The sequence below is a fragment of the Schistocerca gregaria genome, chromosome 2, assembly GCF_023897955.1.
Source record: "Schistocerca gregaria isolate iqSchGreg1 chromosome 2, iqSchGreg1.2, whole genome shotgun sequence".
Classification (NCBI taxonomy): Eukaryota; Metazoa; Arthropoda; class Insecta; order Orthoptera; family Acrididae; genus Schistocerca; species Schistocerca gregaria.
The window spans coordinates 287,731,370-287,875,548 of NC_064921.1; the positions used below are offsets into that span (position 1 = coordinate 287,731,370).

The 144,179-nt window shown below is 42.7% G+C and overlaps 1 protein-coding gene across 1 annotated transcript; it reads left to right on the forward strand.

Moving 5' to 3' along the window:
- The first annotated feature begins 16,854 nt into the window (after nt 1-16,854).
- On the forward strand, nt 16,855-53,619 carry LOC126336886 (glutathione S-transferase D6-like). Its single transcript, XM_050000997.1, has 6 exons — nt 16,855-16,913; nt 23,623-23,775; nt 42,658-42,716; nt 46,609-46,747; nt 49,120-49,281; nt 53,405-53,619. Exons 2-6 carry the CDS (start codon nt 23,632-23,634, stop codon nt 53,549-53,551), a joined length of 651 nt encoding a protein of 216 aa, XP_049856954.1. The 5' UTR covers nt 16,855-16,913; nt 23,623-23,631; the 3' UTR covers nt 53,552-53,619.
- The last annotated feature ends 90,560 nt before the right edge of the window (nt 53,620-144,179 follow it).

Here is a 144,179-nt window from a genome sequence, read left to right on the forward strand (position 1 = left end):
CCCGATACTTTTGATCACATAGTGTACATCCACAAGCGACAACATCGGAAAGTTCCTTTAAGTCAGCAACATTGACTGCTACAAGGCCAGTAGTACAGAGAACACGACAAGCTCACACACTAACGCACTAACTAACCGCCAACACTGTCATACTCTGAATCCGATGTATGAACTATCGGAGACTAAACGATGACGAACCTGTCACAGGTACGCTGACGTTAACAGAAAAGCCAACATCGACACCCAGCAGCAGCCACTGAGTAACAAACACCACCGCGCATCTCCACGTTACCAACTACTAACAAAGCCTGTCCTTGCATGACCTGTCGCAGACAGCAATAAAACCGCTGCTGCTCCTACAATCTTACTGCTCATACCATCGCAGAGGTTTTTTCTCCCTTGACTCATGGCACTTTTTTCCCCTCTGCCCTTCAAGCCGCTAGCCTACTTTCAACTGTCGACCCAATCTATCTCCAGATGAGCGCGTATTAATGGTTAACCTTTACCAGACATTCGCAAACATCGCAGTACCCACGTCCTGCGAGACCTCACTTTAGTGAAAAGTAACCCTTACACCGAGAAGGATGGCAGATCTTTTGTGTTGGCTAGCATGGCGGTGTGGACGCAGAGGGGCTCCATCTTTTTTTTTTTTTAATTTTATATAACCTATAGCCTGAGGATGACATGGTGGTCGCTCAGTACCGTTGGGATCTTTCGAGATGTCCCAAAAATCAATAACGATGATACATTACAGTTGCCTGATGTATGTTATGGCGCAGAAGGTGGGGAAGAGCGACGGTTTAAGCATTGGTGCGCTCTTGGCGAGGCCTCACAACAGGACCTTAAGGGTACAGGGTACTTTTCCGGCTCAACAGTATGTAAAAATGAACACCTGTTTCTTTCACGCACTGTTTATAATGTATATGTTTTACAGATTTTTTTGTTGATATCAGGTAACGCAGCACACTTTCTAAACAAATTAAAAGTATTTTGAATATTTTTGAACCTGCTCAAGCTTACCAAAAATATTACAAGAAAGCTGATGCAATTATTTTTCCAAAATGCTTCCTCAAATTGAAGTACCATTTAACCCAATGTTATACATTTGAAGGAGACCAAATTTTTACCAGATATGCATAACATGTTGGCTGAGGTTCTAGACCTGTTTAATTCCACCTATTACGTATATTAAAAGGATAAAAAAATACCTCACATTACATTTAAATTTTATAATTTTTATCTTAATAAAAATGCTATTTTATCTATAATTTAGTGGATTTTGCAATAAAGCATAGATCTACTACAAAATTATGGACTATTGCAAGTTGCAGAAAAAAATTATAGCAATGCTTTGTAGGTTTTAGGAAATATTTGTACCTGACTTCTGAAAAATACAGCTGGTGGGAAATTGCGAATGAAGATATGAGTCCAGTTAAACTGTGCCTCAGAACGTTCCTGAAGCATAGTCTTCTTAGTGCACCATTTATTCCTCTTCAAGCTTCCTCTTGACATTTCTTTTACCACTTCTTGATTCTCTGGTAACTTGAAGAGAGAATCTTTCGGCTTCATGCATCCGTTGTCTGTAACACGCAAGCAATTGATCTCCCATATTAGAGCCACATTTTATGCCTATATTTCTCAGGACTTCCAACCTTCCTATCACTCCCTCACTGAAACATATCACTGCATTAGTGCACCAACTTTTAACGTATTTAGTCCTAGAAAAACATTCTTGGGTAATCTTTCCCATATGGGATGGTTGAAACTTTCATTTATATTTTCAGTGCCTCCATGAAGACATTTACTAAGCTAAACAGGGTCACTCAGTTATCTAAAATTGGTTTTAATCCATTCATAACAGCTTCCGGTAGAGAATGTTTATGGTGGTATATTTGACCACTTTCTCTTGCTTTTTGGTAACCACACCAAGAATCGTCTCTCTTAGGGCAGAACCCGTGAACAGGGTGGTCATCTGTGAGCAACTTATGAAAGTAGGTGGCCTATGCAGATTTTCTCATTGCTGCAACATCATTCAGAGGTGCAGCTCGTCTAATGGTCAGTACACAATTACTCTGAAGAAGACTATTTCAGTTTATGTCGATCTGCCTCGTCCAGACAGAGATTTTCCATCAGATAGCAACTTTCCTTTCATTTCTCTTCGTAGATTCCTCAATCTAGCACCCATCAGCCTTTGCACATGCGTACAACACTTCACTTTTGTTGCAAAGGTATCACCATAAACATTGAAGACATCAATTGTATTGAAAACTTTAGAGTCCCTATCGCCTAGGTACTTCGTTTATCTAACGTTACAAGTGGGCACCGGCCTCTGAAATAATTTTAGAGCTCCATCACACTCCATACCTACACTGTAACCATCATAATTATTAATACACTGATGTTCAATTTGTTCTTCAGTGTTACCATGGCAGGAGTGGAAGTACATAGATAAGCACTCAACATCAACAACTTTACCATTCTCCAGAGAAGTAGCACTTACAACACCATTCAAGGAACAATGTCCTCGACATTGCCATGTCCCATCAAGTGCAGCAGCAATGTCCCTGGTTCCACTAATATTTACAGGTTCTTCTACTGCATGTTTCATAGATGCTTTAGACACAACCGTCAAGGCACCTAAAAGTGATTTTATGTACTTGCTGAACCTACTGGGAGGAAGAGGAAGGTTCATCGAATTACAAAACGTTTGAGCAGCCTTTTTTCCTTTTCCTAGTGGACGCATTGCACACACTAAATTCAAATTCACATCATATGAATTATGCACACTGTTCTAAGTCATTTTTGAGGTAGATTTATTGCAGGATCTACACAGAACAATTAATTTTGACGCTAAAGCCTTCCTGCTACTTTCTTGTTCAGTTATTTCCAGACAGCCTACACCATTGTTTACATTTCGCCACTTCCTTTATAAAAGAAGATAAGATTCCCACATCAACAATAACAACAAATCCACTGCAAACAGGGTCATTGTTAACACAAAAATTTGAATCACCATGAGGCGTGCCATTAGGGAGTTTCTTCCGTGAAGAACGGATACATAGGTTACATTCAACAGTGTGGCTTGCTTTAATTGTAAACTGGTTACCACGGAATTTCCTTTTATTGCAATTCTTGATGCGTGGCATAGTTCGTATTTATTACACCTTAAAGGATATGTACTTCCACAAATATGTAGCACTTGGGCAACTAACATTCAGTAACAGGTGAACAAACTGCGTCAGTGAAATAAAAGTAAATACAAGCAAAGATAACCATTTACAGACAACAGACACTAGAAACCTACACTGTTCCCAACATATACAATATATCATCATAGGTATAATCTCTGGAAACAGAAAGTTCACAGTTCTTTTCGAAATAATACTGGTTTCTGTAACAGAAATAAAGTGGGCGTAACTTTAAAATTTTGTATATATAGGTCATTTTTCATTTGAAACCCTGTAATGTATATATGAATGTAATCAGGAAAGACTACAGAATTTAATAAAATCACAAAAAATTAGATTTTTCCGCCATTTATAAGTACCCTGTTTCCTTAATGGAGTAAGGTCGCGTATATTACTCCGCAAGGACGCTAGTCTATGTGTTAACAAAGTACTTACATAAGCATTAAGGCTTTTTCGACGCGTTACGAGTGTTCGAAGTAGCTTCATAATAGATAGATATAGCTATTTTCTAGAAGTTACACGATATTAATCTGTCGTATAGACAGTGACGTCTGAATTCTTTTTTTGCAAATTAATTTTTATTGTGAAGTTATCTACAGCGATGGTAGGTCCGCGTTCTCTAGCCAAGATCCTGGTACATGGTAATGGGTAAGTGATTATGACACATTTTCATATTTGCTTCATTCTTCGCTCACGCCTATGACCAAATGTTCACGTGAGAAAGTATTCAGTCCCGACCCTCTGTCCAGTTTTAGAATCTTCAGTTGAGCAAGAGTTTCGTTTTGAAGCTTTGATTAACAATCCGTGCGGCAGTGCGATTTTCCATTTAATACTATCGTTCAGTTTTATACCTTTTAAGATCACAGTTCTTATAGTAGAACTCTTTAAGTCAAATTCTGGCTAACATATGGATAGTTTCTTCCTAGTGAGTATATGCCTGATAATTTCTGCTGTTTTTGCTTCTTTTTCTTTCCTTGAGGGGCGGCGCGTGAAAATAAAAAAAAAATTATTGCTATTATTTGTTGCCATTCTCAAAACAGGCTCTCTAACTACCAAGTTGGCAACCAGAAAATGATTATCAAATACGTGATGCCTGTAATTAGAATTCATTGTACCCACTCTGACGGAGGAAAACAAGTTATTGATTATTGAAAGTCATTATTCTGAGGATTTAGGATGATGTCTGGGATTCATAGAAAATGATGTTTAATAAAATAATTTTCACTATATACTGAAAACGATAAAGCGTAATATTCCAGACAAATGATTACTCATAACAGCTATTGTACTATCAGAGGTGTTCAGAGTCTATTGCGCGGATCCTATGATACCTAGATAACGAAACTGTTCAATAATCGTTATCGATCTAAATGTTTAAAGTGAATGCTCGTCAAAATTTGATGTTAATATTCATCAAACGCCACGCTAGTAACGGTAGAAAGTCTGTCCTGCAGCGACACGTGAAAATACGACATACGTAAACTGAGAATAAATCACTGTAGTCATTCCGAAATTAACTCTTTACCCCAATGCGAACTCATTGTTACGTGCATACCGAGTTACATAAAAGAACATCCAGCCGACAACATTTGCCTTACTGACTAGCCGCTGGGCTAGCAAAACACCACTTCAATTTACTAAATAATTAATTGCTTCATTTGCTGAAGGCCAATTAAGCTCTCAATTTAATTTGCAATCAGCACACAGGAAAGTATCTATAATAAAATTCTAATGTGGCTAGGTTAAATACTTAGGGCGAGAGAATTATTTTAGTTGTACTAAACGCAATAGCTGAGCTTTCAACTTACCCTTTGGAGAGACGCTACAGCTATAGTTTTATAGCTACCTTTTTAAAACTTCTCACATATTTGTTATTATAGCGTGTCTCCATTCTACCTAAATCTAAACATCCTAGCTTTATCTAATTAAGATAGTAATAGACACTTACTTAATCTATCTTGCTTGTAAACTTTTAGGACACAAAACATAAAATCATGAATTTTAACCAAAATATTAATTTTTGAGATCCAGCATGCCGTTTCCATTAAATTACAATGAAAAAGGAATCCGAATATAAATTTTGAAGTTTCTAGCTACTTCCTGTTGCGCCGATGATTTTCAAAACTAGCGCGACACTTCACCAGGGAGAAAATATACACCCCAACGCTGCTTCAAGGGCCTGACGGACCTACATACTCAGCGGAAGAGAAAGCAGAACTAATGGCCCGCACACTCGCAGCGTCGTCCACACCGAAACTGGTACCATCAGATCCAGTGTTCACACTTGCTATTGACCAAGAGGTTACACGTATTCTAGCCCAACAATCGCGCGACGACATTCGACATGCTAGCACAGCCGAAGTCTCCTGGGCTATAATGCATTCCGCTGCTAGGAAAGCCCCTGGTCATGATGGCATTAAAAACCGTGTCCTCCAGGAGTTCACAGATAAAGCAACTGAGTACCTAACACACATAACGAATGCCATAACAAAACACCAACACTTCCCCGCCTTTTGGAAGACGGCTAAGGTCCTGATGTTCAGGGAGCCGGGGAAATACCATAGCCTCCCTCAAAGTTACCGACCCATCAGCCTTCTGAGCTCGCTCAGTAAGATTGTTGAGAAGGTGATTCTCAAACGCATCACTAGGCACTGCATAATAAATGATATCCTGAGACCGGAGCAATTCGGCTTCAGGAATCATCACTCCACAACACAACTCTTACGGGTCGTTGAACATATAACATATGGCTTCAACATGAACAAAGCTACAGGGGCGGTGTTCCTGAGCATCGAAAAGGCTTTCGACAGTCTATGGCACAACGGCCTCATCCGCAAACTCAGCGGCGCGGGATTCCCCGACGGGCTGCTGCGTCTAATACACTCATACCTCACAGACAGGAGTTTCAACACTGATGTGCAGGGAAAACAATCAACACGACACGGTATACACGACACGACCCCAGGGAAGCATCCTAGAGCCTCTACTGTTTAACCTCTACATAAACGATCTCCCAACCACACACAACGATGGCAATCTACGCGGATGACACAGCCATCCTCGCGCAAGATTGAAAACCATCAAACATTACGTCACGCCTACAGACTGCACTCAGAGTGGCTGAACCTTGGTTGGAGAAATGGCGTGTCAGAGTAAACGTCGACAAGTGCGAAGCCGTTCTGTTCACTAGAAGACCGAGGTAACTGCGCAAAAACACCGATGCTGCAGACCAATAACTCTACATGCACGCCCAGTAAGTTTCCGCGAGAAAGTCAAATACCTCGGTGCCTGGCTGGACCGGAAATTACTCTGGGGGGACCACATACAACACATGACCAACCGAGCTAGCGCGAGGCTCAGACAGCTCTATCCTATGCTCAACAGGCGTAGCACACTGAACAGAAGGGTGTCGACATCCATGTACATGACACTTGTCCGACCCCTGATGACGTACGCAGCTCCTGTCTTGGGATAAGCTGCGCCTAAACGCCTGCGCCGACTGCAGCTCATACAAAACAAAGTACTCAAAATCATAAGCAATGCTCCACGATACACACGCATCGCGGATCGACTTGAGACTCTCACGGAGGTAATCCACAAGCTCACCACAAGACTATACAGAAACTCCAGAAATTCGCAAAACCCGTAAATTTTGAATCTGGGGAACTACCACCACAACCATAGATGGAAACATAAAAGACCAAAAGACATACTTGTAAGGACCTAACATCTATGGCCATTACTGGATATCCAGCTGGAATACACTGCACCACGCAGGGAAGCCGTACCGTACACTGCATGCAGACAAGCTTCACACAGTGAGATGATCTATGGCCGATCTCCCACTAATGTATAACGATCTTGATTGTTCCAGGAATGTAGCGGCAGCAGCAACTGGGATACATCGCCATCGCTTGCTCCGGTAATGATGCATGATACCCTTACTAACAAATCCAACCTTGCATGAACTATCGCAGCTAGTAAGCCACTACTGATCTTACTACCATTCCCACTGTCGCAGAGGTTTTTTTCACACGGCACGAGCCATGGCACTTTCTTCCCTCTGCTCTTCAAATCGCTACCCTCACTCGCGTTTCGTCCACTATCTATCACCTGATGGACCGTGTTAATGTGTAGTCTTACACAGATGCACGGACAACATCACAGTCCAGCAGCCTGTGATCCACTTACTAGATAACTAACATGTTTACGGAGGTGACAGAACAACTTTTGGTTTGGTCACCACGTTGGTTCGGGCGTGGAGGGGCCCCATCTCTATAAAAAATGTAAAGCATCCAAATTTCGAAAACTGTTAAAGTTACTAGACTGAAGTTTAACACATTATTATTTTAGCATCACTCCTGACATGCTATTAACTTTTTAGATTATTTACTTTACTTTTAAGATATTGTGCAACATTCGTGACGTCATAGCTAGTTACAGCAGACTAGGCTGACACACAATGGAAAGCATATGAATTTTGTATGGCATGAGTAGGCTGATTCCCAACAATATTGCATCAAGGGTACATTACATAGATTGAGCAGCAGTGGTGTTAATGGTAATATAATTTACATAAAGTACAGATAAAATAAATTATATTCATTCCTAATTAGGAAAGTCTTAGATTAAGTCGATAAGACAGTATTATCCATGTGAATACAATAAATTAAAAAAAACATTTGGATGAATTACACATAAAAAAGTTAATTTTTATAAACACAATAGATAATCTAAGTTTAAGACAGTAATAGACAGGAAAGTTCTTTAAACATTTGCAGGGAATTTATTATGTAGGTAGATCCATTCAGGAGCCTGCATCCTCAGATACCTCATTTATGCTGAACTGGGTTCCAGCATATTTCCTCAGAGAACATTCTGTGACTACGTGGTATATTGTTCGTCGCCGTGTCCGCAGTCACATTTGGACTTTCAACGATTCCTCACTTGTGCTTCAAATTCTGGCACCTGCCGTGCTCGGTTTTGTATGCGATTTAGAGTCTTCCACAACCTCCTAGGTAGTTGGAATACAGGCTTGTGTAGTGTCGACAATGTGATCTTCACACTGAGGATTGGCTGCGAACCACAAATCCCGCCCACAGTGTTTCTGGCTGAACCCCTTCCGAAGTGAGGCTTTTGTCAAGTCTCCAGAAAGGCTTCCTACACTCAAGTCGTTGCCTCTTAGTGGCATCACAGGCTTGGTGTAGCAGCAGCTCCGTATTTCTGGAACATTTCCCCCACTCCCTTTTCAATGCAGTTTGACGTCGTATCTGCAGTGGTTCGATATTAGGCAGAACTGGTGGCCGTTCAGTGGGTAGAGATTTTATTTAGCAGATATACTTCTCAAGGCCATATTTAGTTGCGTATTAAACATGTCTGTATGAGCACTATTCAACAATACTGGGCAGCGAAGTTCACCAACTGATTACACAAGTGAGAGGGCAGGTGTTAACAGAACCGACGTCTTAGCTCCCTACCTTGTTGCAGACAATTTGTGTAATATGTTGTTTCTGGTTCTTATTTTTGAGGCTGTTTCAGTTAGGTCTTTTCTATATGTTAGGGGACTAACCAGGCTCACAGGGTTTTGGAAACGGGTTATGTGACAGCAACTGATTTCTGAATATAATTTGCGGTTTATAGTCAGCATGCCTGTTACTCAAATGGAAGGTGGAAGCTGTAGTATTTGTTCATCTACTTTGAATCACCATGCATTTTAAGTTGTATTATCGTGTGGCTAGCCACCTCCCTCTCTAAGCTGTTAAGAGTTTACGCCGTGTAGTAGCAGCAGGCCTACAGTATCCTTAGGTGCTAAGACAACCATACGCACTGCTATATCAGTGGTTGAGGCGCTCATAGAAACTACGAAGCGCAGAAGTTTTGTTGGCACGTCACTTTCACCCACTATCGATTAGCAAGCGTCGAAGCAAACAAATAATTGGACACTGACATCAAGACGATGCAGATACTGTTCCCTTTAAGTGTACTTTATACTGGAGGATGAGCGTTCATCAATTTATAGAGGTACTAGGGGGGGATTACAATTTAACTCTCACCAAGCCTGCTAACTTCTGTACTAATATCAAACACTGTTCGCTTAAACTCCAGGATTGCCCTGCTATTGCCCAAACACACGTATAAACATCACATTGACACAAAGGATAATAAGTGAAAAGCCATCAATGTCGAATAAAAAATTATTTGCAGAGGACTGTTAAAGAATGGAGGGTCAGATTTGACAGCTGTATAAACGTGGGAATTTCACAGTATGAGCCATAGAAGAAAAAAACTAGGAACGAATTCACTAGGATGAGCTCCTTATTGACATATTGTGAACATAGCAACTGTACGTATAAAATAATAGCAGCAACGAACACACTTGATGTTAACACACGCTTCTCGATGTTGATTATTGGACACAGCACCGCTGGAACAAGGTGGTTTATTCATAAACAGCTCAGTGGAGCGCTTCCTTCCTCAGCCAGGCCGTTATCTCTTGTTGCTGTCGCTAGGCCGACACACACTGCTGTGTCATGCTGTGCTGCGTAATCCATGCTCTCCGAGATTCACTGTGATTGCAGACAGTTCATCACGCACAGCACATGTTCTCACCGATTCCGTAAAGAAATTGTCTGTCACTATCACTATTTAACAAGCTTATCGTGGCCTAAATGCTGCTGTGAACGCTTCTGTTAATAACCAGGACGGCTGTGAGACTTGATACACGAGTAAAATGTTGCAGTGGTGCAATCGTTACCCACTGTAACGTAAGTAATGACACTGGGCCGCACTGCATACAATGTACGTCTTCCTGCAATGTCCGGCGTGAGTCGGGGCGTGACGTAATTTTCGAAGACAAAAACCTAATGAAACGTGACTCCACAGCAGAGTTTACATCGGAATGAAATTTCGTAGCAAAATAAAGATATGACTCGTAATCCAATCTTAACCATTCCGTTTTACAGATACTATCACTCCTGGAACGGAAAGATCCAATTTCTGGACGCAATCTAGTAAATATTTTAGGCGACTATGCAGCAGCATTATAGAAACATACTAAATACTTTTGTAGATGAAATACATTATATTCGTAGAGAAGTATTTAGTCTTTGCTACTATTTTTTTTAGTTTAGTTAGTTTTGCTGTATTCGCAAATACAGGCTGTTTATAAATGAATATTGGGGTTTTAACGCTTTATAATATTTATTATATTAAACTTACAGTTATAAATGATATGGAAAATGAAAGAGCAATTGAAACATTCGTGTTTGGCACCAGTGCGCATGCGCAGCACGCAATGTATGCGCCGCAGCCCTCTAGACAGCGATAGTAGCGAAGATGGCGATTAGTGAACAGAAAGCGTTTTGTGTTTTGCACTTTGCAAAGACCAAATCTGTAGTTCCTGTGCAACGTGCGTTCCAGCTGAAATTCGTTTGTGATCCACCAAGTGATAATAACATTCGTAGGTCGTTTCATCAATTTGAAGATGCTGGCTGCCTTTGTACATGGTAGAGCACAGGACGACCAAGAGTTAGCTAAGAGACTGTTCAGCGAGTGAGAGAGTTCTTAGCTCTTAGCCCAAAGAATCAGTCGGGAAGGCTAGTCATTAATTATAATTTCTTGTGTCGACTGTTTGGAAACTTTTAAGAAAACAGGGCATATAAGAGGCGATCCAAAAGTTTTCGTTCGATGTTCAGAATCGGTATCCCATTTAGGCAATATCACCATGAGGATTGAGGCAATCATCCCACCTACATCCCAGGTTGAAGACAGCCATTTGGTAAAACACCTCGTCTGACGGGAATCGTCGACCCTTCAAGGCCCCTTTTAAGGAGCCAAAGGCGTGATCATCATGTCAGGAGACGTTAGGACCGAGTGGGTGGTCGAGTGGACCCCACCTGAGTTGCTCTGCAACGGATCAGGTAGACTCCGCATATCGACCGGCATCTTGTGTCCAGTCACGACCAACACAGAACTTGGCGCACCATTCCACAGTGATGGTTTTTGACGGACATGGTGACACCTGTATATGACCCATATACGTTCTTCCTTCTCCGATGGATGTCTACTGGTGGTTGTTCTTCAGCAACCAAGAAAAGACTAGCGACACGTTGGTCCTGTCTGGGTGCATTTGGTAATAACGATGCCATAGTTCACGTCTCAGTGCTTACCGCACGCCCCTCAGAAAGACGCAAAAACTCTTACTACACTAATCCCTTGCCTGCCTGTCGGTGCTTATATAACCGCGTCGCAGTCGTGCTACGATACGTATACGCCCCAGCAACGCCCTTCAAACGGAAACTTTTTGATCGCCCCTTATAGCTTACCAATTTTGTGTTCGGCCCTGACGAAGCTCTAAATGTCTACTGGTAGTGGTGCCATCATCTGCCATTGGTGTCATTTGGATGCGATATGGTGTGTGATCAGCAGAACGCTCGCCCAGCTGTTTGTCGGTTTCTCAGTCCTTGGAGCCGCCACTCCTCATTCAACTAATTTCTCAGATAGTCTGCCGAGACTGAGGACAACACTTCACAGACCTTCCGTCAAAAACAAACCTCCGACAGTACCTGGAATTGTACCCCGGTCCTCACTATGGCAGCCATATCCGCTGACACTATTTTTTCTGTACATCTGTTGCTTCGTCGTTTTGTTTCCACTCAGGTAGGGAGGGGTACAACAGAATCTTGTGACAGATATATACAATCAATAACGCATCTTAAAATCAGCTGAAAGATTCACTAATCAACGTCCCAAATCTGTCTATGCAGCAATGACAGCATATCGCAATATTCGGAAAAGCGATCCGTCTCACATGTTGATGTTGGGTATTATTAACTGATAACGTTTATACTCTTGCACGAAACTGTTCAGTGGCTTATGTTCAATTGTTCATGTGAATCATTGGTCATAAATATATGTATAACAAAGCTACAAGATGTTCTGGCTAGCCGGCCGCGGTGGTCTCGCGGTTCTAGGCGTGCAGTCCGGAACCGGGCGACTGCTACGGTGGCAGGTTCGAATCCTGCCTCGGGCATGGATGTTTGTGATGTCCTTAGGTTAGTTAGGCTTAAGTAGTTCTAAGTTCTAGTGGACTGATGACCACAGCAGTTGAGTCCCATAGTGCTCAGACCCATTTGAACCATTTGTTCTGGCTAAAAGAATGTTGCAGATCATTTTACAGATACATTTGCTTCACTGAATGTCGCACATAAACATAAAATAAAGACAGACCAGCTGTCGTACAGTGCCTCGAATGTAACTACAAACACTACCAACTTACATTGTAAATCCAAGGTACATAAAACCTCCACACAGTTGTTTTCATACACTCCTGGAAATGGAAAAAAGAACACATTGACACCGGTGTGTCAGACCCACCATACTTGCTCTGGACACTGCGAGAGGGCTGTACAAGCAATGATCACACACACGGCACAGCGGACACACCAGGAACCGTGATGTTGGCCGTCGAATGGCGCTAGCTGCGCAGCATTTGTGCACCGCCGCCGTCAGTGTCAGCCAGTTTGCCGTGGCATACGGAGCTCCATCGCAGTCTTTAACACTGGTAGCATGCCGCGACAGCGTGGACGTGAACCGTATGTGCAGTTGACGGACTTTGAGCGAGGGCGTATAGTGGGCATGCGGGAGGCCGGGTGGACGTACCGCCGAATTGCTCAACACGTGGGGCGCGAGGTCTCCACAGTACATCGATGTTGTCGCCAGTGGTCGGCGGAAGGTGCACGTGCCCGTCGACCTGGGACCGGACCGCAGCTATGCACGGATGCACGCCAAGACCATAGGATCCTACGCAGTGCCGTAGGGGACCGCACCGCCACTTCCCAGCAAATTAGGGACACTGTTGCTCCTGGGGTATCGGCGAGGACCATTCGCAACCGTCTCCATGAAGCTGGGCTACGGTCCCGCACACCGTTAGGCCGTCTTCCGGTCACGCCCCAACATCGTGCAGCCCGCCTCCAGTAGTGTCGCGACAGGCGTGAATGGAGGGACGAATGGAGACGTGTCGTCTTCAGCGATGAGAGTCGCTTCTGCCTTGGTGCCAATGATGGTCGTATGCGTGTTTGGCGCCGTGCAGGTGAGCGCCACAATCAGGACTGCATACGACCGAGGCACACAGGGCCACCACCCGGCATCATGGTGTGGGGAGCGATCTCCTACAGTGGCCGTACACCTCTGGTGATCGTCGAGGGGACACTGAATAGTTCACGGTACATCCAAACCGTCATCGAACCCATCGTTCTACCATTCCTAGACCGGCAAGGGAACTTGCTGATCCAACAGGACAATGCACTTCCGCATGTATCCCGTGCCACCCAACGTGCTCTAGAAGGTGTAAGTCAACTACCCTGTCCAGCAAGATCTCCGGATCTGTCCCCCATTGAGCATGTTTGGGACTGGATGAAGCGTCGTCTCACGCGGTCTGCACGTCCAGCACGAATGCTGGTCCAACTGAGGCGCCAGGTGGAAATGGCATGGCAAGCCGTTCCACAGGACTACATCCAGCATCTCTACGATCGTCTCCATGGAAGAATAGCAGCTTGCATTGCTGCGAAAGGTGGATATACATTGTACTAGTGCCGACTTTGTGCATGCTCTGTTGCCTGTGTCTATGTGCCTGTGGTTCTGTCAGTGTGATCATGTGATGTATCTGACCCCAGGAATGTGTCAATAAAGTTTCCTCTTCCTGGGGCAATGAATTCACGGTGTTCTTATTTAAATTTCCAGGAGAGTATTTAGAACTTTCTCATATGAACATAGCTTTATTAAAAATAGCTTTTTACACATAGATGTAACCATTTGAGAGTTATTTGCTTCAATTAACTGGATATTTTTTCTTAATGTAAATAATTGAGGAGGAGATGGGAGTAAAAGTAATTTATTGTCTGTCGCCTAACATGGTCGAGAAGTTTCTAACATTCGCCACCATATCATAGTGTGTAATTTTATGAAGATTTCTGGTACAAATCTGTGTGCCGGGCCAGGACGCGAATCTGGAGCTATATGAATAGCGGGCAATGCTCTTACCGGATGAAGTACCCAGGCAAGCCTCACGAAACACCCTCTCATATGTTCTCCTGCATACCTAAATGGAAGTAGGATATAACAAATGAAAGGACTCATCAAAGCCTGGGATCCCTTTCCAGTACAAACTTGTCATTCTTAAAGAAGAAAGCAAGATGCATGCGTGATGTTAGGAAAGCAGAACAGAAGTAAGGGCAGAAGTGAAGGGATAAGTAAACATATTCATTCTGGTAGACCTTACTGAGAGATATTAAACTAAATAATATTCCAGGCGCTCTAAATAAAGATAAGTATATATACACAATTAACATATTTTGCCATAACTTTACAACGTGAAAAACCAAATAAAGTTGTAGAAGAGAATAAAAGCAATAAGTCAAAAGGATTATAAATTAGGAGGTCTCCCTGGCAAGATAGTATTTGCATGCGTGTCAGGAACAGCCACTTATACAAAACTTTAGACATTAGTAGGCTTTTGCATACAATGAAGATATAACATAACTGCTTAGCACCTCACTGCTGTTCATACACTTCATAAATTACGATATAGAAACATTCGGAAGGTAAAAGATTTGAAACACCTGTTACAAAAAGGAGGCAAATAATAACGTGGTTATTCGTTTCAGTGTCGATAACCTGAAGAAGTCCGGTTAAGGAAACGGCTTGTGCTTCACTACCTATAATGACATCTTATGATGTTTCTTTCGTGGGGCGCTCAACAGCTAGGTCTTCAGTACCAGTACAAAGTCCCTAGTTTTACACAGTCCAGCTTTTTTCACATAATCCAATGTAGCCACTGTCTCAATTGATGATGATGAAATGATTATAACAACAGAAACCGCCAATTCCTGGCCAGAGAAAAACTCCATCCCGGCAGGGAATCGAACCCGGGACTCCGTGGTCCAGAGGCAGCAACGCTAGCCACTAGACCACGAGCTGCGGACAATTTCATTTGAGGTGAATCCTTTTCCACGACAAATATGCAAGAAAGTAGCACATGAAAAGATAACATTAATACATAAGTGGACACGTAAGTTCCCAGAACTGTGATTGCCTATCGAGTATACGTTAACTTCGAACAGTTTGAGACATATCTGTGCTTTTCCGTAATCCTGCACTTCAAAGAATTCTTACACGCCCGTTATATTACGACACTTCCTTATTGTGTCGTTACTCTACGGAAAGTGTCAGGAGTACCTGTCAAGCAAGTGCAATCAGTCTTTGAACACAGATTCAACAGATTTCCAGATACCTTTGCAAACAGTTTACTAAACGGAGAATTCATTTTCTTACAGTTTTCGGAGATACGTTTGCTACTATAATCCTTAAGATGCATTAAGTAAATAATTCGTCGATTAAAATTATGTGACGCCGTCAGATTCAAACCCTTTCGGGAGAAACAGATCAAAGTTCTCTGCTCGAGGCCAGGTCAGATACAAGCACTAAAGTGCTACGAAGTTTCTTTATAGTGTGTAGTAAGAACCAAAGTCAAATGTGTATGAAGCACTTTTCATTAGTGTTTTTTTATATAGTGATCGTATCTATACGTCAGTAAATGGAATAATGTGAATTGGGTTCTTTTAGATATTGTTTACCATCAAATTATCTTTTTTATTCTATATGGTTCAGCCTGAAGCACCTTCGTGTATGCCTATGTACGTAACAATACAACAAATATAATTTTGACCTCAGGAATTTATCACAGATGAAAAGCATGTCTCGTTGTGAATACTGTATGCAACTGTTAATTTCTTTGTTTAGTCTTCTATGTCTTTAATTCTTGAAACGCTATTAGTAAAACGTTGGCTGATAAGCGGCTTAAAGAAATCTTGAAAAGCATGAGAAATTAATTATCGTGGAGTCTCGTTGTAAATACTGTATGCAACTGTTAATTTCTTTGTTTAGTCTTCTTTATCTTTAATTCTTGAAACTCTATTAGTAAAACGTTGGCTGATAAGAGGCTTAAAGAAATCACTGAACTGTAATCCTGGCTGAATTTCTTAGTTTCTTTAAAACAATTGTTATTGCTATATTTGAAATTTATTGGCGGAGTACGTATATGTCGTACTCGCAGCCGTATCTTGTGCCCGAAGCTATAAAGTGATTTTACAGGAAGGTTCGCTGCTACAGTTACATGACGACAAAATTGCAAAATGCCTCTTTAGATTACTAATTATTATTCATAGTTGTAATTATTAATATTTATATAAACCAAGAGTCTTTTAATTGACATTTCAGGAGCACACGGTATAACTTTCTTGAACTTAGAGATGCGAAATCACAGACTGTTCGAAAGGAAATAGAAATTATAGGTGTTGCGGATGCCTTAGAATCATCATTTACGTCAATTGGTGTGACTAGAGAACAGATGTTTGGCATCTTACTTCAAAAAAAGTTCGGGATTTTACTAATACGAGTTTAACACAATTCAGTGGGTGCTAAATTAGAAACAGAGAGCATGTCACGAGCTGTTTCTTTTTGAAATCACAATGGCACTCCGCAATGAAGTTTATGAGTATGTGTGATGCAGTCTGGCTTAGCGTAACAGTCCTTTCTGACTTATCTGTCATTCTGCGAGCTATCTACTGCAGACAAGATAAGGACTGCTAGCTGAAATGCGCATAAACATATCGCGTCGCCGTAACTGTTCAGTGTTGTTGTCTCCAAAGGGCGTCGCTTATATGTACGGTATGTTCCTGTTTCCTACTGGTATCTTGACGTCGCGTAAATGGTTATTTTGATGTTAAATGCCTTATTATCTCGTGGCCAGCAGAATTTCTAGCACCAGAAAACTAATGGAATCCAACAAAACAATTAGCTCTGTATCAGATCGATTCGTTATTAAAAATCGTCAGCTTCTGTGTTGGTAACGACTGAAAACTGCGCTGGTCGGGTTGTTTCTTTGATTCCCAGGGGAATGTGTTCTCGGTTTTTCACTGACGAGTATGTGATTCAGAGCGTAACCAGTAATTTAAACTGATAGTGTGGCCATGATACGTCATTCCTAACTACCCAAAGCATATTGACCCGCATCTAACTTCACTGGGTTTTGAATCTTTTACTTGTAGAGCTCCTGTTAGCATCCCTTCTTCTCAACTTCTTTTCTCTGGCCTTACTCCGTATCGTCAAAGAATCGAGCCTAGATTTGGCAATGTTTGTAGCCGATGGTGCCTGGATATCTTTCCTGGTGACACACCTTTCCTCCTAGGGAAGGTCTAGTGTTGTCTAACGTGAATGTGTGTCGTTTTCGAAGCGTTTGCGGATCATGTAACTGTGGAGGGATGTGGTTACTAAGCTGGTATTCACCTAGTCGGATGTGGGAACCCGCCCAGAAACAACACCCAGTCTCACTGGTACATGGGCCTTCGTCATTAACCGGTCAGGCGTATTCTATCCGAGGCTGACACACATCCCCGATCCCTGAAAAGGTTAGCTAATGCGCGCGGCTATCTCTTTTCATGTCCGATTATTATCTTGAAATGTTCATGTCGTTATGTGTAAGAACGAGGGCTATTCCGATCGGTCGAGAAATGGAAACCTCAATGAAAACCAAAAATGTTTTGTTTGCAACTGATACTTGCAGCTACTTTTTTACATAGCCCACGCCAGGGCTGAGACAATTGTCCTAACATTGTACTAACTTCCGGGCACCCTCCTGTTCTTTCTGCCAAGTCTCTGCGTTGATCTGCAGCTTGGTATTTGTGTCAAAACGTTGTTTTCATAGCGAGCATTTCATGTGAGGAGCGATGAATATCAAAGGGAGCTAAGTCCTGGTTGTATTAGGGTTGATCAAACACTTTCCTTCGGAAACGCTGCAGGAGCGATCTCACTGCTCCTACAGTTTTCGGCCGAGAACTATCATGAAGAAGGAAACACATACTTGTAGTATCCATGCAAGCACGCGAAATCTGTCACAGGCGTCATCTACGGGGGAGATGCTGTTTTCCAGGCATCTTTACACGCCCATTGTGCGCTTAGAACTGAAAAGAGCGACGTGACCCGATCGACGAACATACTAAAGACATTGCCCAGCACATCAATGCGAAGCTTCATCGAACATTCACTGTGGTTTCCATTTCGAGATCTATCCGACCGTTGTTACCAAATAGCCCTCGTATATTTAAGCAGTATGCAATTCTTACATTGTACTTTACTAAATAACAAAACATGGACTGGAGAACATTCAATTTCTTTGTGGAATGAACAGACAAAATGTAGGGCAATGGTATTTTTGGTATTGTTTAAGTCCTCTTGTAGCATTATACAGGCTTTTAGGAACTGTAAAAAAGAGGAAAAACAAAAAGAGCGATTTAACATTCAGAAACGAGTGAATTCATTTGGCTTACACTCAGTCACAAAAGGGCTCCTGCAATTCACTGCGATAGTTTAGAGAAAGACGGCCTGTATTTCACATATTCACTTCCACTTCTCCCGGTGTATAACACATACCATTTGAGCATCATCCTTATCATTATGGGTGACGATGTCATTACTTTCGGAATTCGGCATTATCTGTGGGTGCACGGTTCGTCTGCCCAGTAAACAATGTTTTGATCCCCAGCCTTTTGGTGCAGCTCATGAAATTCTTTGACATACAACACAGAGGTTGACGTGATTTCATCGTGCTTCTATTCCCACTTGACGTTTTGCGTCTCGTTAACTCCTTCGCTTCTTCTGTTTTGATCAAGGTACTGTTGCTGGTTTGTACTTTCGCAATGAAGATTTTAAAGACTGTCGCAGTGGAGAAAAGGTTTTGGTATCGCATCTATTTTCCACTGATGTTGCCAGCGTTATGTCTTCATCGGTCGTAGATTCGTCGTTGGTTTGTTTTCTGCGAGTTTAAAGTAGCTATTTTCACTGTTTTTGAATTGTTCTTTGGCAGTTGATTGCTGTCATATTTACATCTCTTTCCACTTCCACAGGCGCACTGTAGAGTAACATTTGTGTCACAGTGAAGCTGACAGCAGCTTTGTCGGTTGATTTACTTGTATTAGTTTTATTACTGTCCATTCGGTTGTCTCGCTGCTCGGAAATGGACTCTGTAGCTTCCTCATTCACATTCCTCCTATAGCTAGGCACCCATGTACGCACAGAGGGGTTATACAACCCTGAGAGAACAGCTACATATATTTCGTTGCTGCTACTTGACTCTTTCAATAAGGAATTGTACAGGGCGTCTACAGTCACACCTGAAACTAACGCCCTCGGATTTCGCTAACACCATCGAGCGGTACTTCTATTTTGTAACATGGTCCATGAGTCCAGTTCCAGGTTTCGACACCTACAACGAGGTTCGGGAGAGGAGACGTCTTGCTTTCATCTCCAACAATGACGAGACCTATAATCTCCCATTCTCCATGTGGGAATTGGACACAGCATTGGCTGCAGCTCGCGAGAGCGGTCCCACGCCAGACTTTATATACGTTGTGGTATGCTAGGGCATGTTAACGCTGCATCTAAAGAAACCTTATTTGCTCTCTTTAATAAGATATGGAGAGATGGGGAATATTCTGTCCCTTGGAGGGAATCCATGTTGGCCCCCAATCTTAAACCAGGGAAGAACCGCTGATTCCCAGGTAGCTATCGGAGTGTCGTCACTCTTGCCAGCCTCGTAGGAAAGAAGCTGCAGCGGCGCTCTTGCCTAATCTGTGCTCTGGAATCACGAACTCTCCTCAGTCGTTACCAGCGCGTATTTAGAACATAACCTTAATACTCTCACCCTACTGTAGGCGGCCATATATGAGGCATTCCTACGGAAACATCATTTAATATCCATCTTTTCTGACACTGAAAAGGAATACGACACTACGTAGAGAGACAACATACTTGATCAGCTACATGTATGGGGCTTTCGTGGCCACCTCCCCATTTTCCTGCGATCCTTTCTTGCTGAACGTTGTTTCCGGTACAGAGTCATGAATTCACTTCCGATAGATTTCCTCAAGTTCATGGTATCCTAGAGGGGTGCGTTTTAAACGGGACTTTGTTCGCAGTTGTGATCGGTGGCTTATCGTCTGCAATGAGGAGTCCCAAGCAGTGCTCATTGTTTGTGGATGATTTTTTTTTATTTTCTGTTTCACTTATACTCCCATATATTCCGCTCGTTAGTTACAGTTGATACTTAGGCGACTGAAAGAATGTTCTGCTCGGACAGGTTTTAATTTCCCCCTAGAGAAAACAGTATGCATTGACATTAATCGTGTTCGGTCTCTTTTTACACCTCCGGAACTAAGAGTGTGAGATACTGTTTTTAATTTTAGGGAGACGGTGTGGTTTTTAGGTCTCTTATTTGATAGCCAACTTACATGGCTGTCAAATGTCAAGGTAGTTAAAATACGGGCCCTTAAAGCGCTGGATATCATGAAGTGTCTGAATGGGAAGAACTGGGCTGCAGATACATCCCGCTTGCTGCAGTTCTTTAAGAGTTTCGTGCGATCGCGTCTTCATTGTGGTTGTAAGGTCTGTGGCTCGATACGACCAACATATTTAAAGGCGCTGGACTCCATACACAGCGAGTGTATCACGTTGGCCACAGGAGCCTACAGGACGAGCCCTACACCGATCATGTGTGCAGAGGCAGGGCAGCCGCCATTAGTTGCACGGCGGCGATTCCTTGTGGATAAATAGGAGCGTTCGGTATACGGGCAAAGCAGATCTGGGAGTGTCTCCGCCAAACATTCCGCGGGAGGACTGGTGCAAGGCTCCGTCCTGGTTGTTATTGAAACCTAGAAAGATTTTAGATTTGACAGAGTGCAATAAATTGTTCAGACAACGTTTTTAAGCATAAATTAATTACGATTTTAAATGAGCACCAGGTCTGCAACGTGGTGTAGACAGATGGACCCAAAGAGGCGGGTGCTGTCGGTTGTTCTGTAATTTTTCCTATTTCTGTCTTTAGGTCCCGTCTGCCTTGTGCTTCTATTTCTGACGCCGAACTTTATGCTGTTTTTAAAGCTCTTGATCAGATGAAATGTGAACGTGTATCCCAATTCCTCATCTGCTCTGCCTCGTTTAGTGCGCAGCAGATAATCCAGCCTATGTACCTAACAGACAGAACTGTCTAGAGCATACAGATGTCACCCTTTATCGTCAAAGACAAGGAAAGGAAGTCTCACTCTGCTGGGTTCCCGGTCACATGTCTACCCGTGGCAATGAGTCAGCCGATACTGCGGCTATGGAGTCATGTACCCTTCCCAACGTAAATGACTGCCCTATCCTTCTGCGTGCCCCGCCGTCTTTGCTGCGAAGGTCTATCATTCGTCTTCGGGAGGAAGAGTGGCTGGTCGTGACGCAAAATAAGCTGCGATCAATAACAGTGACTGTGAGGTCATGGTGCACCTCCTTCCAGCCAGTTCGCATTGGTGAAGTCTGTTTAACGCGACTTCGGATTGGACACAGTCCCCTGACCCACGACTTCCTCCTCAGACGTGAAGAACCGCCTGTTTGTGGTGAGTGTGGTGTACTGGTTACGGTTCGCCACGTACTAACCGACTGTATTTTATGTAATGACGAGACGGATCAAGCTGGTTTACTGACAGACCTGTCCTCAGTTTTAGGTCATAATGACCTGAATGTGGCACTTGTTTTACGATTTTGTGTTTTGTCTTCACTTCTACCTAAGCTCTTATGTCGGCGCTTTTAATATGTTCGAGAACGACTGGCTCATACAGTTGCTATTTTTATGATCCACCGATCTTCTTCTCTGGACTTGCCTCTTAGCAGCAGTCCAGATCAGATGTCATTGTTCGTAATGGTCTGCCTTGATTCGCTTGCTCCATTGTACCGATCAAAGCAGTCACACGTGTTCACGTAAAAAAAAGGTGCAAGCTAGCGTATGTGGTCTTATGTTGCTTTTTAGGCTGTCCTCATTTTGTGTGCTATAGTCCCATTCATCGCACACAGCCAGCGTACGGGCACTGATGATCGGGGCACTGAGCGCCCTCCAGATGCAGCCACGTACACACACAACACACTCGAATATTAACTCGGGAAGTGCCACGCAGCACGTACTGGTAAAACAATAAATACAAGCACCGGCTCCTAGCGGTGTTAGAAAAATTTTGTGAAATATGTCCGCTCAATCTCGAATGCGCTGCAATGACACCCTGTAACTATTTACTAACAAGCAGTCTAAGGAAATACAATCAAATGCAAGTCCTTTCAAAGGATTTTCTTGTATGTTAATCGACCCGCCCCTCACTCATAGTAGTAAAACCGACGGACTTATATAAGATGAAATTACGACTACGTATCATCAGCGCACTAGACTTAATAAGTGCCAGGCTAATCGACGCATCACTGAAAAACAAGTATAAAAAGAAATAGAGAGATGCTAATCACAGCTTAAGAAATGTCAAACGAATTTCTGTCGGTGAAAAGTACGCAGGCACAACAACGTATCACCAGAAGTGATAAATGCTTCGTACCTGCTCGTATTCCCTTAATAAAACTGAAGCAGGAAGCTAATCGAAGCAATTAACCATCTCTAATTACACAATTCTTCAAAGGTCATCTACCAAAAATTGGAAATATATAAAAGCTACTCGTAGCAACTCTCAACGACAGCAAGTGTCGATGGTCAAAGGCACACACCACCGACAAGGCTCCATCCGCCTGCCTCTCGGCGCTACTCTGTCTAACGCTGGAGAGCATTGGCCGCTTACGCGGTACTCAACAGTTTGAAGCAGCAGGTGTTTAACATAACTTTGCAGCCCACCACGGCCGACGGCGACAGGAACACTCGCTGGAAGTGCCAAAAGGCACACGGCATACGTAAATATAGGAATACTGTCAGAATACCTTACAGTGACACATTTCCGAGAGAACAAAGCTACGCGTAGGCAAAAGGAAGTCCTACTTCATCACAGAAACAGAGATCCTACGGCAGACCCAAAGGCGTTACTTTCTGCCCAGTCAAAGACAAATAAAGCGACAGGACAGTCCAACAGTATACTCCCAGTTCGCGATGTCAAATGGGCATAATAGTTCGGCGGGCAACCTTCTCGCCATAATTTGGTAGAAGCTAAAAATACTATTCAGAAATATCATGCTTCCTGATACGAGTCCTTAATGACGAATACATCCGTAAAATATAGCACGTTTACAGAGCAGACGCACTTTACTGCTGAAAAACGAGATTTGGTATAAGAATTATATGTCTAAACATAGGAAGGAAATATCCTATTCACCACAAAGATGATTCATTAAATATTCTTCATATATATTCATTATATATTCTTTAGTTCTTTTCCCAGTTTCATATCCCAAACCGTAGGCACACTTTAATAAAGTAGTGACGTATTGATGCAGAGATGTATATCTCAAATAAGTCACATATTTCGTCAACACCAGTTGCCCTTCGCTGTTACCGAGTTTAAGCACTGACTATCTGTTCCAGAAAGCACCGATGGCACCAATAATTCTGTATGATTACGATAACAGCCCTCCGTGCACCCTTGTGCGGATTGTAGCTCGCCTGGTAGGTGTGGAGCACAAGAAAATAAAGCTGAAGAGTATTACGAAAGAAATGGCTTCTCCGGAGATGACACAGGTAAGTTAAGCATGATTTATTCTTTGAAACCGAAGAAAATCAAGTTTATAGAGTAGCACCTGTATTTCAAACTATTCACTGATATAGACATAAGAACGATTCCTTGTGGGAGGCAGAGGTGGAACCACACCAGATCTCCTGAGTGCACAGTAAGTTTGTGTACAGATAAACTTCAATGATGTTTTTTGTAATGTTGTGCAATTTGAAGTATACCCTTTCTCATTTCCGATTTCTAGTTACAGTAAATACCTTTAGCTAATTATGGAAGAAAGACACCGCTTAGAACAAATTACTGTACATGATATGTTACTTACAGCATAGGCGAAGAAAATGAACGAAATATGGTGCTATTCTCCTCTGAAGAAGCGAAGTGTTACGGTTTCCATAAAAAAAAAAAACCGCTTGTAGAACGGCTAAATCCTGCCACAGTTTATTTTCGCCGACTTTGACTCCATACAGAACCATCGTGCACAGCGACTATATATTAATATAAGGCAGGATAAGAATACTTCAGTCAGTGGCAATTCTATTGCATTTTTATTATTCTTGGAAGTCTAGATTTCAGCTATAAGTAGCCGTATTCAGAAATCAGAAATGACTTACATCCAACAATAAGTAAAACACCACGTTACCCACTAGAAATCATCCATTTAAGTCAACGTACCATTTGAATGAGCTATAACCCAGCAAACTCCCAGCAGTTAATGTCTCCACATGACTTTATTGGCGTAGAGGCAGGATGACAGTGACATTGTTGTTTAAAACAAGTACAGCAGCCTCAGTTTGCGTCACGTAGTATAAGTAACGACCTCCATGCTCCAAAAACCAGCTAACGCAGTTCCTGTCCAATATAGCAATTTAAAACGGATCAAATCAGTAAGTATATTTGCGTATCGCCTTTAACATACGGCAAGACGCGCCGATTTACAGTTCGTTTATTCATATGTTACTGGTGAAACGATCCATCAAATCTTATGTAAAAGATCGTTAATTGGTCACGCAACTGTGCCTTACAGAACTGCTTCATCAAATTCAACATAAATATTAAAGAAAGTTTTGAAGATGTTCTCGATAAAGTACAGTCACCAGATGGATTCGTCAAAATCTAAAACCAAGCGTAGTCGTTAGTGTCATAATGGTTAAGTGATCAAGTAAATAGTTAATTATAGAAAATATAAAAGTTCATACAAATGTTTTTTAAATCTGTTACCATTACTGTAAAATACTGGAGATGATCATAAAAGGACTATTTATGCAGGTACAGGCAATAAGAAAATACTGACGCCCTGCGCTGTAAATTTTTTACATAATGTATAGTGTTGATGTAGCTCCTACGAAGATAATTGTGAAGAGTACCCAGTTTTGGGAACTCTTCAACAACCTTCAATTCAGTGCAGAAGAAACTGTTGTGAAAGTGTAGGCCTGCGTTATGTATGACAACACTAAGAACAGTAGAATGTGAGAACATATTATTATCAGTGGATTGGCTTATTTCCCATTTTGTTGGCACTAGGCAATGCTACATCGGTCTTACTATCAAACAAATAAAAAAATTGAACAATTAGCCTTAGGGACAATGTTTTATATCGTTCTTTGCAAGAAGCGCACCATAATTGTAGTTACAGCAACACCATAAGATACGTTGGAAATTTACGTCAACAGGGAGCGTTAGTATGTTTCTATTAATTGTATCTGATTAAAATAGCTTTTTCATGTTGATCTTCGGTACTTTACTAAGATGGTGACGGCTTTTTAGAGAAATGATTTGTGTGAACATTCGTATATCCTTTAAATTAGGCGGTGTGGGCGACCGGTTCTAGGGGCTTCAATCTGGAACCGCGCGACTGCTACGGTCGCAGCTTCGAATCCTGCCTCAGGCATGGATGTGTGTAATGTCCTTATGTTAGTTAGGTTTAAGTAGTTCTAAGTTCTAGGGGACTGATGGCCTCAGATGTTAAGTCCCGTAGTGCTCAGAGCCATTTGAACCATTTGAACCTTTAAATTAATTTTTAGCGGATCATTTAACCACTAAGTAACTAGAGACTAGGTTTTAGCTTTTGATGTATTCCAGTTGGCAATTATATTTTATCAAGATGATCTTCCAAAGTCTTTTAATTTTTACTTCGAATGCGGTGTACCAATTTTGTATGAAACAACTAATGAAATTTGCATAAGGTTTGGTGTATCGTTTCAGCAGTAATATCTGAATAAACAAATTGTAAATCGGCGTATTCAGGTATATTTTAGAGGTCATATGCAAATATACTTGCTGATTTTATTTATTTGATAAAAAGGGCTTTTAAACTGTTGTAATGGAAAGGAATTGGGTTAGCTAGTTTTTGGAATATAGAGGGCGTTGCTTATCCTACATGACACAAATTTGGGCTGTTGTACTCTTTGTAAACAACAGTGTGAATTTCATTCTTCCTCCATATCATCAAAGTCTTACGGTGACACATATTGCTGGGAGTTTGTTCGATTACAGCCCACTGAAATGGTGTGTTGACTAAAATTGGATAACGTGGTGATTTGTTTATTGTTTTACGTAAATCAGTTCTGATTCTGTAATTCGTTCTATTTTAGTTCTGCATACGGCTATTACTATCTGAAATATAGACGTGCAAGTACCATAAAAAACCAGTGGAATTGCGACTGATTGATGTATTCCTATCCTTCCTTTCAGTTTATCTTATTCGCTTCACAACATACAATTAAAAGCAGTTTAAGTATGGCACACAAATAAAACTGTTGAAAATTTTTCGCTTACATCCAAACCTCCAGATGTCAGACTCTCAGATCGGTACCAAACGTTGTTCGTCGACATAGTATCAACCAGAACACCGATTTAGTTCGTGCTGTGTGCTGTCATCCACTAGAAGATGCTAAACGGTAATTAAAAGCAACACCAGAAGTACGGAGTATTGGCAAATCGTATAGATGAGGCGACCAAGTATCAGTCTGCCTTCGGCCGGTGAGCGGCGAGGACGTTTTGTTTACGTCCCGTCCACAGAGTCGCGAGCGCGTAGTTTATTTCCTCGCCGCAGCTAATACTCGCGTCCGTTGACACTGAGTCGCCATGGCTCATTCGTACAGAAAAGCTACCGTCAAGATCAGCTTCCAGCCCGACTACGCACGACCACGAGCCTTTGAAGTTGAACGATTCATCCGTGACGAAGTTCAAAAACCAACACATCACATAATTGGTATCCACCTATCCATCACAAGTAGCGTCGTTTACGTTAAGATGGTCGATGACGAGTTATGTCAAGCAGTTGTGAACAGATGCGCGAACACTACGAAGTTCAAACACTCCGGTGGTCACATCGGAGAGGCTACTGTTGACCATGCTGGACTAGGATTACGCACACTAAGAGTGTTCGAACTCCCTTTCGAAGTGCCACCGGACGTAGTTACCTCATCTTTCCGCCCTTATGGGACGGTAATTAGCCACGTGGCCGAAAAATGGAACACCTTCGAGACGTACCAGCTCCTCAAAGGCGTTCGACAAGTGAAAGTTGAATTAAAGAAACACGTGCCATTCTACTTAGTCATAGGTGGCTGAAGTGCAATAGTAATGTACGACAGACAACCTCGTAACCGAGCGAGGTGGCGCAGTGGTTAGACACTGGACTCGTATTCGGGAGGACAACGGTTCAATCCCGCCTCCGGCCATCCTGATTTAGGTTTTCCGTGATTTCCCTAAATCGCTCCAGGCAAATGCGGGGATGGTTCCTTTCAAAGGGCACCGCCGACTTCCTTCTCCGTCCTTCCCTAATCCGATGAGACCGATGACCTCGCTGTCTGGTCTCATTCCCCAAAACAACCAACCAACCAACAATCTCGTACTTGTTCTGGTTGCGGCCAGGGGCTCATGTGCGCTCGGCGTATGTTCAACGTCGGCTTACAGAAATTCCATTACATGGCACAGCACCACCTCCTACGCTCACGGCCCTCCCCCTCCTTCACGCAGGGGTGACACGATTGACCGACATGACAGACGACAAACCACTTAGAATGCACACCTGTCGCTACTCCTGGATTGATCAACAACATTACGGTGTCCGCAGAGATTGAAGAACGCCGCCCATCGACTCCACATGAAGATTCGGACGAGAGAATGGAACTCGACGCTAGGGTTGTACCGACCTCTGCCATTCTCCCTGAGAGGGATACGATACGGGAACCACAAACCCTTTCGGACACAGAAACCCACGACCGCAAAGAAAGGTCACTGAGAAAACATAAAAAGCGACGTCGTACCCCCTCAGACGATTGCCTCCAGCGGACGTCTTCTCCCGTTGACACCCGGACGGCCGACGACACTACGAGGAAAATGGATGACACAAGATCGCCCTCACCTGTAACTTTGTCTGATATTGACAAACCCGATTCCGCTCTCTTGGGCAAATAGATGGCAAGCACAGCGCCACCCGTTGGTACACAACCAGAAACAACTGCGGATTCACCCTTGGTCACTCAGCCCACAAGTGTTCTGCAGCAGCCACCGTTAACTTACGAATGACATTGAAGACGATTCTACTCCCGCTTTGGTGGATGTGGAGAGGGGTCTCTCCTCCCACACCTCGGCCCCTCCCGTGTAGCAACAGATGACGGCGCGGACGCGGCCAGCAGATCACTAGCCCCACCTTTTACGGCGACACTAACGGCGGCCCCCACCGCAGGAGACGATCTACAGACTTATCGCTTAACGACCATCAACATTAACACCATTCGGAGACGTACGAAGTTGTCGATGCTCCAAGACATTCTCAATGCAGCAGACATTAACGTTGTCTTTCTCCAAGAAGTCTTCGACGCCTATTTCCCGGGTATGTACGGTTATACGGCTCACGTGTCCCACGCCTCGCCAACTAACAGTGGAGTCGTAGTTCTCCTCACAGAGGGTCTCGAGGCGGACGAAGTCCGATATCTCCCCAACGCTGGAGGAATGGCCGTAACGGTGCAAGGCGTCCGGTTTATCAGTGTATACGCCCCTTCCGGAACGAATCACCGTCGTGACCGATCACTCTTCTTCGCAGAAGGAGTAGCACCGCTTTTTCAGGGCAGGCACTATGACTTGATATTAGGGGGCGATTTCAATTGCACGCCATTCACCGTGCCCCGGACTTGGGACAGTCATCGGCGATCTCCAGCTGGTAGATACATGGGACGAGTCACTCGTCTACTCACATCGATAGGATTTACGTCTCCCGTTCTCTCGCGGCAACGGTGAGTGACGCGGAGGAGTGGCCAGTAGCCTTTTCTGATGACGAGGCCTATATATGTTCCCTCACCCTTCGTCGCCAACGGGTGTGGCGCAGCCGTCATCCCTGGAAATTAAACCTTGCTCATCTCCGGATTGTCGACGAGCCATCGAAGACACGTGGAGTTTGTGCATCAAATGGCTCTGAGCACTATGGGACTTAACATCTGTGGTCATCAGTCCCCAAGAACGTAGAACTACCTAAACCTAACTAACCTAAGGACATCATACACATCCATGCCCGAGGCAGGATTCGAACCTGCGACCGTAGCAGTCGCGCGGTTCCGGACTGAACGCCTAGAACCGCTAGACCACCGGGGCCGGCGAGTTTGTGCTCCGCCGCCCCCCTACGTGGTTAAACTGCGTCAAACCGGTCCTACGGAGAACCTTTATTACAAATGGTCGTGAGACTGCTGCTTGGAGGCGGCAGACCCTTGATTTTTTTTCACCATCCTTCGCGAATGCGCCTCCTTGCCACCGACACCAGAACGGCAGTTGACAGTTCAGCGTGCGAAGGCACAGACCGTAGCCCATATGCGCCAACACCTCGAAGGGACGATCGTCCGAGCGCGAACACAAGACAGACTCGCAACGGAACGACCCACCATGTACCACGTCATCCGAGAACGTACACTGCGAAGGCGGGCGCTGATATATGCCATCACCACTGAGGACAGTCATCATCACACCACACAAAACGGTATTGCTGCAGCCTTCTTCGACCATTACGTACGACATTATTCTGCTCAATGTTCCGACCCGACGACGGTGACAGCAGTCTCACAACTGGTTTACGGCATTGTCCCACAGGATTTACAAACTGAATTATTGAACGACATTACGGAAGACGAAGTTATCGACACCCCGACGGGCTCCTTGTGGAATTTTATAGTTTCCAGTATTTACTGGCTCCCAAGTTGACAGACATCTGTCGGGAGCTTATGTCCCCCGCGGTGCACTCCCTACGACCTTCGTAGAAGGAATAATTATACCGATTCACAAACCTAAAGGTGGGGCTCGAATACAAGATTACCGCCCGCTAACACTCGTCAACTCCGACATGAAGATATTCACCAGACTATTAGCAAACCGTCTACGTCCGACCCTACCTAACGTCATCTCACCAGATCAGACTTCCCTAGCGGGTATCAATAACATCCACACAGCACTGTGTCGATACCGTGACTTAATAGCCCTAGCCAGGGCACGCCGCATCCCGGGATCGCTGGCATCACTAGATTTTAGCGAAGCTTTTGATCTAGTAGATTACGCGTACCTAACGTCCGTTCTCCAGCACATGCAGAACCACAGCAATTCACAGACGTCGTGATGCGCCTCTTCCGAGGGGCGACTTCCAAAGTGCTCGTTAACGGGCGTCCTGCAGTCCCTTCCGATTTTCCGCTCCATGCGTCAAGGCTGCCCCTTGTCGACGTTACTATATGCTCTGGCACTGGAATCGCTCCTCTGTTGTCTCCGTCAACGCCTCAGCGGTCTTACCCTACGTGACGTCACATTTCGCTCTACAGCACATGCAGACGACCTGGTTCTCGTGTTCCGCAATCGCGACGATGTCAACAGAGCACTAGAGTGGATTACCACGTACGTTGTGGCTTCCGGCAGCTGTCTCAACGTCGCCAAATCGGTCGCCATGGCCATAGGAGACGGGTTGACCCCAGCGTGTGTCGAACCCCTACAGCTTCGTGGCACTATCAAATGTCTCGGAAATGAGTTTCATGACGACATACGGCGCACTGCGGCTCTGAACTACCGCCGCTTATTACAACAAATTCGGGTCCAGAACTTCAACCTTCGTCTTCGGACCCTCGACATTCTCCAAATAACACACTTCGTCAATGTTTACCTCGCATCGTGCCTTCCACATATAGCGCGTGTTCTTCCAATACCGTTACTGATGGCTCGACGTCTATTAGCGGCATTCGGAGCCTACGTCAGTACAGGCATGCTCTTCAAAGTCAGTTATGAGTCACTGACCCTTCCTCCAGAAAGGGGAGGTCTTGTTCTAGTTCATGTCCACGACTGAGCTGTGGCCCTGTTGTCAGCTCATACATCAAGCTGTGGCGCCACCACCCGGAAAGCTTGACAGGTTTGCTGACGACGCAAGACAAACCCCCACCCTTCTACTACTTCGGGAACTTCTACATTGAACACAGCTATGTCCGTATCTCAGTACCACCGACGAAACAGGCGTCGGCGCGGGATATATGTCATGTCCTACAGCAGAGGCGCCCACCCAACATCGTGGAGACCAAAAGCCTTCAGGTTAATTGGAAGGTGGTGTGGAAGGCGATTCACGCGGTTACACCGGACACAGCCGTCCGATCCACATGGTACATCACAGTCAATGGTAAAAGGATCACCCGATCACGCTTCCACAAGATAAACAAGGCGGAATCGCCTCTATGCGTAGTCTGCGGGATGTCAGACACGGACGAACACCGTCTCACATGTGGCGCGGCAGAAGACGTATGGCGCTTGGTGCGACAAATTTTGTCCTATTTTATACGAGTGACTCCGGAACACATTACACCTCGGTTTCTACTATTTCCGGATCAACAGTATTTCCTGCGCGCCAAGACCAACGCTGTCACGTGGATCCGTGCGCATGCGGTACACTACTTGTTTCACGATGGATCTAAAGATGTATTCGACTTTTGGAACTACCTACAAGAACGTCATTGCAAGATCCTACGGAGCCCAAATACAGACATTACTTTTCTAATTACTTAGAGAGTGCTCTACGCTACCTTCCACGCAGCTGGATCATCAACCGGTAAGAGAAGACACCCACTGAGTGAGCTGACAAGACTAAGTTCGAATCTCGGTGGAATAACATACGACATACGTGAAGACGTACTTGGATGATGAACCGTAAGGAGAGTAGCGACACCCTTCTGCATCATGTACGCAGCACTTTTTTTTCTTCGTTTTCCCCATATACATTACCTTGGTGTACGAACGTGCCGAGATATTGCTTTATTTACTCATACACAGAGCACGATGCGGTGCTAGATACATTTAATTTGGAATAAAGTAAAACCACATTAAGAATATATTAAAAACTGTAAATAAAAATAAATACATAAATAAAAATTCCCCTAAGATATTTCCCCTTACCATCCCTGATTCCTTGACTGGCGAGAGGGATCCTATGACCAGGCCTCGGGTTGACGAGTTCGAAACTAACTGAAAGCGATTTTTTTACTATATTACGCGTGAAATTGTTATATGGGAGAACATTTTTCTGCCATGTAAAAGTAAGTTTCAGCGTTTGTTTCAGTGTGCTTTGGCAGTCTGATTTCGCTTCGATGGTTGAAAGTAAGAAACCTATAGAGTACATTTGTACAGATAGGTGTCGTGGTGTCTAAACAAACGTATGGTACAGGTTTGCTACTTTGAACTAACGAAGTCAAAGCAGACTGCCAAAAGAACATTGCTACAATCTCCGGAACGTCCTTTTACATGGCAGAAAAATGTTCTCCCATATAACAGTTACACGCGTAATCTTTAATTTTTTTGTGAAAAAAAACACCATTGTAAGCGTCTAACTAACAACCTTCAGCACGACAATCTGATGCTGTACCAAGTCACCTATCAGACATCTTCCCATGTAGCCCTCATAGATATAGTCTGGCTTTATTCCATAGATCTGGTGTTACCTTTAGTTACCGCTTACGCATCTTCTACTGGATGACAGCACACAACACGAACTAAATCGGTGTTTTGGTTGATACGCTATTGACACATAATGTTTGGTACCGATCTGAGTGTCTGACATAAATTAAGTCTCATAGTGCACAGAGCCATTGAGAGGTAGATAGAATTTTAAGACTTATCTTCAGCGAGGTAAAGGGTATTCTGATGCTACAAAAAATTACAATTACTGAAATACTCTGCTACTGTTGAGACGATACTGTAAACACTTCTGAGGGGAGTCTTGAAGTTTTACTTCAGTACGTCTAAAAATATTTCTGTAGCTATAACAGTCGTAAACATCCAATCTAAACGTTCACGCAGGAATGATTGCCATCCGAAAGTGTGTCTCGTCTATTTATCAGACGTGTCCCTTTATAATGGAATTACAATTATTTAATTACTTTTATTTTAATTGTGCACATATTTACTTATCCTGGCAAGGTTAGGGCCATTGGATCCTCCATTACAATTAAACAGACGTTCTAGAAAATTTTGTTTAAATTAATTACAATAATCGTCACCATAGAGCCCTACATTTAGAAATTACTGTGACACAAAATGTGGCTGCCTCACGAACCACAGACCTTACAGAAAAGTGTAGCTAGCGTGCCCCTGCGATTCAGACAGCCATAAATAAGGTGTAAGCAAAACGCAGGGCTATTACTGGAGAGACCAAAAAAATATACCGTTCCAAAAGAGGGGTATCAGCTTTTTACTACTTGCAGGTTGACTGTCTAGTGGTTAATTGAACCGGTCATGTAGCACAAGCCAGTTTGGCCTTGCTACTGTTGGTGTTGCTGGCGCCTCAGTGCAAGGAGAAACTATTTCTAAAGGACATGTAACTCTATTGTATAGTTTAATTACCGTGGCATCCCCTAGGATAAAACGTAAAGCAGCTCCCATGCAGATCTCAAGGTGGTGACTCTTCAGGATGTTGTTGTCAACAGCCGAAACAGAATTAACGTTCTATGGGTCGAAAAGTTAAATGCCAGATCCTTCTACCGGGTATGTAGGTTAAAGAATTTGGAATGAGAAATGGATGGGATGTAGTTAAATATAAAGGAAATTGATCAAGTGTAGTGCCAGAAAGAACACGACTTCTTGGCAAGTATGCACAGGATTATCCATAGAAAATCAAATCAGCAGTGGGTTTAATAATGAATAAGATAATAGGAATGCAGGTAAACTATTATGAACAGAATAGTTAATGTATTATCATAACCAAGATATATACCATACTAATTGCAATAGTAAAACATATATGCCAGCTAGTTCTAGGGATGAAGAGATTAAGAAACGTTTCAGATAACTGAATGAGATGAAAAGGTAATTTTGATGAGAAACTAAAATTCGACAAGGATAGGACGAAAAGTGAAGAGACTGAAGCACTTGGACTGGCGGGGAGAATTTATGGGTAGCCGCATGGTAGATTGTGCAGAGAGCAGAATGTAATCAAGATAATACCTGGTTTAACTAACTTGAAAGAAGGTGGAAGAGATATCAAAGGAATGCAAAACATTTGAAGAGGTAGTGGGCACAGATTACTGTTTATCTGTTCTTAATCACAGAGTAAAACTGTAGAAGTTGCGCCGGTCGGAGTGACCGAGCGGTTCTAGGCGCTACAGTCTAGAACTGTGCGACCGCTACGGTCGGTTCGAATCCTGCCTCGGGCATGGATGTGTGTGATGTCTTTAAGTTAGTTAGGTTTAAGTAGTTCTAAGTTCTAGGGGACTGATGACCTCAGAAGTTAAGTCCCATACTGCTGAGAGCCATTTGAACCATTTTGAAGAAGTTGGAGAAAGGTAGGAAATTAAGGCGAGGGAACCTTTATAAACAGAAAGAACCAGGGGTCGTTGAGAGATAGAAAGTTATCACTCGGCAACGGTTGATTGAAAAAGGGGTGCAGAATATAATAGAATAATAATGGTAGCAATAACTGATAGTTTAGAAAGACGAAAAATTGAAGGTAGCAAAGGGAAAAGATAGGCCCTCAACAATCCTTGAATATTACAGGAGATACTGAATCTAATGAAAGCAGAAAATATGGGCATGCAGCAAATCAAGCAAGCGAAAGAGATTACAGGCGTCTCAAACGCTGACATTTGCAGCAAGTGCAATACGGAGTATTCGAATGGCTATACGAGAAATACAAAGGTTGCAGAAACTTCCCTGATTGTGGGAAAGATGGAAAACTGATCTTCGGAGAAAAGAGAAGAACATCTATGAATCTTAAGCGCTCCGATGGTAAATTTGAGCTAAGCGAAGAAGGGAGGACTGAAAGGTGGGAGTGATTTATAGAAAGATAAATAAAAAATATTAGCTTGACGAGAACTTTAAACAAATAGAAGAGAAAGTAGAGGAGGTGAGAGGTGTGATGCTAAGACGAAGTTTAACAGTACAGTAAAACCATAGTCCACTAGAGTAGACTACTTCACCTGATAGGTAAGACATACACGACGGAAAAAAATCACAACACAAGGAAGGAAATGTACGACAAAAACGAAACATTGTAGGCGTGTTTCTACATCTGCAAGATGATATCTATTAAAATTTAGCCACTCGAATCAGAGTGGCGCTAGTAACGCTGTTGTGAGGAGGCAAATCAGGTTTCCTTTAAACACACGCTGTAAGGGTCTTGATCGTTAGTTACCTGTGAGACAAGACGTGGTGAGTTTATATTTATCAAGAATGCCTTTAAGACGACAAGGATGTCATTATCAGAATCTGAGTTTGGATGAGTTCGTGTAACGGCGCTATCAGGAACTAGATGTTACTTCTGCGATACTGCAGAAAAACCTTGCAGGAATGTAGCCACTGTACAGGATTGCGGGCAAATGTTATTACGAAAATGTACGTTCCCAAGAAGACTGGTCTCTGGACGGCCACGCTGCACTACCGAGAGGGAAGACCATCGTGTTCGACGTATGGCTCTGGTGCATAGTACTGTATCTGCAGAGGCAATCTGAGCTGCTGTTGGAATCACAGTGACATAGCGAACTGTTACAAATCGGTTACTTGAAAGACAGATCCGAGCCAGACACCCTTTTGTGTGCATTCCATTGACCCTAAACCACCGCCACTTACGACTTAAGTGGTGTCAAGTGATCGCTCATCGGAGGCCAAGATGGAGGTCTAATGTGTTCTCTAATGAAAGCTGGTTCTGCCTCATTGCAAGTGATGGCTTTGTGTTGGTTAGGAGGATGACAAGCGAGTGCCGGAAATCAACCTGTCTGCGTGCTGGACGCGCTCGACCTTCACCTGGAGTTGTGATCCGGGGTGCGATTTCGTATGAACTCTGTGTTATCCCACGTACCTAGACGGCAAATTTGTGCGTCAGTCTAGTGATTTGACCTGCGGTGCTACCATTCATGAACAGCTTTCCAGCTACTTCTTGCGAGATTATAACGTTTAGCCCCTGTACTGACCGTCCAATTGCATTATTATTATTATTTACTATTATTATTTAGCGTGTCGCTAGTACAGACATATCATTTAATTAAATTACATATCCGCATGTACATACTGACACACAAGAAACTTAAGTTTTTCTTTATAACTGAATATCCAGTCCTTCAATCCAGCGCACTGCATCTGGAGTTGCTAGCAGGAAATCCTCCTCAGCACCGTGATAGGCTCCAATCCTCCATTCACTGGCAATGTGGTGAACAGTCTGTTATGGAGACCTGCAGTCACAGGCTGGATCAGACAGCTTTTTCCTCTTAAAGAGGGCATCCCTGCATCGGCCATGGCCGGTAGGGATTCTGTTGAGAGTAGTCCAGGTCTCGCGTACTAGGTCGAATCCACTTGGAAGTTTAGCACCTGAGATGTTATGCAGGCGCACATCTGTCACTGCTTCCCACCAACCTTTCTATTTTTCAAGTGGTTTAAAATCCTTAGCAACCATGTCAGCAGCTGCCCTTATGAGAGAATTCCTAAAGTTATCCAGTAATTCTAATCTGCTCGTGAATAGCGACCTGCCAGTTTTAAATCGTCCAAGGGCAATAGGCTTGGAACTCCATCCCACAAACTGACATCCAGCACCTGTACAACACAATGCATGGACGTTAGCACTTCTTTCCAATACTAAATTGGTGATTCCTTCCGTTTCAGAGTGTCCTATCAACCGAACCCTTCCTTTGATCAATTACCGCCATAAATGTCTTGCCTCTCCAATTCTAGTCAATACTTCCTCATTAGTTACGTAATTAATCCACCTAATCCTCAGCATTCTTCCGCTTCACCACATTTAGAAAGCTTCTGTTTCTTTCTTATTGTCCATGTTTCACTTCCATACATGACTAAAATGCAATTTCAACCATTCATACACTGAAGTGCGAAAGAAACTGATATAGGCATGCGTGTTTCTATTACAGAAATATGTAAACAGGCAGAAGAAGGTGCTGTAGTCGGCGACGCCTATATAAGACAACAAGGGTCTGGATCAGTTCTTAGATCGGTTGCTGCTACTACAATGGCAGGTTATCTAGATTTAAGTGAATATGAACGTGGTGTTATAGTCGGCGCACGAGCGATGGGACACAGCATCTCCGAGGTAGCGATGAAGTGGGCATTCTCCCGTACTAACATTTCACGAGGGTACAGTGAGTACCAGGAATCTGGTAAAACATCAAATCTTCGACATCGCTGCGGCAGGAAAAAAATCCTGTAAGAACGGGACCAACTAGGATTGAAGATAATCATTCAAAGTGACAAAAGAGCAACCCTTCCGCTGCGGATATCAATGCTCGGCCAACAAAGAGTCTCAGTATGTGAACCATTCGTAGAGACCACGTCACATCAGCTAACACTACATTTGATAATGGAAAATCGGCAAAAGGAGCTAGTCGTGTAAGTTGTAAAGATAAGAACAAATAAAGGTGCCTCAAAACATGTGTTTTAGAGACTACATTTATTTCATGTTTATCTCATTCTAACATGTTTACATCTGTGCGTCATGAACATTGATTCTTTTCTTACGACGTTTTAATAGCTGTCTATAAGCCTTCTGTTGTAAAATTCTGCAATGGCAATGGTAATGACACAATGTGCGTGACACGTAAACTAATGTAAGCTTCTGAACATGGGGTGCCAGACGTCTTGAAATGTCATCATGGGAAAACAAACGCCTATAACGGCAACTGGTTGCTGCTAATTCATTATAAATTGCCTTCAGTTTCAACAGTTCACGTGTCCTAAAATATCTACAGTGGCAAATCATTATTTACTAATGTTAAAACGAGAAAGGATAGAAAAAGAAAGTACGGAAGTATCTGAAAAAACGTCGCGGGTGGCGCACAGTTGGAGTGTCTCGTTCTCTCTCTCCCACGAATTTCTTCTGCGGGCTTCATTGAAACTAATCGCTGGCACGATCCGGTTGCCAACCGGTGACGTAGGCCATGTAAGCGACGCAGCACCAGGGCCAGGCTTGTTTTAATCCAATTCACTACTGCAGCGGCCTGGCACTCGTACCTTTGCGTCAATAACGTTCTGGCCCCCTGGCCTCAGCAGCAGTGACAGAGCTAGACATGTGGTAAACAGCTCACTCCAGCGTAGACTTTCTGACCTGCCTGGCCATGACTTATGAACCACAGTTTTTAAAGATAGTGGCATAACAGTAAGAAGAGATTTTTTCGATAGGAATTCATGTTCAGGGAGAAGAAATTAAGAGTGTACGAACGTGGAACCATGAGAAACCCGAGGAGCCGTCAGCACCAGCCACAGGGGGCCAAGAAACTATGAAGATGGCTTGTATATAAGCCGAAATAGGTCAATAAAGAAATATTAATGCGATCTCGACTTCTCATTTTAACGTAAATGTAGCATCAAGTCGCTGTTCTCCGCACACTATGTCGTCAAAATTTATGAAGAAATTAGTAGTTTGCTGTTTGCTGATAACATTGTCATTCTGCCGGAAACGACAAAGGATTTGGAAGAGCACTCGAACGTAAATCATAATGTTTTGAAAGGAGGTAAAAGTACGAACGTCAACAAAAGGAAAACAAGTGTAACGAATTAAGTAGAATTAAATTTGACGATGTTGAGGGAATTATATTGGATAACAAGACATTAGAGGTAGTAGCTGAGTTTTGCTATTTGGCCAGCTAAATAACTGACGACGATCAAAGGAAAGGTAACGTAAAATGTAGAGAAGCAATAAAGAAGATCAGTGTTTCTGGGAATTGTTAATATTCAATATAAAATCGAGAGTTAGGAAGTCTTTTCTTGACGTATGGTGTATTGCCATCTACAGAAGTGAAACGTTGATGATGAAAAGTTCAGACAAGGGTGGAATAAAAGCTTTTGAAACTGAAGAATACTGAAGGTAAGGTGGATACAGCGAATTACTTGTAAGAACTGACTAAAAAGTGGCAGAATATGAATAAAAGATGGGATCAGTTCATTGGAAACATCGTGAGGCATCAAATAATCGCCAATCTCACAATGGAGGGAAGTGTGGGGTATAAAAAGTAATACAAGGTGAACAAGACTTAAGTACAATAGGCAGCCTCAAATGGATATAGGTTGCAGTAGTTACGCAGAGTTTGTGTGCTGTCTGTGAATAATGTAAATACGAAAATGCAAAAGCAAATGCCTTTACTTTTAGTAGTGGACATTAAAATTCTACATGAAATCACTGTGATTAAACACGCCGTCTTTATAAAGCGAGTAAAGCCCCGAAGAAAATATTTTTATTTCGCTGTCTGTCTTCAGGTATAATTTCTCACAGACGCACGTACTTCTCAAAACGGATATTCCTTAGCATCTGCAACAATGTACTATTGTTCAGTGATTAACTTTCTCATTACTCACCCTGAATCTGGCTCCCATAAGTAGACTTTCGTATTCACCCAATCATCAAGATGTAAATATCAAATTGTAAATCCACCCACAAATTTGTAACTCGAGGTAAGGCAATCACAAAAAAACAAAAACAGAAATGGCTGCTGCTCTGAAGTTCTCGAGACAAACTTTCATTCTGGCGTCTGAAAATAATGTGTTAAGGTAACAGAGAGTTTATCTGGGTTGTACAATTATGGGTCGCACAACACAAGAAAAAAGGAATCGTTAACATCAATCTAGTGAATTAGCCGAAGGTGTAAAACCTTCACTTTTGTTATTCTTATGCGTGGCATTAGTGCAACGCCTCCTGATTACTCAGTACTACAATGTTCCAAATTATAGTTTATTTACACAACTAAGTGAAAAAAATGAAATTTAAATAATGATATGAGATTCTCTCCAATCTTGCAGTTAGTGTTGGTTCCCAAAAAAACAAATATCTTACACAGATTAACGTTAAATGACCCACTTGGCGTCCTCAGCACAAAGATCTTCTCCATATCACAGATTTCTTAAACACGTAGTATACATAAGCATTTTGGTGAATGAAATACCGAGAAAGGTGGTGCATTAGCTAGCACACTGGACTTGCATTCAGCAGGACGGAGGTTGAAACCCGTGACCAACCGTCCTGATTTAGGATTTCCGTGATTTCCCTAGATCACCTCAGTCAAGTCCCAGGATGGTTTCTTTGAAAGGGCACGGCCGATATCCTTCCTCATCCTTCCCTAATACGAGTTTGTGCTCTGTCTCTAACAACCTCGTTGTCCACCGGACGTGAAATCTCTGCCTCCTTCTCTCCGCGTAATACCAACTTGGTAAACCCAACCACTAACCAAATATAGTATGCGAACAGAAAGCAGTCTGCCCATTATTAATCCTAACCGCAAACACCACTACTCTATTCATTCGAGCTCAGTTTCTAAGAAATGTAACTTTTCCATGGTGGCTAGCGAAGCATATAGTTGTAGAAAAAGTTGCATTGTGTTCCAGAGGAGACTTACGAAGAACCGTTATATATAATATTCAATATAACTTCATCAATAAAAGCCATAATTGGTTTCAACCATAGCTCCTTCTATTTCTATACGTATTTAAATACAGCCGCACTCATTAACACATTATAACTTACACAGGCAACAGGACTCCTTCACTCAGGAAGGGTCTCGAACAGAGTAGAGGTGAAGAAAAACACGTTGTTCCCTTCTCAAAACTCGCGAGCCATAAGGAAATTCTCAGCACCCTTGCATCTCAATGGCCGATTCGGTAAGGATCTTAGACATGGAAGCTAGTGTAGCAGACGCAGCAGTAGCAGCTCAAAAATGGTTCAAATGGCTGTGAACACTATGCGACTTAGCTTCTGAGGTATCAGACACCTAGAATTTAGAACTACTTAAACCTGACTAACCTAAGGACATCACAAAGATCCATGCCCGATGCAGGATTCGAACCTGCGACCGTAGAGGTCGCGCAGTTCCAGACTATAGCGCCTAGAACCGCTCGGCCATCCAGGCCGGCAGTAGCAGCTGTTCGGAAGTCGATCGCTAGGCGAAAATACAGGGTCCGTCTCCTAAGAGGCATTTTCTCTGTCGTTTCAGTAGATATTTGCAATTTCGTTTTTGCATTGGGTACCTGGTGTCTGCCTAAACAGTGCTCATCACGTCTTTCATGCGAGGCCCAGTCTCAACGGAAAGCGTCCGTTTGTTTCCCGTTAGAGACAAATGATTTTTAAAGTGGCATTTTACGTGCCCATTCGAGAGAGTAGTAACAGATTAGTCTAGTGCTATATACGTTTCATCGCTGTGTGTTAACAGCGACAGTAAAACACGAAGAATAACCAGTACTCAAACAGCGACTCAATAGCACTGAATGCTTGGCGGTAGAAATCGGCACGGGCCATGGCTATGCTGGAGTACTGTTTGTTCTTCGAGACTACTGTCCTTATTAATACAAATCGAAAAAAAGGAACATCGTACCAGACTAATTTGGGACCGCTTTGTTGAATGCACGCTTAAAATTCCACTTTAAAAATTGTTTTGTCTTTAATGGGAAAGGAACCGACGCTTTCCATTGAGACTGGGCGTTGCATGAAGAAGGTGATGAGCACTATTCGTTTGAGCTAAATCCAGCTACACATGGAAAACACAAAATTGAATGTATCTACTGAAACACCAAAGAAAATTCACCTCACGACTCTTTGAAGGGACTCCCTTTATAACAGCAAAACTTGCTCATGGGTAGTGGATACATAAAAATACTAGTTGGTAAATATAACCGAAAACTTCAAGATGAAGAAGCTTGTACAATATAGACTAGCGTGGAGGTGTGCATCAGAGTAGTCTTCGGACCTAAGATCACAACATTAACAACAAGTTAAAATAATAACTGCAATAATAGTGACAAAAGTCAGTTTGTATTAAGCCCCCAAAAGTTGAACAACAAATTACAGCAGGAAAATTTGGTAACCCTAATATGTGAAAACAATTTTCAGATCAATCATACGAAAGTAAAAGTCTGTTATGGATTCATTAGTTTTTGTACGGTGAAGTGGTAATGCACTACAGAAAACACGGAATATTTCGGTAGACTTGTGGGTGAGGATTTAAGTTTCCTGCCTGCAGTGTATTCTTTATTTGCAATCCTGCTTTCCAGTTAATTAATTTCAACTTCAGAGGTCATGAGGATGAATTATCTAACTGAAAAGTGTAAATTCGAAGCAATCTACGCAACAGGCATCATCTCTTTCACAAAGTCCTCTTTGTCTATCGACCCAAATCGGCAAAGATGATTAAAAATAGACTACAGTGTACTCTAGGAAATACGTTTTCCACAACAATTTTTCCTACATTTTGGTTTCAAGTTAAAAGCTGTTCAGTAGATTTTTAAATAATTTCTACATTTTTTTTTGCAGGAATATCATTAAACATTTACTGAAAGGGCGCAATGCACTGTCCTCTAAAAGTAAAATAAATTATTTATGCTTATCTATGATAATACTGATGAAATGATGTCCTCTAGTGTTGCATGATTGTGCTGTAGTGGAATGATGCCGTATGTCGTTTCAGAAAAATCCGCAACGCACAATTCCAACGCTGGACGACAACGATTTAGTTATTACTGAAAGGTTAGTACTATTTAATAACAGACTCAATAGGCTTAGCAGTTGCGCTAGTTAAATATATACTTCTCTGTGGGGCAACGCATTAGCTCCTGAAAAAAAAAAAAAAAAAACATCTTACTCGTAGTGGAAACGTCAAAGTTTGTTCAAATTATTAGTTCGAAACTGATTTATTTTTCGGCACCCTCGCTAGGATTTAGTGCGAAATTACTGGATGCCATTGTTCATTTCAAGAACTGAGGAAAACACATTTTCATCGACACTTGCTTTTCGTGGTTTGCAGATTATAAAAACAAATTAATTATTCATTTACAGTTTCTGATTTCCTTTCCCTTTCAATGTTTAAGTTCCTCTGAGTTTTCATGTTTCACTTCTCTCACAGAATAAAAGGCCTGTTCGTGTATTTTGTATTGGTTGCCTGGCGTCGTGCACTACCTGTACCACAATAACGCTACGGAATCAGTCACAAGATTACAGTTTGTGGTTTAGTGTGCGAATTACTAAGTGCTGCAAGACATTGGTACGTAATGTGAAAGACTAGCTCCGTTGGATACTTAGTTCTGGGCTTTAATATCGTTTGAAGTAGCTCTTCGCTTTAATCTATACTACACAAACCCTTACATCTCTGCTGAACGACTGAACTTCGTTACTGCAGCCAACCTTCAATCACCCTCTTCAATTTTTACCTACCACACTTCTGTCCAAATCGAATTTACTATTCACTGGCGCCTCAGGATCTAATCTTTTTGCTTAGTTTTGCCTGAAATTTCTTTTATCTTCAGTTGAGTTCTGTAGCTCTTTATTAGTTATTCAGTATATCCATCCATTCCTCAATATTCTTCTGTAGTTCCACATTTCAATAGCTTGTGTTCTCTCGTTGTCTATTCTGTTTATCTTCCACAGTTCACTCCAGTTTAAAGCTAAAGACTAATACTTCCAAGCACATAAATCTGGGAACTTTACTCTGCTTTAATTCTGTGTTCTATTAACCCTGTAGTTTTGCCAGCTGCCATTCAAATTGTTGCTGTGCTCCTGATATTTCGAACGTTTCGTCTTAGCTGACTTTGTGTTCCTGTCTTCCATGTTGAATTTCCAAAGAAATAATTCTTCTTTTCCTAATTTCAGTTGTTCTTTGCATGAGAGACGAAGTCAGTATAGGCAATATAAGTACTATATCAGCCTGCTACGTACCCGACATATATACAGTTATTCATGCGTAGATTAGGTATAAAAAATGACGTTTGTCAAAGTTTTGTTTTAAAGGGTAGTAGCGCGTATTAAAGCGCTGCCTCCGTGTTGTCGAAACGCTCCGGCCCCAGATAGAATCCTTCTGGGGGATTAACGGAGAAGGTAGGGGTGTCGGGCAACCAGGATTTGGCTTTTAGGTGCTTTTCCACATCCCACCATGTGAATACTGGTCTGGCCTCAGTTACATGATTCACAAACATGCAGAAAACTTTCACTCCTTTCATCTAAATAACTCTACTCGTAGACATTTGGTCCACACGTAACTCCACTACAAGGGCTAACAGGGTGACCAGGAAGAACATCCGGATGACTCTTAAATTACCTACTCCAAATCCGTTCCTAACCACGCCAAAATGGTGCCTATGGCGGACAAGGGCACCACAAAAAGAAAAAGAAGAAGAAGAAGAAGAGAATTTAGTTCTAAATTTCATTAAGTGTTTTCATACCTCACAGGCTATTCATTCACCAAAATTCGGGTTTTATAAATATATATTTTTTTTTGAATTTCTTCTTACTGTGTTTACCATACTGAAAAAGAGAAAAATTCTGTGTTTCATAACGTCATACATGAGAGTGACATTCTGATTTACGGAGAGAGGTGACGCAGTGGTTAGCACACTGGACTCGTATTCGGGAGGACGACAGTTCAAACCCTCGTCCGGCCATCCTGATTTAAAAACTTCCTGACAGATTAAAACTGTGTGCCGGACCCAGACTCGAACTCGGGACCTTTTCCTTTCGCGGGCAAGTGCCCTACCATCTGAGCTACCCAAGCACGACTCACAGCCTGTCTTCACTGCTTCAGTTCAGCCAGTGCCTCGTCTCCTATCTTCCAAACTTCACAGAAGCTCTTCTGTGAACCATGCAGAACTAGCACTCCAGGAAGAAAGGATATTGCGGAAATGGCTTAGCCATATCCAGATTTAGGTTTTCCGTGATTTTCCTTAATCGCTTCGGGCAAATGGCGGAATGGTTCCTTTGAAAGGCACGGCCGACTTCCTTCCCTATCCTTCCTTAATCTCATGGGAGGTTGACCTCTCTCTTTGGTCACCCCGAAATCAGCCATTCTGACTCCACATTGCAGTGACAATTTGTTTGTAGTATGTGGTTGTACCTGCATGATAATGAGTCGTTGTAACGTACTTTGAATGTAAAACTGTCTATATGTGTTTGAAAGGAAGTATTGCATTTAAGTAGGTATGAAGTTAATTTTCTATTGTCGTCAACTTTCCTTCTCGTGACTGTTTTCATGTGGACTACCACATTCCCCTCGTGCGCCAAGCTCGTCTTTCCAGAGCAGCACTTACACCGCTAGGTTCTAAATTATTTGTTGGCTATATGCTATTCTCTATATCCCCATAAAATTTTGCCCTCTACGTCTCCCTCTAGTATCGCTGAAGTTATTTCCTGATGCCTTAATGTGTGTCCCATCAACCTTTCCCTTCTTCTTGTCAGTGATTTTCATTTATTCTTTTGCGGGGAACCTCCTCATTTCTGATGTTATTAGTCCGTTTAGTATTCATGATCATTTTGTAACATCATGTCTCAAAGGCCTATATTCTCTTTTCTTTCAGTTTCCCCATAGTACATGCAATGCTGTGCTCCACATGTACAATTTCAGAAATTACTTCCTGCCGCGTCAGTCATAGGAACTTACCACAAATTTCCAAATTACTTTCTCAGCTCATGGTGTAGATTAGTGGTTTGCCTCGTAGACTGCAGGGTCATGAGTATATTTCCCGGCCGTGTTCGAAGATTTTCTTCGCTTTGGGACTAGGTGTCTGTCCTAATCATTTCATATCATCTGCATCAGAAGGAGGCTCAAGTCGCCGAGGTGGTGTGAAACAGAAAGACTTGCATCAGTCTGGGCCACCTGGCCATTGATGCCATGGGATCGTTTCACGCAGAAGCATTAAACAAGTAGATGATACTTCAACGCGACATAAGAGGCTGCCTCGCAGGTTATACACAGCAGTTGAGAAATGGTGTTGTGAATCTAGCTCACGCAAATAAGATTAGAATTCAACGTGCCGTTGACATCGAAGTTTAACAAGAGCACAAGAATGAAGAAAAAAATAATGTGACTATGGTCTGATTTAATGATCCCACTCAGTATCTCTTCAGATCATAACGCCAAAGATTCTCCAGATTTCGTGCAATATAAACACAATAAGGTAGATATTTCTTTGAACCTTTGATTGTCACTCCTCTTCCAGAAGCTGCAAATCTGCCGGAGAAGTGTCTTTTGTCACTCCGGCAAACGTCAACATTTCTTAGTCTGTGCCGTCACAGAAGTTTGGTCATCGGGAAGAAACACTACTCTGACCCAATAGCGAAATTTTAATATTGAGTAAAATTTGGAAATGTAGCTAAGATAGAACTGATAAACTGTCTTCCTGATTACACCAAAATATGTGAGAAGTCCTAAATATAGGCTTATAACAGTCAACAGTGGGACTGTACTATTAGCTCTTTTGCTTGTATTTCTGCAGTTATTATATTTCAATTCAGATAATCTGACTTTAGTATCGTCTCATCACTCCTACCATTTGCTTATTATATTTCGTCACTTAGTGCTTGATGATATTTATAATACTCTCCATGGCTGTTCTGTTTTCTGGACGCAATTATTATTATTTTATTTTTACAGCCGTGCCATTGCAATGTATCTCATATCAAAATACGGGAAGGACGATTCTCTATACCCAAGGGAGCCTCAAAAGCGAGCTCTTGTTGATCAGAGGTTGTTTTTTGACTTTGATATTTATGGAGCTGTGGAAAATATCTGGGTAAGTGCTGCAATGGTTCTAGCTACGGTAATGTTGTAGTATGTGAAAAGCTCATACAAATTAATGACGCCTGTTAATTCACAGTTTCATTTTGTTTTACTGCGGTTACTGATTTCTGTCTGCTTGGACCTCGCCTGGTGTTACACTGTCCAGTAATATCTAACCCAGGTTTCGGACACAACGAAGGAACGTAAACACTAGTCTGAAGCCATATGGTTTTGTTTTCATTATTTACAGATCTCCCACAGGCTATCCAAATTGTTGCGAATTATAGCAGTTAATTGCTTCGACGCAGCATTGTTTCATCAGCAACTACCAATTGAGAAATTAATTTCCTGTATCTTCATCTTCCATATCTTCTAAGAGGTTACCCGCTCCGTTTTTTCGTGAACGACAAATGTTCATTTAAAAGGAACTTCACCAGAACTTTCGTCAAATATTTGTTTACACACACGTTTGTGTTTTAATATGAGCACTTATTTTAGTACAACATTTTATAGAATATGTGCTTAGAATGCTAAATGACGCGAAAAATGTCTATGTACTTTTTGTGGTTCTACTGCAGTCGCTGACGTGTGCATAGGCTTTTAGTACTTTTTCAAAAACTTGTCATTTTAATTCTTTAAGATTTTTTAAGATTTTTCTGTCTTTAATCATTTGCAATCTTGCATATGTTTTAAAAATATTAGTTTTACATCATTGAGCACAGTAAACATAACGTTGTTGTTCACCCATTTTATCTATGTCTTCCTCCCATTTCTCCCACCACCTTTCTCATTCTCCTGTACCACAATCCCTCACATTGTTTATAATAGCGCAAGGCTGTATTCTGAATTCAGTCTTTCTACCGTTGTGATGTACATTCATTGAAATATGTTAAATGATTTCATGATGTTTAAAGAGCTTAACTATATATGTTTATACAACTGCACGAAGCTTTTTCAAATGGATTAAACACATACGAAGATAACAGCTAAGCCTTCATCGGTAATGTGATTAATTTAAATATACGTAGGCGATTGGTAACTAAATAAGTAAATATATAAGCATTTAAAGTGGTTGAAATGAATTCGCAGTTGCGAATTCGAACAACCCTCAGTTGTATATGGGAATGAGAGCAATGAAACTTAGTGCCGGACCAGGACTTGAAACGGAATTTACTACTTTACGCGAGCAGTCGCCTTAACTGCATCTTTCTTGTGTTTGTAATTGTTCAAATCATTTGGTCTGGGTGGACGTCATCTGATACCCGTTCAAGTTCATCGTTGAACACTCAGTTTTGTTTATTACAGAGGTTAGCCAGCCTAGTGACCGATCACTCTGAGCTACCATGCCGGCTGCTTTGGCTATCCGTGCGCGACCCACGGCCAGACCTAAAATGAAAAGTCCATGTCTCTCGTTCCTACGCCATGAACTGTACTTGTACACGCTTTATATAATACAGGAGAGAACATTGAAAGTCACTGCCTGGTATCGGCGGATGAATACGCTGTAGCAGTACCTGTATTGATAAGAAGAATGATGCAGTATTTCTTCGGACATGCACGTATATCCGGAGGAGCATCGTATCGTCCTTCCTAACGACACGTGCTCTGCAGCACTGTAAAGAATTAAAGGTTGCGTACTACCAGTTGACCGTATGCCAGTTTTCAAAAACTGAGAGTTGCCCACTGGATAATGTAGATATGCACTATAGGAATTTCTGGGAGAGAAAGAAAACAAATGTTTCACACGACAGTCTCGATTGGAAGGCTCAGCAACGACTTTAATGAAACGATACGACGTGCAGAACCGTTTGTCAAGTGAGTGGTTAGGGGATGTAAAAGGAAGTTGTTTGTTATTTTACTAGACGGCAGAGGACAACTTAAATCGGAAGGTGTGAAATGACGTTACAAAATTTTCAAGATTAACTTGGAAGTGTACTGTCGAGAGTAATGCGCGTAAAAATCTCCAAGAAGTCTTATCCAGCAATTGATCGAATGGATGAGCAAGATGGCAAGCTATTTTTCTTTTTGTTTGACCAACTTATTATAAACACGTTCTTGAAAGGGTGAATGCTGATAGTCACATTTCTGAGCCAATCTCATTCACTGAGAAATTGCTGATTTTTACAACGCGTAACAGAATAAATGTTTTGTAACGAGTCATCCATCTTCCTTCCTGTGGCAGATAAGATATGAAATGACTCTCTTTTTTGATGTTCTAACCATATGTAAGAAAACTGATACACGGCAGTTCCAGTTTATCAAACTATAAAAATTTAATGCACAATTTCACTTATTTTTCACGTTTTTGTCATAGTGAGAAGCTTTCCACTTAAATTTGCCTCTATAATTACTAATTAAGATCTGTGAATCATTTTTTGCCTTCAGGTTTCAGTTATGTCTGGAAAACCACCAGGCCAGAGACATGTGGATAAAATAAACGATGGGCTGGAAACTTGGAACAAAATGCTTGATGGAAAACAATGGCTCGCCGGGGAGAATGTGACACTGGCTGATTACTCTGCTGCTATGGTCGTGATAACAACACAGGTGATGTTGTTTTGTTTGGGTGCAATTGGTCTCTATGAGTGAACGCAAAAGTAAAAGGTCCAGCCGTATTCATATGACCACAGACTATTCTCGACGTCAACGTACAACAACCAACCACAGATGGCAGGTGACGCCACTAGCAGCTGTGACGTTTTGTCTCGGCTCGATGGTGACAGTTTTCCCAGTCGAGATGACTGGGAAAGGCGTCCGTCGATCACGACAACATCAATCTGTAACTATTACAAAAACAAACTCCTCGCACGGTTTCTCAAAACTGATATCAACGTCTCGATGAATCAGCTCTCCGGTGTGTGTGCGTCGCCCTTGCTTGTAATTAATGCAATGGTGTTCGATGTCGATCTGTGTTCTCCGCTTATAAATATAGCGGCTACACCACTGGATAACGCGATGACTCCCTTGATCTTAAGCGACAGCAAAAAGTCCTTTGGGTGTTTGCGACAGACTTTTTAGTTTGCGAGAACTTGCTGACTGTAGTTCTTATGTCCGGTTTGAGAATGGGTATTCAAACGTTGAAAATATAATGTCTTGAATCATCAATCCATCACCCAAGCCGATGCAGCATAATGATTTTGCGAGGATATTGACTTGTTGATTATTATTCTTTCGTCAAGGCATCGCGTATTTAACAACTACACGGCGTAATTCCAGAGATAACAAAACCTTGAGCAATGTTGAGAATGCGTCGTATTTCGGTGTAAACTTATTGCTTTTTACAGTTAAATAGTCACTAAATCACTTTTCATTGACTTTGACGATAGCGTCTGGCAACACGGCGCAATCGTAAGTTCTTCTTGATTGCGTTTATCTGTTGCCTACTCATGTCTAATAATTGAGTTTGTCTCGGCGATGAGTCTCTTTTTGTGTCCGTTGATGATCGTAACTATTAAGTATCACGAAGGCTAAGTCCCATCACAAATCAGCAATCACACGAGTTATTTTTCTGTCACATATATCAAGTATCGCGTTATCTGTCTATACGGTAAAGATGATTTTACTTCAGTTTGACTTCTGACTAATTCTTCCAAACGTAAAACTTTTAAACTTCAGATCGGTTTCAAAACAATCTAGTAGCGCTTAACATGGGTGCTACTATTGCAAGAGCACAAGAGAGAAGTGAAGTTGACATCTCCATTGCCGAGTTACATTGTAGCCACAGTGAACTTACAATTCGATGCGGCTACATCTCTCTTCCAGGATAAATGTTATCTTTCGTCAATTTGTGGTCTGGGCTTTAACCTTCGTAAATGATAATTTTTTGAATTCTTTCTTTAAAGTTCCTGTTTCGTATCATATGGTATTCTTTCATTGTGTCCTTTCTTTATGATAAGCATTAGTATCTATATAACATTCTTGTTACAAGATTTTAAACTTGGCTGCAACAGCAACTGTTGAAATTCTTCACGATAAACGATGACAGCCAAAACAGTTGCAGGATAAAAATTTATTAAAATTCTTGACTAAGGTTTCGGTACATATAAATATACCTTCATCAGAAGTAAAAAATCTAAAGTTACATCATGCAATGGAGATTAGTAAAACAATTGTGCCAAAGGTGTCGTCAATAATTAAGACATCTTCTCCATTTGTACAACATGACTCTGGGCACAGGGTCAATGCGAACAGTTAAGCATCAGTACATTGCCAATTCTCCTGCACGTCTCGAAACGGTACGCCTTGAAAAAGATGCTCATTCGGGCGTTTGATAGGTGGTCACGTTATGTGACTGGACTGTACAACAGTTAATACTTTAATATCATGGTGTTTATAGGAGAATTGGAATTGCCATGTTGACACTGCTAGATCCACCTCACTCCTCTTCAGTTACTGTATTAGATTGCGCCTCTTAAGACAGAATCCTCTTTACTGCTATGAGTTCCCTCATTTGCGTTTCTTCTGAATCAATGTAAATGCTTTGGTTTCCACTGTTTATGTTATAAGATTTTACTTGATTCGCATGTTTATGTTTTTTGTACTTATAAAATTCCTAATAACTTAAAAAACTAAAATTTAACGGAGGAAAAAGAGCTCAGTTTATACTCGAATACAGTTTTCGTCGCCAACATAAGCATTATGATTCAAGAGATGAACGTCTAGCATGGTACTGCAGTAGTATATAAATTAGTCAGCCTTTCATGAAATGTGATCATTATCATTCTAGAACTCAGTCTTAAGTATCTACAACAGGTATTTTTTGTTTTTAGTACTGTAAATCTGATCTCACTAGTATGTATAGCACGTTTCAAATTCCTTGCGAGAATCGTCAGGGGTGATAAAACACAGCAACGCTAGTTATACTTCAGTACCTGAAGAATTCACGGAACTAACAAAGTCTACTGAACTGATGCCCGGCGTACTACAAACCCAGTAAATTTATATAGTGGTTTTCAAACAGGGAAAAAAAAATTTTTTTTTTGAAGCGAATCAGGAACTTCGATCTTGAGCGGCATACCGTCTTGCAAGCAGAGCAGATAACTGGACGATAGGCAACACACAATGCTGACGAGTGCCTGCACCCTGCTACCTCTCAGGGGAGTAACTAGGCTTAATCGACGCTGTGATTAGCGACTCTGGGAAGCATCACCGAACAACGATGTGGTGGAGTAAGCCTGCGAATACGGCCCGCCCGGTTAGCTGTGCGGTGTAACGCACGGCTTTCCGGATTAGGAAAGAGCGCCTGGTCCCGGCACAAATCCGCCTGGCGGACTTGTGTCGAGGTTCGGTGAGCCGGCCAGTCTGTGGATGGTTTTCAGTCGGTTTTCCATCTGATTCGGCGAATGAGGGCGGGTTCCCCTTATTCCGCCTCAGCTACACTATGTCGGCATTCTCCACGTGCGCTTACACCATTACCTCTCCGTCGTTACTAGGCCCCCAGTTAACATACAATACAATACAGTACAAGCCTGCGAATACTACAGTGTAATGCATTTCACTTTTTCCAAATTTTCCTCCATCAACAGCTACATTGCAATGAATTTTAAAATCACTTTCCGAATATTGTTTACGAAAACTGACAAATTAAGCGTCGTTTCTGCCCAAGACTTTATTTATGTATAAAGCGTCAATTGAAAATTCAATCGCTCAACATTTAGTGCGTTCTTTCAAGACTAATGGGAACCCTAACAGCCACAAGCAACTACAGTTCGCAACAGAAAAACTACCGTAGTTATTGTAAGACTTTACATTGGGCCTAAGCAAACGACGTCATAGCAACAAGAAGGATGTCCCAACCACACCAGACATAACTAGACGGATAATTTGAGATCATTTGATACATATATCTTGCAACCTCAACAGACATAAGAACTCTGGTCGACTCCCTAAGACAAGAAACGGCGTATGACATAGACTAGCGCTACCATAATTTCACATAAAGTTCAAGGTGTAGCACTTATACCTGTAATAACTTAGTAGAATGTATGTGCTCAAGGTCAACACTTCGAGCACTTGTTATGATAGTTACTATAATAAACATAAGAGTTACATGTCTGAATACTTTCGGTACAGCAGGGAAGACGTTTATGGGACATCGCCTCACGACGGGAAGGCGATTTACAAACTTCCATCTTGTACTGGCAGAAGTGAAGGTGTGAAGAAAGGGTTTGAATCGTGCTTGAGTTGCTCAGTTGGTAGCGCACTTGCCCACGAAAGGCAAAGGTCCCGAGTTCGAGTCTCTGTCCGGCACACACTTTTAATCTGCTAGGAAGTTTCATATCAGCGCACACTACGCTGCAGAGTGAAAATCCCATTCCGGTTCCATCTTGTTAATCTTTGGTCAAGTTGTGCACATGATAAGTTGTCGAAGTCCTCGTATAAAGGTCTCTCCACGTTCACAGAACGTTGGTGATAATTCGAGAGCCTAAGATAGTAAAATTACATGTAAACGTTAGAAAATCCGCTGCAGAGGCATGTATTTCAACTTAGCGAAAACTTCACGTCGTTATGTTAACTAGGTCTGAATGATTTTAATGTTCCCTATCTGAGCTTCTTCACCTTGTAAATGCATTGTGGCAATGCTACGTAATTCTGTTTTGAGAGTCTCCTACATACATGTGAAATTGTTCATTTACTCAGTAATAATCTATTGTGTTATTCTCTGTTACAGGTTATTCCAAAAACGGAATTTAATCCATATAAGTACAAAAATATAGTTGAGTGGCTTTCACGAATTGAGAGTTGTAATCAAACATATGTAGAAGAGGTGAAAGTGTTCCGTGAAGCCATGAAAGCTTTTCTAGAAAAGCCTAAATAAAAAAAATTATAATATATGTATCAACCATTGTGTTGCATACATTTAAACAATAAAATTTTGTATTAAAAGATAATTAAATAATTAAAATCCTGAATCTGTTCTTATAAACTTTTTTTTCAGGCGAAAGTATTCTGTAGATTAATAGCAGTACTTGGTAAAAAACAATCAAAGGGTAATGGTTTCACTCGTTAATAAATAGCTTCGTATTAAAATGCGTTTAAAATAGAAACTATACTACTGTTGTCGAGGTAGACTGAGCTGCACACCAGCTAGAGTCCTGCGCCGATTTGTACAGAAATACTTGACGTTACCTACACCTTCACTTCCAGCGACATCTGCATGATGTATTTAAGTCGATGGCTGAAAGTAGTCGTGGTGGTCCCTTGTTCTATTACCTTCTTCCGTTTTACGTAGCTTATCATCTCTAGGTAGCATTTCAAACCCGAGCGAATTATGATTGCCACCTCAACGACCTCAACGCAAAACGATGAAAAATTTCTTACTAACTCTCAGTATAATACACGCCCAAACCGTCATTTATCTCAGTTTTTTAATTTTTATGGCCGCAGTACAAAGTAACGTAAGAAGCATGTGTGCACACCTTCTATTGCGAACATAAAAATCTAGTGATTTTACAAGCGTCCGTTATTAGGTTCAGTTTATCTACTTTAACAAGTAAATTCCCTAATGTGCATCTACTTTAACTTGACTTAATTCCCGAACTGGTATACCAATTTCTTCCGAGGTACCCCGTGTCCAACTCATTAGTGTTCCACTCCCAATGACCTTGACATTAAACTCTAACCATGCTCTCTTTCTGCGGTACCAACACCAGTAACAGACTTCCTTCTTGGTTATGTAAACAGCCAGACGGTAAAATTACGTCTGGAAGGACAGAAATTAGCGATATTTTGCTTAGCGTGCGGATACAGTGTAATGCGAAGAACGGAATTAATTCCGCAGTTGATTTGGGCGAGATAGTATGCAAAAGCCCGCATCTCGTGGTCATGCGGTAGCGTTCTCGCTTCCCACGCCCGGGTTCCCGGGTTCGATTCCCGGCGGGGTCAGGGATTTTCTCTGCCTCGTGATGGCTGGGTGTTGTGTGCTGTCCTTAGATTAGTTAGGTTTAAGTAGTTCTAAGTTCTAGGGGACTGATGACCATAGGTATTAAGTTCCATAGTACTCAGAGCCATTTGAACCATTAGTGTGCGAAATTAGTACACATGCATGTCAACTCTGTCAGCAACAGATCCTGTACCCAAGCTGGTAATCGAGTCTAAATGTACTTGGATGACAGAAAAGCTCTGTACAGTAGTATATCAATCGTTGTTGTTGGCGTGTGGCTGCATGCTACTCCCTGGGCAAATTGTGACCAAACGTTTTCAGTGGGCTGGGGATCTAAGAGAACGTCCCGACCAGAGTAACAGTCGACCGCCTTCCGTACCGATGTCAGAGCAGTTCAAAAGTTCAAACTATATGCAGTCTTGCCGTATCTTATAGAAAATCAACGTCACGGAGACCTCGGTCATGGGCGCCTCCAACAGCCTCTATACGTCACTAATATAGCAGCTGCTTTCGCAGAGTCAGTAAGGTATTGAAACCAACTATGTGCACAGCAGGGATTCATCTGAAAGGACGAAATTATGTCGCTCCTGTTCCCAAGACTGTCACTGGGCAGCCGCATAAAAGAAAGCTGCAACAACGGTCGCCAAGCCGACAGTCCATAGCACAATAGATGTAACACTGTATGGGTACTTGCTTCTACGAAGATGCGTGACTTTTGGAATAATATATCAGTCATTTCTGGAGCTAGTCGTGTTGGGTCGCTTGAGATCCTCGTGTGGTGTTTGGTACGGCTCTCTTGAACCTATCGGTTCCCTAACCACATGACGTATGACCCTGACGAACTCTACCAACAAAGTTGTGGAATGATAAAGTATTGTATCGATAGGCTTTGATGCCGGCGCTGTCAAATTTCGATACTTGCTGATAACTGTTTCCAGTCTTGCATGAGGAGTAACACAAGTCTCTTACAAAAAACTTACATTCAGATACGATTGCTGAATGAGAAACCTGTTGCGTGATCTTTCCTTATATAGAGACTGTAGAAGGCGTTACTTATACTCGCTGTAGCTAGCGACTCAGAGGGCGAGACAATTGATTCACTTTCAGAAATGGCGGCGCCACATATTCAGAACAGTCTGTGATCTTACCACAACGGGCTGGAGACACGCCCTCCTCTGCCACACCACGTCACCGCCCATGGTATTAAGAGCGGGGTAAAGCTTCCCAGACAGTGCAAACAAGTCTGTGTCGTATTCAGACTACAAGCCGGCAACAGTTACTCTGTTGCCTTATCGCCGATGACGTGTTTATGAGCTTGTTTGTCTCTGCGTTTCTTTTCCAACTTTTCCGTAGCAGAAAGGCCGACTTGGACTATATTCGAGGTCTTACAATAGTTCGCAGTGTTCACTCTTAGCATATCCACAGCCAGACAGAAGCTGGCGTTCCGCCCCGAACTTTTAAGCTGTATAGCACTCGTAATTAGCGTGAGCTGTGCCACGATAGACTGTCGCATCACGTCTTTAAATTTTATCTTTGCCCAAGAAGGCGGAAGTGTGATTGGACGGCCAGTGTGTGGCTGGCGGGGCTTAGAGGCACAGGGGGTGGGGGCGGTGAGGGGGTTGCGACGGTGCGACTTCTGTGTAGAGTCCGTTACTGAGGGGAGACGTTGGGGCACGTTCTTATGTACGCGAGGAGAAGTTCCTCTAGGGGGCTCGCGTCTCTAGCGTCTCCCCGCTGGAGTTTTCAGCCGTTGTCTGCCGCGCTTCTCTTCCTGTCAACTGTGCCTCTGCCTTTCTTTGGTCGGTTACCGCCACGGCCACAGCTCGTGTTTACGTTGATATTTGTGTGTCTGAACATTGGCCCAGCACTTAAATTATATGGCGAGCTGGTTTTTGAGTAGCGGTTTGTGATTTGTGAGCCATTTTTATCATTACTAAACTGCGTGGAGAATGTCTGATGTTGGTGTTCCGATCAGTTTTTTACCGCCTGGAATCAACTTTTTACCAGTTTGTTTTCTTTCCTCTATCCGGCCGTAATTTTTGTCTTTTTCACTTAAGGTAGTAGTAGTTAAAACTTTTGCTCTTCTCAGCTTCTCATTTAAATGTCTGCACAATTCAGCTTAATTACTGTGTATGCCCTGGCCTCTTAAGACTTTTTTGTAATCAACTGACGCTAATGATTACATATTGTACTGAAGTATCTTTCTTTGCAAGTGACATATTTTACCTGGAGAGATATTTTGTAAATTTGTGTTTCATTGTGGCACCGTAAATTCCTCTTGTCTGTTACACGATTGAAGCATATTGTTGTGTACTTTTTGTTTAAAGTTATTAAAGTCTCTTTCTTATTGATTAGCTTTATTAGGCTTGATTATTCAAGTCATGAAAGATTTTTCTTAATTAATGGTCTGCATTTAATTGCTTGAATTTATTAATTTGATTTGGTTTTAAATTGTTTTGAAAGTCTCTGAATTCAACATTTGAATCTTATCTTTTATTAATTAATGCGATCAATTGTAAAAGTTGCGGGTTGAACAAACTATGTTGACATGTGTTAAAGTTACCTATGCTATTCGATTCCTTAGGCCCAGTACTATCTTCCAGAGAAAACAAAAGGCCAGAAGTGCTTTACATAAAGCTTTTATTCAAATAAAGAGAAGGGAGGCAGTCTCAACAGTATCTAACAGTTTTCCGAGACTCCTTCACCAATGAAGACGAAGCATATAATCCTGAATTCCAATGAAGAACAACTGCCAAAATGAGAAACATAGAAGTAGATATCCTTGGTGTAGCAAAGCAGCTTAAATCACTTAATAAAGGCAAGGCATCCGCTCCATGTTGTATACCAGTCAGGTTCCTTTTAGAGTATGCTGATACAACAGCTCCATATTTTATTTAGCAGTTATGTACAACCACTCGCTCACAAAAAGATACGCACCTAAAGACGGGAAAATTGTTCAAGTCACGTCAATACGCAAAAAGGGAAATAGGAGTAATCCACTGAATTACAGGCCCATATCACTAACGCTAATTTGCAGAATGGTTTTGGAACATATACTGTGTTCTAACATTATGAATTACCTCGAAGAAAGCGATTTATTGACTCATACTCAGCACTGATTCAGAAAATATCGTTCCTGTGAAACACAACTAACTCTTTATACTCAAGAAGTAATGTATGAAGGACGCTATCGACAGGGATGTCAAATTGATTCCATATTTTTAGATTTCAAGAAGGCTTTCGAACCGTTCCTCACAAGCATCTTCTAACCAAACTGCTTGTCTATGGAATATCGCTCCAATTGTGCGACTAGATTCGTGATTTCCTGCCAGAAAGGTCACAGTTCGTAGTAACTGACGGAACGTCATCGAGTAAAACAGAAATAATATCCGGAGTTCCCAAGGAAGTGTTGTAGTCTCTCTATTATTCCTGATCTATATTAACGTCATAGGAGACAATCTGAGTAGCCCTCTTAGATTGTTTGTAGATGATGCTGTCATTTACCGTCTTGTAAAGTCATAATGTGTCCAAAACGAACTGGAAAATGATTTACATTCGATATCTGTATGGAGCGAAAAATGGTAATTGACCCTGAATATAGAAAAATGTGAAGTTATTCTCATGAGCACTAAAAGAAACCCGCTAAATTTCGATTACGCGTTAAATCACACAAACCTGAAGGCCGTAAATTCAACTAAATACTTAAGGATTACAATTACAAATAACCTAAATTGGAACGATAACATAGATAGTGTTGTAGGTAGAGCAAACCAAAGACTACGAGCCATTGACAGAACACTTAAAAGGTGCAACACGTCTACTAAAGAGACTGCTTACACCACGCTTGACCGCCCTATTCTGGAGTATTGCTGTGTGTTGTGCACTGACGGATGAAATAGGAAAAGTTCAACGAAGGGCAGCTCGTTTCCTATTATCACAAAATAGGGGAGATCCATAGGCATTATACGTGAAATGGAGTGGCAATCATTAAAACAAAGGTGTTTTTCGTTGCAAGGGGGTCTTCTCATGAAATTTCAATCACCAGTTTTCTCCACCGATTGCGAAAAAATTATGTTGGCACTCACCTACATAGTGAGAAATGATCACGATAAAATAAGAGAAATCTGGACTCCACAGAAAAAAAATTAAGTGCTCGTTTTCTTCCCGCGTGGCGTTCGAGTGTAGAACTGTAGAGGAACAGCTTGAAGGTGGTTCATTGCACCCTCTGCTCGGCGCTTTACTGTGAATAACAGAGTAATCACGTAGATGTAGATGTACTTTGCGTGATTGCACTCGTAATCAGCTGCATATCGAACCACGCCAGTTTGACGTTTGTTGCATCCCAACTTAATCGAGTTGCAATTTTAATGGGCTGTAGTGTAGTTGCACGAAGTCGAAAGCATCGCGCAACCTGAGTATGTGATGGTTATAACTTATTTCCATTAAAACTAGTTTGTGAAAGAGTTACGGATTACACGTAGAATCTAATGGCCAGTTCGGAAATTTACGGCAGTTGACTTAGCAACCAATCTAGGCAAACTTGCGAGTCTACATAGCTGCTGTTAAGGCATTCAGAACTTTTATAAAGGTGCAGTCTTTTCAGGACATACCTGCCAGACGCTCTGACAGTATTTTATAATTGGAAGTATCCGTAATCCTCCTTAACAACTTGTTGTACACACATCTTGAGAGCCCGCATCTCGTGGTCGTGCGGTGGCGTTCTCGCTTCCCACGCCCGAGTTCCCGGGTTCGATTCTCGGCGGGGTCAGGGATTTTCTCTGCCTCGTGATGGCTGGGTGTTGTGTGTTGTCCTTAGGTTAGTTAGGTTTAAGTAGTTCTAAGTTCTAGGGTACTGATGACCATAGATGTTAAGTCCCATAGTGCTCAGAGCCATTTGAACACATATTGAGATACCTGTTTTAAACTGATTTTCTCTTTGACGATCCGCTCGCCGGCACCCGGTTTATGACACATTTGTTATTACCTTTTAAACGTAAATTTGATTAAGAGTTTTTGATTTTTTCCATATAGAAGAGGAGAATTTCACTTAGGACCTGTACGGGGGAACATTAGCGTATTACTTATTTTGTAAAAAAAAGTGTTACTTTATTAATGCCTTGTGCTGCGGCCTCGAGGACCTCCAGTCTATGGATCAATGAAACAAAAATATATATTTAAACTAATTTAATAAGGGCGCTTACCGATCCGAGCACAAAGCATCCGCAACAGGAATACAACAGTACAGAGGAGAAATTATAAAATCCTATGGTTTCGCGAACTATCCTTGCGACGTAAAGTACTATAGAAGTGAGTAGTTTTGTCAGACTTTATCCTCCCATCGTGTACAAATTTAGAGTTTTCAGAATAAAATTGAAATAATACTGCTAACATTTATATCAAAGGTACTGCGGCTGGGTCGGTTGTTCGCTTACAATTCTTTAAATAATCTGTCCTCGTACATGGATAAGCTTCAGGTTGTCTGCCCCTTCATTCTGCGATGGTAGATATGGTAGTGGTTTGGCCGTTGATGAAAATTCGACTAAATACTTATCACGAAAAGGTCACGTAATTCCAGTAGTAGTAGCTGAACGTTAGTTACACTATTGAGAATTCGGGATTCACGCATTAGTCGTTTGAAATAATGGCAAAAATTTCCTTTTAATTGGTTTATTGTCTTTAAAACAATAAAAATGGCTATCAAGTCCGTATTTAATATCCCGCCATCGGTTATGCGATTTTACTGAATGTCCCTGTAACAAGTTCACATCCTAAAGCAACGAGAAGATAATTAGTCCAACCAGATATTTTGAATGTCCTAAACAGTCAGTGACCCACGACTACTTACAACTTAACACATTCAGTCGTTCAGGAGGCTTCTTGTAAAGAAGCCATAATGTCTCGTTATCTGCACGAAACACGCCATGCGAATTTATATACGACATGAAAGGTTCACTCGTGAATATCTCATAAAATAAAACACTCACAATCCTGAAACTTTCACAAAATTTTCAACACTGCCTCCGATTTCCGGCTGCAGCACGAGAACTAGTCAAACGTGCGAATTTCTTCATTTTGATGCAAATCTGAACAGCGCGGCTTAACATAGATGTATACCAGAAGACGGCTCCCGAGCGACTATCTCGACTGATAAAGCTGAGGCACAGTGACTTACAGGAAAATCTGGATTCCTATTGGCTAGTATGTTAAGCAACCAGTAAGATCATCTCGAGCTGTGTTTCTAATGACAGTCAATCAAATAACCACAAGCACTTTAGACTAGAAACCTCGCAATTCAAAAATAAATAAAATTTAATGAAAATAAAATACGATTCCGTTCAGTAAAATAAATTACTAACAAATTTAATGCGCCACACCCCTTCTGGTTGCCACTCGGGCATTCGTCTCAAACTCCCCTATTCCAGAACAACTTTGACAAGAATACATTTACTTAGTTGTAAGAAAATATCACATACTCACTTCACATATACACTCCTGGAAATGGAAAAAAGAACACATTGACACCGGTGTGTCAGACCCACCATACTTGCTCCGGACACTGCGAGAGGGCAGTACAAGCAATGATCACACGCATGGCACAGCGGACACACCAGGAACCGCGGTGTTGGCCGTCGAATGGCGCTAGCTGCGCAGCATTTGTGCACCGCCGCCGTCAGTGTCAGCCAGTTTGCCGTGGCATACGGAGCTCCATCGCAGTCTTTAACACTGGTAGCATACCGCGACAGCGTGGACGTGAACCGTATGTGCAGTTGACGGACTTTGAGCGGGGGCGTATAGTGGGCATGCGGGAGGCCGGGTGGACGTACCGCCGAATTGCTCAACACGTGGGGCGTGAGGTCTCCACGGTACATCGATGTTGTCGCCACTGGTCGGCGGAAGGTGCACGTGCCCGTCGACCTGAGACCGGACCGAAGCGACGCACGGATGCACGCCAAGACCGTAGGATCCTACGCAGTGCCGTAGGGGACCGCACCGTCACTTCCCAGCAAATTAGGGACACTGTAGCTCCTGGGGTATCGGCGAAGACCATTCGCAACCGTCTCCATGAAGCTGGGCTACGGTCCGGCACACCGTTAGGCCGTCATCCGCTCACGTCCCAACATCGTGCAGCCCGCCTCCAGTGGTGTCGCGACAGGTGTGAATGGAGGGACGAATGGAGACGTGTCGTCTTCAGCGATGAGAGACGCTTCTGCCTTGGTACCAACGATGGTCGTATGTTTGTTTGGCGCTGTGCAGGTGAGCGCCACAATCAGGACTGCATACGACCAAGGCACACAGGGCCAACACCCGGCATTATGGTGTGGGGAGCGATCTCCTACACTGGCCGTACACCTCTGGTGATCGTTGAGGGGACACTGAATAGTGCACGGTACATCCAAATCGTCATCAAACCCATCGTTCTACCATTCCTAGACCGGCAAGGGAACTTGCTGTTCCAACAGGACAATGCACGTCCGCATGTATCCCGTGCCACCCAACGTGCTCTAAAAGGTGTAAGTCAACTACCCTGGCCAGCAAGATCTCCGGATCTGTCCCCCATTGAGCATGTTTGGGACTGGATGAAGCGTCGTCTCACGCGGTCTGCACGTCCAGCACGAACGCTGGTCCAACTGAGGCGCCAGGTGGAAATGGCATGGCAAGCCGTTCCACAGGACTACATCCAGCGTCTCTACGATCGTCTCCATGGGAGAATAGCAGCCTGCATTGCTGCGAAAGGTGGATATACACTGTACTAGTGCCGACATTGTGCATGCTCTATTGCCTGTGTCTATGTGCCTGTGGTTCTGTTAGTGTGATCATGTGATGTATCTGACCCCAGGAATGTGTCAATAAAGTTCCCCCTTCCTGGGACAATGAATTCACGGTGTTCTTATTTCAATTTCCAGGAGTGTATCTTCCATTCACTCTTCCATTCTGAGGCGCCTAGTCACGGGCCGTACGGCTCCCCGCGTCGGAGTTTCGAGTCCTCCCTCTGGCATGGGAGTGTGTGTTGTCCATACTATAAGTTAGTTTGAGTTAGATTTAGCAGTGTTCAGGCTTAGTAACCGATGACCTCTGCAGTTTGGTCCCATAAGACCTCACCACATATTTCGAAATACTCTTCCAGTCTCTCGAAGATACTCCAAGAACCAAAACTCGAAGAAATAATAATTTTCAGATGCATGTTTAATTACGTCAGAAATCTGTGGCAATGAGCCTAAAGAAAATTACAGAAAATTAGGTTACATGTACCTATCCTCTTGGTTACAGTTCCACTTGCTACCATAGATGAATACATTACAGTCCCTAACACAGTTTCACAATCCCAGTAATGTCATTATGTGTTTTAGGTAAAACTACTGAAGAAATGATTTGAAATTTTAAGTGTATGGTTGTTTGAGCCATAGAATTTGATATACCAAGTATGAGAAAGATAGTACTTCTTCAGATTCATAAAATGTGTTGTTGTTGTTGTGGTCCTCAGTCCTGAGACTGGTTTGATGCAGCTCTCCATTATACTCTATCCTGTGCAAGCTTCTTCATCCTCCAGTACCTACTGCAACCTACATCTTTCTGAATCTGCTTAGTGTATTCATCTCTTGGTCTCCCTCTACAATATTTACCTTCCACGCTGCCCTCCAACGCTAAATTTGTGATCCCTTGACCTCAGAACATGTCCTACCAACGGATCCCTTCTTCTAGTCAATTTGTGCCACAAATTCCTCTTCTCCCCTATCCTATTCAATACCTCCTCATTAATTATGTATTCTACCCATCTAATCTTGAGCATTCTTCTGTAGCGCCACATTTCGAAAGCTTCTATTCTCTTTTTGTCCGAACTATTTATCGTCCACGTTTCACTTCAGTACATAGCTACACTCCATGCAAATACTTTCAGAAACGACTTCCTGGCACTTAAATCAATACTCGATGTTAACAAATTTCTCTCCTTCAGAAACGCTTTCCTTGCCGTTGTCAGTCTACATTTTATATCCTCTCTACTTCGACCATCATCAGTTATGTTGCTCCCCAAATAGCAAAACTCCTTTGCTACTTTAAGTGTGTAATTTCCTAATCTAATTCTCTCAGCATCACCCGATTTAATTCGACTACATTCCATTATCCTCGTTTTGCTTTTGTTGATGTTTAATCTTATATCCTCCTTTCAAGACACTGTCCACTCCGTTCAACTGCTCTTCCAGGGCCTTTGCTGTCTCTGACAGAATTACTATGTCATCGGCGAACCTTAAAGTTGTTATTTCTTCTCCGTGGGTTTTAATACCTACTCAGAATTTTTTTCTTTATTGCTTGCTCAATATACAGATTAAATACCATCGGGGAGAGGTTACAACCCTGTCTCACTCCCTTCCCAACCACTGCTTCCCATTCATGTCCGTCGACTCTTATGACTGCTATCTGGTTTCTGTACAAATTGTAAATAGTCTTTCGCTCCCTGTATTTTACCCCTGCCACCTTCAGAATTTGAAGGAGAGTATTCCAGTCAACCTTGTCAAAAGCTTACTCTAAGTCTACAAATCCTAGAACCGTAGGTTTGCCTTTCGTTAATCTAGCTTCTAAGATAAGTCGTAGGGTCAGTATTGCCTCACGTGTTCAATGTTTCTACGGAATCCCAACTGATCTTCCCCGAGGTTGTCTTCTAACAGTCTTTCCATACGATTGCAAAGAATTCGCGTTAGTATTTTGCAGCAGTGACTTATTAACTGATAGTTCGGTAATTTTCACATCTGTCAACACCTGCTTTCTTTGGGATTGGAATTATTATGTCTACTGTTTAATGTGAAATCCGAAGCCCGTGTCGTTGCTGATGAATCTTCACATAAGAGGTGAAGGATAGGTAAAAAGTAGATTGAAATATTCCATGGTATATCTGGGAAACCTCTGATGAAACACATGAGCAGCACTAACATGGAGGTTGCAGGTAAGACAAAAAATACCGATAGATACGCAAGTGAAAGGAAAAAAAAAAAAACAGTTTACTGAATATATGAAGTGAGACGTTTATAAGTCGCCCTGTTCTGTCCTCGAATGAGATATCTAGAGTGTAAAGGTGAGCGTGAAACCTTCAGGTACCTCTCTTTCCGTGAAATCGGCATCTGAAGACACTGCGTCAGTACACCGAACAGTCGTACTGCAGCAACGTCAAGTGTTTTCGGTTGCTGAATCACGTTTCGTCGCATTAGCTCAGAGACAACCTTGTTAGGAGACCACGCAGCAATGTCGAGGTAGCGCGTAGCCGGAAATGTTACGGAAGAGCTTGGTGCGTTGCCTTGATTTAAGGAGCAGTTTCAGCATTACGTGACTGAGGAAGGCGGATTGAAAAACAGTTGGGAGGAAGGCTCAGTTGAATTATTCAGCGCGACGCCAACGGGAAGAGGCGGTTTGCAGTATTAAGGAACATCGCTGAGGCGAGTGCGGGAAAGCGACATTTGTCCACGGAGGAAGCGGAGCAGGCTCCTCTTTGCAAATACCAGGCACTCGGTGGACTGATACCGAGAAGAGAGTTCTGTGGTTTTTTTGTACTATTAGCTTGTTCTGCAATGGTTGCTTATTCAAACAACTACAAAGGACTTCGATATCTGTCTGTCTTACATCTTTTAACAAACAAGAAACGTTCAAAATATTGACGTTGCTTTTGAGAATATCAGCATAAAAAAATCCCATTATCCAGTTGTGGCAAAAACGAGACATCGTGGTAATTTAATGGCTCTCAACAGCCCCCCCCCCCCCATTTGTTTCCTGTTACTATGCACCAGAGAAAACAGTACAACAAGTCTATAATCGAACAAACGTAAACTTGGTCCGTAATAGGCTGCAAGGTGATTTTTATTAAATCGTGCGAGTATCTAATTTTGATGACTTGTCACTGTCAAGCACTTGTAAAGCACGGAAAAGCACTATACTGTCTGCATGCATTGCATGTGTAAACTAAATATATATTGTTACACATGCGATGCATGCAGAGAATGCACTGCTTTTCCATGTTGGCTTTACAAGTGCTTCACAATGACAAGTAGTCTAAAGTAGCTAATCGCACGATTAAATAAAAATCACCTTACAGTCTACTATGGACCATGTTTACGATTTTTATATATCTGGAAGCTGTGGATCCCCACAAATACAAAAATTTTAGTCTATAATCATTACTCTCTCTACTCGTTTTGATAAAAGTAATATTTCTGAGTGTAATTTATTTACGGGCAAAACACTTCACAAGAGCCGATAGATTCAACTGTTTACAAAGTACCGCAGTGGTGTAAGGAAATCGAGATAAACAGCTCGGTATAGGACCCTTGTGGACTATACAGCTTACAGGGGAAACTCCCCATCGCACTCCCGTCAGATTTAATGGTAAGCTGGCCCATTGGATAGCTGTCAAAAACTGAACAGAAATCAAACATGAAAACAGAAGGAAGGTGTACTGAACTGCGGAAAAAAGAATCAAAATAGAAACAGTGAACGGTTCATATTTAATGTGTGCAATGTCGACCATCGTTAATATCGTGCTTGTGTAGTCACGCTGTTATTGTGCCACGGGGGTATGTGGGTTCCAATCTCCCTGGTGCCGCAGTTTTTTTGTTTTGTTTTTTTGTTGACACAGTTAGGAATTGTCGATCCCGTCATTGACGTGTCTGTCTTCTACAATCAAATTTGCGTATGTGTCGTGGTGTAATGTCAGTTTGCAATAGCGACGCGTGACGAAGGGACCTCTAGAGGCACGTATTATTACGTACTATTTGTTCTACAATGGTACACACATTATGCCTCTTGCGTTCGTTTTGAAAGTTTTGATTCTTGAATTCCTTCGTTGTAACTCGTCTACTTGTAGTTTACATTTTTGTTACAGGTCTACGCGGCATCTCGCCAGCTCTCACTGTTCATCACAGAATATGGGTCACGTGGTAAGAATATATCACCGTCACAAGTAAATGCAATGAATTGTGACAGCAGTCGAGTTGCCGCATAGACCTGTCACGGAAATGAAAGTAACAAATTAACAGGTGTCAACAATGTTCCAACGAAGGAATAAAAGAGACGTAACTTTGAAAACGGAACGCAAGAGGAATAAAACGTGGTACGTGTATAGAACAAACAAAATGGTTCAAATGGTTCTGAGCACTATGGGAGTTAACATCTGAGGTCATCAGTCCCCTAAAACTTAGAAGTACTTAAACCTAACTAACCTAAGGACATCATACACATCCATGCTCGAGGCAGGATTCGAAACTGCGACCGTAGCGCGGTTCGAGACTGAAGCTCCGAGAATCGCTCGGCCACAGCGGCCGGCATAGACCAAACAGGAGGCATGTACGTCTGGAGGTGCCTTCGTTACATTTCGCTGTTGCAGACTGACATTACCCCACGACACATGCACAATTTCGAATACAGCGGACAGACACGTCACGACAGGATGGACAGTTTGTAATTTTGCTGCATTTGTTACGCCGAGGGAGACTGAATACGGAACGCACGCTTTGCAGTCCAGCACCGTGACCTCGCAACCACGACACGACTGCCATTAACGTGACTCGATATTGTGCGTATCAAGTTTCGACTGTTCACTGTTTCTATTTTGCTTCTTTTTTCCACATTTCGGTACACACCTTCTTACTTTTTCATGCTTGATCTACGTTCACCTTTTGACAGGCTATACAGTGGGTCAACTTACCACTAAATCTGAAATGGGGGGTGGGGTGGAGGACAGGGTTGCTCGTGGGGAGTTTCCCTTCTGGTGAAAATCATACTCAAATTGGCCTACAAAGGCCATCTAAGACACAGCGCAAGTACAACGCGCGCAATTTTGAACATCCTTTCTACTGCTTACGCCACCGGCTTATTCCTCCTTAACTCTCCGAAGTTAATTTGCTGTTATCAGGAGAATCGTCCTTGAATATTAATCACAAATGGGTCTTGCACTGAAAAATTGTGAATTTGACATTTTTGTAAATTTTACCTCAAGCTTTTTTTTTCCAGCAGAGCAAAACTAAAAATTAAATAGTTTAGTTTCTCTGACCTTGTTACTACGAGAGTACTATGATTGCAAAACTTATGCTTAGCTCGAATTGTGAAAGTAACTATTCTTAGCATGGCGTTTATAAAAATATTTTTTCTTTCATTACCCTCACAGAAAACTTTAATCTACTAAATAAAAAATAAAAAAAATAAAAAACTGACCAACTAAGCCAGTAGTGTAAAAAGGAGACAAGATATCCAAAATCTCGTTCGGCATGCATGCTCTGTAGCTTGGGTGACTTTCGTAGATTAATTTGAGGGTGTATCCCCGTTTGATAGCCATCAAGTTTCCTATATCAAATTATTCTTCCTGTACATCAGTGTAGTACGTTGTAAACAGTACTGTTTACTACGTCAGTGGGAAAGCTGAATGGTCGGATTATAAAACAACGTCTGGAAAATGAATTTATAACAGGAGAAGAACAGAGTGGCTTCGCCGCAGGCCGATCCTGCGACGATAATATAATTGCTGTTGGGCCTGTGACACATAACAAAAAAGAATAGTTACGGGAAGAGACACACATATCATCTTCATAGGTTTGCAAAACGCTATATGACACCGTGTCAACTAAGAATCTGTTCCGATATCGCGATGAGAGAACATTAAATAAAGTATATGTTGCTGCATTCAAATATGTTTACGAGGTATCAGACCAAGAATTAAAATAACAAAAGAAGTATCCCGAGTAATATGACCAATCAAAGGGCTTACATTAGGATGGTGTATAGCACCCAATCTGTTTACATTTTAGCGGAAGTTCTCAACGAACTAATGAGAAGTGTGAGTAAATGGGCCTAGATATAGGTTGGGATTACCTACAGACTTTCGTTCGCCGATGAACAAATGATATTGGCTGCAGATCTGACGTGAAGCACACAAATTAAGTAAATACGGACAATAAGAGCGGACAGGCAATGACATTTTACAAAGTAAAATAAATTTCTGTTCTAATTGAAGAACATGACATTATCACAGCTGGAAAAACTACTGAGCCATCTCAAAACTATAAACGCCTGGGAGTTATAACCTCAAATAAGGGTTCCATTAAACAAGAAATAAGGCAAAGGACAAGCTAACCAAGCCATCAATAAGCTGAATTCCCTTCTTTGGCCAGATAAAATTAAGAGAAAGACAAGAAAAGACGATGTGAGTTAGTAATACAAAGGATTTGTTTATGTAGAACGAAATTCTGGTAAATGACAAAACAGAGGAAGACTTGAAGCCGTGCCAATAGATTTGTTAAGAAGAAATTTAATTCAAGCCAAGAGTAGTTCCCAAATAAAGAAATCAAGAAGTGAAAGAGAGCTACCACGTATATCAGTCAAGAAGTGGAAAAACGGTGTTTAAAATTTATGGGCAGACGTTGAGCTTAGGGAATGAACGATGGCTGAAAGAAGTACTATGTTGTCAACATCCAAAGAACGGATAAAAACGTCCATAATGAAAAAAAAGTGGAGCAGGATACGCAACGAAGAAATCTGAAAGCAAATTTATACGTGGCTGGATACGTACTTGCAAGAAACGACGTACAAAGCTGATAAAAATAAATTCAAAATGTTTACTTAAACAAGAGTTTTGTTGTTATCGCCAGCGGCGAGGTTACATCATTGTAACTTACCGCTGTTATTAATCATGACATGTCTACCTCACACACAAATACGAAATATAGTTCCTCGATTACGTTCCCACAAAACCAATGACACAAGATCCAGAAGGCTGTGTGTCTACAGCACTAGCGACATAAATCGTTATACACAGTGGACTCATAACCCCAAATGCATACTGCCAGTCTGCAGCTCCCAGGACCTTAAAATTATCTTACAGTCAAGGATACTTTTAGCAGCACAAAGCTCTATAAAGTAATGTTCCTCGTACTGTATAACAGATTACATATTACAGGTTACATCTTTATCGACATCTAAGTCAAACAGAATGACTTGAACCATGCAGCTGAACCACGCTAGACGGTGTCTCCCACCCGACAATGAGGTACAGTCGGTTCATTTTCCTACTTGATATGATTTCCGGACAGAAACAATATTATTTAGTTTATGGAGAGCTTCTGAACCACTATCATTAAGATTATCATAAGCCGTTTAACATCTACCTCGAAAATTCGTCACGCATCAAAGCCTTTGCGATGCGTTTCGATGTTGCTGCTAAACGTTGGATAATATCATCCACCGATAAGGCAGGAAGGCATCTTGTCTGACTCTTTTTGTAGCATGAAATCTAGCAAAGCACTTCCTTGGTTCATCTTTACTCTATTTGCTGCTTATATGTCTCACCTACCTTCATCATTTTCATGACAGTAGAGATTACTTTTTCCTCTCCAGTTAGTTCACAGAGTTGTTTGTTTGTGTACATTCAAAACTGCAGCACAGTCAGCAGTCGTGATAATATAATATATAAGAAAATATCAGCCTCGACTGCGGTAGTGAAACCAACCTTTATCTAGGTTTCAGTCAAAATAATTGAGCCTTCTTCAGAAGATGTACCCGAATCTATAATTTGTCTAAGTCGACATGGTCTAGAAATAATACTAAAACAGCCTGATAAGGCATAGTCACATTTTCAAAAATACGGTACATGAGTACTAAGTCAACACCAAGAGTTAAGCTCTGGCGTGCGCCTCGTCTCCATGGACGCCGTGCGGTCAGCCTCGGGAGCTCACGTGAAACTCCTATTCATTCTGTTTTAGTTTTATTTCTAGACCATGCCCACTTAGACAAATTATAGATTCAGGTATATCTTCTGAAGAAGGCTAAATTATTTGGGCTGTAACCTAGGTAAATGTTGGTTTCATTACCGCAATCGGGGCTGATAGTTTCTTATATATTTGTTTGTTTGCGTTCCTGTTTCTCCTACTAGTTCTTATGATTCCTCTCATAATTGTTGGCTCAACTCAGTTTTTGAATCAGTCTTCGTGTTGAAAATACGTTCTCTCTCTCGCAAGTGAAAATGGGCATGGGTTGTTTCAGCCTCTTTGAAAACATAATTAGGAAAACTCTAGTTTATCGAAAGTACTCTATACCGCATTCACTTTTCTGTTTATTTCTTTTGCACCTGCCCTTAAGTACAAACACTCATCAACCAGTTCTATAGTTTCATTTCAGTCTGCACTGTTTCGATGCTTATTTTACTTTTGTCCTGTTAACATAAGAAGGGTAAAAAATAAATTTATACGTTAACAACTAAGTAATTAAGGTGCAAAACGTCCGCTTGGAGAATTACTCAAATCACATTCCAGCTATCTCGACTTAATGTTTACTAGGTTTCGCTGGATTAAGGGTGTCGAGCTGTCAGTCGATTGTTTAGGACATTGCTGATTTATTCGTCCATCGTTTTTTAATCTACCTTTTCTGCAACTATTCACTGAGGCATTCATTATGAAACGCCAGAGAGAGGTGTACTATGCCTTCTATGCATTATTGTAAAGCTACTTTTAATGCCTTTGAGGGCTGTATGGTTTATTTTATTTTAGGTGCACTAGTTATTATAATGGTTGACTGCTTACACTACTGGAAAATACTATGAGGTGCTAAAAAGTTATGCCTTCTAGCTTTTTAATGGTAAAAATTCTTAAAGTTCCTTAAACAACACAGCCTCTATTGACATTCTGTGCCTTTATCCTCATATTTACACATTTATTTCAACAATATCACCCTGGTGACGAACACGTTTCTCGCTACAGTTACTGGTGTTTGAATTTGTTGACGAAATCACAAACTCGCCTCTCATTACGTCGCTTCATCACTAGCGAATTTAAGCCTACAAGTTGTTCCTTAAGTTCTGGGAAGAGATGAAAATATGTTGGAGCCAAGACTGGACTGTATGGAAGATGATTGATGACAGTGAACCCAAGACGCTGTGTTGTTGCAGAAGTCACAGCTTTCGTGCCCTGGTTTGACATTGTCATACTGAAGTAGACATGTTGCATGTATAGATAAACTCTTCGAACTCGTGCTTTCAGTTTTCTGAGGATCTCGCAGTACACCAGTACACAGACTTAGCCGGCCGGAGTGGCCGAGCGGTTCTAGGCGCTACAGTCTGGAACCGCGCGACCGCTATGGTCGCAGGTTCAAATCCTGCCTCGGGCATGGATGTGTGTGATGTCCTTATGTTAGTTAGGTTCAAGTAGTTCTAAGTTTTAGGGGTCTGACGACTACAGCAGTTACGTTCCATAGTGCTCAGAGCCATTTGAACCATTTTGAAGTTACGTTACGCATCGGCATGATACGCGCTACAAGTCGGATCCCTCTAGCGGCAGGGGGTACGAAACTGCGTCAGTGAAGCGGGAAAGACGATGGTAATGTGCATGACACTTAAAAGCTCAACCAGTGTCGGGAACGGAATAACAAATTTGGAGTCATTACTTTTCAACTATCCCTCGTATATGAGTAAATGTTTAAATTTCATATGAACTGAAATAGTGCTGAAATGTATTTTTATCTATGAGGTGGACTGTTCATATTGTAGTCCCTGTTTCTGGTGATTAATTTACCCCATATTATTTAGTAGGAATTCTTAATTCCTATACCAGTACCTCTCTTTTTCTTCAAAAATACAGAAACTCTCCTTTATGCTTTGCTAAACTAACTTTGCCAGAAGACAAATTACTCCAGAAAGAGGGCTCAGTCACCGTGTAGGGAGAAGTTCCGGAACTAAACTAACTCTCTGAAATTTATTTGCGCTTATTTGTTATTTTACGCGGATTAGGATAAGGCACCGATCCGGGACATGAAGATTCATTTTGAAAACAAGCTGTAGGATCTTATAAGCTGTTTCTCCGCAATATCTTATTTCCAGCTACACCGGTTCAGCAAGGCAGAAGAAGAAGTTTTGGGAATTTTGGGCGGTGGCAAAAGCATACCCGAAACTGCTGCATGCATGGGAGTGGGTGAGTGGAATGAGCTGGTCATTTTATTGGACAAATTTAACTTCATTATTTGTTAAGAGAAACGAAAACTGATTTTTTCCCAAAACAGCAGGAGCGTTTCACTCCGGCTATTTACAACAGTTATATCTCGAAATATATATATTATACTTGACTGTTTAAAACAAGAAGTCTTTAATGTCAATAAGTGTGGTCGTAATCTCTCATGCGCGTTGCATTGAAGCAACAAATAACGAACTCAGGTATACTCATATTACTAAAGCACAATGATACAAGAAAGGTGCTAATCTGAGTGTTAATGCGCAATATTAAAATTCAGACTATTAAGACTAATATTTCTGAGTATTCTTTAAAGTGAATATTTGCGCAAGACTTTACTCAAGAACGTATATGGTGTGCATATCAGTTCACTTGGGACACGTCGAAATGTTTATAGACATTGGCGCAATTGTCACACTAAGCTTTACGTATTCACTAGAGACATGTGGAAATCTTTACGTCTCAATAAAGCATGATAGTCCTTAGTAGCACTTAAACACATGACTGCAAACATAAATAAATGAAAACGCGCACTGGACAGTAATTTTTGCAAGCGGGAGCGAACGAGAACTTATCTTGTCATGGCATAACCGGCCAATTTAACGAAATTGCGACGTCACACTAATCGGCTTGTCCGCTATATTTAGAGAATGCTCTGATCAGTGCAGGGCCCATGGAAAATCAATGTATAATTGACACTAGCTTACGAACGATAGGCAACAGTAACACAATGCAGAAACATGACCTAGAAGGCAACTAAAATTCCCAATCAAACACAACGCAGTACGAACCATAATGACCGACAAACAACGTCGCTCACAACTTGATTGGCCTGTAGCAGCGTCAGCTGAGCACTATGCTAGAAATGTCTCTCCAGGCGCCATATTCTAAAGACATACAGCAGGGAGAAAAAGGCAAGTAGACAGCTTACGATTGTTGCTGCTGAATCCGTAGCGGCCATCTGCACACGGTACTCGGTACACGGCATCGAGGTAATGACGAACAGCCTGTTCCCGACGTCTTTCACTCCACGACATCGATGCGATGCCAGTCCTCCGTGCATGACTATGAGAAGTGTCAGTCAGAAAAGTAGCCTGCGCTCGGTGCGTACAGCTCAGGACTGCCTTCTGCTCTCCGCGGTCGCAGCCACAACTTCAATATACCGGCCGGCCGCTGTCTAACGTTTATGACATCTCCCTTACTTTATGAATGCATATGATTTATTTACCGGTGCGTTAATATAATTACTTATATATTTGCACCTGGAGCGGACGTAGGTAAGAGCGATGCATAACAAAGTATTTTTGTTGTACTTATCTTGTAATTTGCCTGAGTAGGGTAGCTGGTGATTCCTTCTAATTAAAACTCCAGGTCATACAATTTGCGGAGGTTTATTTTTTGATGATAACATTTTTCCAAAGTCATTGCAGAATACATCAGAATTCACATATAATCTCTTTGACAATCCAACAGCTGACAGGCTGACTTACTGACCTAAAATACTTGACTACAAAGTGAACCCCTAGGCAAACTGACGCTGAATTGACGCATTTGCTTAAATATATTCCAATCAATGAGTGTTCATTACTTCGATTATTACACCATCGTGAAATTAACAGTTACAAATAATAGTTACAAATATACAAAAGGTTGACAATCAGATTACTTACAGCATAAAATATTAGTTCATTACAGATGATTTTTAGGCTAGAAATTGTAAAATTTAAGATTGAATTAAATATGACTATTTTACAATAATGCGTTTCATTAATTTAATAAATACAAATCAATTATCGATCGGAAAATATTGCTAAAAATTAAGTAATATATACACAAGATGTTTAACCTCTTTAATGGGTCATAACTTTGAAATATGCATCCAAAAGTAAGTAACGGAGTTAATTACATGTGCTAACAATGATCAATTAATTATATTAATAATGGTATTAATTATGGTTTACAAATTTGGGTTTGAAATTACATATCACTTGAAATTACGTGAATTTAAATTTGGTTCTTGCTTTTTGATCGATTTACAATAACGTTTCCCAAACTGAAGTTTCGAGATCTAACGGCAGTTAATTAGCGAAAGTAATATCGATGCTAACATTTATAACTACATCTAATCAAATGAATTACATACTGATTATTATAGTTCTGAGTAAATGTTGATGGTTCATAATGATCATTATGTTACATATTTACATATTATTTAATTATTCGTAAATTATGTTTAAATATCATTCATAGTATTATATCGTACAATTACATAACTGGAAAAGGTGCCATAGTGGCATGATTTTTATTCTTTGTGTAACAGAAAGTACCGATACCCGGCTACAAATTCCGGGTATAGAATATTATAGTAATATGGGGAGGGGGAGGGGGAGAGGGAGAAGAAAGGGGGGGGGGTTGTTACACGTTGATCCAGCGGTCCACGTGTTTCCTTACTTGTATCTTAGGTAGACGGGGCCTACGAGAAATACGGGCCCCGCAACGAACTTGCGACGTCACACTAATCGGCTCGTCCACTGTATTTTGCGAATGCTCGGCTCCGTGCAGGGCTCATGGAAAATCAATGGATAAATGAAAAGGTACCAACTGTAGGTCTTAGATTTTCTTTTACTATGAGTGTAATTCAATGCACAGTTAAGTATTATTATGCTCCTCTGAAATAGATAGTCTCTTTTCGCCGGAGTCAGATGCTGGCTCTTGTAAGTCCTTAACTGTCACGTGCTGTTACTTACGCGCCGCGGCCTACCACGGTAAGTAGACTTTGTGATGCAGTTTCACCTCGGTCACAGATTACCAGAGCTTCTGCGTACTCGCGTCAAACCTCTCTGATTTCGATTGCCGGAGACGTGCTGTCAGAATTGAGGCTCCGAGGAGGGCAGTCAGTCAAGCTTCTATAGCTCTGTCGATGAGAGTATTGATCACGACAAGCAATGATGCAGATAAAGGATTTGGTGCAGCAGTTATTTTGACTCTGGAAGTTTCAGGAAATGAGAAGTGTACTGAACAGTGACCAGTACCATGTAGCTGAATAAGAAAATGCCAGAAAGTAGTTAATAGCAGTGGTAGTAATAGTAACATTAGTTATTAGTACTCTTGGAAATTTTGCTAATTTTAACTGGAATGAAAATATGGAATCCGCCAGTTCATTACAATCAGTGTCATAGTTATGAGTTCACACTTTTGTCCATCACATCTTCAAGTTACTTAATGTATGAGGTACGGAAGTCACTCATGGCTCTCTTTATATTTCGTTAGGTGCACCGTGTACCTGTCACATCTTAAAATCGTTGGTCCATATATGCAAGCTTTACCTCCACTAACACAACTGCTAGGATTCCTTGAGAAAGTTATAAACAGCTTGAATATTATTAACAAATATCCTCAAGTTATTTTCTAACAGTAAGTAAACTGCGTGATCAGGCCTTGAAAATCGCACTATAGTCGACCGACCGCCATGTCATCCGCAGTATCATCAGATTCGGTATTGAGGGGCATGGGCCAGCAAACCACACTTCCCACCGTTGTCAAAATCCTCTTGTCTTAATCAGGTAATTCCTCAATTGGCTTCACGAGACCGAGCACAACCCCAGTCGAGTCCTCACATCGAGGAAAAATCCCTGGCAATACCGGGAATCGAACCCAGTTTCTGCACAAGAGGATCTGTCACGTTTACCACTCGGCTACACAGGCGGACTTTATTTCTACCTACTGCTAGGTTTCTTGATCTAGTGCTCGCGTTTATTTTATATAAGTGAAAAATAACAATGGTCCTAATACTGATGCAACAAGGCTCCCCGACGCATCTGATTAGCATCTTTCGTTCCATCATTGTTGTACACAGAGTGTTCTTTTTTTTTCTATACGACACGATTTAAAATCTGTGATACATAGTTCGGTTAAAAGAGCTGAATTCGCCACTTAACCCCACTACAAATTTTTCCGTTATTTTTCCAACATATATAATATTGTTGTTTCCATTTTCGCGTATTCATTGTTGAAAATATATTTGTTATGAGGAAAAAAGGCTTTTTTTCTTATTTTTCCTCCATTCAGCTGTGGTTATTGTTTGTATATATTTGCTATTGAATTCCAAGCAACTAAAGCTTCATGTTCAAGTATTTAGCACTGTGACCGATTTCATATATGGCCGTAAGTATATACTGTAAGTCTTACGTTTACCACACCGGATCATGCAGGCGATCATTAAATGGATTTACTCTTCAAATGTCTCATTAAACACAGCTTAAACACTAAGTCCTACCTTGCTCCCCCGTCGTAAATCACACTGATACCAGTGCTAGAGTGCCTGAAGAAGAAGCCGCAGCTGCTTAATTTGGCAGTAAATAAATAAACAAACAGATAGCTTAGCGTCCGCTGCTTCGCTCGCGTAGATGTTCAAATGTGTGTGAATCTTATCGGACATAAGTGCTAAGGTCATCAGTCCTTAAGCCTAAACACTGCTTAGCCTAAATTATCCTAAGGCCAAACACACACACCCATGCCCGAGGGAGGACTCGAACCTCCGCCGGGATCAGCCGCACAGTCCATGACTGCAGCGCCTGAGACCGCTCGACTAATCCCGCTCGGCGCTCGCGTAGACTCTATGGCCTGCAGAGAATTTTCTATTTGTTTTCCTTTAATCGAATTTTTATGTGTTCGTAAACTGCAGCACCTTCTAAACTTTTCGTGCTAATTAACGCCATGTAAGCATGGTTCTTTCCGAATGTACGATACTTCTGATCAAAATGCGATTCTGGTAGTTGGAGTCCAAAAGTTTTCTTAATCACGCCTTTTGCGTTCTTGTGGAGACATTTCCATAACAACTTTCATCCGCTAACATATATTTCTTTATATCTAACCGAGAAGTGAAATACCAATTTTCATAAATTTAACTTTAAATATTTTGTTAATCTAAAAAAACTAATTTTCATCCCCTATTGCACCCGCTTAGAGATTGAATTTCCAGAAACTTTGAAACCCGTATTTCTTCATTTGTAATCGAGAAGTTAAATACCAGTGCTTCTTTATTTCCGACCGAGAAACCAAATACCAATTTTCGTTGGTCTAGCTTCAAAACTGCGTTAATAGCGACTTTTTTAATATAAAAACCTTTCGTCTCCTATTTCATCCCATTAGAGTTTCGAATTTATAAAAATCCTTCTTACACGAGGCCTACAGTATAAGATCCACGCCTTCTCCAAATTTCAAGTCATTGGCGGTTTGGGCTGGACGATTATGAGTCAGGGCACTGCCTTATATATAGAGCGATAGACATAGCTATGCGCAGGAAAACAAGAGAATAGACTTCGGCCTCTATAACAGGATGTTATAGTCTGAACCCAACCTCTACCGACTAAATTAGCGGAGGGTCGTTGATTTCTTATCCCCACTCATCCATGTATGTCAATGGCGCTGAAAATTTCGTACAACAAACATCGACGGTATGCGCTGTGAGTCTATTTTGGAAGCAAACTTGTTCCATTCAGTAACGATACCTGCTGTTGACAAGAGTAATATCAACTTCGATATTTGCCTCCAAGCAAACATTCAGCAATGCTCGGTTCTACCTCGGGTTTATTTTTCCGGCAACGTCAGCTGTACGTTTACTCTAGCTCACAACAGCGTGAATATGTTTACTGATGAAGATTTGGACGTTATGCATCTCGTGAATCGGTTCACTGAATGAGGGAGACAGCGCCGCTCTGCTAAGCTTTTCCCGCTGCGACGGCAGCTACATCACAGTATTGTTGCATCTGTTTCACTGTTGTGAAGGTATTTTCACCGAAACGAATGCAACTGGGGCATCCAAAAAAAAAAAAAAGGTTCAAATGGCTCTGAGCACTATGGGACTCAACTGCTGTGGGCATCAGTCCCCTAGAACTTAGAACTACTTAAACCTAACTAACCTAAGGACATCACACACATTCATGCCCGAGGCAGGATTCGAATCTGCGACCGTAGCAGTCGCACGGTTCCGGACTGCGCGCCTAGAACCGCGAGACCACCGCGGCCGGCTTGGGGCATCGGTTTGAATAAATGTTGTAACTCTGTTATACCATGTATGTAGTCTAGCCGCAGTTAATGAGCAGCAACTCGCTGAAAGTGGTCATACAAAAATATTTGAATGAACAAAAAAATTGATAACAGGAGCTTTTGCAAACACTCATGGCCTTCATCATATACATCAAGCTGTGTTGTACCCAGCTCCAAAGTTTTCACATGCTTTCATTGTGCCCACCTCGCTGGAACACAAGAGGTTGTTCATGAGATGTGGATAGTAGTTTTTCCTCAAGTGTTGTGTGTATGGACATAACTTTTCAAATTGAGGCGGATTATTTATAACAAGTTACATTCGCGATGTAAGTGTGTTGACGGTGGCCCGCCCGGCTAGCCGCTCGGTCTAACGCGCAGCCTGCCTTCGACAGTGACACAGTGCGAACCGTGTTGCCCTCCGCGTCTGTTTGTTTACGCCGGAGCAGCTTCGCGTTTGCGGTGTTTTGCGTCTAGAACGAGATGACACACTCGTACAGAAAAACGACTTTGAAGTTGAGTTTTGTGAACCAAAGGCACACGAGATTGAAACATTTTTTTAAGAAAAGAGGTTAAAATTGATCCACGGGAAATGGCCGGAAACCATTTAGCGATCGTTTCAAGCATCGTCTATGTCAAGCATATCGATGAGGCGGCTTGTGAAAGACTTCTGCAACGAGAGACGAGCGGATATTGTTTCATCTTCGTACATCCATAGTTGTGGCGGAGACCAGTGGGACATCAGCTGGTATAAATTTATATTAAAAATGAAGAAATTCCTCCAGCTGTATTTAATGTGTCGACTTTATTTTGGCACCTAGTTTCAACGTTGTAACAACGTCATCTTCAGGCCCATAGAGTTGTTGACGTCAACTGTGTGTGGCTGATACTATAAGTCAGTGGTGAGCTATGGACGTGCTCCCGTTTCTGTCATACTGACGGAAATGTTGGTGCCGTCATAGTCGATCACGCGGGAATGGGGATATTCACCATACGGGTCTTCGAGGTTCCGTTTGAGGTCGCGTCTAACTTGTGATCGACGCCTTTCCACCATACGGCACAGTTCTATCCATGTGGCTTAAAATGGGCGAGTTTTACCACATACCCAGCCTTAAATGGGGTGAAACAAATACGCATAGAACTGAGAAAGCACGTTGTCTCTTATCTGTATATAGGGGGTTGTCGAGCTACTATAATATATGATGGACAACCTCGCACTTGCTTATCCCTGCGGGATAACGTTCAGGCGCCAACATAGATGACTGTATTACCGATGACTTTGTGGAGACCCTGAGAGAAGAAGTGCGGGAGATTTCCCATGGGGGCTAGCAGCTGCACACTATAGAAAACAAGGACACCAACAGATTGGAAGTCCGACCACCAGTTCAACCGCAGCAGACACCGGACCCCATACAAGACATGCAGCTGAAGGTCGCTCCAGGCTCACCCATGGTGGCTGCCAGTGCTTCCATCGAGAGCGTGATAGACCAGGCCCAAGACAGAGGATGCGTCATTCAGACAGGCGACGCGGAAGCAAGACAACGGAAACAGCGTTCACCGAAGAGTAGAAAGAAGCGACGACTGATTTCTGGTGACGATAGCCATAGTCCCGAGGACACAGTGGACGACAACGACAGTGCCAGCCTGTGACCAGTGGATTCAACAGGTACCGAGATGACGGTGCAGGAGTTGCACAGCGACGAGAACTTGACTTTTCCTTCCAGAGATCGGAAGGCAGAAGTGGCGATGAGGATTGCACAACATCAGAGCGCTGACACCGCTGTCTCTGGCTCTGGAAATATGCTGGGGACTAGGCGCAGGAAATGGATCAGCAGGAGCAGGATGAAGACACGGACGCCATGCGCCGAGAGGGCCGGGGAATGTTGAACAACTTGGTGTGGTGAGCAGCGACGGGGGCTCCGATGACCGACAGGAATTCGGTTTCCGAGACCATTGCTCGATGACACCGGAGTCCAACTGATGAACACACGCCAGGCGTACCGCATTGCGACGATCAACATTAATGGCAATTGGATATCACTTTAACTTCAAACGAAGAGAGATATGTTACACGCACATTATTTAGTGCACGATGAGAGTGGATACGATGTGGCGATCTTCACCAGGGAAGGAAAAGGAGAGGAGGAACTCATGTCTCTTCCTTCGGCACGTGGAAAAGCGATCACTGTCGACTGCGTTCGTTTCATCACAGCATACGCACCGTCGGGCTCCACAAAAAGAAAAGAAAGGGCGACATTGTACACCGAAGAGATAACACCGTTGTTCGCCGGCCGATATGACAACTATGTAGTCGGCGGCGACTTTAATTGTGTCGTCCCTCAAGAAGACCAAGTACCTCATGATGTGCCACGCATGAAATTGCGAACTTTGATTATCAAAATGGCGCTACTCGATACCTGGAAACTGCAGCATGGCGATACAACGGGTTACACGTATGTTACGAGACATTCAGCGAGTAGACTTGATAGAGTGTACGTGAGGCGTGGTCTATGGACGGCGATGCTGGATGCCGAAATTTGGCCAGCTGCTTTTACGGACCAACTAGCGTACTTCTGAACGATTTCACTAACGCGGCAGAAGACATGGCTCAGTAAGGGTCACTGGAAAATGAACAGAGCACTTTTACATGACGCTGCACCTCACCGGTCGTTAGAGGAGGTCTGGGAGACCTGCGATCGCCGCCAACACCTCGGTTCTCCAGTGGTGGATCAAATGCCCAAAACCAACATTACGGCCGGCCGGAGTGGCCGAGCGGTTCTAGGCGCTACAGTCTGAAACCGTGCGATCGCTACGGTCGCAGGTTCGAATCCTGCCTCGGGCATGGATGTGTGTGATGTCCTTAGGTTAGTTAGGTTTAAGTAGTTCTAAGTTCTAGGGAACTGATGACCTCAGAAGTTAAGTCCCATAGTGCTCAGAGCCATTTGAACCATTAGAACCAACGTTACGGAGAACGATACGGGCAGGACAAATCGCAGTGGAACCGTGTGAAAGAGGAATTTTATTTTACAGCTCTGAGGGACCTGATGATCCAACAACAATCGCTGGAAAGGCTCACGGCCATGAGCAGGATAAAAGCCAAGTTATTACAACTGACGAGGCTAAGAATGGAAGGGATAATGGTCCGGATGAGATTGACGGACATTGTTGCTGCCGAACCCCCTCAATGCACCACGTAGTGCGTGAATGCCAACGACGACGAAGGACATTGATCAGGGAAATAATCTCTGAAACTGCCAGCAAGTTATGACCCAACGTCTCATCAGCAAGTGTTTACCGACTACTTCTGACAATCATACAGGGTGTTACAAAAAGGTACGGCCAAACTTTCAGGAAACATTCCTCATACACAAATAAAGATAAGATGTTATGTGGACATGTGTCCGGAAACGCTTAATTTCTATGTTAGAGCTTATTTTAGTTTCGTCAGAATGTAATGTACTTCCTCGATTCTGATGATCAAATTGTAAATTTTCACAATCAACATGTGTGGGCTGACGAGAATTGTGCAATCACGTCAGCAACACAGATTTTCTGTGAACGTTTGGGCAGGCATTGTTGGTGATGTCTTGATTGTGCCCCATGTTCTTCCACCTACGCTCAATGGAGCACGTTATGATGATTTCATACGGGATACTCTACCTGTGCTGCTAGAACATGTGCCTTTACAAGTACGACACAACATGTGGTTCATGCACGATAGAGCCCATCCACATTTCAGTCGAAGTGTTCGTACGCTTCTCAACAACAGATTCGGTGACCGATGGATTGGTGCAGGCGGACCAATTCCATGGCCTCCACGCTCTCCTGACCTCAACCCTCTTGACTTTCATTTGTGGAGGCATTTGAAAGCTCTTGTCTACACAACTCCGGTTCAAAACATAGAGACTCTTCGTGCTCGTATTGTGGACGGCTGTGATACAATACGCGATTCTCCAGGGCTGCATCAGCGAATCAGGGATGCGACGGAGGTTGGATGCATGTACCCTCGCTAACGGAGGACATTTTGAACATTTCCTGTAACAAAGTGTTTGAAGTCCCGCTGGTACGTTCTGTTGCTGTGTGTTTCCATTCCATGATTAATGTGATTTGGAGAGCAGTAATAAAATGAGCTCTAACATGGAAAGCAAGCGTTTGCGGACACATGTCCACACATATTTTCTTTTTTTATGTCTGAGGAATATTTCCTGAAAGTTTGGCGGTACCTTTTGTAGCACCCTGTATGGACCTGTCCAAGGGAACCACGAGACATTAAGTCATGTCATCTCCGAAATGCCAGATAGAGGACCACCACGGTATGCAGAGACTTTCACCACAGCGATAACGGAGGACGAGTTGACAGACGCAATTGCCAGGGGAGCTCCGAACAAGTCCCCAGGACAGGACGGCTTCCCAATTGAATTTTACCACGCCTTTGCATACCTCATGGGACAGACGTGGCTTCAGATGCACAACGAACTCCTGTTACCACAGACTGAGATGCCTGTCGAATTCACGGAGGGTATCATCATCCCAATACCCTAACCATGAAGTGACAGAAGGCCAGGAGACCACTAACTCTCCTGAACTGCGACTATAAGAGTTTGGCACGCATCCTTGGGGCTCACCTGAAGTCTTCAATTTCTGATAGACTCCTCACAGATCAAACATGTCTCGGCGGTAAGAGTAATGTCCATACGGCGCTTGGTGATTACCGAGATATCGCCGCATTAGCAGCGGCGAGCCGACTTCGCGGGGCACTAGTTTCGATTGACTTTGATCATGCGTTCGACCGGGTGGATCATATCTTTTCGCATGCCGTGATGGGCAGTTCATGAATCCCACAGGCCTTCAATCTAGTAATCATGCGACTGTTACACGGCGTGTGATCCAAGGTCTTAGTGAATGAGCGGGTCACTGACTACATTCTCATTTCACGGTCAGTTCGTAAAGGTTGCCCCCTTTTGATATTTTTGTATGCGATGGCGTTGGAACCTTGCCTATATTGTCTCCGAAGAAGGCTGGGGGGGGGGGGGGAGTGCCGTTGACACAGCTGACCTTTCATTGCCGCGCTTATGCTGACGATGTTGTGCTGCTGGCACTGACAGGCAACGAAGTACCTACGGCGTTGGCATGGATACGGGATGGCAGCAGGAAGCGTGCTTAATCTACAGAAGTCACGCTGCTTGAATGTCGGTCGAGGATTACGACCGGGGGAGGAAAGCCCGCTTATGTTAGTTAACACCATAAAATATTTAGGTGTCACGTTCCACTCAGATGTGCAGCGGACAGCAGCGGATAACTACCGACGCATATTGAAGCTGATGCGGACAACGGTGCTGTTACAGAAATTAAGAGCGTTGGATATGATTCAGAGGATGGCCTTTGTTGACGTGTACCCAGCACCGAGACTCACTCACGTAGCGCATGTCCTGCCTTTAACGCGCAACATGGATACAAGCAAATTTCGGAACTTACGTGAGCATGGGATCCCAACGCATACGCTACCACCTGGAGAGGCTGGACTTGGTCTGGTGAGCGTATATGAAAAGACACGAGCGCCATTCGTCAGTACGGTTTTTCGACAGTGACGTGGTCAATTTCGCAGCATCTCGGGTGCGTTGGGCAATGCACTGGTGCTAACTTCAATGGCGCCTCCAGTCAACGTGGGCCATACTTCACCGAAGATATCACATTTTAAGTCTTCCTTTTTGGAGCTTAGCTATGTCAGAGAAGCCTTCCCAACAACGCGACTACCGACGAGGCGAGATGTGTGACAAATATTACTGCGCCGGTGCCCCAGGAATACCCTGGAAAAGAAGTACCCAGACGAGAACTGGTGACAGATACGGAACGTTTACCTCCCAACGTCGATACGCTCAACATGGTATGTTGCGTAAATAGGAAATTCACAATGAACCAACGGCGGCATGCGATTCATTTGGCAGACACCCCATTACGTTTAAGCTGTGCAACAGCGAACGCAGATTAACATCATTTAGCACGTAGTGGGACGACTCCGGTGTGGCACTTGGGACGAGAGATATTGAGGTTCCTGTTATGCACGGCCCCTCACGCAATTACATCCTACACACTCCTTTTCCCCTGCTACGGTCGCAGGTTCGAATCCTGCCTCGGTCATGGGTGTGTGCTGTCCTTAGGATATTTAGGTTTAAGTAGTTCTAAGTTCTAGGGGACTGATGACCAAAGAAGTTAAGTCCCACAGTGCTCAGAGTCATTTGAACCATTTTTGAACCACTCCTTTTTCCCCCAAGAATCTTATTTTCCGGTCCATACAACAAAAGCAGTGTCATGGGTACGGGGAATGGTTATGAGTTACGTCTACAATGAATCGGAAAAGGACAAAATGGAGTTTTGGCATTTTCTCCTGGATGGACACGCGAAACTGCAACAGCAATAGAGACATAGGCAAGACTTCGCTAATTATCTGCGGCGGACATATACCGACCCGCCGTCCAGATAGGATGTGGCCGGCGAGAGATGAGACAGACGAAATAAGCCGAGGCAGATATCGATCACACTTAACGGAACCTTAGTTACTTTTCGAAAAGACGACCCAGTCTTACTCCAACGTCTGGTGAATGGGTCGATAGATGGCTCTATTGCTCTATCCAACGTTGGGTGGTGATCAGGTGACGCCCCCGACTTGAATTTGATTTCATTGTTAGAGGAGCATGTTTCATTCATATGTGTACTATCAGCGATGTAAAAAAAAATTTAAGAAAAAGAAACGTGCTGCGTCCCTAATAGAAAGGCGTGGCGGTCCCCGGCAAGAATCCGCCCGGTAGATTTGTGTCGAGGTCCGGTGTGCCGGCCAGCCTGTGGATAGTTTTTAAGGCAGTTTTCCATCTGACTCGGCGAATGCGGGCTGGTTCCTTTATTCCGCCTCAGTTACACAATGTCGACGATTGCTGCGCAAACACGTCTCCACGTACGCGGACACCATAATTATTCTACCACGCAAGCATTTGGGGTTACACTCGTCTGGTGTGACACGCTCCCAGGGAGGGGGGGGGGGGGGGGTCCACTAGGGGGCCAAACTCCAGAAAAAATACTGGCAGTTGTATGAATAGCAAAAGTTGTTTTTCTTGTTGTTGTAGTCTTCAGTCCAAAGGCGGGTTCTATGCACCTTTCCATACCACCCCCATCCTGTGCAAGACTCTTCACTTCCTACAGCAACCTACATCCTTCTTAATCTTGAAATTTTAAACATTGTTATAAGCTGAAGTCCAAAAACTGTGAGTTAACGTATTTACAGAATGTGCGCATAGTAATCTCGAGTGCAAAAAATTGTTGTCAAGTTGACCATGGTTTCGACAGCTCTAAGGCGGTCTTCATCAGAATAAAAATTACATAGGATTACATAGAAAAGGTAATGACACGGCACAAAATTACAATATAATCAATAGCATTACTTCCATATACTGTACAAACAGTGTTCTGACATGTAATCATACCACAGGTATGAGCAAAAATGCTCCTGTCAAATAGACATAATTAGAAGAATAAAAATTAGATTGTAAAAATATAACATGTTTGTCAGTTGGAATAAAATGTTCCACAGAAATACAATTGCAGTCACGAGGTCGCTTAGAGCCAAACAACCGCATCAAACCGCCGCTACCGTCAGACTAGACGGCCAACAGGCCAAGGCAGCCACGAGTTGGACACGCAAACAGATTCGCGCCATTAGCAAGAAATGATCGATTTACAAAAGCAAATGAGGCACTGTGTAGACAGTTTAACATTACAGGCAACAATTTGAATCAGTGCATAAAAACTACAACATATCGTAACGGTCTTACTTTATAAATGAAGTACGATTAATATTGTTAAAAATGTAAAAGTGGAAAGGAAGATGATGTTTAAGGGTCTACATTAAGGAGAGTATCGCCATTCAGACCGTTTTTAATTAGCGGCCCCATACCTTGAAAAAAGTTCTTATTACATACACTCCTGGAAATTGAAATAAGAACACCGTGAATTCATTGTCCCAGGAAGGGGAAACTTTATCGACACATTCCTGGGGTCAGATACATCACATGATCACACTGACAGAACCACAGGCACATAGACACAGGCAACAGAGCATGCACAATGTCGGCACTAGTACAGTGTATATCCACCTTTCGCAGCAATGCAGGCTGCTATTCTCTCATGGAGACGATCGTAAAGATGCTGGATGTAGTCCTGAGGACGGCTTGCAATGCCATTTCCACCTGGCGCCTCAGTTGGACCAACGTACGTGCTGGACGTGCAGACCGCGTGAGACGACGCTTCATCCACTCCCAAACATGCTCAATGGGGGACAGATCCGGAGATCTTGCTGGCCAGGGTAGTTGACTTACACCTTCTAGAGCACGTTGGGTGGCACGGGATACATGCGGACGTGCATTGTCCTGTTGGAACAGCAAGTTCCCTTGCCGGTCTAGGAATGGTAGAACGATGGGTTCGATGACGGTTTGGATGTACCGTGCACTATTCAGTGTCCCCTCGACGATCACCAGAGGTGTACGGCCAGTGTAGGAGATCGCGCCCCACACCATGATGCCGGGTGTTGGCCCTGTGTGCCTCGGTCGTATGCATTCCTGATTGTGGCGCTCACCTGCACGGCGCCGAACACGCATACGACCATCATTGGCACCAAGGCAAAAGCGACTCTCATCGCTGAAGACGACACGTCTCCATTCGTCTCTCCATTCACGCCTGTCGCGACACCACTGGAAGCGGGCTGCACGATGTTGGGGCGTGAGGGGAAGACGGCCTAACGGTGTGCGAGACCGTAGCCCAGCTTCATGGAGACAGTTGCGAATGGTCCTCGCCGATACCCCAGGAGTAACAGTGTCCCTAATTTGCTGGGAAGTGGCGGTGCGGTCCCCTACGGCACTGCATTGGATCCTACGGTCTTGGAGTGCATCCGTGAGTCGCTGCGGTCCGGTCCCAGGTCGACGGGCACGTGCACCTTCCGCCGACCACTGGCGACAACATCGATGCACAGTGGAGACCTCACGCCCCACGTGTTGAGCAATTCGGCGGTACGACCACCCGGCCTCCCGCATGCCCACTATACGCCCTCGCTCAAAGTCCGTCAGCTGCACATACGGTTCACGTCCACGCTGTCGCGGCATGCTACCAGTGTTAAAGACTGCGATGGAGCTCCGTATGCCACGGCAAACTGGCTGACACTGACGGCGGCGGTGCACAAATGCTGCGCAGCTAGCGCCATTCGACGGCCAACACCGCGGTTCCTGGTGTGTCCGCTGTGCCATGCGTGTGATCATTGCTTGTACAGCCCTCTCGCAGTGTCCGGAGCAAGTATGGTGGGTCTGCCACACCGGTGTCAATGTGTTCTTTTTTCCATTTCCAGGAGTGTAATTGCAACTGTTCCTTCAGAATGAGACCGTCCTTCAGAGATAGGTATTTAAAAAATCTCTAGCTCTTCTAAGATGTCAAGCCTGAAGCCTTTTTTCTCCGAGCGCAAGATCTGGACGTCTTTTACATCTTCAGGATTATGCCCTGTGATTAACAAATGGTCAACGAAAGTTGAATTATGAACACTGGTTGCCTTGTTCGCCGAGAAGGTGTTCCTTAAATCTTGTGGAAATAGCTTGGCCTGTTTGGCCTATGGAATTGTCAGGACAATTGCCGCAAATAATTTTACATACATCGGAATTATGCAGAGGGGAAAGCGTAGGTTTCAAATTATATATGGTATTACTTTGTAAAGAATTGTTAGTGGAGACGGCTACTCAACAGCTATATTTATTTCAAAGTAAACGATATATTCTGTTAAAAATTGGACCCAGAAATAGTATAGAGAAAAAAATTTGTTTTCAACAGGTTCGTTATTAGAAAGGCCTAAGTTAGTGACACTCTTATTGGTTTTCCTACTAAAAATACTATCTACTATGGAAGGATCATAGCCGTTATTGGCAGCCACAGTTTTAATCAGATTGATTTCAGAATTGAGATTTTCAGAAGGAAGGAGTTGTGGAGGTGATTCTATGAATAGCTGAATAAAAAAAGGCCATCTTATGAGAATATGGTTGTACCGACGTGAATGGATTAATTTGATCAAAACTGGTTTCTTGACCGAAGATACTGAAGCTAACTTTGTCATCTACTACCGTAAGAGTGAGATCTAGAAAATTCAATTGCCGGAACTCATTTCGCGCTTACAAGTGAAAAAAATATTTTCATGGAACTCGTCGAACATATTAAAAAGGTTATCAATATCGTCATTAGGCCCTTTGTATATGATCAAAACGTCATCGACGTATCAACCGCATGAAAGAATGCCTACAGCTGACGCTGAAAAATTACTGAAAAATTTTAAGTCTAAAGAGTTAATGAACACATCTGCAAGGATTCCTGCTAAGGGGTTCCCCATTGCAAGGCCATCTGATTGCTGGTATAGTTTTCCATTAAATTCAAAGTAATTGTATTTTACTACAATACGAAGTAAATTTATGAAGTCAGTAATTTGTTGATCAGATAAATGTGTTTTGAAAGAACGTAAATTATTTTCTACTACTAGGAATAAGAGTTTCTCATTTGTACAGCTTGAAAATTCAACATAAACGAAACAAATGTTAAATACAAGATGCGTAACAAAATTACGTAACTACGAGCTGCTGACAGGATGGATTGCGCTACGCCTTAGCGACACTTACATTTTCTAAGTATAGGGAGCTGGCGTTAATCAGCACGAGACGAGAGCCGGGAAGTCAACAGGTATCAGATCCAAGTTCTCCCCTGAACTGCCCACATTTCCCAAACTCCACTTCGAGAAATGTCGCTGCTAATGTGACAAAAGTGATTGTGCTTTTACCCACGCAAAACAGGAGAACGCAACATTAACTTCTCACTGAATCTATACAGAAATATATGTCACGATTCATTAGGAAGGTACTGTTACTGAAAAGTTTCTCTTCATTGGTTAGCACTGTTGATGTCACGCCTGGTGGCAGGGGAGATACTTCGGTTTGGACAGTCCGTAAATTGGAGGGAGGGCAATGAACTTTTTCACGTGGCCCAGGTAGTGCCGGCAGACGGCTTATTTTGATGTGCAGACAGAAAGACAAATTTCACAGTCAGGTACATTCGTGAGGCAATGCGGCCACTGTCTTTACTGCGCCTGTTGCACCGGATTAGCGCCGCGAAATGACCAAACAATATTACGGGAAAGAGCACCTTTGCGCGTAAACTGGGCGCCTCCAGAGAGGGTGGCATTCCCTACTTCCGAGTCTTAACGGCACGCTGCCAAGTACTCGAGGCTTCACTCCTATGCTGCGACTACCGCCCATCTGGAAGCCAAACTGCGATGTACCGAAATGTGAGACTAGTCTTGAGTGCATTACCTTCTGATATGGTTTGGAAAAACAGATCACTATGTTAATTAGACAATAATTATTTGAATCTTTATTGTCACCTTTTTATAAAGAGGTTCGACAACCGTATATTTTACTCCATCTGTAAAGATTCCATGTGCGAGTGAGTTATTGCATAGGTTATTAAGAATATTAAAAGTTACAACATTTTTTCGGAATTCTGTATGAAATTCCATCACCTGCACGTGAGCTTTAGTTTTAGAGAATTTTTCGAATTCTATTAATTTCAGTGAAGTGTATTGGTGCTCCTTCTTGTTACTTAAAATTTTGTGCAATGAAATTTTTATTGTATTCTCTTACTACTTCAAACGGACCATTGAATCATACTTCTGAGAATAATTTATAAAGAAATTGTTAAAAATACTTGAAAACTGTAAATTATCAGTCACAGCGTTGTCATTTAGTTTAACTGTTGTGGCATTTTGTATGGTGACTGTCTCCTTTTTCACAATATCCCATATAGTTTTAATCTTATTATGTATATTATTAATTTCTGGCTGGACTTGCACATTTCTTGATCTCATTATCTAAATTATTATTTTATGACTGGACTTGCATATTCCTTACAATGTAACTGCTTTTTGTACAGATTCCAGTTAATTTTGGTCCTAACTTATTCTGATCTTTTTATAAATTTCCATTTCCCTCTTACATGAAATTTTTATATCTTTCCTTATCGATGGTATGCTCGTTCTTTTTCTATTAGTGGCTCTTCCCATACTACCTTTTTCAACTTATTCTTAAAACTTTATACTCTGTTCTCAGTAATGTGTCACTGTTTTTTATGAACGCATCTTACAGTGGTAAGGTGCTGCATTGTTTATTCCCATTAACTGTGCACAGTTGTGTAAACATCAACCGTTTCGGTCTGAGGACTGACAAAAAAACACTGTCATGGTCTTGTTGCCTTTCTTCATGCAAGTTGGTTATTTTACCACTGGAGTCAGACTGAAAGAGCGAAATAATGATAACAATATATTTTTAGTGAAAGAATTTGTTAAGAAATCTGCACTGTAAGCTCCACAAACAACTATCTGTTTCTCTCTGCCTGACAGGTAGCTGAATAATGTTTGTAAATTTCTCGCAAGTACCTGAATGCTTTCTAGGGGATATCTCCAGGCTGTAAATTGTCTGCAGTAACAACTAACAAGTACATGATTCTAGGTCCTGAGCTACACAAAAACTGTTTGTTTCGAGATTTATGACTGGTGTTCAACTTCCACACATGTTGAAACTCCTCCTTTTTCCATCTTCACTCTACACGAAAACGAAGCCAGTCTGCAATGCTTTTTATTTAACTTCTCTGTCCCTGTGGTTATATGCTGTTTACAAACACATAATATGTTTCACTTCAGAATTATCCATATCTTCTAGTCATACAGGAGGCTCATCTACCTTGTATTTCAGCCCCTAATGTTCTGATGAAGAAAAACTAATTTATTTTTTTGTAACTGTTACATGTATTATCTTCCTGCTCTGCTTCGATTTCTTTCAAAACTGTCTGTCTACAACCTGACTCTAACTTAAAAAATGTACCCCTCTGACTCCAGTAATCACAGGGATTCTGCCTTCTGCACTTATACCCCCCGCCCCAACACTTACGTTTTCTGTAAGAGTCTCAGCTGATCTGCCCTTGCACGTTCTGTTTTGGTGCAGGCTTCCACTCGTGTATATTCCAACTGCAGCAATAGGTACCGCACAGATATGAGTCTTCGTTTCTGTCAAAAACAATCCACTCAGCTCATTGTTTACACAGCTCGAAGTTGTGTTAACCCACAGCTGGTCTCGGATCAGTAAAACCTCTACAGATCCCAGAGTGTTTGCTGTAACGGGTTTTATTTCCTCCAGATCACTTTTAATACTATATTCTAAGTTGCTACCCATGCTGTTTCCTGCTGCTCATTCTGTAAGTAGCTGATGTTTCTCGGTACAAACCCTGCACGAAGCCCCTAAGTTCTATGCCACATAACTAAAGATCAGGAATCATTCGTACTATGTTTCACGATGCTTCATCTTTTTGCCGATTGTTTACGGCTGTGCCTTTTCTCCGCCCCCAGCCGACATCTTCTTCTGCCTTGACTTTCCTTAGGTCCATTGCCTCCTCCGCATCATTTAGCCAGTTGTGCCGTGGGCCACCCCCTTTTATACCGCTGAGTTGGTATGCATCGTAGTATCCTATGTGCTGCCTTGTCTTCATTTCTCCTATTCACATGGACAAACCACATAAGCTCTTCTTGTTGGATGTCGTCACAGATATCTGTACCCATTTTCATCTTTGTCGGATTAAGTTATTTCTTATCCAGTCCATGCTAGTACATCTCAAGCTTCGCTCTAAGTAACCCATCTCTGTGGCAAGCAGTTCATTCTTCTTTCTTCGGCTAAAGACGTCCCACGCTTCTGCTCCGTACAAAACTACACTCTGGGCCATTGCCATTTACATTCTCGTCTTCGTTGTTCTTCTTATCTTCTTGTTCCACAAAACAGAGTTCATTTCTCTTGTTACAGTTCGTCCTTTAGTGTTCCTACCCGTGATTTCATCATTGCATATGCCCTATTTATTAAATAATACCCCACTATATTTTGCCTTCCCAACACTTACGTTTTCTTCTCCATCTACCTCCGAATTATCAACTTTTTTCGTTCCAGCAGCCAAGTACTCACACTTCTTCATGTTCATCTTCAACCCAGTCTATTGTATTCCTCTTTATGTAAAATACGTAAAATACAGGCTCAATGTCTTTCTGTTCACTACAGTCACTCCCATAACATGGCATTTTCAGACGAAGTCTGCGGCATTGCTCCCTGATACAACTTAAAGATGGTCGGTGACAGCCCGTATCCAGACCCTTATTCACCTCGAATTCTTGAGGCCAACTATTCCTAATTCTTACTCACGCTGTGCTGTTTTCGCATAATTTCGCAGTAGCCTTTAGCAATCTTTGTTGCATCTCTACCTCTTTCAAATTTTGCCATTGTTTATTTGCTGGAACATTCTCATACGCTTTCTCTAGGTCCGTCGATGCGACACGTGTCTCCAATATAGTCTTTGTGCGTTTTTCACATATAAATTTCATTTTGAAGATGTTGTCCATTTCCGATCTTCCTGCTCAGAATCCTGCTTGCTCTTCTTGCTGCTTGTGAATTGTTTCTTTCTCTACCAGATCTTTTATTACCTTTAAGTACAGTATTACGACGAAAAGGATCACTGCCAATATCCTATAATTATTTGGGTCATTACGTTACCCTTTCTTACTCACCGGTCTTGCATAACATGCTTACCATGGCTATGGAACATCATCTCCGTTTAGTACTCTTTCAAACAGCCTCCTTAGAATCTCCAACAATTTCGGTTGACCAAACTTCGATATCTCTGGATATATTGATCCATATACTGGTGCCTTCTTCATCTTACAACTCCTCACAGCCTGTTGACACGTCCGAACTGTTTCATGGCTAGGCTCCGACTCCTCTCTAGAGTACTCTAAGTCTTCTCTAACAGCACAGTAAGGCGCGCGAAGAATATTGCTTTACCATTGGTCAGTTTACTCAACAGCCAATAGCAAAACAACATTTTCCCGCGTCAGTCCGCGCTTTTCATCAACAACCAATCGCAAAATAGTAAACTTAACGACTGCACTTTTTACCGACGTAATTATCTAATATGCTGAAGTTTCGTTTATGCATAAAGTTATTTACTATTGTTATTTATACCTGAATTAACTTTCCTTTTACCATAACGTTACTTTACAAATCTATTCTACAAAAATCCCCTTTGTCCACATCCATACTTCTTCGAAATGTTCCCACACTAAATCCCACTACATAACTCGTTAAACAATTATCTTCATATTAACCTTAAACCCTACTCATGCATCATTCACACTGCTAAATCATATTTATAACATTTTACACACACAAAAAGACATAATAACACTTCATGAAAATACTAGAACAGTATATGAAAAACGTTCTATTACTTTAGTGCACTCTAGTGGGCACAGTCGAAACTAAATCACAGTCCCCCTATCCAATACTGTCCTCTATCGGCTGATACATAAACTACTTGTGCGTCCAGTCTCGTGTCACCATCTGTCACTATCCATCGCTGAGACACAGCTCCCACTTAACCAAGGCAGGATCGGTATACGGCGCTAGGCCTCAGTGGTCAGACAGAGGTTTCAAAACCCTGGGGTTAGATATAGACTCAAATCATAATTTAGTAATGACGAAGAATAGACAGAAATTTTGAGAGAAGTGTCTGGAAGAATCAGTGTGGAAGGATGTGGAATACTGATGTACTGTGGAATGATGAAGTTCGCTAAGGATGTGGATATTGAAATAAGAGTAGGCATTTCAATAGAAAAGGAGTGCAGATCTCTAAAAGAAAAGGGCAGTCACAGATGTTGGCCAAGTACAAGAAAGGTAGCTTCGTAGAAACCTTGGGGAACAGAACAAATATTTCAATTGATTGACAAAAGAAGGAGGCACAGTAATGTTCAGCGATATACAGTTACATAAATCACTCAGGAATTAAATAAATAGAAGGTGCAGGGTAGTCTAGGCGCTATGGCTGATGTAAGGAAAACGAAAAGTTAGCGATCGACGGCAGGACTGACACAGCGTATATTAAAGTCAAAACGACCGTCAGCGAAAGTAAGGTTGTAAAAGCCATAGAGCAGTGGGTATGCCACTGTTAAGCGCAGATTACAGAACGGATACGCGGACAGATATAATTTAATACAAGGCTAATGTGATAGAAGAAGATGTCGTTATGGAAGACATTGGAGATAGAGTAATAGAGTAAAAGGGCTCTGGAAGACTTGAGATCAGACACTTCAGAAGGGATTGACAACACTCAACCGTAATTTATAAAATCATTGAGGAAAGTGCCAACCAAATGATTATTCAATATGTATGACACTCACGACGTGCTATCAGACTGCCGGAAAAGTATCATCCACACAATTCTGATAATATCAAGTCAAGGTAAGTGCAAAAACTATAGCGCAATCAGCTTAACAGCTCTTCAATTCAAGCTGCTGACAATAGCAATATACAAAACAACTGAGAAAACATTTAGGATCTGTTAGATGAGGATCAGTGTGGCTTTAGGAAAGGCTGTTCTGACGTTTAATTTGATAATGGAAGCAAGACTGAATAAAAATCAAGGCACGTTCATTGGTTGTCTCGCCATGGAAAAAGCTTTTACCAGAAGAAAGATGTTCAGAATCGTGAGAATAAAATGTGGAATTATAGAGGAATAAGGGCAATGTACAGTGATTACAAGAACCAAGAGGGAAAAATAAGATTGGGAGAACAAGAACGAAGTGCTCGAATTAAAAAGTGTGTAAGACGATGATGGTCGATCTGAATATCAAAGAAGCAATGACGGAAATAAAAGAAAGATTCGAAAGTGCTATTGCAATTCAAGGTGAAAGAATATCAATGATAAGATTTGTTGATAAAGTTGCTGTCCACAGTGACAATGAAGCAGCGTTGCAGGATCTGCTGAATGAAATGGAGAATAACCAAGAAAAAGACAAAAGTACTAAAAAGGAGCACAAATGATGACAGCGAGATATTTAACATCGATTCTGTTGATCATGAAATAGACGAATTTAAGGAATTCTGCTACCTTGGAGAAATATAAAGCAGACTGGTAGAAACAAAGAGGGCATTCCTGGCCAAGGAAAGCCTGGTAGTATCAAAACATAGTCATTAATTAAAAGATAAGATTGGAGAATGTACGTTTGGAGGACAGCATTGTATGGAAGTGGCTTATGAGCAATGGGAAAACCGGAACAGAGGTATGTTACTCCAGAATAATGTCGTAAATTTTGTGGACTGGTATGATAAGGCATGAGGTGGTTCTCCTCAGAATTAGTGAAGAAAGAAGCACATGGAAAAGACAAGAAGAAGGAGCAGGATGATCTGACATGTGTTGAGACATCAGGGAATAACCTCCTTGTTACCAGAGGAAGCTGTGGATGGTAAGAACTGTAGAGGAAGACAGAGATCGGAACACAACCAACAAGTAACTAAGTTTTTATATGTCCATCCTTTTGACTGGAGGTCTTGGGCACCACGGCCGTTCACTACAATTACAAGATGAAACGCCAATAGTCGTCCTTATGATTTTATATACTGCGTAGCTACCAGTTTCGGCATTTCAGTGCGCCATCTCCAGACCGTAGTCGATGCTGAAGGGGGTTGTCATGATCCATATATACACTACATCAGTGGCTAACATAAATGGTTTACGGAAACTGTCAGTAACTGTGATGTTAGAATTACAACCATCAACTGACAACAGGATTAGCAGTTGATGGTTGTAGTGCTGACACTACAGTTACAGACAGCCTGCCTAAACCAGTTATGTTGGCCACTGACACAGTGTAGATATGGATCATGATAACCGCTTCATCATCAACTACGGCCTGAAGATGGCGCATTGAAGGGACAAAAATGGCAGCTGCACAATAAATAATATCGTAAGGACGGATGTAGCCGTATCATTTCATTACAACAAGTGACTAAGCACGTACTGTGCAAATGCTACTCTGAGATGATCAAGTTAGCGCAGGAGAAGAATTAGTGGCAGGCCGCATCATACCAGTCAGAAGATTGATGAACCGTAAAAACTATAGAGAAGGACGCAGATTGGAATACATACAACAATTAATTGCGGATACTTGGTGTCAATTTAATTTTGAAATGAAGACATCTCACGAAACAAGATATCGTGGTGGATTGCGTTCAAGCAATCAGATAACACTGATATAATAAGAAGAGCTCTTCCGTTTTTCTCACATCCATTAAGAAACTTCCACACGATGCTGTGCGCCAGGTGTTCATTATAAGAAACTTCTTCCTGAAATTAAGGCTTGTAGTTGGTCCTGCTAGACTTTTTAGGGGAATAGTGCTCTCTTTGCAGGGGCTATACTGCACCTTACGTCCTCGTTTCGTCAAGCTACTAGAGCTGCTTTACTTATTCTACTGTGGTGTCCCCAGTTTCCATAGTAAATTGATCGCTAATCTAGTTTCTGCTAGACTTTGATACCTGCCGCACTCAGTAGACTGTTCATTCCTTTCAACACGTCCTGTAGCTGTTCCTGACTTTTAGAGTTGACATCAAAGTCACCACTGAATCTTACTGTAGATATCTTTAGAATTTTAATCCAGATAATGAATCTCTTTTTTATTTCCTTCATTGTTCCTTCTAACACAGATTGAAGCAAACTAGAGAAAGCCTTTATTCCTTCGTAGGCCTGTTTGAATCCCAGAATCTCTCTTCAACCTCGACACTTGTTATTCCTATAAGTTAGACATTTGTATATTACCTGTTTTCTCTAATAGAGTACACCTACATTTTTCCATCATTCACTGCTTTATGTTAGCGAACGCTCGAAGTTATTTGATTCTTTTGTAAGTCTTCCTTATCATGCTAAACGCACGAAAGCGCTACTCTAGTTCATTTCACTTTTCTAAAATTAAAGTCATATTCATGTAACAAACTAGTTTTCCTTTCCTTTCTCTTGTCTGTTGTTCTGATCAACAACGTGGTCAGATGAGCTCTTTATTTGATAGGTATCGTATTTATCTACCCTTGCTAGCTTCACTATTTTGTGATTGATTTTCTTTCGATGATCTGTCTCTAGTCAGCAATGAAGCATAAAAATTCCTTTATCCGACTCCCGTAATGTCACACGAGCATTTCTACAGATGTGCCTAACAGAGAAAGTGTGACACAAAATACAAAGGTTATCTTTCTTTCGCTTCGTCAGAAACGGGATCATAATCAACAGGAAGATCCCGCAGTCTGGGTGTCTGTGATGTATGCTTTATTGCACCCCCTGTATTTTATTCGTTAACGACACTCGTGCATATACATTTTAATTAATGCAGTATCATTCAGACTTCAGCCAACGTGTTTGAGCTGGAAGTTGTAGTGTTTTGCAATGTGGATAGCTTATCACATCGTACAGCGATCGTCCGCAGCTCATGGCCAGTCGGCTTTCGGCCGTGGTCGCGTGCGGACCGGCTCCGCGCGCCGGACAGCGCACCGTAGTTTGTTTACTTCCGCGTCGCGGTATTTCGTGTTGTGTAGCGTCCATTTCTATTGCACCTCATGGCGCACTGTTACCGCCGAGCGACAGTTAAAGTAACATTCCAAGCCGAACATGCTAGACCACGCGCTTTTGAAATTGAGCAATTCATTCGCGAAGAGCTACGTCTGGACCCTCAGGAAGTGATAGGTATTCATTTCTCTATCACTAGCAGCATCGTCTATATTAAGATGACGACGGAGGAAGCGTGTGCTAACGTAGTTCGACAACACGCACGCGGACTCAAGTTCAAACATTCTGACGGGCATATTGGAGAGGTGACGGTCGATCGCGCTGGTTTCGGACTTCGAACAATCCGGGTTTTTGAGCTCCCTTTCGAAGTGCCGCAAGATGTGGTCGTCGAAGCTTTCCGACCCTATGGCAATGTTGTGGGGCACATCGCGGAGAAATGGCAGACATTCACGACATACAACGTGTTGAATGGTGTCCGCCAAATCAAAATCGAACTCTCCAAACATGTACCATCCTATCTGCTGATAGGTGGCGTGCGAGCCATCGTTATGTATGATGGCCAGCCGCGGACGTGTGCCGGTTGCGGACAGGAGGGCCATGTTCGGTCAGAATGTCTCCGCCGACGTTTGCTCCAGGTCCCGACCAGTGACTCAGCTCCCAAAGTGACGGCCGCTTCTTTACCAGATAGCTACGCCACAGCCGTATGCAGCCCCGATGCGTCACTCCAGGAAGCACCTCTTCTCCACCCGGCACTCCCCACTGGAAATGACGGTGCTGCCATGGCCTCACCGGCACCATCTCCTCTGACGGCTACGACACCACCAACTCTCCAGAGCTCGATGGACATCGACGCGAATGCGGTGCCTACCTCTGCCTTTCTTCAGACTGGCGCGACCTCGGACATCGAACATCCACATTCTGATTCAGAACAGCACCTCCGAAAGCAACGGTCGCCCAGAAAACGGAAGAAGAGGAGTCAAACGCCACCTGACGACACACTTCTTCATGTGGCATCACAGGCAGTGGAGCTGATACACGACAGTGATCTCCCTTCGAGCGTTCTGACGACAGGAGAGGCTGCTCCTGATGTCCCATCTGAAGAACGATCTCACACGAATATGACGGATTCCAAGGAGGGTGCCTCCCTGGACCCCACTACAGCAGCGTCGCTACAACTCGCCCTCGAGGAGTGTGACAGTCGCTCACCGTCTGTTCCAGTCTCCTGGGCTGATGATATCGACGAAGGAGCAGTTCGCGATGGTGGTCCTCCCATCAGGCAGTGCCCCATGGAGGTGCCTGACCCACCTTCCAGCCAGTGATTACGACAACGGTGACTACGTCAGATGTTACACGCCAGCCAGACATCTCTGCCGGAACATCTGTGCCAAATGTGGGAGCACGCCCCCAACATTACCGCATAGTGACGATGAATCTGGCCACCATTCGGGCCCCCCATAAACTGGCAATGTTCCGTGAGACCATTTATGCTGCTGATGTCGACATTGCCCTCCTCCAAGAAGTGTTTGTCGCCGATTTCCATGCCCCCACTGGCTACGTGGCACACATCTCCCATGCTTCTGACAACGGTAGTGGAGTTGCCATCCTCCTCCGTTCTGGACTCCCTGCTGAAGATGTAGTGTACCTTGCTAATGCTAGGGGTATGGCTCTCACGCTGTTCGGCGTCCGTATCCTCAATGTATATGCGCCGTCCGGCTCCAGTCGACGTCGTGATCGACACACTTTCTTTGCTGACGAGGTAACGCCGCTGTTTGAGGGTCCCCTAGATGATATGGTCCTCGGTGGCGATTTCAACTCCACGCAAAGGCCTGAAGATCAATTACCGCATCATTCCCCTTGTGCGGCCCTCTCCGTCATCATCGACAGACTCCAGCTTGTTGACACATGGACAAAGGTGCATGGCACCCGTGCAGGTTTCACATATTATACGGCGCATTCATCTAGTCGTCTCGATCGTATATACCTCACACGTTCCCTTGCTGCCGACACTCGACATGCCGAAGTATGGCCTCTGGCTTTCTCTGACCATGACGCCTACATCTGCGATGTCGTCCTCGCCCGCCAACAAGTGTGGCACAGCCGCGGCTTGTGGAAATTCAACGTTTCCCACCTGACTGTCCCTGACTGCCGACGAATCGTTGAGGATGCGTGGGCCCTCTGTCATCGTCGTCGCCCCGCCTACGCATCCACCTTATCGTGGTGGGTATCATGCGCGAAACCAGCTCTGCGCAGGGCGCTGATAGGATATGGCAAAGACTTCAAAGCCTGGCAAGCGAGCACCATGGACTTTTATTATGCAGTCCTTCGTGACTGCACTTCGATGGCCTTCTCTCCTGATCGTCAGATGATGGTGCATCGTGCTAAAGCGCAGATCACTTCCCTCACGCGACGGCGCTTAGAAGGGACTCTTGTCAGATCCTGCACCCGTGACCATATGCCTCATGAAACGCCATCGATGTACCACCTTCTCAGGGAACGCCGACGTCGTCGTCAAACCCTCATCCACGATCTCACAGATGCGGAAGGACGACGACACACTACGCAATGCGACATTGGTCACGCTTTCTATTCTCATTTCCGTCAACTGTTCGCTGCCGTCCCTCATCCCCCGACCTTAATTGAGGAGGTGGCAGCAATGACTGTCAACACCATGCCAGAGGATGTGGCTCAAGAACTTCAGGAACAAGTGACCTCTGATGAAGTCCTAGATGCTATCAAGGTGGGGGCTGCCAACAAGTCCCCTGGACCTGACGGCCTCCCCCTCGACTTTTACAAGTATTTTAGCTACCTTTTGTTACCTGCTTGGACGTCCATCTGTCGTGAATTGATGTCACCCACAACGATGATCCCAGCCACCTTCCTTGATGGGGTCATCATCCTGGTCCCTAAGCCACATGGGCGATCACGGATCTGTGATTACCGGCCCATCACTCTACTCAACAGTGACATGAAAATTTTCACCCGTTTGTTGGCCTCACGCCTCAAGAAGGCAGCAAGATCCGTCACCTCCCTTGATCAGACTTCGTTGGGCGGTGACAACAACATCCATACGGCCCTTTGCCGTTATAGGGACATGATTGCGCTCGCGCGCTCGCGACATTTACCTGGCGCATTGGCATCGCTTGACTTCCGTCAAGCTTTCGACCGTGTCGACCATACTTTTCTGAAATCGGTCCTCCAACACATGGGTTTTCCGGTTCGTACAATCACCGTGGTAATGCGGCTCTTGAGCGGCGCAACTTCAAGAATACTCTGTAATGGTCGCCTCACCGCGCCTCTAGCGATCGAGCGCTCTGTCCGACAGGGATGCCCTCTTTCCACGATACTGTATGCTTTGGCATTAGAGCCCCTCCTACAGGGGCTTCGCCAACGCCTGGTGGGCCTGACATTGCATGGGCACCGCTTCTGTTGTACAGCCTATGCTGACGATCTAGTCCTCTACCTCCGCAATGAAGACGATGTTCGCGCTGCTCTGACTTGGGTGACGACTTATGGGGAGGCATCGGGCAGTTCTCTTAACATTTCCAAATCGAAGGTTCTGCTCATTGGTGAGGGTCTACCAGAAAGATCTGTCGCTCCTCTAAGTGTGGCCACCAGCGTCCGCTGTTTGGGCATTGATTTTATGAATGACCTCCGTCGCTCAGCGGCAACCAACGGTCGACGTCTCCTACAAACGATCAGGGCTGGCCTTGTGGACCACCGGCTTCGATCCCTCGACATTATACAGCGCGCGCAATACGTGAATGTTTATCACGCCTCACGCATCCCCCATGTGGCACAAGTGTTCCCGGTTCCGATTACCCTCGCACGTCGTATGTTGATGGCGATGGGATCCTTTGTCTGTGCCGGGATGTTATTTAAAGTTCAATATTCCTCCCTTGCCCTCCCGCAGGAGCGTGGTGGAGTGGGCTTATTCCATGTGCCAGACAGAGTTACCGCACTTTTTGTTAGCTCCCAACTGAAAGTCTGGCGTCGCTGCCCGACGAGCCTGACCGGACTGCTTTTGCGTGAATACGCACCAGTCTCCATGTCAGCCCCGGTCATGTTATCCGACATTCCACCCCCCTTTTATCACTTTCGGTACTTCTTCTTTGAAATCAGTTACATTCTGCACTCCTTACCCCTTCTCCGTATACTCCAGACAAAGACTGTATACGACACCTTACAAATGTGTCAAACCCCCAACCCCATTGAACACAAGTTTATCATATGGCGCCGTGTGTGGAAAGCAGTGCATGCTGGTTACCTCGACACCAGCGTTCAGTCCACCTGGTATATCACCGTCAATGGCAAACAGGTCAACCAGTCTCGTTTGCACCGCATCCGCCTTGCTGACACACCACTCTGTGTTCACTGTGGTGTAGAGGACACGGACGCTCATCGGTTCTCATGTGGTCCGTCTGCTGACGTCTGGAGGCTCGCGCAGTGTATCCTGGCTTTCCTCACCCGACAGCCGCCTGCTCAGATTATTTTCCTGACGCTTCTATTCCCGGATGTGATTCATTACCCCACAACAAAAACTAATGCCGTGAATTGGATACGCGGTCATACAGTCCGCTACCTTTTTGGGCCCGATGAGAAATCAGAACTAGGTTATTGGACGTACCTTAACGATCGACATTGTGCACTTGTTCGCAACCCCAGATATAAGCAGTTCTTTTCCAATTTTCTACGGAGCGCCTTTCATGACCCGCCTTCCAGCTGGAACGTCCAAGCCATGAGATGCTGATGCTTTTTTTTGCCGATATGATGTTCTGAACGTACTACACACGGAATCCCCACTAAAATTTCAAGAAGACACGTTTGGATGTTCCGCCAATCAGACGGCGCAAGCGACTCCTAGAATTCTGGTGCAACGACTGCCATAATACAAAAAAAAATGAATAAATAAAAAAAAAAAATGGTCGTGCGGTAGCGTTCTCACTTCCCACGCCCGGGTTCCCGGGTTCGATTCCCGGCGGGGTCAGGGATTTTCTCTGCCTCGTGGTGGCTGGGTGTTGTTTGATGTCCTTAGGTTAGTTAGGTTTAAGTAGTTCTAAGTTCTAGGGGACTAATGACCATAGATGTTAAGTCCAATAGTGCTCAGAGCCATTTGAACCATTTTTCAGTACAGCGATCAGCAAAACATACGTTTGTTCTGTTCGTGTGGAAATTCTCAATTTTTCAACAGATTTAGAAGTGAGAGATAACATGACCTGTGCGTGTGTGAGTTTGTGTAACAGAGGCGAATAATTTCTTTGTATTTGTACACTCGCATGATAATATCATTGTCATTGTTGTCACCGGTTTTTCGTTATATGAGAAAGGAAACAGGAATGGTCAATTTCAGAATCGGCAATTTGCAATAGAGAGGCTAAATACTGCACATTTTATTTAGCAGAATCACGTAATGGTTTACCTTTTTGCCACTGAACTTTTCTTAATAAATTTAGGTAGATAGATAGGTAGAGATAAACAGGGAGAGAAAGACAGAAAGTTAGAGGGAATGAGAGAGCGAGAGAGGAGAGGTAAATTTATTATAAAAATCTATGTGGCATGTCAGTAACAGGCGTCCTTTTCAACGAAAAATGTGATATCCAGAATTAAATTAAATTTATTTTAATTCCGAATGCAGTAGCACTATCTATAATCTAGAGTTACAACCGCCAGGATGAATGCCATTGTGGCAGATTACAATCATGATGAGCACACAGCAGTCGGCCGCAGTGCGGTTTTAAGCTGTCAGTTAGGTCCAAATGTTGTTATGACAGCCGCCACAGGCCTTATTTGCAGAAACTCCGGTCATAGTGATAAACCGACAATTTAGATTCACCATGTATTTTGAACCTATGAACATATTTAATTGTTTAAAAGTTTCAGTAATGAATACATGAAGAGCAATCCGCCTTTAATAATGATAGACATGACATACATCTAATGAGGGAAGATATTTAAGCAGTTTTATAAATTTGGTATATCTCGTAGTAACGTCATAACGGGATTAGTTGCTTAACTACATGAAGTTCAGATGGGCCGATAATGTTGTATCTTTCATCTGAGTTACAAGAACGAAATTATATTGCAATGAGACTTCTAAGAATACATGAGATATACATGTGCCAGTTAACTCAACTGTTATTCATATAAGATTTTAATTTCCTCTGTAACCGGACACTGTGGCAGAGATGATGCAAAGTCTTACCTGTTCTGCCCAGATACACATAGCATGCGTTCCACAGCTATAAACCGTATCTAGAACACATTAGTCTCACATTGTACATGCTGCTCCTGTATTCAAACATGAGGACCGTGATGTTTGCCAGTATGTAATGTGAGACATTCATACATCTTCACTGTGTATTCTTTACAGAATGGTCTTCTTTTTGTAACGTGTCTAGAATAATGATCGGGCAATTTCAGCGAAATATTTAAGTATTATATTCTCTTCTGTATCTCGCCGTGGTCAAATGTCATCTGGTTGTTGCATTTCATTCGCCTCAGATCTCAAATGAACTTTGGCTGGGAACTGAAACAGTCAGTGTTTGTGCAATTAAGTTTAGCTCCAATTTAACTGAGATAAATGAGATAAGAACGGTGTTTATTTGCTGACACTACACATATCTGTCTTTTATCGTTTGGGCTCTCAGGTGACATGTCCAGAGATGTTCTGGAACGTCGTTTAAAATCTCTGTCTGTCTTCCCTCAGATACATCTCTCTCAACAAGCAGCGAGAGCGTAAGATAACGCATCAGCCACTGATATATTATTAAATTTTCGCCTAAATATGTTGCAATACTGTACTTTTTCTTTATTGAACGCAGTTTTAACTTGTAGAACGAATGACGGGTTTTGCAATTGGTTTAAGACACAAAAGTTCAAGACACCTTGCATTTTAGTAATTAATTTTCATCCATTCATGTATTTCAGCCAATTAGTATTTTTAGCGTATTTCCGCAGTTTTTTGTTGCTTATCTAATTGTGTTGGTCACCTTCCCATTCATCTTAGTCTTAGAGTTTGTTACATTACAATAATTCAGACTGATGAAAATTTTCTCTTTTCAATTTTATATATTAATTCTATTTATTGTAGCTATAGACTTCTTACTCCTACAACCCCCCCTCATCTCTCTCTCTCTCTCTCTCTCTCTCTCTCTCTCTCTCTCTCTCCCCTCTGTCTCCCTCTGTCTGTCTGTATCTCTCTCTCTCTCTCTCTCTCTCTCTCTCTCTCTCTCTCTACCTCTCTCTCTCTCTCTCTCTCACACACACACACACACACACTATCTATCTGTCTATCTATTTATCTCTTTCTATCCTTCCAGAGTTCTTGTTTCACCACAGCAATGAAAACTCTATGAACCATGTTCCTAAAGCTCTCATGTTACCCTTCTATAACTCACAGTTGCATTCCCTATACCCTGAATCGGCTAACAGCATTTACTACACCTACGGCGTTCATTAATTTACATTACATTTCCTTCATTATTTAATTTATTTCTTCAACCCAGAGGCTGTTGTAAGGTTGCAACTTGATCAGTGTACACGTCACTCGTCATCTAGAATTAAATGGGGAAAATAAAATTTGTTATATTCACATCAGTAAGAGGTAAATAGATGTCTGGAGAATAGGATGCTACCTACAGGAGAGAGGTAAGAGCAATTTGAAGACAATGGAGGTCGTAAGGAATGTCTATACGTTTGAGTTCGTAGAAGCGTCTGATTCTGCGCTAGTTATCATGGTGCCACAGGGTGATACAGTTACTTCATCATCCTCTAATTTAAACTAAGATACTCACCTACAAGACCATAGTCAAAGAAGCTAATAGAAACAAACTGTTCTGCCATTAAACCTTCTTCACATGTGCGTATGTTCCATAAATATTATCTTTATGGAGTAGACTACTAGTGACTCGTCCATTTCAGTGTCTTCGTCGGATGGGCGAATAATCACAGCTGTGTAGAAATTGGAACGAGTGAGGCAGCTACCAAGATTGGAAGGATCGCGTCTCGTAAAAGCTTTCGCAACGGCTTTGCATGCGATGTGTCTCTACTGATGTTTTTTGTTATGGATGGCTCTAGAACTGAATACATCTGCATTCCGGTCAAGAAGACAGTAATTTTAATTTTAAATAGTTCAATGTTTGACTGCACTCAGTACTTTGATGTCGATTCTGGGCAGATCGCAAAATGATCCCATAATACAAAGAAATCATCTACCGTAATTCTGCACCAGTTTCAGCACTTTTGTCAAGAATTGCTGTCGATAAACAGAGTACGTCGAGCAGAATTATAATGTTATATAGAATATAACAGCTCGGTTCACAAAGCGTGCATGATAATGAAAAAGTTTATTATCACATCTGAAAATTATATCAGTTATTATATTACAGGATTAATATTAACCTCGCCTATCATTTGTTGACTTATAATCCGTCGGATGAGACATCAGTGGAAACCCTACGGCAAGTGGATGGCGACTTGTGTTGTATCGTGAATAGGAAATCTCATTTTCTTGTGAGGATCATACAGCGTTTTGCAAATTCTTTTCCTTGAAGTATCTCGTATAGCCAAAGAAACAATTGTTTTTCCTTTACGAGGATTTACTGCTGCTGATTACAAAAAATAGCAGTACCACAGAAGAGGAAATCTTTCTCAGTCACAGGTCTTGTGACTTATTGCGCCCAGCCATTCTGTAATGTAGTTTCCCACTTATTGCAGTTCCAATTACTCTACGAATAAATAGGGAGAAGACACAAAGTGTGGCTGGTGAAATGGAGGCTACGTTAAATCGTTTAAAATATTTACTCCAAACGTCAATGATCGTGTCTCTATAAACTTTACGAAACACTTTCTGACTTAAACTGTAGAGGTAATGACCACCACCACATTGGCTAGATACAGTTACTATCTAAGATTCTTTTAAATTTTTTATGTATAGCAGTTGTTATCATTGTTATTATTATGATTATTTTATTATTATCATTATCGTCCTAATTTTTCACAGCTGTCATAGAGGCCTCTAAGAAGCATTTGCAGTATTACCCTATCAAACTTTGACTGGCATGTTGATTACCCATATTACATTAATCATTCGTTTATCTTACCAAAACCGTGTTGATATATGACCAGACCACCACAATTTTAGTTTCACAATAGTTGCTGTGAGATCCTCCAGTCCGGTGTGTTTCTTTAGCTGTTTAGTAGCATCCTGCCCACAGTCTCTTCCTGTTGCCATTGGAAAAGTCAACATTTCGATATTATTCTGCTTCTAAATTCGGTGTCTCATAGCCACACGTTAAAACAGGAAGATCACAGTCAACATAGACGTTACCATTTCAGACAAAGTTGGAAATTACTATTGAATATGGAACATATAAATCAAATACAATTACTAATACAAATACATTTTTATCCCCCTATTTCCATTCTGCCTTCTTCTCATGCTTTTAGTTTTGTGTTATCCTAAGTACACGAATTCGGCTACTGGTTTTCGATATCCTTTGTTAATCTCCACTGTCATCATTCCATCATTCTGTCAAGCCGCGACCGTAACATTAATTGACATCGTAGGAGCATTTAATGATAATTTATGGTATCCTGTGTTTTTTCCCCACATGCGTGAACTACAGGTATCGCTGTTTCTCTATTACAGCTTCATCGATTACTTTAAGGATTGTGGGATGATCATCCAGCAGACAAAAGTAATGAAGAGAATGACTAAAGGGTTCCCAAAGGGATGCGGTTTGCGGACCAATATTTTGGCATTTGGTAATCCAACCTCTCTTCCGCCAGTTGGAAGAAGATAACCAAGTCTATGGGATGCTGGTGTATGCCGATATCTTGGCTGCGGTGTCGGGAAACTCAAGAACTGATGTGGAAGATATGGCGAAAGTGGTCATTTCCCAGATGCTGCAATGGTGCGGAGTCAATAAATTAAACATAGCGCCATGGAAAACGACATACACTCTGTTTAAACACAAACTTTCATTACGTAGCAATATTAGAAAACAGCTCCATAACCAATCAGTTAGATGACACCTCGGAATCAAGTTTGACGAAAAGCGTAACTTCTACAGCACATTCAACGATCGCAGAAGTGTTACGCACAAGGTTTCTTGTGCCTCTACTTCTAACTACAAGCTACCACTGCGTGTGGTGAGGACCTATCACTACGCAACGTCTATCGAAGGCTACGCAGCAAGTGTCTGGGAGAGGGACGGTAGTGAGAGTGGAACGGACAACTACTGCGAGGTGCACAGATGGGTGTGCCCCTCAGACTCACGTGTACTTTTGGCATCACGCCCACAGATGCTTTTGTGGTGAACCTCTTGATGTACCCAGTCACATTACAGTAAGATGTCGTGCAGCCTCGTACTGTTTACGTTAAGGGGATTTGACGAAAGTCTTACAAATTGATACGTCGCGCGGCAGGCACCAGTACTTCTGTCCCGCTTGTGTCATCTTTGCTTTCTATTTTCCTTTGGTCGGTCGCGAGTCATTGCGGGTCCGGCTATTTAAGTCTGCAGCGTGGAGGCAGCGTGGTCACTGGGTGATCTGTCGGTCGCGTGCTCCTACGGAGTCGGGAGGTTGGCCCTTACTTGGTGTGCATTCTCACTGCACGTTTTACGAGTGGGCGAAGTTGGATTTTGGCAGAATGCGTCATGTTTGGTTTTGTGCTCTCCACGCAGTGATCGTTGAGAAGAAGAGCTTGCTGGAGCATCGCCTGGATTAACCGCCCGCCTGTTCACATGGTGTGTGTTTGTTTAAAGCACGTGCAGCTGTGTGCTTCGTTATATCTATTAATGGTTTACAATGTTGTCTGCAGTGTGAGCTTGGGCCCGAGTGTACCATGGCAAGTTAAGTCACACGTGCCTTGATAATGGGCCTTAGTCGTTCTGTCTTGTTTTCTTACTACTTGATAAATATCAATAGATGTAAGCGAGACTGGTGAACTGCTCATTATTTAGTGATTGTATGTTTATGGTGGTGCTAACCATGATTTTTAAATACAAGTATCTACACATTAGTGACGAGTAACGAAAGACGATGCTCTCTCGTAAGATAACATCATGTCTTATGAAAATATAGTTCTGCTCAGCCTTGTCTTTAAAATAAACTAAGCTGTTACTATACGTGGTTTTATGGTGCTTAAATGAATCCTTAAGTTGCTGAGATAAAACCTGTTTTAGGTGAGCTTTCCTGTTTTAAATGTTACGGTTTCATGTCTTATGTAGAATGAATGTATAAATGCAAGTGTGCTATTGTTGTTGATATATGTTTGAGTTACGTGGAACGCAGTGCGTTTCGGCCGTTACGGTGGGATGTGGCAACGGGGCTTGACGACTTGGCCGTTGCCAGCGGAATCGTGATTCGTCTGATCGGCTCCATATGGACGCCCTCTTCCTCGGTCACGTCTTTGAGTATTGCATAGCGCTTTGTTTCGGGCTCCATCAGGTCGTTAAGCTAGGTAGCCCGTTCCTCCGCCACTCTGGCGAATGTACTTCAGGCTTGAAGTATGACTTCGACCTTGTAATGTTGAGTGAGACTCTGTCATTAGTGCTTGATCGGATTCATTAAGGCTCCCCTTGGTTAATTGTCTTTTTTTATAATTCAGGATGTTGTTATTTGTACCTTGTGTGTGAGTTGTGAAGGTTTAAATTTCTATAAAGAAAAGTTTATGTGTGTATGTTACCAAGAAATCTTTACATGCCAAAGCCCTGTTTTATTAATTGTTTGATGTATTAATAAGTGTTTATCTGTCCTGACACCTAACTGATTATTCTTTAGTCAGACGTTTGCGCAACGGCTGCCTGCAGTAGAGAACGTGAGGGTTTTAGAAGTTACCTTTTCATTTGAAACTTCCTGGAAGATTAAAACTGTGTGCCGGACCGAGACTCGAACTCGGGACCTTTGCCTTTCGCGGGCACGTGCTCTACCAACTTTTTTTATTTATTTATATAATAATTGGCAATAATGTAAGGAACCGTACACCATCTAGAGTTGACAGGTTCCTCATTTGTATTTCAATAGACTGCCGTTGTGTTCTAACTTCAGTGTGACATTTGCCGCGATCACGTGAACGCTCCGTGCTTCAATTTCAAATTATTAAAATTGGCGCCCCCGGGTGGGCTCGAATAACCAACCTTTTTTTTCTTTTTCTATTTTTTTACCTTTTTTCATACACCTTTTTATAATTTACTTTTTTGTAGACCACATTTTTTACGATTACCACTATTTTTAGAAACTCCTCTTTTTAAACTTAATTTGTAGTTTTTTCTTTTTGGAACTATAAAAAAACCCTAGATGCCACCGCCACTTTTCATCGTATAACAAAAAAAATTCTGGTCCACTTCAGGCGTTGGCTCCAGACTAAACCTACTCCAGAGAGCTACCTATACACCAGGGGAAATATGGGAAATCAAGGTTAGGGCTATCCTTACAAACAAAACCAAATCTTCCTTTTTCTGAATTTTATTTTTTTATTGTTTTTATTGATCAGAGGCTTTCTGCGACCCGCTGGTAATATGTTGAGTCACGTCTTCTTGAAATTGATATGTTCCCATTAAATTGTTCAGAAATGTGCATTGGTTCATTGGTTCAAACAGGAAACCTTCTTCTCTCTTGGCTTAACACATTCCAGCTGCGAGGCGGGTCGTGGAAAGCACTCCCTAGGAAGTTCGAGAAAAATTGTCTGTATTTTGGGTGACGGACAACGACATAATGACGGTCATTGAGCCGGTGCGGTTCTAGGCGCTTCAGTCTTGAACCGCGAGACCACTACGGTCGCAGGTTCGAATCCTGCCTCGGGCATGGATGTGTGTGATGTCCTTAGGTTAGTTAGGTTTAATTAGTTCTAAGTTCTAGGCGACTGATGACCTCAGAAGTTAAGTCGCATAGTGCTCAGAGCCGTTTGAACCTGTCACAGATGCCAAGGTTGCCAACGAAGGTAGCACCTCTAAACAGGGTCTTCCGGCTCCCTTGACGTCGTCTGATCAGGTAGATGCAACTTCTACTGAGATTCCTTCTGAGGTGCCACAGACGCCAGATCCTAACCTGCCGAATCTTCGCAGCACTGTGACTGAAAATGCTTCTAAGATGGACGTTGACTCGGGTGTGGTATCTACTTCTGCTTTCCGTCAGACTGGTCCGGAATCAGACGAAAGCCACCCGCAATCAGACTCTGAACGGCATGTTCGAAAACAAGGGTTGACACGAAAGAGAAAGAAACGCAGCCGTACACCCCCTGATGAATCCATTCTACGGATGGATACCAGGGATGCAGACCCGAAGATGGACGACAAACCGCTCTTTGATGACCAAGAGTCTGATGCTAACGACCCGCCACAGGCGACCACTGGCAACGAACATCCCTCGTTACTGGCGCCGTCGCCCCCACAGGTCGACGTTGAAGAGAGCCTATCCACTGAGCCGAAAACTACGTCTCCTCTCCAAGTAGATGATGTGCATAGCCGATACCCTACCGCAGTATCAGTCTCCTGGGCAGACGAAGTGGAGATCGAAGGAACTATGGTGGAGGGTGCTGATGATGGGCGCCCCCATCAATTGCGCCCGTGCCCGCAAACTCTCCAGAATAGCAGCCTCTTCAGCGGACCGGCAAGATCGACGACCTCTCGCTCCTGAAGAAGCAGCCCCACCTGTGCCTGTGGGACTCATACACCAGCATTATCGTGTCGCAACGATTAACCTCGCGACCATTCGTGCGGCCCACACACTAGCGCTGCTCCGCGATATGATTTATGATGAGGGCATAGAAAAAAATGGTTCAAATGGCACTGAGCACTATGGGACTTAACATCTATGGTCATCAGTCCCCTAGAACTTAGAACTACTTAAACCTATCTAACCTAAGGACATCACACACATCCATGCCCGACGCAGGATTCTAACCTGCGACAGTAGCAGTTTCGCGGTTCCGGACTGAGCGCCTAAAACCGCCAGACCACCGCGGGCGGCCGCGGGCATAGACATAACGCTTTTTCAGGAAGTGCATGTCGCCGATTATTCACCACCACATGGCTTCAAGGCGCATCTTACTCCCGCTTCGGACACCGGTAGTGGTGTTGCCATCATCTTACGACAAGGTCTTTCTGCCGAAGATGTCCTATACCTCCCCAACGGCAGAGGTATGGCCCTTACTCTCTTTGGTGTACGCATCGTCAACATTTATGCGCCGTCGGGCTCCAGCTAACGTCGTGAACGCAACGTATTCCTTGAGAATGAAGTTACACAGCTTTTTATGGGACCACACGATGACTGGGTCATGAGTGGAGACTTCAACTGCACCCAGCGACCACAGGATCAATTGCCGCGTCACTCACCATGTGCTGCTCTGGAAACAGTCGTCACGCGGCTACAATTTGTCGACACCAATGGTCAGGTATGATGGTATAAGTTTCTTCAGTTCAATTTTGACCTGACGCACACCATTAAGGACACGGTAGGTCGTGGAGGTTTGCCATTTTTCCTCTACGTAACCGATGACGTTACCGTATAGTTGCAACGCAGAGACAACTTCGTCCTTCGGCACTTCAAAAGGTAGTTCAAACACCCTAATCGTGCGTTGACCGTACTCTGCGAGTTCAGGTGTTACAGCTCCGACGTGACCATCAGAGTATTTGAACTTAAGTCCATTCTCATGGCGGCGAATAACATCTTCACACACCTCGGTGTTTGTCATTTTAGTATAAACGACTCTACTTATGATCGAAAAATGGATTCCGATAATGTGGTTAGGATCTAAACGAACTTCTTCACGTATGAACGTTTCAACTTCATGTGCACGAGGTCGCGCATGTTCAGCTGGGAAGGAAACTTTAAGGGCGCACGGCGGTAAGCGCTCGACATGCTGTTCACGGTGGACGGACACAAGCCTTAAAGATACGACGCGGAAGCCCTGGCCGGCGAGCTGGGACGTCCGCACGCAGCCACGGCTGAGAGCCGACTGCCAACTGAGCTACCCAAGCAAGACTCACGCCCTGTCCTCACACCTTCACTTCTGCCAGTACCTCGTCTCCTACCTTCCAAACTTTACAGAAGCTCTCCTGCGAACCTTGCAGAACTAGCACTCCTGAAAGAAAGGATATTGCGGAGACTTGGCTTAGCCATTCACATTATTCCTTCGGTATGAAATTTTATTGCAACAGGAAGACATTGTATAGCCTAGTCTTGCCGGTGATGAGTTTGGAAATTTGGTTTTATTAAATGTTTGTACCAAGAGCGACTGCAATTATGGCTTTATACATTGGTTCAGAAAATGTTGATGGGGGTTTGAGAAAGATTTTATTATAATTGTGCTGAGGTTGTCAAACACCAAGCTACCTTGTTGTATTAAATTGTGGAAAGGTAAATAAAATGGTTAACACAAGCTGCGTATGTTTGATACTATGACTCTTCTGCTTTTTGTGTAACGCTAAGACGCAAAAGCGCGTCTCACAAATATTAGACCGAATTGTAACAGACACAACTCCTGAACTGTAAAATGAGTATACGGAAAACGACTGGGACAGCAGTGAAAAGGGCGGCGGAGTGCACAAACTATTCCTGTGAATTCGAGAGTATCTAGCACTGTGCCATGTAAACCGCAGTCAGTGTTGCTACACTACCTAGCGATACATTATCCATACTCAGCTTACCTTCAGGGTAGCTAAATATTTCCCTTTCTCGGTTCTGCACTCCGTAGCTCGCTCGAAGCACCTAGAGGGAAGGTAATTCTCATACTCCAAAGTGACTTGGTGTCAGTGCTGTCAACGTTTCATTCTCCACAAATATGTTTCATTGTGGCCAAGATTAACATTTTCTACAGTTTTCAGTCGGACAAGTCCGAAATAACAGATACCATCTTCGGATAGATAGGGCTTTCCGGCCAATGATCTTCTACAGTGCGGATGCACTCACATTGCCCGAACTCTTAAGGGAATCGGTGAGTTGACTGCCGCGAATAATGGGTATAGTGGGAGGGGCACTACAAATGTAGTGTGTGGACAGTAAGTCGGAAGTGAGAAGTTCTCACGGGGAGTGTGTCCGAGATAAGTCCCTGCAGTCGAACTATTCTCTGTGTCCTCAGTGGCCGAGATGGATAGAGTGTGTGCCATGTAAGCAGGAGATCCCGTATTCGAGTCCTAGTCGGGCCATACTTTTTTATCTGTCCCCGTTGATATTTATCAACGCCTGTAAGCAGCTAAAGGTCTGGATTTCATTGTAATTTCACAATTCATAAACATATCGTCCCCAGTTCACTTAGGAGTTTTAAGTTACGCGTAAATAGAAGTAGGTGATGGTCCGTAACAGCGGGCAGTATTTGACTGCAACGTTTCGGGTATCCGAAATTCTGCGTCAGTTTATACAAAAAGAAGTCGTGAATAGATGTCACTTTTCCAGTGTTTGAGAGACAGAGACGTTGAGCCATTGATGGGTTGGGAATACTGCACAGCTGCAGCCATGTAAGTTGCTGCAAATGATTTAAAAATGTGGGCTCTATCCTTGACTCCTTTATTTCTTTATTTATGGATTTACCTCCTCAGAAATCTGCAGCTATGTCTCGGAAGCCACAGCAGGGTCACTGTCGATTGTAGTCAATGGAGTGCAAGAAAGAGTGGTTTCTACATTAGAAATGAGCCCTCCTCCTATACTTCCACCATCAAACCTAAGACCAAGAGTAGATAAAGCAGTAGTGTTGACATTGTCTCATTTTAAAAAGGCTTTGGAGCAGAGCCTAGCTAAATAGGGAAAGACAGCAAGTACCAAGACTGCAGGCAAGACACCAGTTTCAACAAAATTATTTCAGGAGCTTCATTCGATACATCTGATAGATCTTCAACATCTGGTTCTACCAAAAGGAAGCTCTTCGTAAGAAAGAACCAGAAAATAACGAATCAGGGATTATGGTGAGGAAGACTTTGAATCAAGCGTCGGTGAAACTACGTTGAATAACACGTCATCGGAATATGAGGAGGGCGGCGACTGCATTTACTGCGACCAACTGTGGCCACCTGATATCTATCAGTAGATGTGGACTAAGTGCATCGGTTGCTTTCGCTGGTGTTGCGAGCTTTTTGCAGGTGTCGACAATGATACATGAAATGTGACTTCAGCACCGAAAAGCAAGAAACTGAGCATTTTTCTTGTTCTGGATGAAACGTGTGCAGAGTAACTCACAGTTATGCAGCATTCTTTACTTTTGAAACAAACATTTGGTGTGAATTAAGGCTACATAATGTAATTCATTACACTTCAGTATTTATTTCCAGCTCATAATCAGGAAACCCGAAAATATGAGATTAGGAACCATATTTTCCGGAGGTAAAAATTACATGTTTAAATTCTTTGTTTTGTTACTAAGGAATAAGAGAATCTTCGGCACGATTTTTCCAAGAGTATTATTTAAATATTCCCTTGTAACAGTATAGCCCATTTTCCATTATTTAAAGACTGCTAATATACTGAAAATTTTAAATTAGAGAAACTGATAATAGGGGACTTTCACTTACATGTTCAACAGAAAAACAAGGATATTAGTTGTTATGGCCCTATACTAACACCTGTCACATTTTATTTAAATGTGACGCCTATAACGGAATTATTCAACAGAGACTAACCAAACACTATTCGAATTCTTAAGAAATATCGAATTGTGGATGATAAGTGACGATGTTGCTAACACAATTTCCCGGCATGAAAAAGACAAATTTGCCAGTGTACGGCAATTACAACTCCCTCTCGTCCCGCCAGCATCACTATAGAAGAGTGAAAAAGGAAGTGGTAGCAAGCGCGTCTAGTGCTGTAGAAGATGTGAATGCGGGTGTTGTGTTACTCAGTGTGTTGTGCGACGAAGACCACATCGACACCCTATGCCACATTAGCCTTTCGTCGGCCCAGCATCCAGTAACACTTCTCGCCGGTGACGAGGAAATAAGCGTCGAAATGAGGTGAATAACACATGAAGAGTAAAACAGTTTTTTACACAGTCTCGATGCTTTTACGAGGCTGTTTTCCAAGAACTCAGAAAAAAGAAAAAATAATACACTACTGGCCATTAAAATTGCTGCACCATGAAGATGATGCGCTACAGACGCAAAATTTAACCGACAGGAAGAAGCTGCTGTGATATGCAAATGATTAGCTTTTCAGAGCATTCACACAAGGTTGGCGCGGGTGGTGACACCTACAACGTGCTGAAATGAGGAAAGTTTCCAACCGATTTCTCATACACAAACAGCAGTTGACCGGCGTTGCCTGGTGAAACGTTGTTGTGATGCCTCGTGTAAGTAGGAGAAATGCGTACCATCACGTCTCCGACTCTGATAAAGGTCGGATTGTAGCCTATCGCGATTACGGTTTATCGTATCGCGACATTGCTGCTCGCGTTGGTCGAGATCCAATGACTGTTAGCAGAATATGGAATCGCTGGGTTCAGGAGGGTAATACGGAACGCTGTGCTGGATCCCAACGCCCTCGTATCACTAGTAGTCGAGATGACAGGCATCTTATCCACATGGCTGTAGCGGATCTTGCAACCACGTCTAGATCCCTGAGTCAACAGATGGGGACTTTTGCAAGACAACAACCATCTGCACGAACAGTTCGACGATGTTTGCAGCAGCATGGACTATCAGCTCGGAGACCATGGCTGCGGTTACCCTTGACGCTGCATCACAGACAGGAGCGCCTGCGATGGTTTACTCAACAACGAACCTGGGTGCACGAATAGCGAAAGTCATTTTTTCGGATGAATCCATGTTCTGTTTACAGCATCATGATAGTCGCATCCGTGTTTGGTGACATCGCGGTGAACGCACATTGGAAGCGTGTATTCGTCATCGCCATATTGGCATATCACCCGGCGTGATGGTATGGGGTGCCATTGGTTACACGTCTCGATCACCTCTAGTTCGCATTGACGGTGCTTTGAATAGTGGACGTTACATTTCCGATCCCTGCGAAACCCTACACTTCAGCACGATACTGCGCGACCGCATGTTGCAGGTCCTGTACGGGCCTTTCTCGATATAGAAAATGTTGGATTGCTGCCGTGGTCAGCACATTCTCCAGATCTCTCACCAATTGAAAACGTCTGGTCAATGGCGACCGAGCAACTGGCTCGTTACAACACGCCAGTCACTACTCTTGATGAACTGTGGTATCGTGTTGAAGCTGCATGGGCAGCTGTACCTGTACACACCATCCAAATTCTGTTTGACTTAATGCCCAGGCGTATCAAGGCCGTTATTAGTGCCAGATGTGGTTGTTATGGTTACTGATTTCTCAGCATATATGTACTCAAATTGCGTGAAACTGTAATCACATGTCAGTTCTAGTATAATATATTTGTCCAATGACTAACCGTTTATCATCTGCATTTCTTCTTGGTGTAGCAATTTTAATGGCCAGTAGTGTAAAAAATAGTCATTCAGATATCAACGGGTGCAGACATTTCTGTTGAGGACAGTGTAACGCACAATATTATATAAGTATTTACTTTATTTGCACATACATAACTATACTATTAGGAGTAGTAAATTTTTAGGATGGTTAGTACGTTCTAATGATACAGGGCTTTTTACAGTATCAGTCAGGGCAGCAACGACATATGGTAGATGTCGACCTGAACGTACTCATTTTAAGTAAAGTATAACACACATTTTACGTTTAATGAGCTCCGCAACAGCTAAACGGCAGCAGAAGGACTCTTCCACCAGGGCCGGAATGATGAAGTCACTGGACGCAGGCATCAGATAGTCGACTGCCTTGTGCAGGAAGAGAGTACCGGGAACTTCCCTTAGAGGCTGTAGCCTCTGTTATTAACAATGAAATTATCTTACGTGAACGAAAATTTAATGTTGTAACATTAGTTTTTATGTAGGAGTTCGACGCTAGCTGCCACGCTTTATAGCAGATGTTCATTGAAACATTTACGTAGCAGTCACGTGTGTGTGGTGTTCCAAATAAACATTTTGTGCTTTCTGAAAAGAAACGTATTAAAGAAGTAATTATTTTGGAAATTGATAACTCCAGTTCATTTATCCTGAGATGTGTGTGAATATCAAGAAGAGCAATGAGTTTTACTGAATGAGAATTCAGTGGTGTTTAATCCCCGACTTACCGAGTTTACGAGGACTGATATAAACTGTGAAGCTAGGAATGATTTTCAAAGCGTTGTGACTTTATAGGTTATACCAGTGAAATATCAGTTTTATTATTCAAGGCGAGTCTAAATTGAGCACAAATTTCGTAATTAATAATTTCCTGTAATTCAGAATTTTAATACGATTATCAGAGATAATTGTACTTATGAATCTTGTTGTTAACAGTCATCCTTTATTCTCATTGTAAAGGATAAGCGAATAGAAGAAAATGTCTGGTTACAAATCATCCAATTTTTCTAAAGCATTTATACCATTCAGTGCCCACAATTTCACCGCTAAAGCGGAGTGCACCCTCTAAACAACAATTTTATTAATCTTCGGATATATAGAGGTGTGGTTAGACGCGATCTCTGTGAAGGAGGTAGCGAAATTAACTTAGTCTACCAACTACGTAAGATTCGCTCGGCCAGAAGAATCTTTAAGCTTCTGGTCAATAATATTCCTGTAGAGAAATTGCGAGATGATCCATCTGGAGATAATAACATCTCAAGGTCAAAGAACATATCGCAGGAGCACTTCATTAGTGCTTGGTTTTCCCCAGGCAGGGTCAGGTGTTGAAGTGTGGCACAAGGACGCAACACGGTTAGCATATATTGACAGGCGTAGTCCACTTAGTGGTGCGGTTACGGCCGTGCAAAAAACGTCAGGTAGTAATTACGTGATGTGTTGGTGGGTAGACTGTTTGATGCAGAGAAAAACAACCAACCCATTGATGTACGTACATATTAAGGCATCACATACAAAATTATTTACACTTATTCCCGTTACATCCTGTATTTGTCACAGGTAGTCTTCCGAGACACTTTTTAATACAAATTAGTCTTATTTTCTGTCTGTTGATCGCTAATTTTATTTCAGAACGATCGGTTTCTGGGAACGACGCCATCCTGAAATCATATCTCGTATTTACAGAATAACCTGTCCTAAAAGAACAATCACTTCACGGTCATAAACTCGTTTGAGTTCAAATACTGTATTTCAGTTCTTTGCTCTCCGTCTCTGTCTTGTACAAAATAAAAAAAGTCTCATTCGCGTTTTCATACGTGTCTTTCATTATCAGAACACATATTCTTACTAAGCAGAGACTCTGATTTCTCTGATTTCACTTTACTCCGTGATCCGAAACGTGATACGCTGCACGTAAATAAAACTTCCGTGACAGATCTCATGCGCCTCAGAGGAGCTCCACCTGAGATCTCAACTCGTAGTTGTTCAGCAAATAGCGGCAATGCAACCGCAACTACACGAAGTTCTCGGTCTGATTGTTCCCGACGTTCTAGGTTTCTGAGGTCAGCTGCTTCTGGAGATCGCCTTCCTCCGACTCTCGTGGGCGTGCAGTGCGGTTCACACCCTGTGGAGGGCAAGAGAACAACGTCATCGCACCAGATAGGTCAAAATAAGCTGAAATAAAATGAAAGTGGTCCTTGTATTCTCACAGAAATAAAATTACTACGGTTACATTTTTGAATTTGCTCTAAGCATTGTCCCTAGCGTTACCTCTTACATTCAACCAATACGGAATTTAAAACTAACAATTTTTTCAACTGCCATGTTCAATACATTAACGTGGAGTGTCCGCGAAGTGTTGAGGTTGTATGGGGAACACTGCTGTTGTCGAGATGGCTTTGTCACGTGACTGGAATGTCACCAGACATCGCGTTATTTCGGTGCTCCTTGTAGAGACCTGGTACGGTGGCAGATGACAACTAGCCGCCGTAACGACAGAAGCAGTAGGTACTGGACGTGTCCTGAATCCTTTCACCCACTGCTTACTTTGCCTGACTTCATTAGCAGATAACAATGAGTCATCTGCTATTGTAGCGTTAACAACACACACACACACACACACACACACACACACACACACACACACAAATGCATTAAAATTAATCGTCTTTTCAAAGCAATAACTATCTATACATGTCGTCTATCGTCTATTTTGTGCGTACCACTTAAAATTTCTCGTTCTATCTATATGAAAATAAATTATTGTTTCCCGCCAAGGTTTCTCTCTGTGCGTGAAGCCTACACTCAGGAACTACTGCAGGCACTCTCACACCGTTCTCAGTAACCGGTAGACTGATTCAACAGAAAGGTTTGTACATTTAACTTAAAAATGCTAAGTACTGATGAGTGTGTAATATTTGTGTTATCTCCTCTGTATTTGATTGGCTCCTTGAGTGACATCTCGTGGCAGTGACAGGAGCTACCAGAGGAGGAAGTGGCTAGAGGGAAAAGTAGAAAGTCGCCGTAACTCCAGAGAGAAGCAAAACTTGAACACCGTCTCTACGGGACCTGGTGGGATATCTATAAAGTGTATGCCTGGACACCGAAAAGCCTCGGTCAGGTCTGTTTTCCAACCTAGCATTGACCTCTCAATTATATGGAGTTTCGCCAAGGCCGGCCGGAGTGGCCGTGCGGTTCTAGGAGCTACAGTCTGGAACCGGGCGACCGCTACGGTCGCAGGTTCGAATGCTGCCTCGGGCATGGATGTGTGTGATGTCCTTAGGTTAGTTAGGTTCAATTAGATCTAAGTTCTAGGCGACTGATGATCTTAGAAGTTAAGTCCCATAGTGCTCAGAGCCATTTGAACCAAGTTTTTCCAGGAATGACACATGGTTCAGATTCCCCGTTAAACTACAGAGACACACAAGTCCGCGAAGTGGTGTCCAAACGGAAGACCTGCACCGATCCATTGAGCAACAAGACTTGTTATTACCAAAATGCATACTTATCTTCTTCTATGCATGTTTCAAATTAATGACCACCGCCGCGTTTTTGGGTCTGTAATTGAAGACAAGTCGTCCGACCATACATACATGATGCCACCTGTACAAAGCTAGGTTAGGTCACTAGTAGTATGTACTTGCGAATACTTTTTCTCTTCAGAGTGATTACATTCTTCTAGCATTTACATGTACTATACATTCCTCTTCTGACACTTTCTTTTCATTTCAAATTTTCTTTGTTTTACAACACATAAATCTGTGTATGCAGTGTTTGGAAGTATTCGTACACGCAGAGAAACACATACTGGATTCTGCTTCCTATGTATGATATGTGATGGAGGCGGCATAGCAAATCCTAACAACTTGCTTGCCTTAGCGGCACGCAGTGCAGCAAACGACACGTGTCTACATCGAATTAGTGACCAAAGTCGACATATTTTTTTCAATTCATTATTCCAGGGGGTTGGGTGGTGGGTAGAGGGGTAGGGGAAAGGCAACCTGTCCATATGCAACACCAAGGCAAATAACTCATAATTGTGTGGAGAGTTCAACGCATCTGACGACTTCAGTTACATACTGTACTTGGATGTAAACGGTTTATGTGTGCATGCCAACGGGACGGTTTGGATGGCTGTACAATGGAGAAATAGTCGAATTAGGTGACATATGAGGTGAGGATGCGACAGGGCGGATTACGATATTTCTTTCATTCGTCGTAAAGACATTATGATAATTTTATTACGAATCACGGCACACACAGTTTGTTCAATATGATCATCGGAGACGTCGGTTAGATGCTCTACAGCGCTAGATTTGCAATGGTGGCCAAGACTGAAAGTAATATTTTTCCAGCTTAAATCCTTCCACATTAATGCAGTATCATATCTACCAAGTTTCGTTGAAATATAATAATTAATAGCCAACACTGGACTTATGTCAGTGGCTGCACAGCACAGTGAAACATAGAAAACTAAAATAAATAGTATCCACCTACATTCCATTAATTGGAACGTCCACAGTAGAACACAGCTCAAACAGTCAGTCGGCTCCGTTACTACTTAAATCTCCGACAACTTGCAACACCTTTAAACATCTTCATTGTATACACGTATGGCATTCCATAGGAGAGTAGTCTTCTCGAAATACACTCAAAAATAAAATAAAAATGCGGCGCATCAAGAAGGAATTATCTGGACTGGACGGAAATTGGTGGATGTGATTTAAGTGTGCAGGGAAGCAAGTGACTACAATTCCAGAAACATTAGATGATTTATTTATAAGAAAGAGCTTCACATTTTGGCCAAGTTAATTACGTGTTGGTTTGCCTCTGGCCCTTATGCAAGCAGTTATTCGGCTTGGTATTGGTTAACACTGTTGTTGCATGTCCTCCTGAAGGATATCGTGCCAAACATTGTCCAATTGGCTCTGCCCGTAGTGGTTAAAACGTTCTCAGTTGGGGACGGATCCGGCAATGTTTCTGGCAAAGTACGGTTTGGCAAGCACGAAGACAAGCAAACAGAAGGGCTTGTTCTGTGCAGACGGGCATTATTTTGCTGAAATGTGCGCCCAATGTGGCTTGCCAAGAAGGGTAACAAAACAGGGTCCAGAATATCACCGACGTACCGCTGTGCTTTTATAGTGCCACGGTTTACAACCAAAGGGGTCCTGCTATGAAAGAAATGGTACCACAGGTTGTAGTGCCGCACGTCGGGCGATAGTCAGGTTCGTATCCCATTACTGTCTGGCTTGTCTCCAGACGTGTCTTCGACTTGGAATGTCATTGAATGGAGTGTAATTGTCTTCAGTGTTGAGTCTCGCTTCGAACAGAGCCCCAGTGACCAGCCAAGACTCGCCTGGAGACGACCAGTGCAGCGGCGGGATACAACTTCATTGTCGCCTGCCATACAGCCCGATAACGAGGAAGAATTGGAAATGAGCTTATGGCACCGTTGGCCAGAAGGCCCCGATTCGGGGAAGTTTGGTCGCCAAATGCAAGTCTTAGTTCATTCGACGCCTCATTGGCCGACTTGCGCGCCGGTCATGAGGATAAAATGATGATGAGGACAACACAACACCCAGTCCACAAGTGGAGAAAATCTCCAACCCGGCCGGGAATCAAATCCGGGCCCACTTGCATGGTAGGCGAGGACGTTACCACCCAGCTAAGCAGGCCGACATTGCGAGGAGTGATGCTCTGGAGTCCATTTCATTTCATAGCAGTCTATGCAGTAAAACCCCTCATGAAGCATGGTTTCAATTATATACTTCTTTACTATTAACTGCATTATCGACACATCAGCATACAGTATTCAGGAATATGCACAAAATTATGTCATTGTAAACATATATAGTTCAGGAGATATAATGTCAAATACTGTCATAAGTGAAAAACTTCCGCATCATGCTTGACGTTTTTATTGATTAATTCTTTACCACTAATGTATTTGCAACACATTTCGCAGACAGTATTCACAAATGTCGCTGAATGCACCTAGAGAAATACATCATTGTACGACACAGACACATGTTATCCCATTTGTATTGCACTGTCTTTTATCCGCAGGAGCAGGTATACAATTTATATAAGTTACATATCACCTTCAGCGACTGTAATGGAAGTCTTATTAAGACCAAACGTGATTCGCTTTATTTAAAGCGTCATCAGTGATCAGGTTTTTTGTTGCTTCCTTCATTCTTCCTTTTCTCCTACAAGTATGTGGTAGCTTTTTGTATTCATCACTTTCACTAACACTAAATATATTCTCGTTTTCGTGTTGTAAAGAAACGATGAAATCTCGCCATTTCATGTACTTTGTTCTACAAAACTGGATAAATGACGAAAGCAGCAGAAAACCTGACCACTGATGATGCTTTAAAATAAAACGAAAGGGAATTAGTCTTAATAATACTTTCATAACAGTCGTAAAATGTAGTATTTAACCTACATAAACTGCACGACACATAGGTCAGGAGGTATATGACGTCATAAACACTGCGTTGCGTCAAAAACAGCCGGATCAGTATGATGTTTTCAGTACTAACTCTATTAACATCACGCTTTGCAAACAGTAGACACATACACCACTGGATATACTTGCAAAATTACATCATTGTACACAATTATGGACATACGACGTCATAAATACTGAGTTGCGTGAAAATGAAACTCCAAGGCGAAACTCGCTAGGGATACAGGTGACATACGTGTACAAAAAGGGTGAAAAACTTAGAATATACGTGAAGTACATTTGGAATGTGCGTACGTGGGCAAATACATGGGTAAAAAGCTCATCCTAAATCTTTGGATCTATTTCAATCAAATTAGGTACACATTATTAATTACGATCTGGAAGGAATTCCTGTGGAGATAAGAGCCACCAGTCTCTATTGGGGGGGGGGGGGGGGGTGAGTATGAAATGGACAGAGGGGGGAAAGAAGCAGATAGACCCCATTAGGGAAAGGAGGAGACTTACAGAGAAGGGACTGTAATGGATAGATCGACGGGAGAGGATGGTATTGGCAGAGAAAGGGCGAGTAGTGGCACGAGATCGGCAAGACAGAACTAACGAAAGAACTAACTTTATTCAGCTAAAACGCCTTCTTGGCATGCACTAATTTCCAAACGCAAGGACACCAAGGAAACACAACAATTATTGTGGTGGCAAAAGCCAGAGAAGATTACAAGACAATGAAAAGAAGTAATAACCAAAATACGACGCTACACAATTACAAAGTGGCGTTATACCCAACAAGATACAACTTTCTACTGAATTCTGCAGCGAGTGTCTGCTAGGCTAGAACAGGCGTAGTTACTGGCCGGAGCTGTCCTAGCCTAGGTACACACTGCCGGTCTGACTCTGCTAGCGTGCTTATAACACCATCTCGGCGGAATGCTACACGTAGTCACATTAGTTCCAATTGGTGGATCTCTGTCACATGGTTTTTCACGAGGTACTTCCGTGTTCATGTGGAAAGTCTGTTGATGTTTACATCCACTGGCGATGTTTTGATCTGAGCTCTCGAAGGGAGGTCGGCAGCCGACGTTGCTTGTCAGATGTGCAGGCCCTCTAACTGATAAGAGGCCGCTACGACCAGGGGAATCAGGAGAGGGGAAGGAGAAGCTGGAAAGAGTGACAGGGAGGAGGAAATGGACAGAGAAATGGAAGAGGAGGAGTTGGACAGAGAGATGGGATAGGGGGAGACAGACAGAGAAGGGAAGAGGACATGGACAGAGAGAGAGAGGAGGAGAAGAAATAGATGGGCTAATAGAAGACTATAACAAATATGAACCTGTGGAACGCCAGGTACCCGTCTAGTATCAAAACAAGTTGGAAAAATAGTTTATATGAGCTTAATGACATGTCAGGTACCGTATCGTTGAGCCAGAGCCCAGTGAAAATATTATCGTGAAGGCCCTGCTTACATCATCTCCTGGATAATGTCTACGAATACACAAATACTGGCAGACGTTGTTTAGTTGAGAAGACAACACTAGCATCTGTAACCTAAGGTCGTATGACCGCAGGCAACTGTAGGTACATTATATCGTTTAAATTCCAGTAAATATATTTTAATGAGGCCACGCCAAAGTATAACATTTGGTAGCAACGATAGTTGACAGTATACTTCTTTTTGCCCTCATTTCGACGTTTAATTTACAAATCTGCTTTCGTCACTAATTGCTGTTAATTTTATTGCAACTGCTTAACGAAAGTTTCCCATATCTTCAGAAAGAATCATTTTATCACAAGTTTTAGCCTGATTTCTCCCCAAATATGCACAAATGCTTGCAGGAAAGCAAGTACCCATTCTTTCGACAACTGTCCATTGCTGCGCAATTCTGTTGGTGAAATGTCCGCTGCTCCCTATTCCAGTGGCCCCGCTGTTTACTGAAACGGAATTTTCAGTAAATTTCCATTTCATTAGAGCGGCAGCCAACGCAAATGAGAAACGTGATATTAACTCTCTGACGGTTCATTGATCTCCGGACTCGTCCACTAATATCCAAGCAGTCCGTAACAATGTATAGGGCAGTATCAGGCAGTTCCCAGTACAATAGGAAAAAGGCCTGCATTGCATGGAAATAGCCCTGCATTTCAATGTCTTTCAGCAAATGAATGGAAATTGCCTTCAAGAATCGGTGTAATGCAACTGCATAACTATGCGTCGTGTAACTGGACAGTAAGTTATGAGTAGGAAGTGCCTCTTCATTTTCATATTAGAAGTGCATTAATAATTGTTGCACAGACAGTGAAGGCGTATTCCTCGCTTGAAAGAAGCGTAAACTGTCATGTCGACATATGACAGGAAGTGTTTTCTTTTTCAGTTATTTCTAGTTTTATCAAAAGAAATCAACAGGCTAGTCACCTTAGCAACCGACGTCAGCGACGCACGCCCTTATGGTGGTGCTAGACTCAAGCGCACTCAGATATACCGTTGGTAATGGAAGAAATAATCATCACTGAACGAAAATTCTACTCAATACCTGTAAGGAAAGAATAAACTACAAGTTTATGAAAGAAGAGTAGTGGGATTTAGCAACTGAAATTGAACCAGGGAAGCTACTACACATGACATTACAAAGAGTAAATGAGATGAGTAGGAAATCTGATGCTGCGTTAATTGCTCTAGAGAGAGCTCTTGGAAGAGTGGACTAATAGATAATGTTTGGAAACCTGAAACAGGCTGAAGAGCTAAGAGACTGGTTTTTAATTAACACAAAAAGTGGAATATACACATAGATGTCACACTAAGAAAGAGGCTAGGATAAGAAAAGGTGTACTACAAGATATCGTCTGTACATGTCCTTATTTTATTTAATTATAGAAGATGCAATACAAACTAGGAAAAGTGGCACAAAAGGGACAACGATCACTTGTAAACAAATGTATCTTATTGATTTGGTGATGGTATGGTAGCTTTAGAATATTGTGAAAAAATTGAAGTATTTGTCAAAAATTTAAAATGATTTTGATAGATAAATCTAACAGAGAACTAACAGCGAACATTAAGATAGGAAGTAAAATACTGATGTACGAAAACTTCTGACGCGGGTAAATTCATTTTACTGCCTGTAAGTAAATATTTCAATACCAAAGTGAAATTAAGACGCTGCTGTTACATTCCTAAAGCAATCGCTGATGTGAATTACGACATTCCTTTTTTGGTTCACTCTCTTGTAGCAGCTTAGCACGTAAGCATCTTTGTAATTATATCTAATAAGTTTGGTAATAATAAACGTCGTTACTTTTGTCCATTTTTCATTTTAGATCAGTTGGCATTGGCATTGTTAACTGACAATGCTCGTTTGGACTTGCTGACAGCGACACTATATATGTGCGTGTTATAGGTTTTAAATAAAGTAATGACTTTACTTCAAGTAGTAGATCATAACGAAATTTAGTAACTGAAAGCTATGCAAACAGAAATGAGACTTTAAAACACGAAATATAAAAGAATCGTCTTCCCTCAAGGTAAAATCAGAATCTATTCCATGCGCCAAGAATTCAAATTATTAGTGTGTTCAATATAAAGAAAATAACTGTTGTTTAAAATCTAATTAAACTTTCTTTCAAGGTTTCTCTAGGTAGCAGTAATCCACTAGCAAGATTGTTTCATGCTGTCCTACGATACGATGTTGTATGAGATATACATGAGAGGCAAAAAACTCTGGGTGAATTATCATGCCTGCTGTTCCATGATGAACTTTCTCCCCTAAAATCTAATTGTTCATCTGAGTCTAATCTCATTTGACAACGCCACCCCAACCAAATCTTTGGCATCCTATCATCCTGCTGCAACCTTCAGCCTACCACCACAGCACAATCTACACTAACTTCAGTAGCGTAAAGCAAAATAAAATTCATACAGTGTGACCTTTGTAATCGCCGACGTAATGATACATTTACGAGTGCAGTTAAAATTAATGAATTTTATTTAAATCACAACTTGTTTGAAAAACTGTAATTCTGCAACTGCTGCTTGTTCGAACTATCGGGTGCATATTGTATACTAGTTGTCAAAGCAAATTATAAACACGTCATGTGTTACTGATGGAAACACTAAAATGTTCACAATAATGGTTGTCCTGCAAACAGTTGTTCAAACATAACAGTTGTTTTGGACTTTCACATTAACGCAAAAAACATAAAAGGTAGAATGAGTGTGGTAGTGTAACAGCTTCTACTACGACTCATATGTACCGTGTTACGTGAAGGTAAACCTCCAAATTATAACAAGTGAACGGGTGCTCCAATGTTTTTACTAATAATGTCAACGCCATTGAAGAGGCAATGAAGGTAAATAATGTGAATCTAAGATGTTGCTATTACATTCTCACAGCAATCACTGATCTGAATTACGACATTCCTTTGTAGATCTGTTCTGCAACTCTTCCATTAACCAGTTTAGCGTGTAACCTAAGCAGTCTTGCAATTACATCTAAGATATTTGGTATTAGTAACAGCAATTTTTGCTCAAGTTTCATTAGTAAATCACTGCTGTTATTTTTGTCACTAATGATACGAAAAAGTAAATGAAGTTAGGTGATCAGTTTGGTGACGTGTCAATTTGCGTGCCCACCACGCTCCATTACGTGCAGATTTTCACATTACAGGAAAATCGAAACTTTGCAGTCTAATTTTATTTTATGAAGCCAGATTCACGTTATTCAACGTAATGCAAATTATTTGTTGCATTATATTTAATACAAACACGGTCCGCCGTCACTTAACTTATCGAAGCCTGACAACCAGCAAAACAGGTAATCCAGTTAATTACAGGTACATTGGCAGTAGAATTTTGTAATACCTCGTTATTGTCGGCTCAGTTGTGGTTTTCATTTTCGTTTCCTGGTGTGGTCACAGTGATTCATGCCGACTTCCGAGCACTTAAGGTTCCCGAAGAACACTCCATCAGCATTTTTCTGAGTTCTAAAACAAATTAAGAACATATTAATATCCTTTTTATGGAATGAGTTACAAACTTGAGCAGTACAGTAGCTGATGACCACAGAACTATAATCGATGTTAAAGGAAGGATTACAGTGACTAAAGAGGCCTTCTGACATAAGAGCAATTTATTAGTAAACAACAGCCTCAATATAGAAACAATAAATAGATCCACCAAGACAATTATTTGGAGCACTTTAAGACATGGTTATGAAGAACAGACTCTGGGATAACAAGAAGAGAAAAAAAATTATAACTTATATTTGGAGAAGAGTCACACAAACATTCTGGAATGAAAGAAAATGTACTGAACAAATACAGAATGGAATTAAAGATAAAACGAGATTGATTAACATGATACAGAAAAGAAAAACTAAAGTAACTTCCCATCATGTATCTCTCCTCTATTTACTGTGCAATTCACAGTGACCCTTTTTCACGGTAAAGGCGTTTAAAATTCGTGTTCCGCAACAACATTCCGAAACTGGCAATACACAATGATTACGAACTTTCTGTTCCTGTGGGACTTCCAAAAAAGGAACAGGCATCGATTTTATCCTACGGAAATGCTCTTCCTATCAGTTACTTCCTAGCCAAGAGCGACGTGCTGAAATATATTACTTACGTCTGGTAGTCTGAACATAAAGTACATACAAACTATCGAAACCGCTATGAACGAGTAAGGTATAATTTCTTAAGCCGCCGTTCCTATGAGGACGAAACATAAAAGATGTAATATATTGACACACTCCCGTATACGAAATGTTGCGTGTCACTCTGCATTGAATTTATAATCAGTGAGGCCATCCGTGCTGCTCTTCATTGTATACCGTGAATATTTACTGTTTGCTCGAATCGGCATGTGTCGTTCAAACTCTAGCATTATTCTGTCGCACAGGCAAGCAACTTCCTTTGTTGACTAATTGTTCCGAGTAATTAGCAGTGGACTGTAATCTGCCATATGCTTTGCTTGTAACAAACTGACTTATACCCACATATTGTTGCACCTACGTATTTGTATGAGTTGATTGATTTCAGTTGAGACGCTTTGAAATTTTTGTGAAGTCGCACGTTTAAATTTTCGGGTATTTAAATCAAGCGTCCATTCTTCACACTACGCTAAGATCTTAACAAGATATGACTGGACACTTCTGCAGCTATTTGAGATGCTAAATCATTACAGATAACTCCATCATTTTCAAAGAAGTCTAAGATTACTATTTGTATTTTCTGCCTGGTCGATGGTAGGAAACATGAAAAGCAAGGTTCCAGTACGGTTCCCTGAAGTACGTCTGAAGTTATGAGTACATTTGCCGACGACTCTTAATCCACGATAACATGCTGTTTCCTTCCCATGAACAAATTCTCAGTCCAGTTCCAAATTTCGTTTAATAGACAATACAGCACAATATTAAACTTCCGACAGTGAAGTTTGGTTTGGTACTGTGTCATATACTTTCCGGAAGTCAAGAAACACAGCTTCTACGTTGCTACTATGATCTATGGCATTCAGTGCATCCTGTGAGAAAAGCGCCAGTTGCGTTTGGCATGATCGAGGTTTGGGAAATCGTACACTGCAAAAGAAACACATTCTCTTTATTTGGGACAATAAATCTGCAGATGAAGGTGCTTCGGATAGATATATCTGAGAGATTCGGAACTCTTTGGAAGAACCACGCTACTTCTTACATTTAAAAAAAAATCAAGCTATAAACTTTTTCAGGACAATTTAGTCGATAAGGCAGTATTTTTCAAACCTGCCCGGAGAGCGTTTCAAAAATGGAAACTATTCATTGAAAACCTTTGGCTACAGTGACATAAGAAAACTGCAAAAAATAAGCACTTTTTGACAGACTTAGCACAGTTTTTAATGCCACACCGAGTAATTTCCATCTTCATCTCGTTCTCTTATGAATGGTAATTACCCTCCTGGATAATGGCCCTTGTAATCTGTAGATACAGACTTCCTCGGGGACAGTCTCTGAACTGTTGCGTGTTTTCGTTGCTGTCACCTTATGTCAGTCAGTTTCATAATATTACTTAGTCTCATTCCAGGTATTTCTCAGTTACAAAATTCTATACGGAAGTGCAGTGGTTTCATGTTTTTTAAACGTTTCAGGGATTAGTTTGAGGCCATAAAACCTCCACGACTTCATGGATTCGCATTCAATGAAAAGCGTTGTTTTTGTACCCTTCTCAATTCGTTTAAATCACTTCTCCTTTTACTGGGTTGGACTGTCTGCCTACAAGCGGTGATTATGTAACGAAAGCACTACCTTTAATGGAGAAGCAGAGGAATATGTAAACCGGAAAAGGAAAAATTTTGTGCTCGTTCGTCTTTCTGGGACGCACAGGCTGCTGAAAGTCGATGTGACTAAAGTGGCCGATGAATAATACATTAGCACACCACTTTGGGGGCGTGAAAATGAGGGTGCTTATTTTCGATATGAGAGACCATTACGGCCGTTTAAACATAAAGCTGCCTTTCTATGGCGTTATCGAACGCGTGCAAGACGCACAGGGCTCCGTCGAAACACGCTAGTGCATTCTTTCCTTAAAAAAATTTGTCGTAATAATCTTTGTTCTTTTCGGTCAGCTATAAGTGTATTTAGCCAGTCTATACTTCATCCACTGGCTCCGTCTGAGATAAATATTGTGCCTTGTCATCAAATTATAAGTTCCGCCAGAGACGTGTAATGTACATTTGAGTGACATACATCACGGACGTTCCTGTACCAAGTCAATGATTTCGGGACACTACGGTGCACTTCACGTTTTTCCTTAAGGAATGTCCTGAGGTAACATGGTAGTACATTAATAGAGAAACGATTCGTATTCAGTAAGAAAGGTGCTCTATTCTCCTAAACGGCTGTCGGGGTTTTAGTTTTCTCTGGTTATCCCAAACAACTTCATAATGATATAACTGAATCCGATACAAATCACGAAACTGATATTGACAGTTTAGGGAAGGGTGAAATATTTTTTTTGGTTAGCAAATACGTAATAAAATCCAGCCAAATAATTTGATGGAGCTGTTGACAATTATTAGGAACACTGGCTACTTGTTTAACCAAAAGACAATAATGAGAGATAGGGAAGAATAAATACACTGCATGTGAATGATGCGTTTCCTTGTGAATATCTCTGATGTTATGGTAGCCTATGGTTATTACCTAATGACAGTCTGCATAGAGATACTGTCTCAGTGTTGAAAAATGCGCTGTTCGGCTATTTCATGGTTGCCTAGATTTCAACCAGGCAATCCCCAAATGCTCTGAAAATTCCTGCACCGACGTTCCGGTTAGTTGCCTACTCGTCATCTTCGGGCGAAGTGCTTCCGTCTACCCCCGCTCAAGACTCACTCATACGAAGACATGTGTTGATCCACTAGATGCTCTATGAGGAGAGGGATCCTTACGGAATCTATCTCGGTAGTTGATGGTTACAGACACAGCATCACTTTTAAACTAGTCTACGCAACCACATCGTAGATGTTGGCCACTGATGGGATCGTGTATACGATCTGAAGGCCCGAAGACAGTGCACTTAATCAACGAAACTGGTACCTATATAATAAATTACATCGAAAGGACGGCTGCAGGTGTTCCATTTCATTAGAAACAGTGTCTATAAACGGTTATTGGCTGGAGAAATGCAGAACTTCACTTTAAATTAACGGGTGGGGAACTTGTTTCGTGACGAATCTGTTATGTAGCTGACAACCTACATAATAATATCGTTAAATATATTGGACAATAACGGGACGACGTCTCTCTCTCCCTCCCTCTCTCTCTCTCTCTCTCTCTCTCTCTCTATCTCTCTCCTCTCTCTTTCTCTCACTCTCTCCTTATTGAGCAAGACCGCCTTCACTTTCTAAGATCTCACCTACTCAGGCTTCCCTACTTATTTTTATGGTTAACGTATTGAGGGTTCTAACACCCTGAGGTAAACAGCATTATATCACCACAAGTGTTTCATTTTTGGTGCTACATATACCACCAACGCGCAAACCGCACCACGTTGCACACTGTCAAATCTATTACTTGATGGTTAGCTTCGTTATGAGATATAATCTATCGATTTTCAAGGTGGATCATATAGATGTTCAAGAAATAAGTTCTTCTTTGAAAGAGATATGTTGATTATAAGTATTACTTTGATAGTTTGGTTTATCATCAACATTCCCTCTTGGCAGTTTCGCTTCCTTCAAAAACACCGCATCTGCTATATTCCTATAACAAGTAAAGATATTTGCTTAGCACAATACTTAGCTATCTGCAACTACACTATATTTTACGCTTTGTACAAATTAGTACCCCGTTAAGTGTTATACAAATTAATCGCAGTATAATGCTGCCACATTCTAATTTACAAATTTGTATTTTTATGCTGAGACCTTTTTTCAATCTTCATTCTCCTTTCCAAGGAGCAGGGAGGGCAGTTTTAGACCCTGATCATTCCTGAGTCACGGTTCTTTTCAGTTAATTATCAGGCAACTTGGTGTTGGGGCAGAGGGGTTTCCGAGCTCTTCGGATTGGCTGCGAGTCCCACACTGGTGAATATATGGCATTGTTCCAGGAGGAACCTATAGCTGTATCAGAACGCATTGGGCAAACATAGTCACCTTCCTGTTGGCATGAAATAGCAGCGACAGGTGATACTGAGTCTGCATTTATAACGGACATGAAAACTGTTGATGATGTGGAACACGCAGTGTGATATACCTGTACATATTTGACAATTCATAGTGAGCATTCAACAGAAGCTATGAAGATCAGTTATATCTACAAGTACAGGAGGTGGGTAAGAAATGGAAACACCAAAAACACAACACATTATCATGCTTAATGAAGTGTACGACAACCGTTGTAATTCAGAACAGCTTCTATTCGTATTGGAATGGATGCAAAACCTCTGCCCGAGGGCCTACGCCAATGAAACTGTGTCAACGTATCGAATAAACGCCAATTTTCAGCCCAGTAATGGATCAGTGGATTTGGATGGTAAACACAGTGTTTCATTAATTACGCGCATGGACGACTAACTTCGGAATGTAATTCGCAGATAAGATAGATCCTCGAGTTTATTAGCACAAATTGATTTCTTTAAAAGAATGTTAAAAAATTCAATAAAAGCTACTTTCATGTAGTAACAATAATAATAAAAAAATTGAAGTCACTTATAGCTGTCAAAGTTCAGGAAGAGAAGCATGTGATATTCAGTTCATTTCAAATTTTAACTGATCCGAATCCACGATTCGACAACACATTCTTTGTCATGCTGGGGATGAAAGGGAACTTGTGCAACAGTGCCAGTCTCTGCGGACAGGTCGAATCTAACAGTGAACTTATTCAGGTTTGCTAAGTTTATCAGGATCTACACAGCTGGTGCCTCCTATAAACCTTACCATGGCTCGCGAGATGCGATTGTGCGTGACTCGCTGCTGAACCGTTCCCGGCCGAGGTCTGAACCAGGAGCCCGCCGGATGATGTCACTGAGTGCAGCGTCCTGATCGACGCGTGTCCCATCTGCGAGCGGAACCAGAAGTTACTACCGAGTGAAAAACGAGAAGTGATTGCTGGAAACAGAGGCCGAAGAGTCCTCTATGCAAGGAAAGTCTCAGTCTACTCAGCGCAGAATTCGAAGTCGAAAAAACACAGAGCGCTTTAGTTCTGTAGGCGTTTCCTGCTCCGCAGGAAGCTACTGCCAATCAGAAAAGTAAAATTTTTGGCCCGCCAATGAAAAAAATTTAGTAGGGAGCAGTGTCCTCCAGACAACACAGGAAAAATACTGGGCTCCGAGCCAAGTATACAGAAATTCCACTTCCATAAACTTGTGTCTAAATATTTTAGACGTTATTCTCCGCAAATCCAGATGCATTGTTTTTGGCTAACAAGGAAAAAATGTTTGTCCAGACGCTGAACACGTGGCTGAAACGTGTGACCGTCATTTCCGGGGACTGTCCGTGTCTTTTGGAAGGCTTGTGAGAGTATCTCCCACAGAAGGTTTTCTCGTAAGGACGGCTCAAAAAACTATGTTGGTTAATAATCCTCCTACCACCAGAGAAACATCCTGCGGATGTCTATAGCAGTAAAAATAATAGCATAGGGGCCTGGTTGACAATGTCTCTGCAGGAAGCGGGTGGTATAATGAACAGGTATCCCTCCGCGAAAACCCCTCTGAAGAATGGCTCCAATAACTGGCTGTGTAGTTTAAAACAGTCCTCCTTCCACCATAGCAGTAAAAATGGTAGCTGAGGGTTTCTGGCCAACAATGCCTCCAAACTAAATTGGTGGCACAGCGTCCATCCTCTATACCTGAGTTCAACACCTGAGGGCGGCGTTCTCCCTGCCTCAAAAACCAATGGGGGCTGGGATGGTTCTTCTGTTAAAAAGTCTTGTTTGCTCTGGCGACTGACACAGCTCACAAGATCATCTTAGACTATATCCAGTGTCCGATAATTAAAATATCCAACGCCAAACAGGCAGTAGAGCAGATGCCCGAACGCATAAGTTTTATTGAGAATACAAAGTCGTTGCGGCAGGATAAGCGTTAGCAGGAAAAGGGACTCACGAGGTACCACGTGAAGTCTCATGGCGAAGCGCGAGGCATAACTCAAGCGTTGGCGTTAACCTTATATTGTAACATAAGAGGCCGGAAGGGCGGTGGCCAGACGCCAACGTGGAAGAGGTCGGACAGGGAATGTCAAAGTACTGAGATGAAAGAAAAGAAGGAAATCACCTACGCAATCACTGTAAAAAAATGGAAATTTGTGGTACGGTCTTATGGGATCAAACTGCTGAGATCACTGCAAAATAGTCGCAAGCTTCAGTAACAATGGTGGAGGTGGATACCGATCTTGGATCCTTCTTTCCAAAGTAGACGCAAAAGTCTCGATAATATTAGCTTCTGGTGACTGTGGAGCCAGGGGATATGCGGCACTTCTTTCTCGTGCTCACGAAACCAGTCTCTGACGACGCGAGTTGTTTGAACAGGGGCCTGTCGTCTTGGAACACAGCATCACATTCGGTGAACGTACATTATACCATGTAATAAACCTGATCGGTCAAAATGGTCACATAAGCCTTGGCATTTTTGCAACCTTGCAGAGTAACCAACGGCAATTGTCAAATACCACAGGGTGGCTGTACAAATCGTCATCGAACTCCCACAATGTCACATTCCTGGGACGGAAATTCAGCCAGAGGTCGGGAAAAGGGCGAAATAAGACTCATTCACCCAAATGACATGGTTCCATTGCTCCAGGTTTTACGGCGTCGGCAGCAAGTTTTCATGTTAGAGGCATTTGCATCACTGTTGACAGGATTTGAATTCCATCTCGGCCTCAATTCACTACTTGTAGTGCTCTTTTCGTTTTCTTTTGGTGTTGACAGGGTTCATGAGCGCGCCGTTTAGCTCTGCAGCTACTTTTGAAACTGTCGTCTACCTATTTTTTCTTTCTTTTTCGTCACAATCCTCTTCAATGAACGCCTGTTGAGCCGTGGTAAAAATTGCTGTTTTGAAGAGCGCGCCGCAGCGCGTAGTGTGAAGCAGTCGCTCTCCGTTTCTGGCGGTGGCGACGCTGTGGCAATCGCAGCTTTGATGTCTCCCAATGGTGGGAAATGTGAAAGGTTGCCTGTTCACGTGCATTTAAGGGACGCTATAAGCTCGCCAGTCAGCCAGTCCGGGATCAGTCTGGGTCAGTCTCTCGTCCACAGCTTGCTAGTCTGTCTCTCGTCCGCATTTGAGAGGCAGTTAGTGTCTGCCGGATAAATAAGAGTCTTTCTGCTCCACCAGCAAGAGATCTCAGAGAGTGGTCGCCCGCTCGGGGCTTAGTTCCTGAATCTGAGTCTTCGCGTTAGGCCGCCAGTCTGCTCGAGTTGCTCAGGCAATGGTCATGGGCGGTTGGATCGATCGGTTGGTCAGTCGCGCACTGAGACACAAGATGACTTGAAACTTCCTGGCCGATTAAAACTGTGTGCCCGACCGAGACTCGAACTCGGGATCTTTGTCTTTCGCGGGCAAGTGCTCTACCATCCGAGCTGCCGGAGCACGACTCACGCCCGGTACTCACAGCTTTACTTCTGCCAGACTTCTGCCAGTACCTCGTCTCCTGCCTCCCAAACTTTACAGAAGCTCTCCTGCGATGGTTCATTTACTTGTTAAATTCTACTTGTTTTCTTGGTGAGGTCACCAGCCGCTTTGTTTTGGGGTCATCCCAAAATTCTTCTCCGTTTGACCACCCGGGGGAAGGTGGTTATTTATGTGTTGGTTGGTCCGTTTTTCCCTTGTGGAGTAGGGGCGGGTTACAGCAGCCTGCGGTTCCAGTTGTTTGGTAATCTCCCTATCAATCTGCCGTACGTTAATAGGTGCCTCTATCATGTTTGTCGGATTCGGTGTGTTATCGAATTTATTGCCTGGAGCGTAACGGCCTAATTCCGGATATATGTTTTTATCTTACCTATCATCTTGAGAGGCGGTATATGTGTACTGTAAAGCATGTCAACTCGTTTGGTCAACCCTGTATAATTTTTATAAGATTTCATGGCCTTTTACTTAAATGATCATTTTAGTATATAAAGTTGCCACCCTTCCACCGTAAGACTTTTCTTAGAAGTTAAAATCAAGTTGCACTTTCGTTGGCAAGTTAATCTTTTAATTATAGTGTTTCGTACCGTTTCCATCCCTCCTACGGCGTGCATAGTTTGTGTGCTTGTGTCAATTGTTAAAACTTTTACCTTAAGGTAATCTGGTGTGTTGCAGATTTGCAGCTGTGTAGTCTTCCAGAGGTTGTTATGAGCGGTCGTGACTACGGCCGTGTCAGAAGGGAGCGGCAAGGTTCTCAGCCCGAAAGATGTGTTTCTTTCTGCCTCTGAATAAATTGTAACTTGATATTTAGAGGGTGCTTTCTGCTTATAATTTTAAATCTGTTTCATTAAAAAAAAGGCTTTTAGGAATAAAATTCCCATTTGTTAAAAGCAATTTGATTTTTATCAGTTACTCCTTGGCAACTACGTCCACGCTCACATTGTGTGAATAAATGTGTTAATGTTCTTGATGAATCTATAGCAAATAAAATAAAATTTTAACAATATTCTTTGAAATTAAATCCACCGTTCCCCTGTAAAGGTCATTCCACACACATTTTCGTCCACGTTGTCAATTTGCGGATGACCTATTTAGTGCCGCTTGATGCACCAGACACTTCAGCTCTATTGGTTTCGAAAATATCTACGATATTGGCACCAAAAGTTCGGCCACATTGAACTCGCTTAGCTCCAACAGGAGCTCTCACAACGACACAGAAAACTGTTCTCTCCACGATTGACACTTGCTAGGTACTGAGCACATTGCACAGCTGCCGTTCGTGGCCAAATACGACACCGCAATCTGCATGATCGGTTAGGATCTGCATTTATGTCAAGCACGTAATTCTCGCAGCGTTTCCAAATTTTTGCCCATCTCATGTAAATCATGAAATACCCCCTCCCTTCTCATCAAATGAGTCCTGACTACTGTAGATCATGTAGTACTGGCCGCACGCACGCACACAAACACGGACGCCGACACATAAACTTACACGCACGCACACACATACACATACACATACACATACACACACACACACACACACACACACACACACACACACACACACACACACACACCGCACTATTATAGTTCTGCTAAGGATCCACAATACTAGTGCTTAGAAGTCAGTGAGTCCGAACACCCGTTTAAGATCTTAGTGCAAGGCTTTAACTTGCGGTTTCCAGTGAAGCTAATACGACTTAAGTTAACACTTGTTAAACCGGCGCCACTTTGAGCTAACATCCCAGCTAAACAGTTCTTCACTCGACTCCGTTAGTCTCGAGCACTCCTCTCTCGACGCAGGAAATTAGGACGAGCGAGATTTGCGAGCCGAAGCGAAGTCGATAAACGCGGCATTGGCGCTCCGGCTTTGTGCCTCTCTGCGTGGCTCCGCGGGTCGTTGTTCCCGCACCGTGGCGCAACTTGCCACCCTGGTCGGCTCGCATATCACCAAGTTCCGCGCCACTAGGGCCAGCATCTGGGGTTATCCATTCACCAGCTCCCTCCCCATCCTCTGCCCCCGCCTCTCCCAACCCATGAACACCGGAACTGGGCACTCAATCCCTACTGGCTTCGCACCTCGACCGACATATGCAGTCCTCAGCGATGTAGTTAGCACGACTCGCTAATGTAACTAGCTAGTGATTCAAGGGTCTGAGAATTCGCTCCCCTTCGTAATTCTGGGTTAGACAGTATGATGGCATTGCTTTCTGTGTTGTCCGGTATTCTCTTTTGACAGTGACCACCTGCTGGCGATGGCGGTTAACGCAAAAACAATAAGATTTTATTATTCCAAGACCCTCTCAGACTTTTTGATTAAACGTTTCGGAATATATATATATATATATATATATATATATATATATATATATATATATATATATATATATATAACTGGAAATTGAAATAAGAACACCGTGAATTCATTGTCCCAGGAAGGGGAAATTTTATTGACGCATTCCAGGGGTCAGATATATCACATGATCACACTGACAGAACCACAGGCACATAGACACAGGCAACAGAGCATGCACAATGTCGGCACTAGTACAGTGTATATCCACCTTTCGCAGCTATGCAGGCTGCTATTCTCCCATGGAGACGATCGTAGAGATGCTGGATGTAGTCCTGTGGAACGGCTTGCCATGCCATTTCCACCTGGAGCCTCAGTTGGACCAGCGTTCGTGCTGGACGTGCAGACCGCGTGAGACGACGCTTCATCCAGTCCCAAACATGCTCAATGGGGGACAGAGCCGGAGATCTTGCTGGCCACGGTAGTTGACTTACACCTTCTAGAGCACGTTGGGTGGCACGGGATACATGCGGACGTGCATTGTCCTGTTGGAACAGCTAGTTCCCTTGCCGGTCTAGGAATGGTAGAACGATGGGTTCGATGACGGTTTGGATGTACCGTGCACTATTCAGTGTCCCCTCGACGATCACCAGAGGTGTACGGCCAGTGTAGGAGATCGCTCCCCACACCATGTTGCCGGGTGTTGGCCCTGTGTGCCTCGGTCGTATGCAGTCCTGATTGTGGCGCTCACCTGCACGGCGCCAAACACGCATACGACCATCATTGGCACCAAGGCACAAGCGACTCTCATCGCTGAAGACGACACGTCTCCATTCGTCCCTCCATTCTCGCCTGTCGCGACACCACTGGAGGCGGGCTGCACGATGTTGGGGCGTGAGCGGAAGACGGCCTAACGGTGTGCGTGACCGTAGCCCAGCTTCATGGAGACGGTTGCGAATGGTCCTCGCCGATACCCCAGGAGCAACAGTGTCTCTAATTTGCTGGGAAGTGGCGGTGCGGTCCCCTACGGCACTGCGTAGGATCCTACGGTCTTGGCGTGCATCCGTGCGTCGCTGCGGTCCGGTCCCAGGTCGACGGGCACGTGCACCTTCCGCCAACCACTGGCGACAACATCGATGTACTGTGGAGACCTCACGCCCCACGTGTTGAGCAATTCGGCGGTACGTCCACCCGGCCTCCCGCATGCCCACTATACGCCGTCGCTCAAAGTCCGTCAACTGCACATACGGTTCACGTCCACGCTGTCGCGGCATGCTACCAGTGTTAAAGACTGCGATGGAGCTCCATATGCCACGGCAAACTGTCTGACACTGACGGCGGCGGTGCACAGATGCTGTGCATCTAGCGCCATTCGACGGCCAACACCGCGGTTCCTGGTGTGTCCGCTGTGCCGTGCGTGTGATCATTGCTTGTACAGCCCTCTCGCAGTGTCCGGAGCAAGTATGGTGGTTCTGACACACCGGTGTCAATGTGTTCTTTTTTTCCATTTCCAGGAGTATATATATATATAATATGAAATAAAATGGGAAAATTAATGAAAACTTAAGTCAGTTCGTCGCCCATGTTTTTTGGAAAAGTAATGAGCAGTTGTGTTGTGTTGGCAGAAGGGCCAACACCACGTTACTAGAGGAGGCCGAAATGCACGAGTTTTAGCTCACGCAGGCTGGCGCGAGGAGGGAAGAACATACTGACTTGAGGTCTGGAACATGACAAGGAATTAGAATTTAGAAAGCGGACGTAATTAGTTTGATACTTAACTTTAATCCATTCATGATGAACGTCGCTCTTGACGGTACATGATTCACAATATGATCTGTTAAGAATACATTCTTGAAGATAGTGATTATAGTAACTGAATATGGCGCCTTGCTAGGTCGTAGCAAATGACGTAGCTGAAGGCTATGCTAAACGCTCGTATCTGCAAATGCGAACATATGTATACAGAGAACCATCGCTTACAAAGCCGGCTGTAAAACTGGGGCGAGTGCTAGGGAGTCTCTCTGGACTAGACCTGCCGTGTGGCGGCGCTCGGTCTGCAATCACTGATAGTGGCGACACGCGGGTCCGACGTATACTAACGGACCGCGGCCGATTTGAAGGCTACCACCTAGCAAGTATGGTGTCTGGCGGTGACACCACAAGTTGTATACTACAAAATCTCACTACCATTAGTCTCCTATTTAGTCCTACTGATTCTAATTTTTAATACTCATTTTTAAGCGAGAATCGTACAGCACTATGGGCATTACGAGCATTCAGTGATAAAGAGCGAAAATTGAGGTTGGAGAACTGTATTTTTCGTGTTAAATTTTCCATTTCCAAGGGCTTCAAACAGTGAAAGATTATTATGTAGTCACAGGCAACTGATCCTCTACTTTATATTTTTATTATGAACTTTAAATGAATTTTTAAGTTTTTAATTTATTACTGTTGTCATAATTTCTGATTCGTGCCGCGTTCGATATCTCGCGTCAAACTCTTGCTGAGATTTGGAGAGAGAAGAGGGCGCCAGGCGTGGCGGTTGTGAGTCGAGAGAGACTTCGGCAATGACCGGCTTGGTGTGCGTTGAGAGAGAAAGTGGCCTAACGGAGACAGTAACGGTCGAGTCGGTCAGTTTGTGGCCATGTGGGCCTATTCTACAGATCCGTGAGTTCGTTGCCTGGTGTTGGACAGAGTACGCAGGGCGTGCTTTGTTAACTGTTCAGGATGGCAACTTAAACGGATTGAGTTGGGGCCGTCCGGTCAGCAGGAAGACATCTTCCCACCTTTAGTTTGCCAAATTCTGCCGCGGGACATCGTTTTGGAGAGCTGTTTAATACCGAGCCAATGGGAGTACGTTTGCCCTCCGTAAGCTGCTTTTTCTCCGCTGTGGCCTTTCTACATCACGCAGCGTGAGCAACATCGAGATCATTCTTCCTCGTAAACGTTCATGTTCGGTGTTAAGGCGCCTGACACGGTATCGTTGTGCGCATTTGTGTATTTCTCCGCAAGTGGTCATTTGCAGTCCTATCACCACAGCCTGCTTTCATTTAATTTTGTAACTGTCGGTTCCGAATGGCTTAAAGTATGAGAGTAACAACATTAACAGTCAAATTCCAACCACTGCTCAGTCTTCTTAATCTGTAGTGGCACTGAGATAAATACTTGGAGAGTGTTAGTTTTACAGTTTCCTTTTTTTTAAAATGAGGAACCGTTGATATTTGGATTGTGTGTTTTGGCCAATTGTTTAAGTTCAAGACGTGTTTCCTGTGTATCATAAATATTGTGAAACCTTGCTGAAAATTATATTTAGGTAACGGTTCCGTAAACAGGGTGTTTGGTCATAATCGTGAGTTGCTTGTGCCAATTCGAGTTCCATTCGCTTGTGCCACAGCCCAAATTTGGTAACTGTTTGATTGTCAAGCATGCCGCTTTACGCGAATTTGTATAGCGCAGTTAATAGACGCTTGAAGCCTTTGAGTGAACCATTTTCTTGTCTTGTTGGCTCGCCAGCCTTTGTGTCGCCATTTAAGATTGTAAACTTTAACAATAATTAATAACGGTTTCTAGCCTGTAGTTCAATTCTTAGCTATTAAAATTGCGAAACAAACTGCTCTTTCCCGCGGATCTGATCTGACCTTTAGGTGCATGTGACGGCGATCTTTAAGCTAGCCTTTGTTTAATGTGTTACCACATAGTCGTTATTCTGTTTTGCCTTTATCATGTGAGAGTGTTGCGTTAATTCTGTTATTGCGGGGTCCCTTAGTGTTTAGAGTCGAAGTTTGGTCGTTGTAAATATTTTAGACAAATTTAATCAAGTGCAAAATAATTGTTTTCTTCCGACCTTTGGGCTTTCGTTGGTTGTTAATTAAAGCTAACTAGACCTCGCGACGGGTCCTTCAACGGCTGTAAATGTTCATGTATGTAATGTGTTGGTATTTACGTTTTGTAGAGGCGAACCCTGGGTACTGTCCGTGATTATCCGTAGCAATTCCCGAAACTTTGGCCTACGTCGGAGCATGTCATTAGCCACTGAGTAGCTTACTCGTAAACAGTGTTGACTTATGTACTTATTTCTGTTGTTCTTGCTGTGTGCTTTGCTAAGTTCGATAATCTGTTTAGACCAGTAACGTTTTAAGTGAGTCTCCTTAAAATAATGTCAGGCAACTGTTAACTTTTGGATTAATTTTATTTTAATAATTGTTTCAAATCAAAACAATTTTTTTCTGATTTTGTGTGAAACACACTCTCATCATTCTGTATCTGAGATATTGTGTCAATCCTTATAATCGTTAGAGAGAAATCCTAGTGTTTTAACTGATTTGATGGATGTATGTTCGATAAATGTATTTTAAAACTTCTTGTTGTCACAAGGGATGTTCAATACCCCTTGGTCCCGTACTTCCTATCTCAAGGCCACCAGCCACGGCAAGCCCTGTATCAATTTCCATTCTCCTTTATTATTTCGTAGGAAATGCAGACGAATAGTTAGAATGTAGCGAAATTATTTCGAATGAAAATTCGTTTTTTTGTCAGTTACATTTATTTACCTCTTAACAGAAATGTGATACGGCTGATTTTTTGCTGACGTAAATAAAAATGCTCTTCCGAAAAATTCAAATGAACAATTTAGATAGCATATAACTTTTACTAGGAACAATAGCATTACATTATTTAAACTTTCAATAATGAATTAATCCCTAGGTCAATTTTTAGCGTCCATTGCTTTAAAGAAAAGACTAGAAAGGGCGGAAGTCTTGGACACTGTACGTACTTGCGCGTCATCTAATAGGCCGCGCCATATGGTGACAGATACGTTACTGTATCTGCCGTGCTGTATAGATTCTT

Bases quoted from the DNA above. Each gene is read 5' to 3' on its own strand.
- LOC126336886 (XM_050000997.1), top strand. From the start codon at position 23,632: ATGGCACCAATAATTCTGTATGATTACGATAACAGCCCTCCGTGCACC. The intron at 42,717-46,608 runs GTTAGTACTATT...TTATTTTTACAG, and splicing joins GATTTAGTTATTACTGAAAG to CCGTGCCATTGCAATGTATC. The intron at 49,282-53,404 runs GTGATGTTGTTT...TCTCTGTTACAG, and splicing joins TGGTCGTGATAACAACACAG to GTTATTCCAAAAACGGAATT.